Source organism: Siniperca chuatsi, linkage group LG9 (genome assembly GCF_020085105.1).
Source record: "Siniperca chuatsi isolate FFG_IHB_CAS linkage group LG9, ASM2008510v1, whole genome shotgun sequence".
Classification (NCBI taxonomy): domain Eukaryota; kingdom Metazoa; phylum Chordata; class Actinopteri; order Centrarchiformes; family Sinipercidae; genus Siniperca; species Siniperca chuatsi.
The window spans coordinates 25,001-166,433 of NC_058050.1; the positions used below are offsets into that span (position 1 = coordinate 25,001).

The 141,433-nt window shown below is 44.7% G+C and overlaps 3 protein-coding genes, 2 long non-coding RNA genes and 1 pseudogene across 12 annotated transcripts; 1 reads left to right on the forward strand and 5 right to left on the reverse strand.

The window, feature by feature from the left end:
• Positions 1–494: 494 nt before the first annotated feature.
• Positions 495–13,641, reverse strand: LOC122881521 (annotated as a pseudogene).
• A 2,758-nt stretch (positions 13,642–16,399) lies between these two features.
• Positions 16,400–71,933, reverse strand: arhgef2 (rho/rac guanine nucleotide exchange factor (GEF) 2). Of its 4 annotated transcripts, none has more exons than XR_006379181.1 (22): positions 71,722–71,933; positions 56,224–56,386; positions 43,134–43,201; positions 42,968–43,031; positions 42,577–42,709; positions 40,542–40,645; positions 39,956–40,099; positions 37,429–37,679; positions 32,921–33,046; positions 31,848–31,965; positions 31,504–31,752; positions 30,567–30,643; positions 26,977–27,149; positions 25,963–26,030; positions 25,600–25,812; positions 25,433–25,510; positions 24,378–24,433; positions 23,894–23,935; positions 22,626–22,676; positions 22,202–22,499; positions 19,252–19,408; positions 16,400–19,041 (listed from the first exon to the last, which is right to left on the reverse strand). XR_006379181.1 is itself a non-coding variant. In XM_044207950.1 (22 exons), exons 1-22 carry the CDS (start codon positions 71,776–71,778, stop codon positions 18,992–18,994), a joined length of 2,685 nt encoding a protein of 894 aa, XP_044063885.1. In that variant the 5' UTR covers positions 71,779–71,933; the 3' UTR covers positions 16,400–18,991. The 4 variants fall into 4 exon arrangements, 1 of the variants encoding a protein (XP_044063885.1); XR_006379182.1 differs by having other exon boundaries at positions 19,252–19,411; XR_006379183.1 differs by having other exon boundaries at positions 19,252–19,423.
• On the reverse strand, positions 56,504–57,090 carry LOC122881585. Its single transcript, XR_006379184.1, has 2 exons — positions 56,705–57,090; positions 56,504–56,566 (listed from the first exon to the last, which is right to left on the reverse strand). It is a non-coding gene; the product is annotated as an uncharacterized LOC122881585 (long non-coding RNA).
• An 8,164-nt stretch (positions 71,934–80,097) lies between the features above and the next one.
• LOC122881877 (transmembrane protein 79-like) lies at positions 80,098–99,174 on the forward strand. Of its 2 annotated transcripts, XM_044208584.1 has the most exons (6): positions 80,098–80,122; positions 90,944–91,076; positions 92,283–92,848; positions 93,765–93,959; positions 94,064–94,295; positions 98,575–99,174. In XM_044208584.1, exons 1-6 carry the CDS (start codon positions 80,113–80,115, stop codon positions 98,777–98,779), a joined length of 1,341 nt encoding a protein of 446 aa, XP_044064519.1. In that variant the 5' UTR covers positions 80,098–80,112; the 3' UTR covers positions 98,780–99,174. The 2 variants fall into 2 exon arrangements, with proteins under 2 accessions (XP_044064519.1, XP_044064521.1); XM_044208586.1 differs by lacking the exon at positions 80,098–80,122 and having other exon boundaries at positions 90,736–91,076; positions 92,287–92,848.
• Positions 83,254–84,281, reverse strand: LOC122881878. The gene is made up of 2 exons (XR_006379256.1): positions 84,124–84,281; positions 83,254–83,385 (listed from the first exon to the last, which is right to left on the reverse strand). It is a non-coding gene; the product is annotated as an uncharacterized LOC122881878 (long non-coding RNA).
• Positions 99,175–115,029: 15,855 nt separating the features above from the next.
• On the reverse strand, positions 115,030–141,198 carry gon4lb (gon-4 like b). 4 transcript variants are annotated; one of them, XM_044207304.1, is made up of 30 exons: positions 141,057–141,198; positions 140,214–140,388; positions 139,960–140,102; positions 136,111–136,185; positions 135,493–135,543; positions 135,350–135,394; positions 135,167–135,271; positions 128,600–128,701; positions 128,374–128,520; positions 125,760–126,012; positions 125,031–125,132; positions 124,902–124,942; positions 124,503–124,600; positions 123,672–123,921; positions 122,952–123,038; positions 122,360–122,546; positions 122,074–122,224; positions 121,413–121,563; positions 121,162–121,278; positions 119,446–120,573; positions 118,945–119,191; positions 118,673–118,830; positions 118,239–118,433; positions 117,826–117,969; positions 116,804–117,112; positions 116,592–116,690; positions 116,377–116,503; positions 115,665–116,292; positions 115,450–115,552; positions 115,030–115,344 (listed from the first exon to the last, which is right to left on the reverse strand). In XM_044207304.1, the coding sequence occupies exons 1-30, from the start codon at positions 141,078–141,080 to the stop codon at positions 115,222–115,224; spliced, it is 5,565 nt and encodes a 1,854-aa protein (XP_044063239.1). In that variant the 5' UTR covers positions 141,081–141,198; the 3' UTR covers positions 115,030–115,221. The 4 variants fall into 4 exon arrangements, with proteins under 4 accessions (XP_044063239.1, XP_044063238.1, XP_044063240.1 ...); XM_044207303.1 differs by having other exon boundaries at positions 140,214–140,391; positions 141,057–141,197; XM_044207305.1 differs by lacking the exon at positions 141,057–141,198 and adding an exon at positions 140,645–140,867 and having other exon boundaries at positions 140,214–140,391.
• Positions 141,199–141,433: the final 235 nt, after the last annotated feature.

Below are 141,433 nucleotides of genomic sequence, written 5' to 3' on the forward strand. Positions count from 1 at the left end.
GTATTTGGTTTTTACAGTTCGTGCAGCAGAAATCGATGTACTCTGGTACTAACAGGAAAGGAAGTTATAAAAGATGTCAAACTAACTTTATGATGTCAAATAAACATCACAAATCGAAGTGAGGTTTCTTCTTTGCCTTAGAAATGTATGATCAATCTGAGGGGGAGTCAAAGGTTTGATATTTTATTTTGTAATTTTCTAAGCTCGTCCTGCATCTGCAGTTTCTTTAAGTTGTGAGCAGCGCCTCCATTTTCTCAGTGTGATGAATTGTGCAGGAACCAAGTAATTAACTACATTTTTAGATACTTGTACAGTACTTGCGCATTTCTATTTTATGATACTTTATACTTCTACGCCACAACAATAACAGGGAAATATTGTACTTTTTAGTTACAGTAACCTGCACTGAGCACATTAACGATTAAGTAATGAGCTTTAACACTCAAATTCTGTACGATCGTTTAATTGTCTGCAAATAAAAAAAACAGAGTCAGTTTGGATCTACATAACAGTGGTGGTGCTTTTATTTTATAAAATCCTGTCTCACTTTGTGTCATGATTTATTACAATGAGCTGTGACATCAGCACAGTGATGACATCATCACCGGCTTCCAGGTAAAAACATTTCTAAACTTTATTTAATTATGTCATCAGACCAAAGGTCACCTGTAGAAAAAAAACAAACAGGGGATGTGTCTCTGACCTCTGATTGGCCCCTGGTCTGGCAGTAGAATGCCTCGCTGTGATTGGCTATCGTAAACCATGCCACCTTGGAACAAAAATAATAAATCATTGGCTAACAAGACGTTGGCTCTAATCAATCAATCATTAATTAACATGGCAAAGAAAACTAATCAGAGTAACGACAAACCGTTAACGCAAACACTCAGAGGTTAATTAGTCGTTAATTAGTTCTTAACGAGGGAATGGCTGTAAGTCACTGTTAAACTCCCTTATAGACAAAAAATAAAAATAAAACAAAATAAAACATCCAGCAGCTCCTCGTCTGGTCTCCCTCACATAATACTGGGGGGGGGGTGGCACTGTTTGTGGGTAAGGAGAGGGGGAGGAGGGCCAGACAGGAGGTGTAAATTAAAGCAATACTCCAAACTTGACTTAAAGATTCAGAGAAGGAATATGTGAAAGCATCAATCATTAAGAAAGAAGAGGGGAAGAAAATGGGAGGGGAGGCTACACCACCTTGACGCCTCCTTCCATCCATCAGGAGGAGGAGCAGCGGAAGGAGGAGGAATGTTTGGGCCATTAAGTTTCCTGATGTCCACCAAGAAGCCAGCAGAGGGATGTGAGAGGGGGCAGGAAAGAAGCAGTGGGGGGAGGAATGTTTTGGCCCCAAAATTTAACCCTGACCTCTAACATCCACCAGGAGCAGAGGAGGGGGGAGGAAGGGCGAGTTACAGTGGAAGGAGCAGGACGAGTAATAGGAATGTTTTGGCCACACAGTCCCTGACGTCCACCTGTCAGGCAGCAGAGAAAGGTGAGACAGGGGAGGGAGGGAGGGGCGGAGCAGTGGGGGAGGAGGTTCAGCAGGAGTTGAGCTCCTCCATGGTCTGATTCAGAGTCGCCTGCAGCTCCATGTTGGCATTTCTGGCCGAAGTCAGGGCGTCTGAAAACAGAAACAAACAATAAGCAGACAAAAAAAAGTAAGATGTGAACATCCTGCTGTTGAATTTCTAAATTGAGCTTTCACATTAAAACTACTTGACAAGATAAGACGATCGATAAGACCCGCGCGCCGATCGATAAGACCCGCGCGCCGATCGATAAGACCTGTCGCAAATCGATAAGTCCAACTCTGAAATCGATAAGCCAAGCTCTCGATTAGATAAGTTGAATTATTAATTATATAATGCTGAGCTCAGTAAGAACAAACCAAACCACAGAGACAGAATCTGTCTCACCTTCCAGGCCGTCGATGGTTTTCTCCAGTTTGGCCACTGAACGCTCCGCAAACTCTGCTCTGGTCTCAGCCTGGAACACAGGAAGTCAACAGGTCACGCGTAATAAACAGGAAGTCAACAGGTCACGCGTAATAAACAGGAAGTCAACAGGTCACGCGTAATAAACAGGAAGTCAACAGGTCACGCGTAATAAACAGGAAGTCAACAGGTCACGCGTAACAAACAGGAAGTCAACAGGTCACGCGTAACAAACAGGAAGTCAACAGGTCACGCGTAACAAACAGGAAGTCAACAGGTCACGCGTAACAAACAGGAAGTCAACAGGTCACGCGTAATAAACAGGAAGTCAACAGGTCACGCGTAATAAACAGGAAGTCAACAGGTCACGCGTAATAAACAGGAAGTCAACAGGTCACGCGTAATAAACAGGAAGTCAACAGGTCACACGTAATAAACAGGAAGTCAACAGGTCACACGTAATAAACAGGAAGTCAAGAATGTTTCAGTAATGTTTTGCGAAATATTTGCGCAACATTCTGTCTCACCTCCTTGAGTTTGTTGCTCAGGTTCTTGATCTCCTCTTCATACCTGTCCTCTTTCAGCGAGTACTGAGAAAGGAACAGACAGCCAATCAGAACTAGGTTTACTAACACAGACAACAGCCAATCAGGTATGAGGACTAGAGCCAGACTGATATGGGATTTTTGAGGCCGATACCGATTTTAGAGGGGAAACAACAACTACTAAATGTACTTCGTTACAATCCACCACTGCTCTCTACGAAACCACTGATTCTCTAACTTCCTCCATCAAGCTCTGAGCTTCATGCTGCAGCTTTATTCTGAACCTTTATTTCAGTGGATTGAACTAGATAACGACGAAGCGTGACGTCGACCAGCGCACCGTGACGAGATGCTCCGACGCTAACCTTTCAATCTGCCACTGACTGACAAACTATAAGCTACCTCGCTAACACAGCCAACAGATGTGATAAGCATGAGCGACTACATGTGCTGTGCTGAGAGTATTGTAGCCATAGCGACGGCCAACATTTCCCAGCATGCACTTTACGCTTGCCACTGTAGTGACAGCGCACTCTGCTGGATAAACTTTGTAGTGACACCAATATATTAACGCAGGCCTTTCCTTCTGCCTAATATACTGAAACAGTTTTATATCGGCTCATATCGGATAACATACGCCGACACATCTGCGATAGGCCGATAATATCGGCTTAGAGATAAATCGGTCTGGCTCTAATGAGGACACCTCTGATTGTGTCAGTCCTCCATCACAACAGCTTCAGGTCTGGTTTCAAGTCTGCAGGTAACCCGTTAGTTAACACAAGGCGGGAGGGCGAACCAGAACAGACGTTTAACTGCCACGTCCTCTGAATGCGTCCGTCTCCGGCAGTTTCAGTCTCCAGCCGACACACTTCAGTGTAGTTTACAGTTGTGTTTCGTGTGTGTGTCTGCGTGTCGACGTCCACCACATACATGAAGCTGATCGTCTCCAGAAAGAGACGCATCCAGAGATGACTGTTAAACTGCTGAAAACGTGAATTCATCCTGACTGAAGAAAATACTCCAGGTAAACTGTTGTATGTTGAACGTAATGTAATGACTGTGAAATCAGCCGATTTAACTTCTCACCTGACTGCAGCGATGAAGAAGTGTACTTCAGGGTGTGTCAGTACACTGTGACATCACTGTGGTAACAGGTGCAACAATGCTGACCACACCCATCAGTGATGCTGCGGTGAAATATTTAACCAGTAACACCCCCTCCCCCCCATTCCTCCTCCTACCTTCTCAGCCTGGGCCTCCAGAGACTTTGAACTAGTGAAGACAGTTTTCAGCTCCTCCTCCAACACTCGCCACTTACTGCAGGTCAAAGGTCACATCAAAGACAGAGGGCAGATTATGTCAACAGGTGTTGTGAGTCGTTGTGTTATTGTGTTCCAGAAAACAGGTTTAGTAAAAACTCTGAGTTTGTTCAGTTAAGGACTGTCAGGACTAACAAGTCTCATCTGTTTGATCTATATTTTTTCAATTTCACCTTCAGATGTGCGTTTTGTTCCCGTCAGGTTACAGCAGAATAAATGTGTTTAAAATGTTTATGTATAATATACAATCAGATCCATCATAAATCAATATAAACGAAAACCTTGAGTCAGCTCAGAGTTCAGGTGCTTTCAGACAGCGACCAGTCGTCACCTGGCAACATCGGTCTTCTGTATTTTGAATCGGCGACAGCAAGATGCGACTCCGCCGCGGGCTACCTACGATCCTACCAGCCTGAACGCCACAGGCCGCTGCTCTCGCCTACAATCTCATCATGCAGCTAATCAGGTTGCAGCTTAAAATAGAGGAGATGGTAATCAACTGACACGACTGACATTAGCAAGTTTTGCTAACTGGCATCACGAACCTTGTTAGCTTCAGAGCAGATTATCAGACTGAAGCTGATGTTTCTCTACACTGATCGGTCTGTTCTCCGCTGTAGAAGACGTAAATCATTCACTGAACTCAGATCAGTGAAATCAGCTCCTTAACCTGAACTTTGAGGTTGCCATGACTAATCCTGAGATGGTCAATGTGCTTACATTGAGAGTTTGGCAAACCTGCTTTCTGAAAGCAGATCCCTGAACTCTGAGTTGTGAATCTGAGGTGTCGCTGTCAGCGTTTGCCTGGCGCTTTCTGGACAGATCGTGGGGTTGTGAGTCTAGGTGTCGCCGTGCGTCGCCTGGCGCCCGGCAGGCGTCGGGTGTAGTTTGGTTGGTCTGCAGCAGATTAAAGTCATGCAGAGAGTCACAGCAGGAGGAGGAGCTGAAGCAGCAGCTAAAGGTCAGAGGTCATGGGAGGCTGCAGGAGGTTAGGAGGAGGCAATCCTCTGGTCTGATTGACAGCAGGTGGGAGGTCAGGTGACCCTCAGTACCTTGTCCTCAGACGCCTGCAGGCTCTTCAGTGATTGGTCGAAACTCCTCAACTGCTCCTCCAACCTCCGAACCTTACTGTTAGACAGGTAGGTAGACGGACAGGTGGACAGACAGGTAGCAGGACATGCAGCAGCAGTGACATGTTTCCATGGAAACAGACAGGAAGAGAAAGATGGATGCAGTAAGATTAGAGAGTTAGTGAAGCAATGTGACATCACACTGAGGTCATCCATCTGATCGTCACTGTGACATCACATCGAACAGTTTGACCTCAGTTCACGAGTCTCCGAAGGATCCGGTATCGCAACAGTTAAAAGTGAAAAAGCATCCAGGAAACACTGACGGCAGACTGTCCGTCTCTCTCGCTGTACCTGGCCGCCTGTCAGCTTCATGCTGTGTGTGTGTGTGTGTGTGTGTGTGTACAGTGTGTGTGTGTGTGTGTACAGTGTGCGTGTGTGTGCGTGTGTGTACAGTGCGTGTGTGTGTGTGTGTGTGTGTACAGTGCGTGTGTGCGTGTGTGTGTGTGTGTGTGTGTGTGTACAGTGTGTGTGTGCAGTGTGTGTACACAGTGTGTGTGTGCACAGTGTGTGTGTGTGTGTGTGTGTGTGTGTACAGTGTGTGTGTGTGTGTGTGTGTGTGTGTGTGTGTGTGTGTGTGTGTGTGTGTGTGTGTGTGCAGTGTGTGTGTGTGTGCGCAGTGTGTGTGTGTGTGTGTGTGTGCGTGTGTGTGTGCGTACAGTGTGTGTGTGTGTACAGTGTGTGCGTACAGTGTGTGTGTGTGTACAGTGTGTGTACAGTGTGTGTGTGTGTACAGTGTGTGTGTGTACAGTGTGTGTGTGTGTACAGTGTGTGTGTGTGTGTGTACAGTGTGTGTACAGTGTGTCTGTGTGTGCGTGTACAGTGTGTGTACAGTGTGTGTGCGTACAGTGTGTGTACAGTGTGTGTACAGTGTGTGTACAGTGTGTGTACAGTGTGTGTGTGTTTGTACTGTGTGTGCGTGTGTACAGTGTGTGTGTGTGCGTGTGTGTGCGTACAGTGTGTACAGTGCGTGTGTGTGTACAGTGTGTGTGTGCGTGTGTGTGCACAGTGTGTACAGTGTGTGTGTGTGTACAGTGTGTGTGTGTGTGTGTACAGTGTGTACAGTGCGTGTGTGTGTGTGTGTACAGTGCGTGTGTGTGTACAGTGTGTGTGTGTGTGTGTGTGTGTGTGTGTGTGTGTGTGTGTGTGTGTGTGTGTGTGTGTGTGTGTGTGTGTGTGTGTGTGTGTGCTGTGTGTGTGTGTGTGTGTGTGTGTGTGTGTGTGTGTGTGTGTGTGTGTGTGTGTGTGTGTGTGTGTGTGTGCGTGTGTGTGTGTGTGTGTGTGTGTGTGTGTGTGTGTGTGTGTGTGTGTGTGCACCTTCTCTCCTGCTCGGCTCGGTCTTCAGCCTGCCCAGTTCTCCTTCCACCATCACCAGTTTACGAGCCACCTGTCAAACACACACGATGTTAGACAGGTGAGTTTTTCAACATTACAGTGTGTAAAAACTGCTTTTATCTTTTTATTCATTTCTCTCTTACAGGAACATTAATCCACATCGCTGTGAATGTAACGGTGTTAGCCAGATTAAAACAACAATAAAACACGTGAGCTTTGTGTGTTTGTTTGAATCTGAGGAAAAATCCAAAGGTAGATTTAGTTCGTTGACAGGTATATGAAGTATACACAGTTACAGAAGAGTGACTGAGCCGCTCTTTATACTCATTAGGGGAGATAATAAAGCAGAATATTAACTAACTATAACTATATACTTCTCAGGTGGTAGAATGACAATCTGGTAATATCTGATAAGGTATGAAGTTATTTCCTGGGGCAAAAATAAGAATTTCAGTTATATTTATGTTTAGCTGTAAGAAGTTTTTTGCCATCCAATAATCTGTAATGCGTTTTATCAGGTTGTCAATTGGGCTAACGTCATTGGGAGAGATATAGAGCTGTGTGTTGTCTGTGTATGAATGATCAGATATGTTATGATTCTTAATGATATTACTGCGTGGGATCATGTATGGTTTAAAAAGTAGTGGGCCAAGGATTGACCCTTGTGGGACTCCAGAGAGAATTTGGAAATGTTGTCGTGAATGAACAAATAAACTCCTGTATTTGAGGCAGGAGGAGAACCAGTTTAAAACGGAGCCTGATAATCCGAAGGTGTCATGGAGCCAGTGTAAAGCGATTTGCAAATATGCATAACTTACTCTAAAATACATTTTTACAATTTCACATAAAAATGGTTTTACAAATGTAAACAGTTTCAAGACCACAAATGAATGTAAAGTGATATTTACATATTTGTGGATCCATTTTTACACATGAAACGGATTTTGCACATTTGTAGATTGCTTCCTGTCAGCTTGTGGGTCACGTGACATTTGTGACTTTATTGGTGGAATTGCAGGTGCAATGGGGTACGTTGAGTACGTTGATTTGCTAAACTAAGAGAACCAACAGCAGCTTTGTACACCGACATCTCCTGTCCTGGACCTCCATGGACTGGTCCAAACTGGTATCAGATTGTTTCAGACTCATGTTGCGTATCATACTGTATGTTAGTCTGACCTCTTCGTATTTGCGATCGGCCTCCTCAGCGATCTGTTTGGCTTCTCTCAGCTGAACCTCCAGCTGCTCCATCTTCTCCTCATCCTTCAGAGCTCTGTTCTCTATCACCTTCATACCTCTGACAGACAGACAGGCAGGGAGAGAGAGACAGACAGGCAGAGAGACAGGGAGAGAGAGACAGACAGGCAGGCAGGGAGAGAGAGAGACAGACAGACAGACAGACAGGCAGGCAGGAGAGAGAGAGAGACAGACAGGCAGGGAGAGAGAGACAGACAGACAGACAGGCAGGCAGGCAGAGAGAGAGAGACAGACAGGCAGGAGAGAGAGAGGCAGACAGGCAGGAGAGAGAGAGACAGACAGACAGGCAGGCAGGGAGAGAGAGAGACAGACAGACAGGCAGGGAGAGAGAGACAGACAGACAGGCAGGCAGGCAGGGAGAGAGAGAGAGACAGACAGGCAGGGAGAGAGAGAGAGACAGACAGGCAGGGAGAGAGAGACAGACAGACAGGCAGGCAGGGAGAGAGAGACAGACAGACAGGCAGGGAGAGAGAGACAGGCAGACAGGCAGGGAGAGAGAGACAGACAGACAGGCAGGGAGAGAGAGAGACAGACAGACAGGCAGGCAGGGAGAGAGAGACAGAGACAGACAGGCAGGAGAGAGAGAGACAGACAGGCAGGGAGAGAGAGACAGGCAGACAGGCAGGGAGAGAGAGACAGACAGACAGGCAGGCAGGGAGAGAGAGACAGACAGACAGGCAGGGAGAGAGAGAGAGACAGACAGGCAGGCAGGCAGGGAGAGAGAGAGAGACAGACAGGCAGGGAGAGAGAGAGAGAGACAGACAGGCAGGCAGGCAGGCAGGGAGAGACAGACAGGCAGGGAGAGAGAGAGAGACAGACAGGCAGGGAGAGAGAGACAGACAGGCAGGCAGGGAGAGAGAGACAGACAGACAGACAGGGAGAGAGAGACAGACAGACAGGCAGGCAGGCAGGGAGAGAGAGAGAGACAGACAGGCAGGGAGAGAGAGACAGACAGACAGGCAGGGAGAGAGAGACAGACAGACAGGCAGGCAGGCAGGCAGGCAGGGAGAGAGACAGACAGGCAGGGAGAGAGAGAGAGACAGACAGGCAGGCAGGCAGGCAGGGAGAGACAGACAGGCAGGGAGAGAGAGAGAGACAGACAGGCAGGGAGAGAGAGACAGACAGGCAGGCAGGGAGAGAGAGACAGACAGACAGACAGGGAGTGAGAGAGAGACAGACAGACAGGCAGGCAGGCAGGGAGAGAGAGAGACAGACAGGCAGGGAGAGAGAGAGAGACAGACAGGCAGGCAGGCAGGCAGGAGAGACAGACAGGCAGGGAGAGAGAGAGAGACAGACAGGCAGGCAGGGAGAGAGAGACAGACAGACAGGCAGGCAGGAGAGAGAGACAGACAGGCAGACAGGCAGGGAGAGAGAGACAGACAGGCAGGGAGAGAGAGAGAGACAGACAGGCAGGCAGGGAGAGAGAGACAGACAGACAGACAGGCAGGGAGAGAGAGAGAGAGACAGACAGACAGGCAGGGAGAGACAGACAGACAGACAGGCAGGCAGGTAGGGAGAGAGAGACAGACAGGCAGGGAGAGACAGACAGACAGACAGACAGACAGACAGGCAGGTAGGAGAGAGAGACAGACAGACAGGGAGAGAGAGACAGACAGGCAGGCAGGGAGAGAGAGACAGACAGACAGACAGGCAGGTAGGGAGAGAGAGACAGACAGACAGGCAGGGAGAGAGAGACAGACAGACAGGCAGGTAGGGAGAGACAGACAGACAGGCAGACAGGCAGGTAGGGAGAGAGAGACAGACAGACAGGCAGGCAGGGAGAGAGAGACAGACAGACAGACAGACAGGCAGGGAGAGAGAGACAGACAGGCAGGGAGAGAGAGACAGACAGACAGGCAGACAGGTAGGGAGAGAGAGACAGACAGACAGGCAGGGAGAGAGAGACAGACAGGCAGGGAGAGAGAGACAGACAGACAGGCAGACAGGCAGGTAGGGAGAGACAGACAGACAGGTAGGGAGAGAGAGACAGACAGACAGGCAGGGAGAGACAGACAGACAGGCAGGGAGAGAGAGACAGACAGGCAGGAAGAGTTTAATCTCATCAAAATGAAGCTGCAGTGAACAAAGATGTTTCATTTGTTTGTTCGTTTCTCTCCTTCTGTCGCTTTCAGCAGGTATTTCTGCCTCCCGAGCTGCAGAGTCTGGATCTGTGGTTGTGGGCCGCCTGCTGCCTCCGTGTTATTATTCCTATAGCTGTCATTCCTATTATTATTATTTTATTAATATTACCACTATCATTACATTATTACTATTTAAAAATTGTAGGTGGTATTTGCATTTTGCTTCCCTTTCCTCCCCCCTTCCAAAAGATGCTCTGTGCTTTGTGTCGTAGTGGCGCTTCACATTGCCGCTTTTAATAAGATCTGTACCTGCACTACTCAGACCTGTACCCATCCCTCAGACCTGTACCCATCCCTCAGACCTGTACCCATCCTCAGACCTGCACCCATCCTCAGACCTGCATCCCCATCCTCAGACCTGCACCCATCCCCCATCCCTCAGACCTGCACCCATCCCTCAGACCTGCACCCATCCCTCAGACCTGCACCCATCCCTCAGACCTGCACCCATCCCTCAGACCTGCACCCATCCCTCAGACCTGCACCCATCCCCCATCCCTCAGACCTGCACCCATCCCCCATCCCTCAGACCTGCACCCATCCCTCAGACCTGCACCCATCCCTCAGACCTGCACCCATCCCTCAGACCTGCACCCATCCCTCAGGATTCACGAATCTGTCTGGCCTTGTTTGAGAAATAGGCACGGGGACCGGGGGTTCAGGTGTGGTTGCAGTGTGTTTCAGGTGAGACGGACCTCTCGCTCTCGTCGGCAACCTTCTCCACCTCGTCCAGTTTATGGAGGGCGGTGGTCAGTCTCTCCTGAGCTCGGTCCAGATTCTCCTCACTGAGCTGCAGACGACGACCCAGAGCCGTCACCTCCGCCTCCGCCTGCAAGACACACAACAGGGAGGAGGCAGCACACCAGTCAGGTTCAACTGTCTCAGGTAAACAGTCAGGTACTAACTGACTCCTGATCAGCCTGATTCACAATCACATTCTGTATCTGGGTGTTACCCAGATACCCCCAAATACCACAGCACAACGCGGACCTGCAGAACTACTTCCTGCAGAGTACTGCAGAGTACTGCAGAACTACTTCCTACAGAGTACTGCAGAACTACTTCCTGCAGAGTACTGCAGAGTACTGCAGAACTACTTCCTACAGAGTACTGCAGAGTACTGCAGAACTACTTCCTACAGAGTACTGCAGAACTACTTCCTGCAGAGTACTGCAGAGTACTGCAGAGTACTACAGAGTACTGCAGAGTACTACAGAGTACTACAGAGTACTGCAGAGTACTGCAGAGTACTGCAGAGTACTACAGAGTACTGCAGAGTACTGCAGAGTACTACAGAGTACTGCAGAGTACTACAGAGTACTACAGAGTACTGCAGAGTACTACAGAGTACTGCAGAGTACTACAGAGTACTACAGAGTACTACAGAGTACTGCAGAGTACTGCAGAGTACTGCAGAGTACTGCAGAGCAGTCAGATGCCTCAACTACAACAAACCTCACATTCCTCTTTCAGCAGCTGCAGGAATTCATGGCATCTGACAGAACCTGAGGAGAACAGACCCTCCTCCACCACCTGTACAGGTGTGTGTCACCTGTACAGGTGTGTGTTGTATGTACCTCCTCTCTGCTCCTCTTCTCCTTCTCCACCTCCTTCTGCAGTCTCTCAGCTCTGTCCTCAGCCTCCTCCGCCTGCTCCTGCAGCACTTTGATCTTCTTCTTCACTGCATCGATGCTGTTCAGTCCTCCACTCATCTTCTTCTTCTTCTGCAGGAGAAATGTGGGTGACATGTTGCTTCATCACCACGAACACACACACACACACACACACACTGTAGTTTATTCTGACTCCGTCCCACACACACCGTCCTGAACACTCGCTACAGCACCACATGCTAACAGGCTTTTAGCGCCACTGTGTTACCACGGTAACCAACATCATGTATGTGTGGCATCCCAGAAAATCTGCAGAGCACCTGCTGGCTTTTATTCTGGGCGATTGCGAATGGGCCAATATTATTAATGTAATATAATGTAACTTAATATATAATCTGTACGAGTACCGCATGTTACTAAAATAGCTGCAATTTTATTTTGAGTCAATCAACTAATCAATTAACTGACTAATTGCTTCAGTATAAAAATGTATCTAAAATTGAAGTGAACATGTATTGTACGTACTGATTGATTAACTCACGATTTAACAAAACGTAATTTAAAAATAACGAATACTTACTTTTGATTAGTTTTGTGGTTAATTAATTATCAGTTAATTAGATTATACTGTTCAAAGATATCAGCTCATCAGTTGTACTGAAACTGATTAAAATGTTAGTTTAAAAACACAATTGTACTTTTGAATGAATTTAGTATTCACAATAAATAACCTATCGATTAATCGATTTTTTATTTAATCCACAAACAGAAAAATATTGTGAAAAATGTATGTGTGTATATTATATCTATATCTATCTATCTATATATAAATAAATAAAAGTCTGACGTCTTCAGATAACAGATTCAGTTTCACTGTGACAGAAAAACATCAAAACTGTTTGAATTAAAACAGTTTTTTGGTATTTTTGCTCGAAAATTGACAAACAATAGATATTCAGAATAGCCGCAGATTAATATTCAGATGAATGGCTAATCGATTACTTGACTAATCGATTCAGCTCCTGTATATAAAACATTACATTTATATAATATTTAAGCGTTCAAAGATTCTTTACTGTATTTACTGATTGGCCACAGGACTTAACGACATTAATTAGTTCAGCTGTGACATGAAACAGTCTGAGTTCAGGAGACGCCACAAGAACAAACTGAAATATGAAACAAGTGGAATTAAAAATACTTTTAAAATTAAAAGTGAAACTATTGATTTTAGTCTGTAGGGAACAAAGTATCTGAAAAACACAAACTGTGCTTTTAAAATTGATTTAGCAGTTATAGAACAACATATTAACAATTCATATATGGATTATGGCTAATTGTACCAAACAATTATTTTATGATTTATTTAAGTGAAAATACTGAAAAACATTCTCACTTTTGCTTGAACACAATCAACTGATTATCAGAACAGTTGCAGATTAATTTACTGTCAGTTTAATAATTGATGGTTTGACTTTCTGTTTCAGATATTGGGTTCATACATCAGTTTCCACTAAACCTGATTTGACTGATTATTAATTAAGTTAAAGAGTCTATAACTTTTAATTAATTATCTTCTAAACTTTACATCAGCGTGTTAAGAAGGATCGGATCCTTTTAGAGCTGAAAGAAAATATATATATATATATAGATAGATAGATAGATAGATAATGGATTGATTTTATTTTTTATATTCTACTATTGAAGCGCCATTAGCTGCTTCAGTGAGCTGAATACAGTCAGGGAAGGTTTGTTTCACGGTGAATAAATAAACTCATTACAGTGAAGTTTACGGTGAATATCGACAGTAACACTGCTGTATCGGACCTATTTGTGATGTTTCATATCGATCTTTAAGGGATTTCTCAGCGTGACGTGTTGTTGTCCTGCAGTTGGCACGTTAGCTCGTGATGCTAACAGCGGACCACCGCCCTGTTAGCCTGTTAGCATGCTAGCAGAGCTCAGAGCAAAGAGAAGCCAGGTGAGGTGTAGTGAGTGATTCTTCTTACCTATCTGATTCCTCTGAAGAAATCACACCTGCGGCTCGAGCCCGACTTCACCTGACACCGTCACTTCCCTGTTAGCAGGCAGGCTAACTAGCTGTTAGCAGGCTTAACGGTACTGAGCGGAGCTGCTGGGTGACTTTTTAAACTGAATAAAGTTTTAGAAACAGCGGACAAACTGCGGCTCGGTGTCTGTCTCAACCGGATCTCGCACTCGGATCTCTGGTTCTGGGTGTTCTGGTTCTGGGTGTTCTGGTCCTGGTCGCGGGTTCTGGTTACTGTCGGTTCTGGTTTTGGTCTGCGCTGTTCTCCGCCGCTTCCTTATCCAGCCAACTCCCAACTCAGGACGACGCCCTCTTCCGGGTTAAATTCCCTCCATAGGAAGTGACGCAAGGACAGGAACCTTTCCAAATTAAAAGTAGTTCAAACTTTTAAAAATGTAAAAGTCCGTCACAAATCACAGAATACAGTGTGATGGAAGATTTACTGACGTTGATAATAGTTGGTAAGAGTTTATAGAAGAATTCAAATCATGTATTTATTCTGACTAGTTGTTTATTCTTACTGTACTTTGTTTATTCTGACTATTTAATGTATTCTGAACGTACTTCATTTATTCGGACATCATCATCACCATCATCACTCTGCAGCAGTTTTTAAACTAAAGTGACAGAATAAACAGTCAGTGAAGACAGAGTGGTGTCCATGGTGACTGTTTCCATGGCATTTGTGCTCCTCACAACAGTTGGATGGTTGTACCTGTTGTTTCCTTCATCTAGCCTATGAGTCTGTGGTGGCCGGTGCTGTCCTGTATGCTGCTGCATGCTGGGGCAGCAGGCTGAGGGTAGCGGACGCCAACAGACTCAACAAACTGATCCGTAAGGCCGGTGACATTGTGGGGGTGGAGCTGGACTCTCTGGCGGTGGTGTCAGAGAGGAGGATGCTGGGTAAACTACACGCCATCTTATCGTAGAAAAGGTTTCAGTCGTAGTCGTCTGGGCGCTGTTTTCAGAATCAAGACGTTTCGGCTCCCATCCGGAAGTTATTCTCAATTGTGAAAAAATGGGACGGGAACTAGAAATTTAAGCTACTCTGTGTTACATAAGCCCCACCCTCAGGAAGGAGTCTACCTGAGTATCTGTTGATTAGCTAGTTTCACCTGAAACTGACCTAATAGTTTCCATGATGGCCCAGTAATCAGTAATCAGGCCTGTTGTTTTCTGGCTGCACCTCCCTCATCACTGTTAAGTACCTGATTAGCATGTGATTGGCTTGACCACGGTGTTAATACACTGTGGTAAACTTTGGGCAGGTTGAATCTCAGACCACCATTTCTGTTCAAAGAGGAGTTTTCTTTTTTCACAAAAATGGCTTCTTTGACTCGTCTTTCAAACCAACTCTTCTCTCTACTTAGACTCTTCACCTCGCTGTCTTCAAATGTGCGGTTTGTAGCTTTTAGATGCAAACGCACGGCGCTCTGCAATCCCGAGTTAGCGTGTCGTCTGTGCTGATAAAGTCTTTTGTGAAGTGGCTGTTTGGTCTCACCTGTGTACCGTTCTTTGCAGTTTTCCTCACTGCACTGAATGGAGTAAACAACATTGCTCTGTTTCTGTGTGGGTAACTTGTCCTTAGGGTGAACGAGTTTCTGTCTTAAAGTGTTGCCTGGTTTAAAGAAAACAGGAACCTCGTGCTGTCTAAAGATCCTTTGTAGTTTTTCAGACAGTCCAGATACATAAGGGATGGAGACACCGTTCCTTCTTGGTTCTGTTACACTTTTGTCCTGTTTTTTGGCTCTTTTAACTTTGTTGAGAGCCCAAGTAGGATAACCACAGGCTGAGAGAGCTTTCTACACGCCATCTTGGACAGCGTCTCCACCCGCTCCATGACGCGCTGGTCAAGCAAAGGAGCGCCTTCAGCGGAAGACTCATCCCCCCACAATGCACCACAGAGCGCCACAGGAAGTCCTTCCTGCCTGTGGCCATCAGACTCTTTAACTCCTCCCTCTAAGTGTCAGTCTGTATGACCCGAAGTCACTAAACTGGACATTGATCAATAACATCTCTGAAATACTTGAAATATTGTGCAATATTCTGTGTTAACACTGCTGTGCAATATCCTCCGTCTCATAATCATCTTATAAGCTGCACTTAACTTGGCAGTTCATGCTCTTTTACTTTATACCGTATTATCATCATCAGCCGGTGAACCCACCTGGTACTTCATGTATCTGACCTGTGTTATATTTGATTTGCTCAGTGCTTCTGTTCCTGTGTGACTGACTGACGGCGAGCTGCTGGAACAAAGAGTTTCCCCTCGAGGATCAATAAAGGATTTCTGATTCTGATGTTTTTAGGTTTATAATGAAATATTTGTAAAATGTGTTTTCTGGAGGCCGGCAACGTGCAAGTACCTTTCCTTACGTTTCTTCTTCTTCTTCTTCAGTGTGCTTTGATGTTGTTTTGTCTGCTTTTTTCAACATCAACCTGCAGAAGGATTGATTTAAACAGCGCCAAACAGAAGTGATCTCGCTGCCCTGAGCAGGTCTGGACCGAACTCTTTACAATGTTAATTACAGAGACCCAACAGATCCCACGAAGCGGACACATCATGTCGATGCAGATCGGCGTGTTGTCCCAGAAAATAAATAAAATGAAGCAAAGGTTCGGGTGGTGTTCGTGTTGGTTGTGGGAAGTTGCTGCATCCGAGATACAGATGCTGGGGATCAATATCAGAGTTATGGATTAAGTTGAAAGAACGCACAAAAATGTATTCTCTGTATTTTATAAGTCATAACTGATTTCAGCCCACCGCAGTTGAAATGAATAAACCAGTCAAATCTCTGCTGAAGGCAGTGGAGACGAATCAGAGCAGGCAGGTGCGGAAACGCTGCCGCGGATGATGAATTGATCCAAAACCGAATGAGAAATATTTGTCATTTTATTTTGTCGTCATCAGATTTTTTATTTCTTATTATTTATAATTGATGTTAATACGAGAATAAAACCATAAGTCCAATAAACGGAGGACTGAGTTAACATTGATCTGGGAAAGTAGAAAATCCTCACATTGGAAAAGCTGGAAACTCCTGAAGGTTGTAAAAACACATGGTGAGGTGATTCAGCGTGAAGCATTTTAGGATTTTAATCTCCAGAAATAAAAACAGCAACATTTTCTCCAGCTGATTAGATTTATAATGAACACACATACACAGTCAGAGCATCAAAACAATAAACTTACAACAGTCATTTACAGTTTTCTTATCGAATCTTTATACAGACACTAACTTCAGGCCAATGTTTCTAAAAACTACATTAAAATCTGAAGCTGCTGCGTTTCTGACACCAGCTCCGTTTAAAGTCTGCGCTCAGCCTGAACTTCCTCTCAGCATCATTACCTGAACAGCTCACCTGTCTAAACGGCTCTCGGGGTTCAGCTGCGTTTACAGATGTTGTGAAAAGAGACTCAGAGACTTTGTGTCCTGAAGGTTTAAAGTAAGAAAAAACTTCTTATGCTGAAAAAACTGTTAAACTCAGGAAGGAATCATTCCTGACTCTTAAGATGTCACAGATCAGGAGGTTAAATCACGAAACAGCTGAAGATCACATGATGCAAAAACACCTGAAATCTGCTGTAACAAACTGTACTAAAGATGCTTCTGATCCACATTTTCAGAAACATACAGTGACACAAACGTAAACACCTTCTTAACTTATTAAGAGGTGAGGTTTGTTTTAAACTGCAGACTGACTCAGTTTTCTGTGTAAATACGATATTTAAAAGCTTTATGTTTTAAATCACCAGCTTTTTAACAGCTGATGTTCAGGATATTCAGCAGCTGACTGTTTTATTTATCTCCCGTCGACGCTTTCGCTCTTTAGAACAATGACTTCACCGGTCAGCTCTCGGTGCGGATGGACTTTTAAAGACGCGGACTGTAAATCTTTATGAGCGTGTTCGATTGTTTTGGTAAGATGGGTGTTTCCGCATCATGTGATCTTTAACTGTCGGACATTTTTGTTCATGTTTGGAGCCTTTTTTTCATTCGCATGGATGATGAAGAGCTTCACGTCAAAGTGTTGCATCATTAAATATTAATTTATGTTTCTAATACAGCGTTCTGTTTCCTCTGTCCACACTGTTTTTAACTTCATCATGAGACACTGAGACGTGGATCCATCGTCATCATCGTCATCATCACTCTGCAGCAGGTTTGATTTCAATTCATCGAATCATCAACTAAACTCTCCATGGTGACTGTATCCACGGCAACTGTCTGTTTTTTCAGTTGCCACTCAGTTTCCTTCATTCATAATGTTTTTACATTTATAATGAAACATTTGGAAAATCTGCAGCAGATGTTGAAGTTTTGCACAAAGAAACTTTTTTACAATAGTTTCTGGAGTGAAACAGGTTGAGAGCTGAACTGCAGCCGACGCTGAGCGGATCCTCGTGTTTATCTGAAACATGACGGAGCTTTTCTATCTTCTAACGGGTTTTTACATCGCCTGAATGTAAAGCTGCTGCTGTCCTTCATCAGGCTGGAAATAAAGTGTTTTGGTTAAAATAACATCAGCGAGGAGTCAACGTGTTCAACATCTCAATAAAATCCTCCTCAAACAAGCTGATTGGTTAAAACCAGCCAGTAAGACAATATGTTCAGGTTCTATACAAGTATAAAATAAACATGCTAACATGCTAACATGCTAACAGACAGGAGTTCTTCAGCAGCGATGCCATGTTTCAGTCAGACAGCAAACAGCTTCCTGTTTCTTTAAAAACACCACTGATCTACTACTCAACAATATATAATCCACCCCCGACCCCCCAGACCCTCAAACCCCCCAGACCCCCAACCCCGACTCCAGCACCAACGCCGCGTAAATCTGTAGTAGCCGCACCTTCCTCCTGTCAGGCAGATGGACTTTGGATCTGCTGATTATTTTATTTTTCATTGCTGATATAAACCAAACTTTCTGCACTGATCCTTTAAAAACTGTATTAAAAAAACTTGGTTTCATAATTTCTGTAAACGTATAAGTTTTCACTTGCTGACAAACTTTGTTGCCAAATTTAAAAACATGGTTTTTGGTTTTGCATATGACAGAAACACAAACACTTCTGATAGTAAAATCTTACATAGTCTAATGTTTCTTATGTTGAACTACATTTACTTAAATTACCATAGAAAGTTTACACTGAGGCTGTTTGTCACTCTCATAAGAAGAAAACACAGATTATAACAGATGAGTCAGGCTATGTGGGATTAACACCCCCGAATCTCAAATTAACCCCTCCACCCGGTTTTACAGCAACTACACTGAACACAGCAGGTGGTGACTGCAGCTGTTAATAACCAAAGGTATTCTGGGTAATGTAGTGTGGTGACCATTAACGTGTCTAATCTTTAAAAACCCCAACACATCCTGAAACTATTTAAACCCCACCCTCCCAATACAAAGCTCCACCCACTCCAGCATGTGTGGGTGGAGCTCCAGCTGACGTGATGATGTAAACAGGTCACATGGTTATACTTCCTGTTTCTAACCTAACAGCAACATTCAGAAAACCAGCTCTAACTTTCATTATGGAAGTCTGACAGCGACTTAATCAGCCCGATCTCTGTCCGTCTGTGACACCGCGGTGACATCACAGTGACATCACGGTGACATCAGCAGAGGTCCCTGAGGTGGTCAGGTGTAGGTGTTATGTTAACTGGGATCAGGTCCACACTCGCTCTCCTCTGGGATGTCCTGCAGGTCTGAGAGGTCAGAGGTCACATGTTACCGTGATGACAACATCATTTAATGTTAGTACTAACAGAAAGTCCATTAGTTATAATAATGTTGTGTTAAATGATACTTTAAGACACATTATCATCATTATTATTATGGAATGTTGTTATAAAATAACACAATACTATAATAAACAATAATTAAAGGTTATTGATGAGTTGAACTGTTGAACTGACCTCTGGGGCTGTCAGAGCGAGGAGAGATCCTCATCACATCCTCCTCTTCCTCCTCGTTTCCTTCCTGGACGCCGTCTAATTGGTCGACTGGATCCTGGCTGGCTAATGGGGCGAGGGGGCGGGGCTCCAGTTCCCTGCTGCCACGCCTCCTGCTCACCTGCTGACACAGACACTTTAGCTTATTTTAGTTTAACTTATGTTTGCTTCATTTAATTTATTTGAGCTTATTTTAGTTTATATTAGTTTGTCCTGGTTTAGTTTATGAGTCATGAGACCACACACCATTTTAGGCAATTTACATGTATGGAACTTTTTTAACTCCATGTTTCTACAGTAACCCAGAACTGACAAACCTATCACTGGCTCTAGAGAGGGAGAGTGAGGCGAGCAGTATTAAAATGGTTGCATGTTTCGCAATGAAACAGGAAGTTGTTGTAACTTGACTGTACATTGTCCAATATGCAGCAAACTTGACATGTTTGATAAGAGTCCAAGCCTGAAGATTTCCACATCAGTATTGAGTCAGTCATAGCGCCACCTACCGGCAACAGGAAACACTCCATATATGACAAACATCATTCAATTTACATGAAATTTACATTGTGTGGTCTACATTTGATATACAGCAACATCCTGTTCACGCTGTACGCCCTGACAGAAATTCCCGACATGGAGACGACTCTGTTGTGAAGTTTGCGGATGACACCAGCATCAACAATCATCAAACATCCAGGAGTGCTCTATCGTAGAAAAGGTTTCAGTCGTAGTCGTCCGGACGCTGTTTTCAGAATCAAGACGTTTCGGCTCCCATCCGGAAGTCATTCTCAACTGTGAAAAAATTGTTCTACTCTCAGAGGAGAGGACGGAAAGCTCCAGATAGAAGTGTACAGGAAACCTACACATACGGATCAATACTTGCTCTTTGACTCACACCATCCACTACAGCACAAGCTGGGTGTAATCCGGACATTACAACACAGAGCCCAAGAACTGCCCACCGGCTCAGAGGGTAAGAAGAAAGAGGAAAGGCATGTCCAGAAAGCTCTCTCAGCCTGTGGGTATCCTACTTGGGCTATCAACAAAGTTAAAAGAGCCAAAAAAACAGGACAAAAGTGTAACTGAACCAAGAAGGAACAGTGTCTCCATCCCTTATGTATCTGGACTGTCTGAAAAACTACAAAGGATCTTTAGACAGCACGATGTTCCTGTTTTCTTTAAACCAGGCAACACTTTAAGACAGAAACTCTTCACCCTAAGGACAAGTTACCCACACAGAAACAGAGCAATGTAGTTTACTCCATTCAGTGCAGTGAGGAAAACTGCAAAGAACGGTACACAGGTGAGACCAAACAGCCACTTCACAAAAGACTTTATCAGCACAGACACACGCTAACTCAGGATTACAGTTGGCTTTGAAGAGTCTAAGAAGAGAGAAGAGTTGGTTTGAAAGAGGAGTCAAAGAAGCCATTTTTGTGAAAAAAGAAAACCCCTCTTTGAACAGAAATGGTGGTCTGAGATTCAATCTGCCCAAAGTTTACCACAGTGTGTTAACACCGTGGTCAAGCCAATCACATGCTAATCAGGTACTTAACAGTGATGAGGGAGGTGCAGCCAGAGAACAATGGGCCTGATTACTGATTACTGGGCCATCATGGAAACTATTAGGTCAGTTTCAGGTGAAACTAGCTATTAACAGATACTCAGGTAGACTCCTCCCTGAAGGCGGGGCTTATGTAACACAGAGTAGCTTAAATTTCTAGTTCCCGTCCCATTTTTTCACATTGAGAATGACTTCCGGATGGGAGCCGAAACGTCTTGATTCTGAAAACAGCGTCCAGGTGACTACGACTGAAACCTTTTCTACGATACAACCTATCAGTGATATCGGAGAGGTGAGGCGTCTGCGCAGAGCCCAATGGCAGACCCATGACGCTGTGCCAAACAGGAAGTAGGAATATCATCAATGTTTCAACCAATCAGTCTCAAACTTCATTGGTGGACCACTCCTGATCACACCATGTGACTTTCATGAGGGACAGTTATAGCGCCACCTACATTTAAAGAGGTAAACTGCAATTTGAACTATTCCTACAGGTATTATCCGATTGTCTTCAAATTTGATCTCCACAACTTGTGAGTATGCCCAACACTAAATTGAGAAGGTATATTTGATGTGTCAAACACGGTTGCCATGGCAGGTGCTTGACGCCATGTCAAACAGGAAGAGGGAATAACTCTGCAATGCTTTAGCCGATCAGCCTTACACTTCATATGGTTGTTGAAGGACCATTCCTGATCACACCTATGTGGCATTTATGATTCATAGCTATAGCACCACCTATATTTAAAGGGGTATACTACAGTTTAAACCAAATGATTTTTTCCTATTTAGTTCAAATTTGGTCATCACAACCCACAAACATGCCTGAATCTAAATTGAGAAGGGATATTTGATGTGTCAGACCTGGTCGCCATGGCAGGCATGAATTGAGAATAACTCAACATTATTTTGGCCGGATAGCCTTAAACGTCATATGTTTATTGATGGACCACTCCTGATCACACCTATGCTACAATCATTAGTCGTAGTCATAGCGCCACCTACTGGCAACAGGAAGCAAGCCACATTAAATTTACATTGTGTGGTCTGCACTTGATATACTTCAACATCATGTATAGTTGGTGAGTGTTCTCTAGTACCACATGGTGGACACAGGAAGTGATATTTAACTCCTTTGCGCAGCGCCCGTGTCAGCCGGCGTCCAGCGACAGGACCACGGTTGTCGCTTCCCCCGAGGCACGCGTGGATGCGAGTGTCCTTTTAATGCTACTTGCAACTTTAATTGATTTTATTTTGGTTTAGCTATCTTTGTTTAGTTTAACTTGGTTTACTTTATTAATGGCAGTCTGATATTTTGACACCTTCACTTAAGTAAAACACCTGACCCACCTGTTCTCCCTTGATGACATCATTGATCTCTCCATTATTCCTCTTCCTGCTGCCTGGCTCCGCCCCTCTCTCTGGTTGTCTCCTCCCCCCTCAGACGCAGCCGTGTCACTTCCTCCTGCAGTAGCTCCACCTGCCGCTGCAGCAGCACCGCCTCCCCACTGGCGTCCAGCCCCGTGTCCCGCGACATTGACCGATTGAGGCGGGGCCCGGGGGCGGGGCCCGAGCCTGGGCTAAAGTAGGGGGCGTGGCCTGTTCTGACTGACAGCTCCAGGATCGAGTCCTGACGAATCACAGCAGCCTGGAGGTAGAGTCAATGAGTTAGAGGGCTGATATGTCACTTCTTGTACTGTAGGATAGCAATATCAATCATTTTCATTATCATCATATGAATAATAAACATGTAAATAACTTCCTGTTGTCATACCTGCAGGGCGTGAAGCTGCGTGCTCAGACTGACCAATCGCTGACGGACTTCCTGTGGAGAGGACAGGTGTCAGCATTTAATAACTGCTCAGATTGGACAGAAACTGAGTGCATCACAATTCCAAATGAAATTATAGCTGCTGTGCAGCTGTGAGTTTTAGTTTAACATAAGTTAAAGCAAACAGAGTTAATAATTAGAATCAGGTGTGTTAGAGTGGGGAGATACCTAAAACATGCATGGCAGTAGCTCTCCAGGAGCAGGGTCGATGACTACTGATATAAGATGTTCACTGTTCATCAACCGGGTCTTGAACTCACAACCTTTGTCACCAATTCTACAGAATATAATTAGGTTTACTGTGTAGATAAAGATGTTATTACGATACAAATACGATACGATTTAAATCTTGCATAAAGCAGTAATGTCAGCGTTGTATCATAGGCAGAGCAGACAGTCACACTGGGCTAATCAGCAGCCAGCTACACAACACAAGAGCCACAGACTCCGAATAACAACCCACATTAGCTTTGTGCTAAAGTGTCCTTCTTATCTAACTTATCCTGCACCGTAGCTTGTTGAACGAGCCACCAAACAAACATTCACCGGGGAAAGGTGCACCGCTAACGTCAGTTTGCAGGCTAGATAGCTAGTTAGCTGTTCAGCTGTAGCACATTAAACAGAATGTAAACATTCCTGCAAATGTCACTTGGGTCAAGTTAAATGCTGGTGTGGTTCTTACTCTTCAATACTGCTAACAACATGCTGTCTGCCCACAACGTGTAAGCTAAAGCGCAAGTTTGTATACTTTGTCTCTCGTTCCCTGCGGTGTAACACCGGCGCTCTCTCGTTCCCTGCGGTGTAACACCGGCGCTCTCTCGTTCCCTGCGGTGTATCACCGCGCTCTCTCGTTCCCTGCGGTGTAACACCGGCGCTCTCTCGTTCCCTGCGGTGTATCACCGCCGCTCTCTCGTTCCCTGCGGTGTAACACCGGCGCTCTCTCGTTCCCTACGGTGTAACACCGGCGCTCTCTCGTTCCCTGCGGTGTAACACCGGCGCTCTGGCAGCCTGCCAGCTACCATTTCTGATATTTCTCCAAAGACATTTTTTCTTCTTTTTAATAATAAAAAACTATTAACAATACGTTTAAAAAGCACACTGACATTGTTTTTGATAAAAGGGACTAAATGGGATTTCAGTTGGACTGTAATTGCATCCTCGCATCCACACAGCCAAATCACAGCCGGTTCACAGCCGGAAGTGTTCGTTACCTCGTTTAGGGTCCGTTCCTGTAGCTGGTTACCGTTTTTGTCCTGAGAGAGAAAAACAAGACAGAAATATTCAATAAACTCAGACTGTTTCTCATTCCTCTTTACATTGTTCAAACCTGCAGTGTTTTTCTAGCAGGGCCCTTATTTTGATAGTTTACTCTAACATGGCGGTCAACATCATCAAATTAGGATGAAAATATAAACATATAACAAGCTGTTCAGTCACATATATTCTTCAACAACATTAAACATAACTTCATTCCTTTAATAAATCTTTAAACACTTAAACTGCTGCTCTCAAATCTGACCTTTTATCATCTGTTGCCATGGAAACAATATAGCCAAAATACATTTGCTTGAACAGCACATACCTGACCACATAACTATACTATTAGACAAACTTATAGTAGAATAATTTTAAAAGGAAGTTTTAATCTGAGTCAAACATCTGTGATCAGAGGTTAAAGGTGATGAGGTGACTTACCTTTGAGGAGCTGCTGTTCAACTCAAAAGAACCGTTCAGAGAACCAGAGTCACCATCTTAAAGTGAGACAGAGACATAAAGACAGACAGGTAAATGTATGTTGCGTCAGTATCTGTTCATCTTTCAGGGTAACATCTGTCTGTTGCTCACAGTTACACAATAAACATTCAGAGCCGACTGGACACTGAGAGTTTGAACAGACTGAAGTTAGTGTGAGTCTCATGTGAATCGCTGTACCTGCTGTGAATACAAGCTGAGAACAGCTGCTGTTCTCTGACTGTGTGCTCAGACAGAAGCTCCTCATGAAGGGAATTTTAGAGGTGCTGCGATTTTATGCAAAGTCAATGGAAAGACATACATTTGTTGGGACGTTGTGTATCTTTATGAAATCTGCTTCATAAACGTAAAGAGAGAGAGACTGGAGTTTCTCCTGAGTTCAAAGGTCAGTCAGAGGCAACACACACACACACAAACACGCGTACACACACAGTCGTGTGTCATTACGTGTGTCATTACACTGACAAGTCTTCACCCTAAAATTTAATGATTTACATTTTGGCAACTTGCGTTTTGTCCCCAAAAGGAAGGCGAGTCCCCACAACATGAGTAATACACGCTCACAAAAACACACACACGGTCTGTTGCTGGATCGCTTACAGCTAACGTCTGTACAATCGTTACATCGGCTGTTTGGGGCAAATAAACACAAACTGTCCATTGGTCAAATTCAGGTGGCTTCACTTCCTGTCTGAAAACACTTGAGCTGCAACAATTAGTCAAGAATTGTTTCAGTTATTTGTAAAAGCAAAAATGCCAAATATTTGCTGGTCATCTCAAACATGATAATAAAGTTTTCTTTCACAGTAAACTGAATATTTTTCGGTTTTGAACTGTTGCTCGAACAAAACAAAAATTATTATACAGGCAAAACGATTAATCAATCCAGTAAATTATCGGCAGATTATGGTAATGTATAGTAATGAAACAGCCCTAGAAGACAGCTTAAACAAGAGAAGTCTTTAGCATTCAAACTGTTCGTGGTGACAGTGACTCACTGCTGAGCTCCTGGTTGCCATTGGTTACGGTGGATTTCTGGATGCTGGAGTCCAGCAGCAGCTCAGTCAGTTTGTCCACTGAAAACACAGAAAACACAAAGAGACTCAGTTCAGTTTGATTATGTTGTTTTATGTTGTTCACATGAAAACTGAAAATAAAAACTCACCTTCAGTGATGGCGGAGGTGAGGAGCGGCTCGGCCTGAGGAGCGTGAGGAGTGTCTGCTCTGAACAGGTTCCTGCAGGAGGAGGAGGTGCTATGCTCCACACCTCCCTCTTCTTCTGCTCCTCCTCTTCCTGTCACCTCCACAAGGTCAGAAAACAGAGTGACTCGCTCCTGCAGGAGCTCCAGCACCTCCCTGTCCTTCTGCTGGATGTCAGCTGGGGGGAGGAAGAAAAACGTTGAATTAGGTCAAAAACAGATGGGATTTTATTTTTATTAGTGAAATATTTATGACAGCAAAGGACAAGAAACAGAAGGAGAAAGAGGAGGTGAAGTAGGAGAAGGTGTAGGCGAAGGAGGTGTTTTACCTCTGATTCTACGCAATAAAGCTTTGTCTTCAGTCTCAATGAGAGGAAACTCGTCTCTGGAGGGACAGCTGCAGACAAAACACATGATACTGTGAAGTACTGAGTACTACATAATGTACTACATACTGTAGTACACTGTACTACATAAATACAGTATGTAGTACAGTGTACTACAGAACTGCACTGTACTACACATAATTATATAAAAATAATAACAACAGTCTGTTTAACAACAACACAAACAGTCTAATCTGATAAAACAAAGACAAATAATATCTGACTAACTGACACAGCTTAAGGACAAATCAGGTCTGAACCAGGCTAAAAGGTCTAAACCAAGGCACCGCTGGTTTAGGGGTTAAGATGCAGACCATGAACTGCAATGGTCCCTGTTTCAAATCTTTCAAATCTCTCCTTGTTTCCTGTCATCTCTCTACTATCACTGTCTAATAAAGGCAGAAAACCAGACTGTCTACAGTCCTGCAGACTGGCTCAGGACCAGGGCTGAGTCAAGCATTCCTAATGGATCAGTATCAGTTATGTAAAGACCAGTCCAGTTCTGATCCTCACTGTGTTTGCTTGGGCCAATTGTTAGCTCTGTTAAAACACTGGAACTGTCTCCTAAAACAGGACCCTGTATCAGTTTAAACTGGTCAACCAGTCTGAAGTCCTGCTAGTGCCCCTGACAGGTTGCAGAGTTCATTAAAGCCACAACCTGAACAAACAACATCCTGATGATTCATCTATTCTGACCAATAGTGGAGCTAAACATGTGAAGTTTGTCCTGAGGGGGGCGCTAGAGGAAAGATCATGGAGTCATTAAGATCTATAGGGTTCATCGTCTGGAGAGCAGGAAGGAGATCATTAACCTAACCAGGAATTCAGAAACATGACTCACTAAGGACCAAAGTGTTGGACAGACTGAAGGACATCGCAACACCACAGTTCCACCCCTACAGAGTACTACACTACTACAGAGTATTGTGAGGTACCATGCAATACTGCATTACTGACCTGAGAGCAGTCTGCTGGATGAGGCTCATCCAGATCTTGCGGTCGTCTTTGGACGAAGCGTACAGCTCGTACATCTCTGGAGGGGTGGAGGCACTGATCAGGTACATCCCTCGCTCCTGATTGGCTTTGTCTCTGACGATCAGGTTATTCAGAGAGATCACTGGAGACTTGTCCTGAGACAGAGAGACAGGTGGACAGAAAGGTATATGGTCAGGTAATCAGGTAAACAGACAGTTGAGACAGACAGGTGAATAAACAGGAAGAAACAATCTGAACCTGAGAGGTGTTTTGTTATTGGACTCCTGTACCAGTCATGGATTGTCCAATCAGGTTTCAAATAAGTGTACCTGATCAATGATTGACTTTATAGTCATATTATCAGATCTGCGGCTGTATGTCTTAGACACTCAGGTAAAGAGAGGAGCAGAGCTGTCAGCTGATCACCATCTGCTGGTGAGTTGGATCAGATGGTGGGGAGGCTTCCAGACAGACCTGGTAAACCCAAACAGGTAGTGAGGGTCAACTGGGAACATCTGGCTAAAGCGCCTATTTGTGAGATCTTGAACTCCCATCTGTGGAGGAAGTTTTCCTGCATCCCGGGGGAGGCTGGCGACATGGACTCTGGTCCGTGTTCAAATCCGCCATTTTGTGGGCGGCTTCTCTGAGGTGTGGCCAGAAGATCACCCATGCCAGACATGGCGGCAACCAAAGAACCTGCCAGTGGACACCAGCAGTGAAGGAGGCTGTCAAGCTGAAGAAGGAGTCCATTTAGATTTGGTTGGCCCAGGGGACTCCTGAAGCAGCAGACAGATATCAGGAGGCCAGAAGGACTGTAGCTTCAGTGGGAGGAGTTTGGGGAGGCCATGGTTGGTTCTGACAAACTGTCAGATGACCCAGGAGAGGGAGGAAGACTTTGAGGAACTCCTGAACCTGACTGACAGAGGAGGCAGAGCTGGAAGCCCTGGTCATTTCTCTGACAGAGGTCACTGAGGTAGTTACAAAGCTCTGCAGTGTCACCAGGTGTGGATGAGATCTATCCTGAGATGTCTTGGTTGACTCTTCAGTGTCTTGTGGAGGTCAGGGACAGTTCCTGTGAACTGGCAGGCTGGAGTGGTGGTTCAAAAAGAGGACTGGAGGGTGAGCTTCAAATATCAAGGTATCACACTGCTCAGCCTCACTGGGAAAGCTTCTTATCAGCTGTTTACTCTTGCTGGCATATTGGTGGGGTGTTACGACCCTGGCTCAAGGGAAGCAACATGAAGGAAGAAACAAAGTTGGATAAACCAAATTTTAAGTTTATCAAGTAAATAAAAGAAAACAAATACTAACCAAAGAGCCTTTGTCTTTCCCGTCTTTAACGTACTGACGTGCTAAAGTAAGCATATTGTCTCATTTCTGTTTCACCGGTGTTTGTGTCTCATTAGTAGTGTATTTTTGCTGCTCTAGCTCATCACAGTTAGTTTTGTTTGATTCTTCATTACAGTGACTATCTGTTATACATTTAAACGTACACTTGTTCTGCTCAAGCACTCATAGCTCCTCCTTCTTTTAGCGACTTTCTTGCTAATCCAGTTTACAGGCTATTCAGTTTTGCTGGCTACCGTTCTTTAGCTCAGCAGCTAGCAATGGCTTCTTTCTCTCCTGCTTGGTGTGTCAGATGTTTAGCTATTCCTCTGCCTCCTTTAGTGATAATGGTACATGTAATAAATGTAGTTTATTTAAATGTAATTTATTTGCGTTGGAGGCGAGGATTAATGAATTGGAAATGCGGTTCTGCACCATGGGAACTCAATCATTAGCTGCTGTAGTTAGCCAGCCCCCAGTAGCCGGTGCGGTCCGACCAGAGGTAGCTCCTGTTAGCTGTCTCCAGGGAGGCTGGGTGACTGTCTGAAGAAAGCATAGCCCTAAGCAGAAGCCCACACGAAGCGACACACCCGCAGAGAGACCAACTCTGATTATTGGCAGCTCCATTTTGACAAACGTGAAGTTAGAGACACCAGCGACCATAGTCAAATGTATTCCTGGGGCCAGAGTGGGCGACGTTGAATCCTATTTAAAACTGCTGGCTAAGGCTCATGAGAGTTTGTCCATCCAGTCTACATGTGTTTTGTGGACTTGGAGAAGGTTCATGGTCATGTCCCCCAAGTTGTCATGTGGGAGGTACTGTGGGAGTATGGGATACCAGGGGCGTTACTATGAGTCTTTCAGTCCTTGTATGGTTATACAAGAACTGGTAGTGCGCATACCATGTATCAAGGCTGAGCCCTTACCACAGTAGCCAGGTTCGATTCCAGCCCAAGTCCTTTGCTGCATGTCATCCCCTCCCTCTCTCTCTCTCGCTGCATTTCCTGTCTCTCTCCAGCTATCATAATAAAACAGAAATGCCACAAAAAAACATACAAGATGTGGCCACAGAATTGCCCCTCAACTTTTGCAGATGATGTGGTTCCACTAGCTTCATTTGGACTGTGGTGATCTTAGAGAGAGCTGATCCTGAAGTTGAAGCTCTGGATTCACTAGTGGATCTCTGTTCCAGTCCTCAGCTGTGGTCCTGGTCTCTGGGTAGTGACTGAAAGAATGAGTTGGTGGATTCAAGAAGCTGAAATTAGTTTCCTTGGCAGGTTGTCTGGACTCAGAAGAGAATCATTGCTCCTTCATGTTGAAAGGAGTCAGCTAAGGGGGTTCAGTATCTGATTTAGATGCCTCCTGGATGATGGAGGGATTATATATACTGTCAGACCTGGGAAAACCTCAAGAAGGAGGTGGATGGGAGAAAGATGTGTGGGCTACTTTGTTTATCCTGCTGCCACCATGACCTGGACCCAAATAAGTGGTCAAAATGGATGAATGGGACGGCTGTGGCTCAGGAGGTAGAGCCAGTTGTCCACTAATCTCTGGGTTTGGCGGTTCGATCCCCGGCTCCTCCACTCCATATGGTGAAGTGTCCTTCGGCAAGACACCAAACCCTAAGTTGCTCCTGAAGGACAGGCCAGCGCCTTGCATGGCAGCTCTGTCGCATCGGTGTGTGAGTGTGATTGTAAGGCACCTTCTGTTCCTGCTCGACAACCGCTCTTACTATTATTATTATTTTCATTATTATTCCTATCTTTATTATTGATATTATTATTTTAATATTATTATTACAGCTACCATTACCACTATTAATGTGGAATTTACATTGTTCAACTGTATGCCCCCCTCCCCAACTCAATAAGATTGAGGCAGATGGCTGCCCACACTGAGCCTATAGGTTCTGTTCAAGGTATTGGGAATTATTGTCTCTGTAAATAATATTGTAAAGAGTACAGTCTAGACCTGCTCTATATGAAAAGTGCAATGAGATAACTTCTGTTATGAACTGACACTATATAAATAAATTGAACTGAAATTGAATTGAGTGTCTGTGTGTGTGTGTGTGTGTGTGTGTGTGAATGGGTGAATGAGAGACCAATTGTAAAGCACTTTGTCCGTTATGGTAGAAAAGCGCTATATAAGTGCAGTCCATTTACCTTTTACCATGAAAGATGGATGGATAGAGAGAACAGAAGGAGGGACATGAGGAGGTGCAGCTGTTAACAGGTGTGACTCACCAGTGATGCAAAAGTGAACTTCTGATCTTTCTCCTGAAGGAAAACCAAGATGTCTGACATCAGCAGGACCTGCACATCTGGAGACAAACATACAGAGGCTGGTCAGCAGGTGCAAGCTCCGCCCACATATCATCACAGCAGGTAAACAGGTCATACATTCTTGATAAGCTCTATTCTATTGGTTTAAATCTAAATGCTTTCCTGTGGTTTAATGCCTATCTTCATAATAGACATCAGTGTGTTGTCGTTCAGGGTTCTCAGTCTGACTATTAAATTGTTGAAAAGAGTGGTCCACTTTTTTCTATTTTTATTAATGACTTACCTCAAATATGATCAAACTGTCTTGTTCATCTTTATGCAGATAATATTGTCATTTACAACTCTGATATATTACAAATTCAGAATGCTTTACAGTTTTAACTTGGTCCAAAACTAGTTTCATAATAACAAACTCGAACTGAATAAGAAGAAGTCCTGCAGCATGGTGTTTGGTATGCGACGTAGTCGTTCATATCCCTTTCATTTGCATATTAATTTTGATGATGGGTCACCCCTTGAGAAAGTTGATTCATTCAAATATCTTGGACTTTGGATTGATCCTGAACTCTCCTTTAAGCCCCACATTGATTTTATTCTAAAAAGAACATATGGTTGTCTGAGTTAACTTTATCGCTCAATTAAAACTTCAAGTCAGAAAGACTAATTTCTCAGTTGATACTACCTATTATTGATTATGTGTCCATATAGAACTCACCATTGTTTTATGTATGAAATGCTTAATTGGTTGCAGCCTAAATCTAGAAGGCAATTTCAAATGTGTTTTTTTCATTGTCCTTCCTATTTTGTTTTTATGTAGATCTTCATATCCACATATGAGCTGAAAACAGCAATTAAAATAAATTCAGTAAATAAAAAATACAGCAACAGCCTCCTCTACCTTTCATCCTGGAGCCCTGGACCTTCCAGAGAAGCGTCCCCTCATGGAGGAGCCTCCTCCTCAGCAGCTCTCCTCCTCTGAACACTCCTCCTCCCTGGACCTCCGCCTCAGCCCGGGGGTCCAGACGGGCCTGGATTTCTTGCAGCCTCCTGGTTCGGTCCAGCTCCAGCACCTCCTTGTCCACCGAGCTGATCAGCTCCTTCAGGAGGAGCAGCGCCCGGCTTAACGCCTGCGCCTCCTCCTCTCTGCCTGCAGGAGGTCACAGGGACATGATAACATTAGAAGTCAGGGGTCAGAGGTTATTAAAAGTCAGAGGTTATTACGGGTAAGAGGTCGTAAGTTACCTTTGGTGTTGTCGAGGATTCGTTGGATGAGGACAGGGTACTTTGTGATTCGCTGTGTCACCAGCAGGATGCACTCCTGGACACCATGACGACGCAGCAGAGGACCACGACAGGCACGCTGAGCATTATTGGATGGAGAGAGACAGAAAGTCAACATCAACACAGAAATACCAGGTTTAAACCAGTTTAAATCAGTTTACAGTTTACAACCAGTTTAAACCAGGCCTAAACAGGTTTAAACCAGTCAAACTAGTCTGAACCAGTTAAAGCCAGTTAAAGCCAGTTAAAACCACTTGCTAAGCAGCAGTAAACTAGCTTAAACCAGTTTAAACCAGGTCTAAACCACATCTAAACCAGTTTAAAGCAGTTCAAACAATGTTTAAACCAGGTGTAAACCAATTTGAACCAGTTTTAACTCCAGGCTAAACTGGAACAAACCCAGGTCTAGATCTGGACAAACTAGGATAAACCAGGATCAAACAAAGTCTAATATAGACTTAGACTACGAAAAGGATAAACCAGACCAGGCTAAACCATTCTGAACCACACTAAACCTAAAGGATAAACTAGGTCTGAACCTATGGACCTAAATCGGGCTAACCAGGTTTAAGCAAAGCTAAAACAGGTCTAAACCCAGTCTGGACTAAAACATAATAATCTAAACCAGGTCAAATCTATGTCTATACTGGAATAACCCAAGGTCTAGATCTGGATAAACTGGGATGAACTTGGTCTAAGCAAACCCTAACCTAGACTACAAGAAAATATAAACCAGACCAGGCTAAACCAAACTAAAAAATGGAATTTAAATTAGGTCTAATCCAGATTTAACAGGCCTTAACCAGGAAAACCAGGTTTGAAGCTGGGTCTAAAAAAGGCTGAAAGAGGTCAAAATTAAAATAGGTCCAAACCAGATCAGATCAGGTAAGGTAAATAACTATCTAAAATAAAAATCTAGAGGTCTAACTGGGTCCGGTCAGATCCAGATCCTGGTAATAAAGTTAATAAAGTTTAAGTCCTGGCTCTGGTCTCCTGGCTCTGGTCTATTTCCAGGTCCTGGTCCTGGTCCTCACCCTGATGAACTGCTGCAGTCTTCGGTCTCGAGTTAAAACTTCTTTGTAGAGTTTAACAGCTTTCGGGTGTCGACTGCAGAACTCAGAGTAAAGTTTCTTCATGTCGTCTGCAGACTGACCTGAAAACTACACACACACACAGATATATAAACATACATATACACACAGAAACACAAAAATGATTTCAGTTCAGTTAGTTTTTGTTGTTTTGGAACAATCCTCGTGTCCCAAACACATTTAGTTTGTAGTTTATAGTCATACTATATTTAGTATGAGGTCACCACAGACACTGAAGACAGACAGACAGACAGAGGGTAGGGTTACATCCGACTATAAATATATATACGTATATATATATATGTATATATATATATATTTCTGTATACGTATATACGTGTATGTATATATGTGTATATATACACGTGTATTTGTCTGTTTGTGTATATGTGTATACATGTACAGTATATGTGTATTTGTATGAAGGGCCGTAAAAGCCATATTCATTCTGGCCCTCTCACACACATACATTCTTCTTTCACACGCATATATTTCTACTCACATATACATACACTTTACTTTTCAACACATACATGTATTTTCACTCTCATTTACACTTCCACACATATATGTATTCTTTACTCTCACACACATACAACTCTAACATATATATTTTCATTCTCACGTGTATTAATATATACCATATTCTCATATACATACGTATATGTCTTGCATTTAAAATCAATCTACTCACATACATATATTGTCACTTTCACATATGTATATACTCGACACTCATGCATCTATTTTGTCTTTTGTTTTTGGTATCCATTACTTTCACTGACACAGGAAGTTCCTCCTTAATCAGGAAGTCACTCTCAAGCCAGGAAATACATGCACAAGATGTGTTTTTTTTCCCCACTCGTTTTGTGTCAAGTCCTGCCCTCTTGTGCTGTGATTACCTGGCTCGTTACTATGATGCGTCGTTGTGATTGGATGCTAGCTGTGAGTGCGGCTGTGCCCCAGGATGATAGAGATCCTAGGTGTTCCCTCGTCTGCGACTTATTGTATTAATTATCTAGTTGCTCTTTATTATAAAATAGGAAAGATCTGATTAGTTAATTTGCCACACTGACACTAATACTTCTGAGGGGCATATGTTAAGACAATAAGCATAACGTTTTTTAACAAATGTTATTTTGTTATTATGTTCACTATAAGACAGTGTAGTCCCTCATTTGTCCAGGAGTGGTCCATCGTAGAAAAGGTTTCAGTCGTAGTCATCTGGACGCTGTTTTCAGAATCAAGACGTTTCGGCTTCCATCTGGAAGTCATTCTCAATTGTGAAAATGGTTCGAGAACTCAGAAATTTAAGCTACTCTGTGTTACTTAAGCCCTGCCGTCAGGAAGGAGTAGCTTAAATTTCTGAGTTCTCAGACCATTTTCACAATTGAGAATGACTTCCGGATGGGATCCGAAGCGTCTTGATTCTGAAAACAGTGTCCAGATGACTACGACTGAAACCTTTTCTACGATTATGTTCACTGAATAAAGTTAATAAAGTTGTATTGGCACTGAAAAAAAAACACAGGCATTAAAAAAAAATTTCATTTTATTTTTGCATGCGGATGTGTTTTTCAATGACAATGTTCACATTTTTTCTTCACTCATAGAACCGGGCTGGTTAAAGTTAACTTTTAACTGACGTTATGCTGGTCTGGCAGAGGTCCGCTGGAACAAGTGCTAACCAATATGTGACAGCCAGCTAACGGCTCTATGTGAACTGCCATCATGACAGAGGATTACTGTGGTCAGTGTGATTGTGGCTGGAGTTTTGCATTTGCAGTTCAGATTCCTGGCATTGTTTTAATCCACTGTAGATATGTAGAGTCAGAAAGTTTTTATGAAAGTTTAAGTAGGAGGAAATTGTTAGTGTATTAGTGTCTTTTGAGGTGACTTTCCCTGTACAGTAATGTACAGTAAAACTACTTCAAATTGTATATGGTCATAGGAACATTTTAAGCATAATTCCATTGTGCTCTCCAGCAAACCTAATGTAGAAACAGTTTTATTATAATAGGACTTCCTTAGTGACGTCACATATTCAGCAAGACTTATTTAATATATGCAATATAATGTTTTTATTTGGGAATCCCGTAAGTAGTCCAATAGTGGCCAGGGCCTTTATTTACCTCAACTGCAGAGAGTACCAGGCCTTTAATTGAAGCAGGCTTATATTAAAGACAGGCCTTCGTTTCTAATTCCCTCTGTTTGATAAGTAGATCTGCTTATATGCTGTTAATACAAACTCAACACTCCCTGTATCTGTGTCAAATTAAAAGACCCCTAGCATTTCAGTTGACAGAATCCCTTCATTTCCTAACAAGGCTTTTATTTGCAAAACATTTGCAAGAGCATGTTGTGGAAAATTCAGTGATTTGCACAGTTCCCATACAGTAAATGTAGTTGCTGCCATCTTGTGGCACTTGTATGTTACGACAAAATACCGTTTGGCTGAGACATTAACACATATACACCCACAGTGACTGAAATAGAACAATTTACACTTTAGATCAACAAAGTGTTGACGATGGCATGATTATATTGTTGAATTTATTAAATGAAAGTGATGAAAATGTACATTATGCTTAGTTAGCATCTATCCACCCTTGTTTTTTCCCCCTGGCCTGGTATTTGGGACCGACATTTATTTGTTCCTGCCATTATTATTACTGACTACTTATATGAGGAAAATACGATATAAAATGTGAGAAATGATTGCTGAAATACAAGTCTTTCAATGTCTTTTTTGGCTGCTCAAAGCGCTGGTACCGTAACTGCATGAATAAAAATAAATTAATTAATAAAAAAATTCTACGTGGTCTTTGCATTGTGCCTCCCTAACCCTATCCCCTTCCTCCAAACCCCTCCCCTCTGTCTCGCTCGCTCTCTCTCTCAAAACCTAACACGGCAGCAGTGGATGGCCGCCCACCATTGAGTCTGGCTCTGTCCAAGGTTTCTGCCTCTTAAAGCAAGTTTTTCCTTGCCACTGTGGCCAAGTGCTTGCTCATGGTGGGATTTGTTGGGTCTCTGTAATTAATATTATAAAGAGTTCGGTCTAGACCTGCTCTATAGGAAAAACGCAATGAGATAACTTCTGTTATGAATTGGTGCTGTATAAATAAAATTGAATTGAATTGAATTGAAGCGCATCGAAATCTAAATGGCGGCTGACTTGACCGCAGTAATCCTCTGACATGGCGATGGCTTTCACGAGTTCAAATGGAAGTCCCAAACTGCAAGTTAGTCTGTTTCTCTCTGCCATTGTTTGTTCACATAGAGCCTAATGTTAGCTAGCGGTCACATAGGCCTATTAGCTAACATTAGTGCTAGTTCCAGTGGACCTCTGCCAGACCAGCATAATGTCAGTTAAAAGTTAAAAGAGCCCGGTTCTATGTAAGAAAACGACGGCAGAGAGAAAGAGACTTATTTGCTGTTTGAGAGTTCCTGGTGAACGTATACACATGTACACAAATACATATAAACATATACACAAATTCACATATACACGTGTATACACACACACAAACACACATATACACGTATGTGCGTTTACACATATACATGTATTATGGGGGGTGTAAAGGGTCACGGAGGACAAGACGCACATACATAAGCTTGTGTGATTATTTACTAAAAGTCCCACATGTGTGCATCTGTGTGTGATTAGAACAACTCAGCCATGCAGACGCACATGTGTGCGCACGTGTGACTCATAACACACAGATGTGTGTTATTAATTAAACAGAATGAGTACTTTCACTTTTGATACTTTAAATACATTTAGCTGATATTATTTCAGTACTTTTACTAAAGTTCAAGGCTACTAAAGTTTTGAATTCAGTTAAGTAAAGGATCTACTGGTGAAAAGTCATTTTTGTGGCTATGGCGCTGTGGTTGATGATTTTGCTTTTTGCTTTTGACACGAGGTAAATATTTTCGTATATTTTCAGTGAGTGACAGCCCAGGATAGAAGTGGTTTCAGAAAATGTGTTTAACTGACAGAAACTAGTATCAGTAAGTGTAATGATATAAAGTGTCCAGCAGGCGGCCCTGTTTCCCTCCACACACACTGACCCCTTCAGACTGTTTCAAAATATATAAACTCTATTTCAGTTTCCAAACAGCCAGAGGGAAGAAATGTTCAGTTATTTATAACATGTTTTCTTTTCTGCTGAATTTAACAGATAAACAGAAAGTCTCACTGTTTTCTCTTACAATGATGTGAATATAAAATGGAGTCTGATGTTGCTCTTTAAACTTTGTCTGACATCAGTTGGAGAATAAAGAGAATCTGGATTTCTCAGTTCAGACAGCTGATTTCAGAAATCCTGTTGACTCAGTCTCTGACAGGTTGAATCTGGACCTTCATCAAACCCTGATCCTGTATGACATCGTCCCTGAACATTAATAACAAAGTCAACACACAGAGATCACCTGTGCTGCCGTACCTGTCTGAGCAGCAGCTCTCCGATCCTGCGGACGGTGAAGTTGGTGGAGCTGCCCTCCATCAGACCCTCCTTCCTCCTGTTCAGCAACTCCGACAGGAAGCTGGAGTGCCACTCCAGCAGCTGGTCCAGACAGGGGAAGATGGTGTGAACCACACCGGCCTCCAGCATCACCTCCTCCAGCATTCCCCGCCGGTACACCCCCTCCATGATCCGCAACGTCCGCACATGGTGGAACTCCGTCTGGATCAACTCTGAGAGACAGACAGGTAAAGAGAGAGACAAGAAACTGGTTTATCCTGATGCAGTTGTCATGATAACAGAAACACAAAGACGTCTCCATGACGACAGATGGACAAAGACAATCAGAGGAGACTCAGCCTACATGGAGGTGCCAAAACAAGTGTTGATTTTTGACATTAAAGAGATGTTTTCAGATTTATTTACTCCCATCGTCCCTGCAATCACCTCATTCCCCTCACCTGGCCTTTCCCGCCCACCTCCTCATCTGCATCTCATTCCCTCATCAGCCGCTCTGTACATGTACCGGCCCAGATCCTTTGTTCCTCTGTCAGTTCGTCCTAGTTGCTATGTTCCTGTCTTGCCTTGTGTTTCTGAGCTTCTGTCGAGCTGCTTTGGCCTCCAGGCCGTCCGCCTGAGGTTTCCAGCTCTGCCCCTGCCCTGCCCCCAGGCCTTCCACCTTAGGTCCAGGGCTACACCCCTGCCCTGCCCCACCCACCAGACCGTCCACCTGAGGTCCGCAGCGCCACTGTTCTCCAGTTCCCAGGCCACATGCCCCTGAATCTTGCATATCCTGAGCTGTGATAGTGCCTGTACTTATTTACCTGTGATGTCTTTCTTAATCTCAGTATTTTTAAACAGACATTCAGCCTGTGTCATCAGTTAATAATTTCACCTGGTCTAATGTGACAGCAGGCAGCCAACTTCTATTTCTTTTTATAATACTGGCAGGAACTTGTTAAAATTAAAGGACCAGCCCAGAAAATATGTTCTTTTACTGCCTCCAGCATGAGAACAGGTCACTTTATAACTTTTCATTTTGGTGTCACAGAATATCGTATCATGTTTATAAAACCCTCAGTTGGTAAATTATTCTAGTCATGGTCAGATATCTTCAGGCCTGTTTCACAGTCAAGTCGTTTCCATCATGTCTGTTTATATTTGATGTAAATTTGTGTGTGTGTGTATATATGTATATATATATATATATATATATATATATATATATATATATATATATACACTGAGTATATACATATATATATAAGTACATAATCCTTCTCCTCACCTACAAAGCTCTTAATGGTCAGGCACCATCGTATCTTAAGGATCCCATAATACCTTATTACCCGACTAGAACACTGCGCTCCCAGGATGCAGGGTTACTTGTGGTTCCTAGAGTCTCCAAAAGTAGACCGGGAGCCAGAGCCTTCAGTTATCAAGCTCCTCTCCTGTGGTACCAGGTCCCAGTTTGGGTTCAGGAGGCTCAGGTGAGTCCTGAACCTTCCGTTAGTTATGCTGCTATAGGCCTAGACTGCCGGGAGACTTCCCATGATGCACCTCTCTCCTCTCTCCTCCTCTCCCTCTCCATCTGTATGCATTTTTATCCCATTACTGCATGTTACTAACTCGACATCTTCTCTCTCCTGTAGTTCTGTGCTTTCTCGTCTCTCTCCTCTCTCCTTCTGTCGCTTTCAGCAGGTATTTCTGCCTCCAGAGCTGCAGAGTCTGGATCTGTGGTTGTGGGCCACCTGCTGCCCCCGTGTTCCTGCAGAGTCTGGATCTGTGGTTGTGGGCCACCTGCTGCCCCCGTGTTCCTGCAGAGTTTGGATCTGTGGTTGTGGGCCACCTGCTGCCCCCGTGTTCCTGCTCGACAACTGCTGCTACAGTTGTTGTTATTAGTCTTATTATTATTATCAGTATTATTCCTATCATTATTATTACTATTATTATTTTATTAATATTATTACCACTACCATTACTAATATTTTAAATCTCTGTGGAATTTGCATTGTACTGCTGTATTCTCACACACACACACACATTTGTTTCACTATCCCCGTTGACATAATGCTCTCTGTAGCCCCTTACCATAAACCTTAGCCATCACAACGAAATGCCTAACCTTAACCCTTACCCTAACCGTAATCTTAACCTAATTGTAACTGTAGCCGAAAACCAAGTCTTAACCCTCAAAAAGCAGTCTCTACCCATGGGCATCTCAATTTTTGTCCCCACGGTGACACAAGTCCCCATGGATTAGTGTGCATTCAGGTTAAAGTCCCCACCCTGAGTCTGGTTCTGCTGTTTTTCCTTGCCGCTGTGGCCAAGTGCTTGCTCATAGTGGGATTTGTTGGGTCTCTGTAAATAATATTATAAAGACTGCAGTCTAGACCTGCTCTATAGGAAAAGTGCAATGAGATAACTTCTGTTATGAATTGGTGCTGTATAAATAAAATTATTAGAATAATAAGTATATATGTGTATATATATATATATATTTAAATACCGTAGATAACATCCTGCTGTTTGATGAGGTCTTTATGAAGCGTCTGCAGGAAGTTTGGTTCCACGACAAGACTCCAGCTGTCAGCCTGAACACAGCTGCCCTCCACCTGCAGCTCCTCCAGCAGGGGGCTCCACCACCACTCACCTGCAACACAACACACAGACACACACACGACTTTCATTTTATTGTTATTGCTGATTATTTTATTGATTATTTTATTGTTATTGCTGATTATTTTATTGATTATTTCATCTTCATCATCTTTGTAAAATAATCCTGCCAGCTGGTCTCAGATCAGCCTGCAGCTCCTCCTGTTGGTCGGAGGACTGAGGTTTACTCCAAAAATAGTGACATCATCAGATTAATATTTAATGAACAAAGTCAACTAAATACTTTTGATCATTGTGACCATTAACTGATCCTGAATATGCTTCAAGGCTCTGAAAATGAACTCAAATAAAAATTAAAACTGATAACATTTTCTCTAATGATAATAATAATAATGTGATTAAGGGGCTGATGACACCCAGCAGAGGAGACATTATTGATAAATCATAAAGAGATGATATAAAACTGATGAACAGACCGTCATCAGTCAGCGACTCCATGGACAAAGTCCTGCTCCTGAAGTTCAAAGACTCAGTGGACTGAGACAGAATCCTCCTGAGACCCACAGAGTCCTCACTCACACTGAGGAGAGACAGACAGGTGGAGAGAGAGACAGACAGGTGGAGAGAGAGACAAGTGAAAAGACTGAATAACTTGTTCTGTTTCAGTCATGAAGTATTTACTTATTTAAAGAAGCAGCAGTTGTAAAATGATCTGAAACTTTCTACTGAACAACAACTTCATGAAGTCTAACAGTTCTTTAAAATAACACGATGACTTCAGTGTGTAATTTAAACTTAAAGGGGATGTTATTTAGACTGATACATTCACATTTAAGCTGCTGTAACCATATGTATCGACACACACACAGACGGGGACAAACTAAAGGAAGAAGCTGGATAAAGGAGAAACACCAGCTGCCTCGGTGCAGCAGCGCTCCCTGAGCCGTTTGGTGACGACGGAAACGATGTGAATAAAATGCTGCGGCCTTTATGGTCACCTGACCTCAGCCCAGCATCACACCTGTGGAAGGTCTCGGCCCAGCGTGTCAGACAGCGCTCTGCAGCAGCGTCTCCATCAGACCAGATGATATAATATAAACCTTCAGATCTGTGTGGGGACGTCTGTCTCTGCTGCTGTCTGTCCTTTAGCTGGTGTCTCTACCTGCTGCACTCAGGTGTGTCTGACCTCAGAGAGACGAGCTGCTTAAATAAAGGTTGGATATATAACTGAGGGAGCAGCTAGTGGAGGAGGTGTTCATCCCTCCCATAGAGCTCCACAGACTGGTCGCTTTGGCAGTATGTTATGGGTCATTGTCCTGCTGCAGTGTGACGCACCATTCAATTAGATTTGAAGCATTGGGTTGAACCTGAGCGGATAGGCTCTGTACACCTCAATAAATACGAGGGAGCCAGTTCCACTGGCAGCCATACGAGCCCATGCCATAACATTACCTCCACCGTATTTTACAGACTAGGTGGTATGCATAGGATAATGGCTGTTCCTTTTCTCCTACACACTCTCCTCTTTCCTCTTTGGGAGAGGGTTATCTGTGTCTCATCAGTCCACAAGATCTTGTTTCAGAACTCCAGATTTTTTGAGGTAATTCTTGGCGATTGTAACCTGGCCTAACAAGCCTGTGGCTGACAGTTGAAAAGGGGTTTTTCTTCACGAGGAAAAAGATTCTTCTGTCATCCACCGCAGTAGTCTGCCGAGGTCTTCCAGGCCGTTTCGTATTGCTCAGATGTTTCTGCTATTTCTCTGATTATTTGTTTCTGCTTTTTCAGCCTCACAATGGCTTTCCTAACTGACATTGTCACCTCTTTGGTCCTCATCTTGACTGATACCAGCAATAGATTCCAAATGAAAACACTACACTTAGAATCAACTCTAGGCCTTGTTTCAGCTGATTTGTAAATGAACTAATGATGGAATAACACACACCTGTCCTAGGAACAGCTGAACAGCCAATGGTCCAATTACTTTTGGTCCCTAAAAAGGGGCGGACTACAAATATAAATGTCTGTAATTCCTACACCGTTCATCCAATTTGGATGTAAATACCCTCAAATTAAAGCTGAAAGACTGCACTGACAGCACTTTCGAATCCATTGTGGCGGTGTACAGAGCCAAAATAACAAAAATGGTGTCGCTGTCCAAATACTTATGGAGCTGACTGTATATGTATACACGAACACATCAGTACTCTGTAGTCACTTTATTGGTGCTGCTGTACAACCTTAAACATCTGTGTCATAAACTTCTACCTTTATAAAGCTGATGAGGTTCAGTGTTTGTCACAGAGTTTGTAAATATGTTTGTTACTGAGGTTGTAGTGAGTTATGTTGTTGGACTGAGCTGCATTATAATGTTTTGTTATTTACATACAGCTCTCTCATTACAAACTGATCTGTTCACTTAAGACAACGTCACTGAAGGAACAACAACAACAAGCTCCTTCAGCTGAACATCCTTTACATTCAACAACCAATCCGGTGACTGCTCAATCTCACCCTGCGATGTTATTGGTGGAGACGCTCTTGGCGAGCGAGAGGCCGGAGCGAACCCGTCTGGACCCAAGCAGCGACTGACGAAGACTGTCTGAGGGATAGATGGCCGAGCTGGGACGCTCCTTCATCATCGGAGCTAAAGAGGCAGAGAAGAAGAAATAAAACTCGTCATAATAAAACTACTGAAGAGAAACGAGGTCTTCGTCATCACCTTTTAAAAGCAAACACTGATATTTGATCAGAAATCTGTTTTAGACCAACAAATACAACTATCGTCTCTTCTGAGAGACAGATTATAAACAGAATGGAGATATTTTAACTCCTACATTTCCCACAATGCAACTGGATGGTGTCTTTCATTGTGATAGACAAACAGACAGACAGGTTGACTCACTTTTGGTGCGCAGGGCGACGTTCTGCAGAGCTGAACTGTTTCTCACCATCGCCAGCTTCTGTTGCTGTTAGAGAGAGACAGACAGGTAGTGAGACAGGTAGTCAGCACAGACAGACAGAGAGACAGACAGACAGGTAATCAGTAAAGACAGTTAGACAGGTCTTACCTTCTGTTTCATCTTAGCACAGCTGGCCAGACTGTCTCTGCAGCGGTTGTGGATGGTGACATTACAGGCTGAGAGACAGACAGACAGACAGACAGACAAGTAGCTGGTCAGAAACATGTTACTCATACTGTATTTATTTGTCCAGTTGTACGAAGATTTATTAATCAGGTTATCTGTATTCTCTGAATACAGATAACCTGAATGCAATAATGTGATTGGCTCATTCAGGACATGTGTTAACAATCATGTTTAATTGTATGCTGGTATTTTTGTCAGAAGTCCTGTGAGCGGCTCAGTGAACCGACATGTCAACCTCCACAAAACATCCTGCCACAAAACATGCCAAGAGAAAAGTCCTGCAGGAATTGTACAATGAAATGTGCAACGACAAAACAGTTTGATAAAATGTCCTACAACAAAAACTCAGCGTTTTGAGAGAAATCATCCTGCTGCGTTTCACGACAGAACATAGTGTGACCAAACGTCCTGCAACAAAGATTCCAGCAAGAAAATGTCTTGTGATGATGCGTCCTGAGATAAAAAGTCCTACGACAAAGCAGCATGTGTTGATCACCTGTCGGACAGTAATCGGATTACTCTGCAGCTCTTCATAAATCATCACTAAGTCTGAACATAAAGCTCTCAGTAACGACTAATGAATTCCAGCCCAAACAGAGACCATAGAGATCCTACGTATTTAAAAAATAACCAACATTTAATTTAAAAGCAAATAAACTGATAAACTGTATGTTACTGCTCTCCCTGTGGCTACCTGAGCTTTGGACTACCTGAGCTGTGGCTACCTGAGCTGTGGCCTACCTGAGCTGTGGCTACCTGAGCTTTGGGCTACCTGAGCTTTGGGCTATCTGAGCTGTGGCTACCTGAGCTGTGGCCTACCTGAGCTGTGGCTACCTGAGCTGTGGCCTACCTGAGCTGTGGCCTACCTGAGCTGTGGCTACCTGCCCTCATATAGGAGTGGTATAGCGGGAAAACGGGGAGTAGCCCCAGGAGAGGCTCCATATTGGATTTCTGTCTGAATATTCCATTCTAAAATGAGGAATTTGAACTCTACTGTCCCCTCATACACCTTAACTTCAATGCTGCTTATTGTTTTTGATAAAAGCACCACATGTTCACTTGCACTACCGGACTGTTTATTTATACATATACTGCATCATGTGCTCTGCAGTACTCTGTAGTGAATACTGCAGTAACTCATCTACTGCACTGTAACTATTTCCATAAACTGCACTACTTTATATTCACTGCACTGCTGTTCTGCCCAGTCCAGTTCATTACTGTACAGAACCATCAGCATACTTCTGTTTATAGTAATGCCATCTGCATATAATGTCCACACTTCATATCCTGCTCACTGCTCACACTTTATATCCTGACACACTTCATATCCTGCTCACACTTTATATCCTGCTCACACTTTATATCCTGCTCACTGCTCACACTTTATATCCTGCACACACTTTATATCCTGCTCACACTTTAGATCCTGCTCACACTTTATATCCTGACACACTTTATATCCTGCTCACACTTTAGATCCTGCTCACTGCTCACACTTTATATCCTGCTCACTGCTCACACTTTATATCCTGACACACACTTTAGATCCTGCTCACACTTTAGATCCTGCTCACACTTTATATCCTGACACACACTTTATATCCTGCTCACTGCTCACACTTTATATCCTGACACACACTTCATATCCTGCTCACACTTTATATCCTGCTCACACTTTATATCCTGCTCACTGCTCACACTTTATATCCTGCACACACTTTATATCCTGCTATCCTGCTCTTTATATCCTGCTCACACTTTATATCCTGCTCACACTTTATATCCTGCCACACTTTATATCCTGCTCACACTTTATATCCTGCTCACACTTTATATCCAGCTCACTGCTCACACTTTATATCCTGACACACACTTCATATCCTGCTCACACACTTTATATCCTGCTCACACTTTATATCCTGCAAAAACTTTATATCCTGCTCACACTTCATATCCTGCTCACACACTTTATATCCTGCTCACACTTTATATCCTGCTCACACTTTATATCCTGCTCACACTTTATATCACACTTTATATCCTGCTCACACTTTATATCCTGCACAAACTTTATATCCTGCTCACACTTTATATCCTGACACACACTTTATATCCTGACACACTTTATATCCTGCTCACACTTTATATCCTGCTCACACTTCATATCCTGCTCACACTTCATATCCTGCTCACACTTTAGATCCTGCTCACACTTCATATCCTGACACACACTTTATATCCTGCGCACACTTTATATCCTGTCACACACTTTATATCCTGTCACACACTTTAGATCCTGCTCACACTTTATATCCTGACACACACTTTATATCCTGCTTACACTTTAGATCCTGCTCACACTTTATATCCTGCTTACACTTTATATCCTGCTTACACTTTATATCCTGCTCACACTTTATATCCTGCACACACTTTATATCCTGCACACACTTTATATCCTGCTCACACTTTATATCCTGACACACACTTTATATCCTGCACACACTTTATATCCTGCACACACTTTATATCCTGCTCACACTTTATATCCTGCTCACACTTTATATCCTGCTAACACTTTATATCCTGACACACACTTTAGATCCTGCTCACACTTTAGATCCTGCTCACACTTCATATCCTGCTCACACTTTAGATCCTGCTCACACTTTAGATCCTGCTCACACTTCATATCCTGCTCACACTTTATATCCTGCTCACACTTTATATCCTGACACACTTTATATCCTGCTCACACTTTATATCCTGCTCACACTTTATATCCTGACACACACTTTATATCCTGCACACACTTTATATCCTGCTCACACTTTATATCCTGCTCACACTTTATATCCTGACACACACTTTAGATCCTGCTCACACTTCATATCCTGCTCACACTTCATATCCTGCTCACACTTTATATCCTGCTCACACTTTATATCCTGCTCACACTTTATATCCTGCACACACTTTATATCCTGACACACTTTATATCCTGCTCACACTTTATATCCTGCTCACACTTTATATCCTGCTCACACTTTATATCCTGCACACACTTTATATCTTTTTATATCCTGCTGCACACTTTATATCCTGCTCACTTTATATCCTGTTCACACTTTATATCCTGCACACACTTTATATCCTGACACACTTTATATCCTGCACACACACTTTATATCCTGCTCACACTTTATATCCTGCTCACACTTTATATCCTGCTCACACTTTATATCCTGACACACACTTTAGATCCTGCTCACCTGCTCACACTTTATATCACACTTTATATCCTGCTCACACTTTATATCCTGCTCACATATCCTGCTTTTATATCCTGCTCACACTTTATATCCTGACACACACTTTATATCCTGACACACTTTATATCCTGCTCACACTTTATATCCTGCTCACACTTCATATCCTGCTCACACTTCATATCCTGCTCACACTTTATATCCTGCTCACACTTCATATCCTGACACACTTTATATCCTTTTTATATCCTGCTCACACACTTTATATCCTGTCACACACTTTATATCCTGACACACACTTTAGATCCTGCTCACACTTTATATCCTGCTCACACTTTATATCCTGACACACACTTTATATCCTGCTCACACTTTATATCCTGACTCACACTTTATATCCTGCTTACACTTTATATCCTGCTTACACTTTATATCCTGCACACACTTTATATCCTGCACACACTTTATATCCTGCTCACACTTTATATCCTGACACACACTTTATATCCTGCACACACTTTATATCCTGCTCACACTTTATATCCTGCTCATACTTTATATCCTGCTCACACTTTACTGCACATATATCCTGCTACACACTTTATATCCTGCTCACACTTTAGATCCTGCTCACACTTTATATCCTGCTCACACTTTATATCCTGCTCACACTTTATATCCTGCTCACACTTTATATCCTGCTCACACTTTATATCCTGCTCACACTTTATATCCTGCTCACACTTTATATCCTGCTCACACTTTATATCCTGCTCACACTTTAGATCCTGCTCACACTTTATATCCTGACACACTTTATATCCTGCACACTTTATATCTGCACACACTTTATATCCTGCTCACACTTTATATCCTGCTCACACTTTATATCCTGACACACTTTTTATCCTGCTCACACTATATCCTGACATATCCTGCTCACACTTTCATATCCTGCTCACACTTCATATCCTGCTCACACTTTATATCCTGCTCACACTTTATATCCTGCACACACTTTATATCCTGACACACTTTATATCCTGCTCACACTTTATATCCTGCTCACACTTTATATCCTGACACACTTTATATCCTGACACACTTTATATCCTGCTCACACTTTATATCCTGTTCACACTTTATATCCTGCACACACACTTTATATCCTGACACACTTTATATCCTGCACACACACTTTATATCCTGCTCACACTTTATATCCTGCTCACACTTTATATCCTGCTCACACTTTATATCCTGACACACACTTTAGATCCTGCTCACACTTTAGATCCTGCTCACACTTTATATCCTGCTCACTGCTCACACTTTATATCCTGACACACACTTTAGATCCTGCTCACACTTTATATCCTGCTCACACTTTATATCCTGCTCACACTTTATATCCTGACACACTTTATATCCTGCTCACACTTTATATCCTGACACACTTTATATCCTGCTCACACATTTTATATCCTGCTCACACTTTATATCCTGCTCACACTTTATATCCTGACACACTTTATATCCTGACACACTTTATATCCTGCTCACACTTTATATCCTGACACACTTTATATCCTGACACACTTTATATCCTGACACACTTTATATCCTGCTCACACTTTATATCCTGCTCACACTTTATATCCTGCTCACACTTTATATCCTGCTCACACACTTTATATCCTGCTCACACTTTATATCCTGCTCACACTTTATATCCTGACACACTTTATATCCTGCTCACACTTTATATCCTGACACACTTTATATCCTGCTCACACTTTATATCCTGACACACTTTATATCCTGACACACACTTTAGATCCTGCTCACACTTTATATCCTGACACACTTTATATCCTGCTCACACTTTATATCCTGACACACTTTATATCCTGACACACTTTATATCCTGACACACTTTAGATCCTGCTCACACTTTATATCCTGACACACTTTATATCCTGCTCACACTTTATATCCTGCACACACTTTATATCCTGACACACTTTATATCCTGCTCACACTTTATATCACACTTTATATCCTGCTCACACTTTATATCACACTTTATATCCTGCACACACTTTATATCCTGACACACTTTATATCCTGCTCACACTTTATATCCTGACACACTTTATATCCTGACACACTTTATATCCTGACACACTTTAGATCCTGCTCACACTTTATATCCTGACACACTTTATATCCTGACACACTTTATATCCTGACACACTTTAGATCCTGCTCACACTTTATATCCTGACACACTTTATATCCTGCTCACACTTTATATCACACTTTATATCCTGCTCACACTTTATATCACACTTTATATCCTGCTCACACTTTATATCCTGACACACTTTATATCCTGCTCACACTTTATATCACACTTTATATCCTGCTCACACTTTATATCACACTTTATATCCTGCTCACACTTTATATCCTGACACACTTTATATCCTGCTCACACTTTATATCCTGCTCACACTTTATATCCTGACACACTTTATATCCTGACACACACTTTATATCCTGCTCACACTTTATATCCTGACACACTTTATATCCTGCTCACACTTTATATCCTGACACACTTTATATCCTGCACACACTTTATATCCTGCTCACACTTTATATCCTGACTTTATATCCTGACACACTTTATATTTATATCCTGACACACACATATCCTGCTTTTATATCCTGCTCACACTTTATATCCTGACACACTTTATATCCTGCTCACTTTATATCCTGACACACTTTATATCCTGCTCACACTTTATATCACACTTTACATCCTGCTCACACTTTATATCCTGACACACTTTATATCCTGACACACTTTATATCCTTTATATCCTGACACACTTTATATCCTGCTCACACTTTATATCCTGACACACTTTATATCCTGCTCACACTTTATATCCTGACACACACTTTATATCCTGACACACTTTATATCCTGACACACACTTTAGATCCTGCTCACACTTTATATCCTGACACACTTTATATCCTGACACACTTTATATCCTGCACACACTTTATATCCTGACACACTTTATATCCTGCTCACACTTTATATCACACTTTACATCCTGCTCACACTTTATATCCTGCACACACTTTAGATCCTGCTCACACTTTATATCCTGACACACTTTATATCACACTTTATATCCTGCACACACTTTATATCCTGACACACTTTATATCCTGACACACTTTATATCCTGCTCACACTTTATATCCTGACACACTTTATATCCTGCTCACACTTTATATCCTGCTCACACTTTATATCCTGCTCACACTTTATATCCTGACACACTTTATATCCTGACACACTTTATATCCTGACACACTTTATATCCTGCTCACACTTTATATCCTGACACACTTTATATCCTGCTCACACTTTATATCCTGACACACACTTTAGATCCTGCTCACACTTTATATCCTGACACACACTTTAGATCCTGCTCACACTTTATATCCTGACACACACTTTAGATCCTGCTCACACTTTATATCCTGACACACACTTTATATCCTGCTCACTGCTTATTGCTCTTCTGGTTCAACCTGAACTGCATTTCGTTGCCTTGTGCTCGTACACGTGTAAGGACAATAAAGTTGAATGTAATCTAATCTAATAATAATAAAAATAATTATAATAAACCAATTTACTAAACCAAAAGCACAAAGAAGTTAATGAACTGAAAATCCAATGGGGCCAGAAAAATGAGGAATTTGGCTCCGACCTTTTAAACCTCAAGAAATCTCAAGTCGACTTTGCTGCTGAAACAAAAACCAACTGAGACAGAAGAAGTAAAAATAACCTGCAGACTGTTTACACACACACACACACACACTGTACACACACACACACACACACTGTACACACACACACACACACACACACACATTGTACACACACACACACTGTACACACACACACACACATACACACACACACACACACACACACACACACACACTGTACACACACACAGACACACACACACACACACACTGTACACACACACACACACACACACATACACACATACACACACTGTACACACACACTGTACACACACACACACACACTGTACACACACACAGACACACACACACACACACACACACACACACACTGTACACACACACATACACACTGTACACACACACACACACACACACACTGTACACACACACACACACACACACACACACACACACACTGTACACACACACACACACACACACACACACACACACACACACACACACACACACACACTGTACACACACACAGACACACACACATACACACACTGTACACACACACAGACACACACACATACACACACTGTACACACACACTGTACACACACACTGTACACACACACACACACACACACAGACACACACACACATACACACACTGTACACACACACTGTACACACACACACACACACCTGTCTGTCTCACTCCCCACCTGTCTGTCATTACCTGTCTGTCTCACTCCCCACCTGTCTGTCACTAACCTGTCTGTCTCACTCCCCACCTGTCTGTCATTACCTGTCTGTCTCACTCCCCACCTGTCTGTCGTTAACCTGTCTGTCATCACTCCCCACCTGTCTGTCGTTAACCTGTCTGTCTCACTCATCACCTGTCTGTCTCACTCCCCACCTGTCTGTCTCACTCCCCATCTGTCTGTCATTACCTGTCTGTCTCACTCCCCACCTGTCTGTCACTAACCTGTCTGTCTCCTCTCCCCACCTGTCTGTCATTACCTGTCTGTCTCACTCCTCACCTGTCTGTCATTATCTGTCTGTCTCACTCCCCACCTGTCTGTCATTACCTGTCTGTCTCACTCCCCACCTGTCTGTCATTAACCTGTCTGTCATCACTCCCCACCTGTCTGTCACTTAACCTGTCTGTCTCACTCATCACCTGTCTGTCTCACTCCCCACCTGTCTGTCTCACTCCCCATCTGTCTGTCATTACCTGTCTGTCTCACTCCCCACCTGTCTGTCACTAACCTGTCTGTCTCACTCCTCACCTGTCTGTCATTACCTGTCTGTCTCACTCCTCACCTGTCTGTCACTAACCTGTCTGTCTCACTCTCCACCTGTCTGTCACTAACCTGTCTGTCTCACTCCCCACATGTCTGTCATTACCTGTCTGTCTCACTCCCCACCTGTCTGTCTCACTCCCCACCTGTCTGTCATTACCTGTCTGTCTCACTCCCCACCTGTCTGTCTCACTCCCCACCTGTCTGTCACTAACCTGTCTGTCTCACTCCTCACCTGTCTGTCATTAATCTGTCTGTCATCACTCCCAACCTGTCTGTCACTAACCTGTCTGTCTCACTCCCCACCTGTCTGTCTCACTCCCCACCTGTCTGTCACTAACCTGTCTGTCTCACTCCCCACCTGTCTGTCTCACTCCCCACCTGTCTGTCACTAACCTGTCTGTCTCACTCTCCACCTGTCTGTCACTAACCTGTTTGTCTCACTCCCCACCTGTCTGTCACTAACCTGTCTGTCTCACTCCCCACCTGTCTGTCATTACCTGTCTCACTCCTCACCTGTCTGTCTCACTCCCCACCTGTCTGTCATTACCTGTCTGTCTCACTCCTCACCTGTCTGTCACTAACCTGTCTGTCTCACTCTCCACCTGTCTGTCACTAACCTGTCTGTCTCACTCCCCACATGTCTGTCATTACCTGTCTGTCTCACTCCCCACCTGTCTGTCATTACCTGTCTGTCTCAATCCCCACCTGTCTGTCACTAACCTGTCTGTCTCACTCCCCACCTGTCTGTCATTACCTGTCTGTCTCACTCCCCACCTGTCTGTCACTAACCTGTCTGTCTCACTCCCCACCTGTCTGTCATTACCTGTCTGTCTCCTCTCCACCTGTCTGTCACTAACCTGTCTGTCTCACTCCCCACATGTCTGTCATTACCTGTCTGTCTCACTCCCCACCTGTCTGTCATTACCTGTCTGTCTCAATCCCCACCTGTCTGTCACTAACCTGTCTGTCTCACTCCCCACCTGTCTGTCATTACCTGTCTGTCTCACTCCCCACCTGTCTGTCACTAACCTGTCTGTCTCACTCCCCACCTGTCTGTCATTACCTGTCTGTCTCACTCCCCACCTGTCTGTCATTAACCTGTCTGTCATCACTCCCCACCTGTCTGTCGTTAACCTGTCTGTCTCACTCATCACCTGTCTGTCTCACTCCCCATCTGTCTGTCTCACTCCTCACCTGTCTGTCTCACTCTCCACCTGTCTGTCATTACCTGTCTGTCACTAACCTGTTTGTCTCACTCCCCACCTGTCTGTCATTACCTGTCTGTCTCACTCCCCACCTGTCTGTCATTATCTGTCTGTCACTAACCTGTCTGTCTCACTCCTCACCTGTCTGTCATTACCTGTCTGTCTCACTCCCCACCTGTCTGTCATTAACCTGTCTGTCATCACTCCCCACCTGTCTGTCGTTAACCTCTCTGTCTCACTCATCACCTGTCTGTCTCACTCCCCACCTGTCTGTCTCACTCCCCATCTGTCTGTCATTACCTGTCTGTCTCACTCCCCACCTGTCTGTCACTAACCTGTCTGTCTCACTCCTCACCTGTCTGTCATTACCTGTCTGTCTCACTCCTCACCTGTCTGTCACTAACCTGTCTGTCTCACTCTCCACCTGTCTGTCACTAACCTGTCTGTCTCACTCCCCACATGTCTGTCATTACCTGTCTGTCTCACTCCCCACCTGTCTGTCTCACTCCCCACCTGTCTGTCATTACCTGTCTGTCTCACTCCCCACCTGTCTGTCATTACCTGTCTGTCTCACTCCCCACCTGTCTGTCACTAACCTGTCTGTCTCACTCCCCACCTGTCTGTCATTAACCTGTCTGTCATCACTCCCAACCTGTCTGTCACTAACCTGTCTGTCTCACTCCCCACCTGTCTGTCTCACTCCCCACCTGTCTGTCACTAACCTGTCTGTCTCACTCCCCACCTGTCTGTCTCACTCCCCACCTGTCTGTCACTAACCTGTCTGTCTCACTCTCCACCTGTCTGTCACTAACCTGTTTGTCTCACTCCCCACCTGTCTGTCATTACCTGTCTCACTCCTCACCTGTCTGTCTCACTCCCCACCTGTCTGTCATTACCTGTCTGTCTCACTCCTCACCTGTCTGTCACTAACCTGTCTGTCTCACTCTCCACCTGTCTGTCACTAACCTGTCTGTCTCACTCCCCACATGTCTGTCATTACCTGTCTGTCTCACTCCCCACCTGTCTGTCATTACCTGTCTGTCTCAATCCCCACCTGTCTGTCACTAACCTGTCTGTCTCACTCCCCACCTGTCTGTCATTACCTGTCTGTCTCACTCCCCACCTGTCTGTCACTAACCTGTCTGTCTCACTCCCCACCTGTCTGTCATTACCTGTCTGTCTCACTCTCCACCTGTCTGTCACTAACCTGTCTGTCTCACTCCCCACATGTCTGTCATTACCTGTCTGTCTCACTCCCCACCTGTCTGTCATTACCTGTCTGTCTCAATCCCCACCTGTCTGTCACTAACCTGTCTGTCTCACTCCCCACCTGTCTGTCATTACCTGTCTGTCTCACTCCCCACCTGTCTGTCACTAACCTGTCTGTCTCACTCCCCACCTGTCTGTCATTACCTGTCTGTCTCACTCCCCACCTGTCTGTCATTAACCTGTCTGTCATCACTCCCCACCTGTCTGTCGTTAACCTGTCTGTCTCACTCATCACCTGTCTGTCTCACTCCCCATCTGTCTGTCTCACTCCTCACCTGTCTGTCTCACTCTCCACCTGTCTGTCATTACCTGTCTGTCACTAACCTGTTTGTCTCACTCCCCACCTGTCTGTCATTACCTGTCTGTCTCACTCCCCACCTGTCTGTCATTACCTGTCTGTCTCACTCCTCACCTGTCTGTCACTAACCTGAGTCATGACAACAGAAACAGAAAACTATGTACATGAGATCAACTATACGCTTCATTCAGATAAACAAACATCTCGACTAAAAACACGTGTTTCCTAGTTTGTTAACTTAAAAGAGTCGAAGAAGAAGAGATTTACCTGTTTTCATGTTGTTCAGGTGTTTCACTGAAAACACCTGGAGTTAATGTGGAAACAAGCTGATTTAACATGAAAACTGTGTTTTAAAATGTAGACACACACACACACACACACACACACACACTCACACACACACACACACACACACACACACACACACACACACACACACACACACACACACACACACACACACACACACACACACACACACACACACACACACACACACACACACACACACACACACACACACACACACACACACACACACACTCACACACACACACTCACACACACACACACACAAACGCCGTCAAAAAGCAGTCTCAATTTTAAGTCCCCACCGGGATATAAGAACATGAACACACACACGTGTCCCCTCGACCCAGTTCTCAGGGTTCAACCAATCAGAATGTAGGACAGGGTCTCACACACACACACACACACACACACACACACACACACACACACACACACTCACACCACACACACACACACACACACACACACACACTCACACACACTCACACACACACACTCACACACACTCACACACACTCACACACACACACGCCCGTCTATTGTCTACAGCGGGAGAGCTAACGCTGTTGAAACGATCTCAGCTGTGTGTGTTAATCTGAAGAAGAGGTGCATCTGTTCATGTGAAGGAGGATTAACACACCATCTGTTTCACACGTGTGTGTGTGTTTGTGTTTTTCCATGTTGTTGATTTATAGAAACATTTAAAATGTGAAAACCTCAAAATCCAATGTTTCATTATTATCATTAGCTCATCAATATCGTGATTGTGGGCGTTGTGAGAGTGAGCAGCAGACAGGTTTACGGACGAGAGCATGTCGGATGTTTCATGGTGTGAGAGGCAGAGACCTTTAAAATATCACAAACAGTCTCAAAACAACTAGTTAACAATGAGAGTCAATCAGCCGATCAATAATCTTTCATCATGTTCTGCTGCTGTTTCACATTAAAAGCTTGTCACGTGTAACCACAGAAAGGCTTTTATTGTGAAGCAGCAACAGGAAGTGCTGAATTATTCAGTGACTGATTAATGACCGATTGATTAAAACTCATCAACACTCTGTACCGACGTCATCTATACATGTTCAAAATATTTTATTCTGACAGTTAACCTGGAGCCAGCCTGGACCTCTTCAAGGACCCATATAAACTCTTCAAGGACCCATATAAACTCTTCAAGGACCCATATAAACTCTTCAAGGACCCATATAAACTCTTCAAGGACCCATATAAACTCTTCAAGGACCCATATAAACTCTCCAAGGACACCAGGCAGAGAGACAGTTATCTGTTATTATGCAGAGATGGAGAGTGTACCTGGCTTTCCTTCTTTGCTTCAGGAAGTTTATAATCAACTCACTCCTCTTATCCAATCAGTGGCAGCGGATCTCATCCTCCACCGCTTTGTTTATTCTTTGTTTTCTTTTATTTACTTAATAAACTTAAAATTTGGTTTATCCAGCTTTGTTGCTTCCTTCGGGTCGCGTCCCTTGAGCCGGGCTCATAACAATATAAATGCTGTACACATGTTACCTGGGCAGCTGAGCGCCTCCTTGGCGGTGATGCTCCTGTTGCAGGAGGAGCACAGGGTGGTGGAGGACACAGTCAGGGAGGTGAACAGGTGGCCGTTGCTGTACCTGGCCTCCCTCTCTCGCGCCTCCTTCTCTCGTTCCTTCAGACGCTCCTTCTCTTTTTTCTAAATAGACAGACAGACGTGCGGTCAGTTATTCTTTATATGACAAATCAATTCTTTTAAATACTTTTAAACTCCTGACAATCAGACTTCATTCAAACATCTCTCTGTGACACTCACAGGTTAATCTGAGTGTCACGTGACCACAGGTGTGTTTGGTAAATCATGTCAGACACAGGTGTCCTGTATGAATAGATGAATGAAGATATGACTGATGAGTGTTTGATCTCTGCACAGAAACACAGAGCAGGTTTTCAGTTCCTCTCTTTGTGAAACAGAACAAAGAACTGCTGAGGAAGGATGGAGGGGGCGGTCTAATACCTGGAGGCCTCCTTCCTACTGGGGGGGGGGGCAGACACACTGATCTCTGGTTGGATTAAAGCCTTGAAGTGTAAACTGTTCACACAAAGACTCTGGAGACGCAACAGGCGGCCATTCCCTGTGAACCTGGACAAACATGCAGGGCATCATGGGAAACTTGAGAAAGGTTCGGTTCAGGACTCGAAGGAGAAAAACAAACACATCTCTCAGGAAATGAACTACTTCACTGTGAGTACGTATCGACCAATCACGTTTAAGCATCGTGCGGTGGCACCTCACCTGTTTGTAACACTGATGTTTGTGAAGAGGACTTTTATCCAAGAAATCCGATCATGTAGAAGCGTTTACATGTTAAAAATAAATATAAACATCACAATATCATTAAAATAAACGTTATAATCTACTAACCTGAAACTTTTCAGTTAAATTTAATCCTTTTTAACAGTGAGACGTCTTTTCTGCTCCAACAACAATCTTCTGCTCCATGAAATCTATTTTACTTTATAAATCTCCATTAAATCTTCCTGTTTCCATTCTGAGGTTCATGCTGACAGAAGGCCGACCAGGGGCCGCTGAAGGCTGGGCGGTCTGCCTCCACGGGGCCGACGGGGAGCCGCCACCCTGCTGATCTCTGTTAGCTCGGTGTCTCTGATGTTTCCATGGTTACAGCATCATGTGTTTCAGATTAAATTATGTTTTTCTTCTGATGTAAGTCAGAAGCTAACAGTAACTCTGCTGCACAGCTTTCAAATCACACTGTGGAGGTCGGACAGAAGCTCTGATCTGATTGGCTGTCTCAGCTGCCTTGCTCAGGGGCTCGCTGCTGCTGGTATGAATTATAGATGAAGGTCAGACTCCAAACAGACAGACACTGCTTCAGGACACAACAGCAGCAGCAGCACGGCCTCATGGGAGCTGTAGTCCAGATAGAAAGCACAGGGACCATCAGCCCCGTCAGCAGGATGACCTCTGACCTCTGACAGCAACACTGCTGCTGTGAACACTGAACACACTGAGGAGATTCATAATAAACTCTCAGACTGAATCAAAAATTTAAAGTTAGGCTACACAACTGCGGCTTATAGACAGGAACACAGAGAGAGGCATTGTGGGTAAACCAGACTAACAGTCTACAGCCATGCTATCAGCTCTGTGAGGCTGTACTTAGACATAGTGCTGCTTTGCGCTTAATGCTAACATCAGCATGCTAACATGCTGATTAGAGCCAATTTAATTGGCTGATAGATCTGTGTCAGCGTTAATGGAGACAAGCGTCACTATGATATGGTTAGTCTTGTAAGTTAATTGTTTCTTCACTGTCAGTAAAACACTGGCAGCCACTATAAAACACATGCTGCGGTTCATCTGTTGCTAATTTAGTTAGCCACGAAGCTAGCTACTGCCATGGCTTATTAGAATTTAGTAACCATGGTGACGTGTTGTTCTCAACTGTAACAATAAAGCGTTTTGAATGACGGCTGAGGCTCATGGATAATGTAGTATTTAGAGACAGAACAAATCTGATTATATTCCAAAAAATACAAAAAAGGTAGCACATCTCAAAAAGTCAAGGAGCACAAAATACTCACATTCCACTTGTTTATTTGGCTCACATCACAATAGAAAAATGCTTACGCGTTTCGGCACAGAAGCTTCAGAGCGTTTAAGTGAAATCTGATTAGTCAGAAGTGTAAATTATACAAAGTGGTGGTCAGAAAATAAACCTGCATTATGGTGAAATTACTTTCTGTGTTCAGACACATTCAGAAGTTCCATTAAAGAAACATCTGAAATAAATAATGAGGAGAAACACTTAAAGAACCAGCATCTTTTCACACTTCACGACTCTGTTTTCTACTTCAGGAGACAACAAAAGCACATTTGACCATCAGGCTGCTATCATGACTGTAAATCTGATAACAGGAGAAACTTCATCTGAAAGAATCATCAGACTTTCACCTGGTCACACCTGTCTGACCAATAACAACAACATGGACACAGCCATCAGAGAGACAGTAACTGATAATGTTAGTAACCATCAACCAGCAGTTCACATGTTGTTTAATATGAATAATGATAATTTAATAATGATTCAGAAACATTATGAAACATCTGTTGCAAATATAAACTCTTTACTTTAAAATCAACAAAGTAATAATAATAAAATATTGGGTTAATGAAGTATTCCACAGTACAAAGATCAGTGATGATGATGATGATGATGATGATCCCACACAGAAACGTTTACAGACTCTGCTGACATCATGAACAGGAAGTAGACAAAAAGCTGACATCATAACCACAGAGTGAGAAACAGACGAGTCAAACTTCACTTCCTGTTTTCATCTGTGAGTATAACTCGACTGATTCTGGATTTTTGAGGCTGATATCGATATCTGGGAGTTTAAATCATCTTAAAACAATATATCAGCCCATGGTAACTTTTTAAACTAATAAACGAATGAATTCATTATAATTTTAACAGAATGGACATTAACAGATCTTCAGTCTTCAGTCATTCTAAATCCCTGTGCAGAAGTGCCAACGTGCTGCCTGTTGCCGCTGCTCCGTCCCGTCGTCTTACTTTTTCCAACATTTAGCTTTCCTTTTTCTTCAAAACCTGAGTAAACTTGTGTGTATGTGTAATTTAAACTACGCTCTTTACGAAAATGAGAGTAGAGAGTGCTGTGGGACTCCGGCCATATTATCTGCCACGTGAACTCTCACATGCCATTGTTGTGGCTGTTTACATCCCCCCCTCTGCTAACCCGGCATCGGCGTGCAACGCCATTCACACCGCCACAGCACATCTCCAGACTCGACACCCGAGTGCACGCATATTAATCTCGGGTGACTTCAACCATGTCAGTGTTTCAACAACACTGACTAATTTCACCCAGTATGTGAGTTGTCCTACTAGAGAGGAGAGGACACTGGACCTGCTGTATGCTAACGTTAAGGACGCATACAGCTCTTCCCCCCTCCCCCCTCTGGGTAGGTCAGACCACAAACTGGTTCACCTCAAACCCTGCTATGTGGCTCTGGTTAAAAGGCAGCCTGTGACCACAAGGACAGTGAGGAGATGGTCGGAGGAGGCCTATGAGACACTGCAGGAATGTTTCGAAGTGACAAACTGGGATGCACTCTGTGAGCCTCATGGAGAGGACATTGATGGGCTCACTGAGTGCATCACTGGCTACATGAACTTCTGTGTGGACTGCAATGTCCCAACCAAGATGGTCCATTGTTATCCAAATAACAAACCGTGGGTAACAAAGGTCATCAAGGACATCCTTAATGCCAAGAGGAGGGCCTTTACTGATGGCAATAGGGAGGAGGTGTGTTCTTGTACCAAAACAAACATGGAGGCCAACTATCATGTGTTCTTGTACTAAAACAAACATGGACGCCAACTGACACGTGTTCTTGTACCAAAACAAACATGGACGCCAACTGACACGTGTTTTCGTAACAAAACAAACATGGAGGCCAACTGACCAAAACAAACATGGACGCCAACTATCACGTGTTCTTGTACCAAAACAAACATGGAGGCCAACTGACACGTGTTTTCGTAACAAAACAAACATGGACGCCAACTATCATGTGTTCTTGTACTAAAACAAACATGGACGCCAACTGACACGTGTTCTTGTACCAAAACAAACATGGACGCCAACTGACACGTGTTTTCGTAACAAAACAAACATGGAGGCCAACTGACCAAAACAAACATGGACGCCAACTGACACGTGTTCTCGTAACAAAACAAACATGGACGCCAACTATCATGTGTTCTTGTAACAAAACAAACATGGACGCCAACTGACACGTGTTCTTGTACCAAAACAAACATGGACGCCAACTGACACGTGTTTTCGTAACAAAACAAACATGGAGGCCAACTGACCAAAACAAACATGGACGCCAACTATCACGTGTTCTCGTAACAAAACAAACATGGACGCCAACTGACCAAAACAAACATGGACGCCAACTATCACGTGTTCTCGTAACAAAACAAACATGGACGCCAACTGACCAAAACAAACATGGACGCCAACTATCACGTGTTCTCGTAACAAAACAAACATGGACGCCAACTGACACGTGTTTTCGTAACAAAACAAACATGGAGGCCAACTGACCAAAACAAACATGGACGCCAACTATCACGTGTTGTCGTAACAAAACAAACATGGACGCCAACTATCATGTGTTCTTGTACTAAAACAAACATGGACGCCAACTGACACGTGTTCTTGTACCAAAACAAACATGGACGCCAACTATCATGTGTTCTTGTAACAAAACAAACATGGACGCCAACTGACACGTGTTTTCGTAACAAAACAAACATGGAGGCCAACTGACCAAAACAAACATGGACGCCAACTATCACGTGTTCTCGTAACAAAACAAACATGGACGCCAACTGACCAAAACAAACATGGACGCCAACTATCACGTGTTCTCGTAACAAAAAACAAACATGGACGCCAACTGACCAAAACAAACATGGGCGCCAACTATCACGTGTTCTCGTAACCAAAACAAACATGGACGCCAACTGACCAAAACAAACATGGACGCCAACTATCACGTGTTCTCGTAACAAAACAAACATGGACGCCAACTATCACGTGTTCTCGTAACAAAACAAACATGGACGCCAACTATCATGTGTTCTTGTAACAAAACAAACATGGACGCCAACTGACACGTGTTTTCGTAACAAAACAAACATGGAGGCCAACTGACCAAAACAAACATGGACGCCAACTATCACGTGTTGTCGTAACAAAACAAACATGGACGCCAACTATCATGTGTTCTTGTAACAAAAACAAACATGGGCGCCAACTATCATGTGTTCTTGTAACAAAACAAACATGGACGCCAACTGACACGTGTTTTCGTAACAAAACAAACATGGAGGCCAACTGACCAAAACAAACATGGACGCCAACTATCACGTGTTCTCGTAACAAAACAAACATGGACGCCAACTGACCAAAACAAACATGGACGCCAACTATCACGTGTTCTCGTAACAAAACAAACATGGACGCCAACTGACCAAAACAAACATGGACGCCAACTATCACGTGTTCTCGTAACAAAACAAACATGGACGCCAACTGACCAAAACAAACATGGACGCCAACTATCACGTGTTGTCGTAACAAAACAAACATGGACGCCAACTATCACGTGTTCTCGTAACAAAACAAACATGGACGCCAACTATCATGTGTTCTTGTAACAAAACAAACATGGACGCCAACTGACACGTGTTCTCGTAACAAAACAAACATGGAGGCCAACCAGCAGCTTGTTCAGTCACATTTGTGCAGAGCAGAGCCCACAGAGGGAACTGGAGGTGAGTGAACTTTGTAAAATGAAGCTTAACTTTTCTGAGCTGATTATCTGAGTTAAACATTTCATCTACAGCTAAATGTAAAAACCAAACAGCTGTTAAAACATAAAACACCTGTAAGATTTACAAGGTTTATATTGGCTTACTTTTCTTTTCTTATAACCATGTCAGTACCCCTACAAGATGTTTAAATACACAAGATGTTTTTCACTTGCTATACTTATTTCCATAAAGTTATAATAATGTTGCAATAAAGAAATATATATATATATATATATACACGTCTGTCTCTTCTCTCTGTCTGAACTTCTCCTTTCTGTTCTGACTGTTTTTCACATTAACTTCTGCTCTGATCTGGGAGGAGCAGGAAGGGGAAGGGTGTGTGTGTGTGTGTGTAGTGTGTGTGTGTGTGTGTGTGTGTGTGTGTGTGTGTGTGTGTGTGTGTGTGTGTGTGTGTGTGTGTGTGTGTGTGTGTGTGTGTGTGTGTGTGTGTGTGTGTGTGTGTGTGTGTGTGTGTGTGTGTGTGTGTGTGTGTGTGTGTGTGTGTGTGTGTGTGTGTGTGTGTGTGTGTGTGTGTGTGTGTGTGTGTGTGTGTGTGTGTGTGTGTGTGTGTGTGTGTGTGTGTGTGTGTGTGTGTGTGTGTGTGTGTGTGTGTGTGTGTGTGTGTGTGTGTGTGTGTGTGTGTGTGTGTGTGTGTGTGTGTGTGTGTGTGTGTGTGTGTGTGTGTGTGTGTGTGTGTGTCTGTGTGTGTGTGTGTGTGTGTGTGTGTGTGTGTGTGTGTGTGTGTGTGTGTGTGTGTGTGTGTGTGTGTGTGTGTGTGTGTGTGTGTGTGTGTGTGTGTGTGTGTGTGTGTGTGTGTGTGTGTGTGTGTGTGTGTGTGTGTGTGTGTGTGTGTGTGTGTGTGTGTGTGTGTGTGTGTGTGTGTGTGTGTGTGTGTGTGTGTGTGTGTGTGTGTGTGTGTGTGTGTGTGTGTGTGTGTGTGTGTGTGTGTGTGTGTGTGTGTGTGTGTGTGTGTGTGTGTGTGTGTGTGTGTGTGTGTGTGTGTGTGTGTGTGTGTGTGTAAACTGTAACCTCAGTACACTTCTGTTGAAGACAGTTTCTGCTGTTTCTGTTTCTGTCTGACAACCAAAATAAAAACCTGGTCTCGTTTGATGAAGGTCGTTGTGTTGTCACATCTGACATCACTTCCTGCTGGACTTCATACTGTGAGACAATATGGCCGCCGATGGATGTTAATGATTTTGATTTTCCATAATTGACCAAACCTGTTTTTCTCTGTCTGTGTGACAGTGAACTGAATCTCTTTGTTTTGGACAAAACGAGATATTTGAGGACTCAACAAGGACTTTAGGAAAGCGTGATGGATATTTTTTACTATTTTTAACATCTTAGTCAAACAGACTGGTAGTTAATTGTAAGTTGTAGCTCTGGTCTGAAGAGGATTTTCTCAGGTTTGGTTTATCATCTGAGTCCGTTCATGTAGTTTTATTAGTCTGAACTGTAGTTTTTAGAATATAATCACAATTTGAGTCTCAGTATTGATCAATAAACTGTCACAGATTTAGTCTCAAAACAAGTCCAATGATCTGGTGAGCGTCAGCTGATCAATAAATAAAGAACTCAGTGATGGAGAGAAATAAAGAGACCTCTGTCTCACAGAGAGGCGAGGGGTGGCATGAGAGGGGGTGGGGGACTGGAGAAAAGAGACAGAAACCTGAAACCGGTAGAGTCACAGTGGAAAATAAAGACTCACATTTAGGCGAGAAACAGGTAACGGGTAACTGATCTGAGTGCAGCCGAAACCCTTCGTTCATCAAACCTCCAAACACACCAACAGACTAATATTTACTGTCAGACTGTTGAAAAACTATATAAAAACAAATCTTTTTACTGTAAAAACACAGACAGCAGACATAAATCTGATGTCTGACACATGTTATCAGAATATATATATATATATATATATATATATATATATATATATATATATATATATATATATATATATATATATATATATATATATATATGTAATGTGATGTAAAGTGACACACAAAGTGCATGATCAGGTTTGATCAGGTTTCTGGTGTATCCTGGTTATGTTTTGCACATGAAAACATCAGATCCCTGTTTCAGAAACCTGGAGATGTTACCTGGAGTAGTCTGACAGAAACCAGGATACTGTTAGAATCACGTAAACAGGGAGATGAATAACCAGGTTCCTCATGTTCCATGTAAACGCCAAATCCCAAATATGATCAAAAACAGGATAACACCCCAAACCAGGATACTAGTGCGCATGTAAACACACTCACAGTCTAATGTTAACGAACAGCAGAACACAACACGTTTAAATTCAGACCTGATATACACTGAGTGTATAAATATACACTCGGCGTCCGGTTTATTAGGCACACTTAGCTAAAACTGCATCGGTCTAATCCAACAGTCTGTTAACAAATCGCCCTTCATGAAGGTCATAATGTAGAGACGTGTTGATCCAACCGTAGAATCAGTTTGTTCAATTGTATTGTTTCATACTGACAAGTGTTTCTATTATTTTGTCCACCCAATTTATATCAGTACCGACACCAGACCGGCACCGGACCGGCACCAGAACGTCACTAAACCGGCACCAGACCCCAGACCGTCACCAGACCGACACCAGACCGGCACCAGACCCCAGACCAGCACCAAACCGACACCAGACCGGCACCAGACTGGCACCAGAACGTCACTAAACCAGCACCAGACCCCAGACCGTCACCAGACCGACACCAGACCGGCACCAGACCCCAGACCAGCACCAAACCGACACCAGACCGGCACCAGACTGGCACCAGAACGTCACTAAACCAGCACCAGACCGTCACCAGACCCCAGACCAGCACCAGACCGACACCAGACCGGCACCAGACCGGCACCAGACCCCAGACCAGCACCAAACCGACACTGGACCGGCACCAGACTGGCACCAGAACGTCACTAAACCAGCACCAGACCGTCACCCAGACCCCAGACCAGCACCAGACCGACACCAGACTGGCACCAGACCGGCACCAGACCCCAGACCAGCACCAAACCGACACCAGACCCCAGACCGTCACCAGACCGACACCAGACCGGCACCAGACCGTCACCAGACCCCAGACCAGCACCAGACCGACACCAGACCGTCACCAGACCCCAGACCAGCACCAAACCGACACCAGACCGGCACCAGACTGGCACCAGAACGTCACTAAACCAGCACCAGACCGTCACCAGACCCCAGACCAGCACCAGACCGACACCAGACCGGCACCAGACCCCAGACCAGCACCAAACCGACACTAGACCGGCACCAGACTGGCACCAGAACGTCACTAAACCAGCACCAGACCGTCACCAGACCCCAGACCAGCACCAGACCGACACCAGACCGGCACCAGACCCCAGACCAGCACCAAACCGACACCAGACCCCAGACCCCAGACCGTCACCAGACCGACACCAGACCGGCACCAGACCCCAGACCGTCACCAGACCGACACCAGACCGGCACCAGACCGTCACCAGACCCCAGACCAGCAACAGACCGACACCAGACCGGCACCGGACCGGCACCAGAACGTCACTAAACCAGCACCAGACCGTCACCAGACCGTCACCAGACCGTCACCGGACCGTCACCAGACCGGCACCAGAACGTCACTAAACCAGCACCAGACCGGCACCAGACCGGCACCAGAACGTCACTAAACCAGCACCAGACCGTCACCAGACCGGCACCAGACCGGCACCAGATGTCAGAGAAGAAGAGAGGAAGAGAGGAAGATGTCAGAGAGGAAGAGAAGAAGAGAGGAAGAGAGGAAGATGTCAGAGAAGAAGAGAGAAGAGAAGAAGAGAGGAAGAGAGGAAGATGTCAGAGAAGAAGAGAGGAAGAGAAGAAGAGAGGAAGAGAGGAAGATATCAGAGAAGAAGAGAGGAAGAGAAGAAGAGAGGAAGAGAGGAAGATATCAGAGAAGAAGAGAAGAGAGGAGAGAGGAAGATGTCAGAGAAGAAGCACCAGACCGTCACCAGACCGGCACCAGACCGGCACCAGAACGTCACTAAACCAGCACCAGACCGTCACCAGACCGTCACCAGACCGGCACCAGACCGGCACCAGAACGCACTAAACCAGCACCAGACCGTCACCAGACCGTCACCAGACCGGCACCAGACCGGCACCAGACCGGCACCAGAACGTCACTAAACCAGCACCAGACCGTCACCAGACCGTCACCGGACCGGCACCAGACCAGCACCAGACCAGCACCAGACCCCAGACCATCACCAGACCCCAGACCATCACCAGACCAGCACCAGACCGGCACCAGACCCCAGACCGTCACCAGACCGTCACCAGACCGGCACCAGACCCCAGACCGTCACCAGACCGACACCAGACCCCAGACCGACTCTGATAATTAAGACTCCAACAACCATCTCTGTAACTTTTTGAACCAGACACTCTAACCTCACTCAGTGATTGGTCGGCTGTGTGGAGGTGAGAAAGTAGGCGGGGCTTTAACACAGGTATTTGTCACATGTGCAGAGCTGAAGTCAGCACGACGAATGTCCTCAGGAGAGACTGAACATGTGACGAGTTACCTGCAAACATGTAAACGATCCCCGGCTTTCTGGTTAATAACTAACTAACTGCTGCAGGGTCGGTTATAATTTAACATTATATATCTGGTGTTAACTCATCGTCACCACGGTAACAGACAGTCCTGTCAGCGATCTGTGGAAATCAAACAGTTCACACTCCGTCACTACTTCCTGTACAGCAGACACTCAGCTGTGAGCAGTACATGCAGATTATTCATCATCAGACAAATCTGTATCCGTCTTATTTCAGACGTCTTGTGGTTCGTAACAGATTAAAATCTTTTCACATTTTCATTCTAAAACAGACATTTCAGATGTGTCAGATGTAAATAAACTGAATCTGTTTTATGACAAAACAAAACATTTGAAGACATCAACAAGGAGAGACGATGTGCATTTTTGGCTGTTTTATAGACGGTTAAAGATAAACAGAGAAAATAATGTGCTGTCACTGCGACGGTCTGCTACTTTAAACTTCTGCTTCTCCACATTTCTGAGAGAAATACTGAACTTTTACTTGTGATGACGGAGTATTTTTACAGTATTATTACCGAAGTACCTAAGTACTCCGCGTTCTTCGGCTGCTGTGACACTTCAGTTTCCCTGCGTGGATCAATGAAGTTGATCAGGGCCCTGTTTCCCAATAACGATCAATCTTAGAAGCTACGAGTGTCTCTACACGTATTTCCCAAAGCACAACTTCAGAGCGAGTGTCAAGATCTTCTTCAAGTCGTCTGTCTGTAAGCTGCTGTTTATTAAAATACATCGCAAAGTCAAAGTGCTCTAAAGGACAAAAGGACTTGTTTTAGACTTGGAGTAGCTCAGGGTTCAAGAAGATATCACAGAAGAAGAGAAGAAGAGAGGAAGAGAGGAAGATGTCAGAGAAGAAGAGAAGAAGAGAGGAAGAGAGGAAGATATCACAGAAGAAGAGAAGAAGAGAGGAAGAGAGGAAGATATCAGAGAAGAAGAGAGGAAGAGAGGAAGATATCACAGAAGAAGAGAGAAGAGAGGAAGAGAGGAAGATAGAGAAGAAGAGAAGAAGAGAGGAAGATATCAGAGAAGAAGAGAGGAAGAGAGGAAGATATCAGAGAAGAAGAGAGGAAGAGAGGAAGATGTCAGAGAAGAAGAGAGAAGAGAGAAGAGAGGAAGATATCACAGAAGAAGAGAAGAAGAGAGGAAGAGAGGAAGATATCACAGAAGAAGAGAAGAAGAGAGAGAAGATATCAGAGAAGAAGAGAGAGAGAGAAGATATCAGAAGAAGAGAGAAGAGAGAAGATATCACAGAAGAAGAGAAGAAGAGAGGAAGAGAGGAAGATATCACAGAAGAAGAGAAGAAGAGAGGAAGATATCACAGAAGAAGAGAAGAAGAGAGGAAGATATCAGAGAAGAAGAGAGGAAGAGAGGAAGATGTCAGAGAAGAAGAGAAGAAGAGAGGAAGAGAGGAAGATATCACAGAAGAAGAGAAGAAGAGAGGAAGATATCAGAGAAGAAGAGAGGAAGAGAGGAAGATGTCAGAAGAAGAAGAGAGAGAGAGAGAGGAAGATATCACAGAAGAAGAGAGAGAAGAGAGGAAGAGAGGAAGATAGAAGAGAGAAGAAGAGAAGAAGAGAGAGAAGAGAGGAAGATATCACAGAAAGAAGAGAAGAAGAGAGGAAGAGAAGAGAAGATATCAGAGAAGAAGAGAAGAAGAGAGAAGAGGAAGAGAGAAAGAAGAGAGAAGAGAGAGAAGAAGAGAAGAAGAGAAGAGAGAAGATATCAGAGAAGAAGAGAAGAGAGAGAAGAGAGGAAGATATCAGAGAAGAAGAGAGGAAGAGAGAGAGAGAGAGAGAGAAGAGAAGATATCAGAGAAGAAGAGAGAGAAGAGAGAGAAGATATCAGAGAAGAAGAGAAGAAGAGAGAAGAGAGGAAGATATCAGAAGAAGAGAGAGAGAGAGAGAAGATGTCAGAGAAGAAGAGAAGAAGAGAGGAAGAGAGAGAAGAGAGAGAGAGAAGAAGAGAGAAGAGGAAGAAGAGAGAAAGAAGAGAGAAGAGAGAAGATGTCAGAGAAGAAGAGAAGAAGAGAGAGAGAGAGAAGAGAGAGTCAGAGAAGAAGAGAAGAAGAGAGAGAGAGAGGAAGATGAGAGAGAAGAAGAGAGAGAAGAGAGGAGAGAGAGAAGAGAGAGAAGAGAGAGATGTCAGAGAGAGAGAGAGAGAGAGAGGAAGAGAGAAGAGATCAGAGAAGAAGAGAAGAAGAGAGAAGAGAGGAAGATGTCAGAGAAGAGAGAGAAGAGAGAGAGAGAGAAGAGAGGAAGATATCAGAGAGAAGAGAGAGAGAGAGAGAGAGAGGAAGATGTCAGAGAAGAAGAGAGAGAGAGAGAGAGAAGAGAGGAAGATGTCAGAGAAGAAGAGAGAAGAAGAGAGAGAGAGAGAGAAAGATCAGAGAAGAAGAGAGGAAGAGAGAGAAGATGAGAGAGAAGAAGAGAGAAGAGAGAAAGAGAGAGGAGAGAGAAGAGAAGAAGAGAGAGAAGAGAGGAAGAGAGAGAGAGAAGAGAAGAGAGAGAAGAGAGAGAAGAGAGAGGAAGATGAGAGAAGAAGAGAAGAAGAGAGGAAAGAGGAAGATGTCAGAGAAGAAGAGAGGAAGAGAGAAGATGTCAGAGAAGAAGAGAGAGAAGAGAGGAAGAGAGGAAGATGAAGAGAAGAAGAGAAGAGAGAAGAAGAAGAGAAGAGAGAGAGAAGAGAGAAGATAGAGAGAAGAAGAGAGAAGAGAGGAAGAGGAAGAGAGGAAGAGAAGAGAGAGAAGAGAAAGAAGAAGAGAGGAAGAAGAGAGAAGAGAGGAAGAGAGAGAAGATGTCAGAGAAGAAGAGAAGAAGAGAGGAAGAGAGGAAGATGTCAGAGAAGAAGAGAGAAGAGAGAAAGAGGAAGAGAGAAGAGAGAAGAAGAGAGAGAGAGAGAGAGAGAGAGAGAGAAGAGAGAGAAGATGAAGAGAAGAAGAGAGGAAGAGAGGAAGATGAGAGAGAAGAAGAGAAGAAGAGAGGAAGAGAGGAAGATAGAAGAGAGAAAGAAGAGAGAAGAAGAGAGAAGAGAGAAGATATCAGAGAGAAGAGAGAAGAAGAGAGAGAGAGAGAGAGATATCAGAGAAGAAGAGAGAAGAGAGAGGAGAGAGAGAGATATCAGAGAAGAAGAGAGAGAGAGAGAGAGAGAAGAGAGAAGAGAAGAAGAGAGAAGAGAGGAGAGAGAAGAGAAGAGAAGAAGAGAGAAGAGGAAGAGAGAGAGAGAGAGAGAGAGAGAAGAGAAGAGAGAAGAGAGGAGAGAAGAGAGAGAGAGAGAAGAGAGAGAGGAAGAGAGGAAGATGTCAGAGAAGAAGAGAGAAGAGAGGAAGAGAGAGGAAGAGAGAAGAGAAGAGAGAGGAGAGAGAGAGAGAAGAGAGAGAGAGAGAAAGATGTCAGAGAGAAGAGAGGAGAGAGGAAGAGAGGAAGGAGAGGAAGAGAGGAAGAGAGAGAGAGAGAGAAGAGAGGAAGATATCAGAGAAGAAGAGAGAAGAGAGAGAGGAAGAGAGGAAGAGAGTCAGAGAGAGAGAGAGAGGAGAGAGGAAGAGAGGAGAGAAGAAGAGAGAGAGAGAGAGAGAGAGAGGAAAGATGAGAGAAGAAGAGAGAAGAGAGGAAGAGAGGAAGATGTCAGAGAAGAAGAGAGAGAGGAGAGAGAGAAGATGTCAGAGAGAAGAAGAGAGAAGAGAAGAGAAGAGGAGGAAGAGAGAGAGAGAAGAGAGAGAGAAGAGAGAGAGAGAGAGAGGAGAGAGAGGAGAGAGAGAGAGAGAAGAAGAGAGGAAGAGAGGAAGATGTCAGAGAGGAAGAGAGGAAGAGAGGAAGAAGAAGAGAAGAGAGAGAAGAGAGAGAGAGGAAGAGAGAGAAGAAGAGAGGAAGAGAGAGAAGAGAGGAGAGAGAAGAGAAGAAGAGAGGAAGAGAGAGAGAGAAGATGTCAGAGAAGAAGAGAGGAAGAGAGGAAGAGAGGAAGAAGAGAGAGAGAGAGGAAGAAGAGGAAGAGAGAAGAGAGAGAGGAAGAGAAGAAGAGAAGAAGAGAGGAAGAGAGGAAGATATGAGAGAAGAAGAGAGGAAGAGAGGAAGAGAGGAAGAGAGGAACAAATTGTTGAACAAATTATTCTTTTAGTTTAGTTTTGTCTTATTTTCTGAATGAAACGTTTTGACTTATTTCCCTGAACAAAACATGATGAGAGCAGTTTTTGGTTCCTGCAGCAAACAGGAAGTCACATGTTTCAAACTTTGGGAGCTTCCTGGACTTCTTCTTTAAATGAAGCTGATCAGCTGTTTTCTAAATCATTTACAGCCTTTAAATTCTAATGTGGCTGTTTGCTTCATAGTTTACAGTCAGATCAGAGGTCAAACATCCACCTTCACTCCTGACCAGCACTTCCTGTATGAACACACACACACACACACACACACACACACACACACACTCTGTCTCCCCTCCCCCAGCGCGTTTCCTCCTGCAGGACAAAGCGGCCACGCTGCTGCTAACGGACTCACACCGAAACACACAAAGTCAGTCTGTACAGGTATCCTGCACAGTGAACACACACACACACACACACACACACACACACCGACACACACCGCTGGAGAAAAACAGCAAACCGGTTTTCAGTCTGAACTGAAAGAAAAAAGTGTTTCCCGTTCTGAGCTCCGCCAACTTCATCAGTCTGTTCACACACAAACTGCTTCAGCACACACCCGATCACACCGCCAATCTCTGATCGATCATCTATAATAACTGTCGATAACCCCTCCAACATCTGCAGTAACGGAACAAACCCGGGTCGGGTGTTACAGATGTGAGCGAGCGGACAAAGCGGAACCGACAGAAAGTGACAGAGTTCATTTGTTTCTTATCGATCACATCCTAACTGTTCGATTACTCCCAGTTTATCAATAACTATTATTATCGATTAAAGTGAGCGTGCACGCGCCCATCAGTCCGTTTCTTTCTTTTTTTCCGGTGAACTCACCTTCAGGTTGATTTCCTTCATCCTGTCCTGTCTCCTGCTCTCCAGCAGCCGGGACATTCCCTGCAACAAATCAAACCGATCACACCTGATCGATCACTTGATCGCAAACTAATCTATAATTAATAATCAGTAATGATCCGGCGGAGTGTTGGGTTCTGGTCCCGAAGCAGTCCGCAGTCTTAGCCCAGGGGGCGGGGCCTCTCTCTGACTGACAGCCCCGCTCTCTACTTCTGACCAATCACAGCTCAGCCCGCTGCTGCCGCGTTCAGCCAACCCCCTGACCGCACGCACTTCAAGCCCCGCCCACCAGCATCTGTCAGGGAGCGCTTGTTTTCACACCGGTGAGGTGACATGGCGGTGCGGGTGGAGTCAGTCTCTATGACAACGTGTCAACGTGTCAGGTGGTACGCAGCAGCGAACCAGAGAGCTGCAGGAAGTCACGTGAGTGACGCACATCGATGATCTCCCCCCGCAGCAGAGTGTACAACACGCTGCTGTGTGACGTGGAACCACCGAGCACTGACCCCGCTCACCACGGAGAGTGCCGGTGTAAATAAAAAGCGAACATCCCGCTTCATAACGGAAACACAAAGAAACGGAGATAAAATCAATAACGAGGTTATTAAAAATGTTAATCTGATCAATGACTGATGCAAACTGATCAGTGTGTGTCTGTCAGAGACACTGCAGTAGTACCTACTACTCAGTACTACACAGTACTACACAGTACTAGTCAGTACTACACAGTATTACACAGTATTACTCAGTATTACTCAGTACACAGAAAGATCAGTTTAATATGACAGGAAGTTATATTATCAATGCTTTCAGTTTTATTTATTTATTTATTATTTTGACCACATTTTATATTCATAAGGTTTTAAGCTGATTAAATTGTTTAAAGAACACATTTCATCTAGGCTACAGGTGAATGTAAAAACGAAACAGCTGTTAAAACATAACAACTGTAAGATTTACAAGATTTTTATTTAATTATCATTTTCTTTTATCATACTGCTCCCACTGGTGTGTTTTATATACACAAGCTACTTTATCCAGGAATATAGACATAATCTATATCATTATCTACCAAAGCCCTAATAAATGATTTGATTCGGGAGCATAATCTGGACATGACTGGTTTCTGTGAAACATGGCTGAAACCAAATGTTTTCTTATCATTAAATGAAGCTTCCCGACCTAACTACACCTACTCCCACGCTGCTCGGGCCCAAAACAGGGTGGAGGTGTTGCTTTCATCTTTAAGTCTATTTTCAACTTAGATCTTAGTTATCGGTGACTTCAATATTCTCTTAAATAAGCCTCTGACCCTCTAAGTAAAGCCTTTATGGGACTTATTGATACTCTTGGTTTCACTCAGTTTGTACATGAACCTGCTCTGGTGTTTCTTCTGTCTCATCCGTGGTGTCGGCCACTTTCTAGTTCTATTTAAAGCGACACTAGCCTGTCCTCCTAATGTTGGCACCAAAGTTTTTACTACTCGCCACATTGGCTACTTTAAGGGCACTTAATGAACAATTGCCTGCAGTCCTGGCTCCTTTCTCGACAGCTATTGTACTAGTGACTTAAACTCGCCCTTTCTACCCTTCTAGATTCAGTTGCACCTCTTTGTACCAAACCTAGACAGTCAAAGAGGTCTACACCCTGGTTTCCAGAGGAAACACGTGCTCTGAGGCCGGCCTGCAGGAGACTGGAGCGTAAATAGTGAAAATCAAACCTTGCATGGCATGAGAGTGTACTGACCAACATGCGTGCTCTGACTTCTGCAGGAACAGCCTGTTTCTCTCGCTTAATCAGCAACAACAAACACAAGCCCAGATTTCTTTTTGATTCTGTAGCTAAACTTATCAAAAGCAGCCGTCTGTCTGTATGACTTCTAAGTAGTAAAATATATGAGGTAAGACACAAAATGACTTCCTCATCTCCAGCTACCTCTGCAGAATCGGTGGTACAATACTCACATGCTGAATCCCAGCTAGTCTCAGTTCTTACACATTTTCAAACTCGCTCTCTTCAGACTTTGTCTAAACAGGTTTTAGCTTCAAAATGTCTCCTTAACCCTCTTCCAGCTAAATGTTTTAAAGATCTTTGGCCATCTCTGGGACCTACAGTGCTGAATATTGTTAAATTATCACTTACAACTGACACTGTCTCAACTAGCATGAAGACTGCTGTGGTTTAACCACTACTTAAGAAGCTGCACCTTGATCCAGGATCTCTCAGTAACTACAGACCAGCGTCTAACCTTCCATTCTTTCAAAATGTTAGAAAGAGTTGTGTCTCAGCTACTTTCGGCTCACATAAGTATCAGCAATCTTTTTGAACCTTTTTAATCTGCCTTTAGGGCCCGTCACTCCACTGAAACTGCACTGACTAAAGTGGTAAATGACATTTTGCTAACACTGATTCAAATTCCACTTTGGTGCTTCTATTACTGGACCTCAATGGATTTTGATACCACTTTGATCACTGTATACTCCTAGATTGTCTCGTGAACTACTTTGGCGTCTCTGGCCTGGATCTCGCTGGTTAAAATCGTATCTTTCTGGAAGAACACAGTGTGTTTCTTATAATAACGTTACATCATTATTTTCTGACGTGAAATATGGAGTACTTCAGGGCTATGTTCTTGGCCCTTTGCTTTTATCTTTATACGCAGTTTTGGAATTCATTTCCACTAATATGCTGATGATATTCAGCTGTACGAGCCTGTAAAGGCAGATGAGGATGCTCACATTAGAAATCTAGAGGCCTGTTTATCTGTTGTGAAATCCTGGGTGTCACATGATTTCCTGCTCTGATAAAACTGAGATGCTGGTCATTGGCTCTGCTCGACATGGACAGCAGTTTGATCAAGTAACAGTAACTCTTGACAACTGTGTGATCTCTCAAAGTTTAACAGCCAAGAGTCTTCATGTTAGTTTGATCCTACCCTCTTTAGATCTGCACACAGAAATCACCAAGACGACCTTTTTTCACCTGCGTAACATTCAGCTAAAATTAAGTCTTTCCTGTCCTCGGCTGATGCAGAGATCCAAACTCAGACCTTTGTTTCATCCAGACTTGATTATTGCAATGTTTTGTTGTCAGGCCTGCAGTGTGCTAATGCTGAAAGTCTTCAAATGGTTCAGAATGCTGCCGGTAGGATCTTAACTAAAACCAGAAAATTTTTAGCATATTTCAACAATTTTAGCTTCACTTCACTGACTCCCAATCCATGTCAGATTGGACTTTTGGTGCCTCTGATGACTTATAAAACTGTAAATGTGCTCGCCCCTTCTTATCTCTCTGATCTCATTAAACCTTATGTCCCATCCCATGCTCCCTTCTCTCAGAATACAGGCCTCCTGTCTGTCCCAGAAGTCAGCTGGCTGCAAGGCCTTTTCTTATCGTGCCACTTTTCTCTCGAATAATTTTCCTGCTGACCTCAGTCTAACAATAATAATAAATGTGTCAGAACTAGTTTGATAAAACCTTTTTTAATGTAGTGATGTTTAAATCTACATTTAGTAAAAATGTGTGTATATGAATTTACTACAGTACATCTGTGTAGTATACTACAGTATGTGTCAGTAAAGTCAGGTCAAGTAAGAAGTCCAGGCCGGGCTTTCCTTGCTCGCCTGTTTGATCTCCGCTCCCAACCAGGAACTGCCGGTGAACGCTGGTGCTCCAAAGTGGTATGCTGCGATCAGAGTCCTGTATACGGTGCAGCTTCACTCCATAAGACTTTCTGAAGAAACGAGCACCCAGGGCAGCTGACAGCTAACGTTTGCTATGAGGGTGGAAAACAACCCTCTCACAATCGCGACTTTCGGGCGGACTTGCCAACTCCCCCCTAGCCAGTGCCATTTTGGTAAGATCGCTTTTAAAAGTTGGGGGGGCGGGCCTTGACAATGAATGTGCGGTTTGTGAATGGATTGTGGAGGAGTGCATTAACACAAAATTAAAACCTACATTATCACTAAACGAAAACTAACACTAATACTAACTTTAACACTAACAAACACTAATACCAACACTACCACTACCTAACTCCAGGGGTGACAAGAGGCCGGTACGGTCTAGTACTCCGTATCACTAAAAGATTCAGTGCCGAAAAGGGGACAGCAGTCGCCTGCCAAAACCATACAATACATCACGATTGCATTTCTGACAAGAAAACACATCTTCTAACGTTAGGTCAACATAAACAACGTAAGTTAGTACTCTTAAATCGCTTCTAAATTGTTCCAGTGTGTTTGTGCCCAGCACAGACCTGTGGGTTTTTAATCTGTGCTGGAGGGAACCCCGCTGCCTTTCCAAAACTGTTAGTTACTACTTGCTGACATCAACTTCTGCTGCAGCTGACTGTTTGATATCGACTGCTTTGGGTTTTGTAGCAGGCAGTCATCTCTTGCAAAAATCTCCCAAGTAAAATGAAAGACCAAATAAGTTGTGATGTTTCACGATGTTCGGTTTTATTCCAACAGCACGGACAGCAGGTCAAACAATCTATGCGACTTCCATGGGTTGTTCTGTAACTCTGGCATAATAATGGTGTGCATCTTCACTAAACACACAGTGCTTGGAAGGGTGCGTTTGATTTATTGTTCCTGTACTTCCACTTTTTTCACAACCAAACCACGCACTTTATTATGTCATTTGCACCGGGCAAGGACGAATGATAAATGATTCCACCAAAATTCCAAACATTTTTGTGGATGGCTGACACATTACCAGCATATATAATTTTCTTCTAAATTAAAACAAAAGAAATTGTTATGATTTTGAAAGTTTTGTCAACATTCCCAAATTATTCTGTGGCACTTACACCATTTAAATGAATCATTTGCTAAACATAATGTCAAGTGATCCTAATTTCTTTCTACACCATACAGGCCTTAACATTTTTTCTGTGTGTGTTCAGGAATGCATGAAGCTGTGGGCGGGAGGATAACAATATGAAGCAATGAAGGTTGGAGTAGTAGTGTCATAGTTTGAGGTTTTGTCCTGTTTCCTGTTTTATTTTGTAGTGTTCTCCTCCCCTTGTGTGTCTTGTGGTTATACTTCCTGCTTTTGTTGGCTTTCCGTCCAGTTTAGATTGTTGGCCCCTCCTTGATTGATTGCACCTGTGTCTCGTTATCTCATCTACTTTAGTGTATTTAGTCTGGGTCGTGCATTTGTCATTGTACTTTGTTCCCGTGTCCAGCGGCTCTGCATTTCTTACCGTAAGTTCAATTGTATTGAGTCTTTGTTCCGTGGACCTTGCCTGTACAGTGGACTTTTGTGTCTTTGCCTGCTCCCTGTCGGATTTGTTTACGTTGTTTGGACTTGCTCCCTGGTTTTGACCGAGCCAGTACCTACACTCCTCGTCTCCGTCCCCGGAGCCTTGCCGCTCTGGAAGAGCTCACATCCCCCAGTGTTTACTTGCAGTATATAATAAAAACGGTTGCTGTCTCATTCATATACCACTTCCTTGGGTTCTGCATTTGGTTCCCTAAACTGTGCACTATAACAGAACGACCCGACCAGTCATGGACCCAGCAGAAGTCAACTGTCTCGTGGGAGAGTTGAAGGAAGTGTTCTTCACTCTTGATAGATTCCGCCTATCCATTATAGACTCGGTAGATGTCAAACGCAGACTTTTTGCATACTCCTTAATGGAGAGGACAATATTATCCAGACCCTGGCTTTCGACTCTTCCAAGTATGGTAGAGAACCTTGCGGCAATCTCCAGCCTGAGGCATTGGTTGCAGCCCTACCTGGACTCCCGGCCCGCTAGCAGTCAGCCTGCACCCCGGCCCACCAGTCATCATCTGCCCAGCGCCGTCGCTGCCCTGCGCCCCAGAGCTGTCAGCAGTCCGGTCAGTTCCTGCGCCATGGTGACCCCCAGTTACAGGACTCTCTGCTGGATCGCAGCAGCCCCCTGGACTCCTTGCTGGATCGCAACCACCTCCTTCCCTGGTTGGATTGCTGCAGCACCAACCCCTTGTTGCCACTGGATCGCAGCCGCCACCTGCCCTGGTTGGATCGCAGCACACCGCTGAATTCTCTGCTGGATCGCAACAGCACCCACCTCCGGTCACTGCTGGATCGCAGCAGCAGCCATCTCTAGTCGCTGCTGGATCGCAGTCTCTTGTCGCCAACCCCCTTGTCGCCGCTGGATCGCAGCAGCACCAACCCCTTGTTGCCGCTGGATCGCAGTCGGCTCCTTTCCCGGCTGGATCGCAGCCGTCTCCTGTTCCGGGCTTCCAAACTTGAATCTATTTTCACCCCAGACTAACACTAATACTAACACTAATACTGTACAGATTGTAAAGCCCCTTGAGGCAAATTTGTGATTTGTGATATTGGGCTATATAGATAAAATTGACTTGACTAATATAATACTAACACTAACACGAACACCAACACTATCTAAGCCATCATCCTGTGTCTTAGACCCCATCCCAACTAGGCTGCTTAAAGTAGTCTTAGTCCTTAGTTAGCACTTCTTTACTAGATATGATCAGTTTGTCTTTATTAACATGCTATGTCCCACAGTCTTTTAAAGTAGCTGTTATTAAACATCTTCTTAAAAAGCCCACTCTTGATCCAGGGGCTTTAGCCAACTATAGACCTATATCTAACCTTCCCTTTCTCTCTAAGATCCTTGAGAAAGCAGTCACCAATCAGTTGTGTGACTTTCTAAATAACAATAGTTTATTTGAGGATTTTCAGTCAGGGTTTAGAGTGCATCATAGCACAGAGACAGTACTGGTGAAAATTACAAATGACCTTTTAATTGCATCAGACAATGGACTCGTCTCTTGACCATCACGTCCTATTACAGAGACTGAAACATGTAATTGGCATTACAGGAGCTGCACTAAGCTGGTTTAAATCCTATCTATCAGATCGAACTCAGTTTGTACATGTTAACGGTGAGTCCTCCGTGCCCGCCAAAATTAGTCATGGAGTTCCACAAGGTTCTGTGCTTGGACCGATTCTATTCACCTTATATATGCTTCCTCTAGGCAATATTATTAGGAAACACGCTATAAACTTTCATTGTTGTGCGGATGATACCCAATTATATCTATCGATCAATCCAGATGAAACTAAACAGTTAGCTAAACTTCAAGCATGCCTTAAGGACATAAAAACCTGGATGACCTGCAATTTTCTGATGTTAAACTCTGACCAAACGGAAGTTATTGTACTTGTACTATTGTACCAAACACCTCCGAGACACGTTATCTAAAAATGTAGTTGCTCTAGATGGCATTTCCCTGCCCTCCAGCACCACCATAAGGAACCTGAGTTATCTTTGATCAGGATTTATCCTTTAACTCCCACATGAAACAAACTTCAAAGGACTGCCTTCTTTCACCCGCTGTGTTAAGTCATAGGCTAACCTTCAGTTTGGATAAGAGAGAGTTATGAATGCTAAACAGCCATTATCAGACAGCAGAAATACTAGCGTGTACATTTTACCCGTTGGCTGTGTTTGGTACACAGCAACCCCTGGCGGTTCTAGTGTTAAGAGTAGGCTTAAGACTTTCCTCTTTGATAAAGCTTATAGTTAGGGCTGGCTCAGATGAGTCGTGAACCATCCCTTAGTTATGCTGCTATAAGCCCTAGACTGCTGGGAGATTTCCCATAATGCACCTCTCTCCTCTCTCCACTCTCCTCCCTCTTCATCTGTATGCATTTTTATCCCATTACTGCATGTTACTAACTCGACATCTTCTCTCTCCTGTAGTTCTGTGCTTTCTCGTCTCTCTCCTCTCTCCTTCTGTCGCTTTCAGCAGGTATTTCTGCCTCCAGAGCTGCAGAGTCTGGATCTGTGGTTGTGGGCCATCTGCTGCCCCCGTGTTCCTGCAGAGTCTGGATCTGTGGTTGTGGGCCGCCTGCTGCCCCCGTGTTCCTGCAGAGTCTGGATCTGTGGTTGTGGGCCACCTGCTGCCCCCGTGTTCCTGCAGAGTCTGGATCTGTGGTTGTGGGCCACCTGCTGCCCCCGTGTTCCTGCTCGACATCTGCTGCTACAATTATTAAATGTTAGTCATTATTTTTGTCATCATTATTACTATTATTATTTTATTAATATTACCATTACATTATTATTTTAAAATTCTATGTGGAATTTGTTCTCTCTCTCTCTCTCTCTCTCTCTCTCTCTCTCTCTCTCTCTCTCTCTCTCTCTCTGACTTGAGTGATTTATTAAAAGCTTACTGGCAGGTACAGGTAGGCAGACTGGTAGGCAGTTACACAGGTTGGCAGGCAGGTAGACAGGCAGCAATCAGATAACAGGTAACAGGCAGGCAGGCAGGCAGGCAGGCAGATACAGGTCCAAATGGCAGAAAAACAAGAGCAAACAAAGCAACTCGGACGAACTGGCTGACTGACTATATGCACTCAGGTGAGAGGAGATAACAAGACACAGGTGAAACTAAAGTAAAACCAGCACTAACATTAAGACTAACACTAAACTAACACCATTTATTTAATGAATTGGAAAAATGCTTGTTTTATGAGATGCTGGTGATTGTATTTAGTACTTTAACACTAAAGTAAAACCAGTAAAAGACTGTTGTGGTAATGAGTAATATTAGTAATCTAATCTACTATTGTTAAATCTGCATGTCACAACTTTCACTTTCAGTCAGTAAAGAATCAGAGGATCATCAGTGTGTGCTGCTGACATGATGTTGGGTTCAGGATCACTGTGGAAATAATTCATTTGAACCTTTAGGGTTTTTACTCTGTCAGGATTCAATTAAATGCAGAAACACTTTGTTTGTTGTATCTGCTGTTATATTTTTTGGTGAATATGTGGAAAGGTGTGTTATATCGAGGCTGTTTTATGACAATAAAACCAAACCAAAACTGTCTAAAAAGAGATGATAAAACTGATTTATAAAAGAAACTGAAGAGACTGTTGAAATAATTATGAGCAGATCTGAGAGCGGCAGCGGCGGATGGCCGCCCACCATTGAGTCTGGTTCTGTCCAAGGTTTCTGCCTCTTAAAGGAAGTTTTTCCTTGCCAGGAAAGAGTACGGTCTAGACCTGCTCTATAGGAAAAGTGCAATGAGATAACTTCTGTTATGAATTGGCACTATATAAATAAATTGAATTGAATAGAGTTTATTCTGAAAATATCTTTAACCTTTGACCCCAAACATCTGAGTGAGATTTGAGGCCTTTCTCATTTCTCAGTTTGTACCTCTGAGTGGCGAAGGCGAGGAAGTGACTCGAAGAGAGAGGAGTCGAGGCAACAGGCATTTAAAGAAATGAGATATCCTTGCTTCTGAGCCGACATTTTAAAGCGAAGTCAATTAAATACGACGTGTGGCACAGCTGCATCATCTGTCCATTGTTTTGTTATAGCCCTATGGTTATAGCCCACAGCTGTATTTTATGAACACACACACACACACACACACATACAGTATATAGCCTTTATATATTTTATTGTGTGAAGCACTACAAATGTTTGTATGAAAAGTACTATACAAATAAAGTGACATACAGTATATTATATATATGATTGAGTGGCATACAGTATATTAAATATGCGATTGAGTTATATAGGCTATAGTATATTATATAGGTCTACACACAAACACACTGACAAAGTAAAATTGATCTCAAATGCAGCCCACAGCCCCAACTGCAACTGTTGTCACAGGATTGTAAGATCTATACTTTTGGAATGATATTTGCAGACAACATAACAGGCAACAGACTAGACAACATGAAATACAGCAAATTAGTGCTGAGAAGAGACTGTTCTTGTTGATATAATAAAGTGATATTAGCAGCTGTTTGCACTTATAAACATCATGTCACGATTATAGCAGTTGAATTGGGTGTAGCTGATAAAAACATAATTAATAATAGTACTAAATGAATAATTAAGTATGCCATTACCAGCAGACTGTTCACACTGATGTATACTGAAGCAAGACAGTCATGTGACTGCATCACTTGGAGCTATCTAGCAGTGTTTCAGGAGCAGGACCACACATCAACCATGCCACTTCTGGCACTTCCATAACTACCTACCTAACCTATCTCCTTCTCTTTCGCACTCGTATTCGGAATTTGAACCCAGACCGAGCTACACCACATCGAGAACGCTAGCTACTTAATCTGTAGCTCATCTTAATCCCATCCAGCCACTCACCTCATCTGAGTATAGAGTCCATCTCGTTGTCCCCATCTGACGACAAACTTTTTGGACGAAATCAGGACTCACAGGGTTGCTCTCAAAGAGACCCAGAATACAGAAAATTATTCGCTGCCTCTGTGCCTGAGACCCCGCTCCCCGCTAATGTTATCCAAAAGACGACCACGAAGCGGGTGAGTCCAGCAAGTCTATATTCTGGTTCATCTCTCCTCCACATCCAAGACCACCACAACCTCATCCGACGAACCATCCATCTCCCCAGCCCCTCTCCCACATCAAAAAGAGGAAGAGGACACTCAGGATCAGTCCGTCGCCCGCACTGCACTTCTCTGACTCCTTCGCCTCCGAGGACTACCCAGGCCCCCTGTCATCTCCCCGACCGCTCCGGCCTCACAACCCACAGCCGGTCGTATCTTCACCACGCTCCAGCAAGACTCCTTGACAACCAGCCTTCATCAAAATTGTCTGACTGGACCGTTGCCTCACTTCAAAAAGCGCCGAAGGACAAAGGAATCCACTTCTATACAACAGACAATAAAGCAAAACTCTTCAACACTCTCATGTCAGGCCCTTATGGCCGCTGTTCCGTCAACACCAGCTCAGTTCCAGATGATGTCATCGCACGCACACCAGCTACACGCCTCATCAGGCAGTGCAGAAATCACCACGGCTTCAGCAACCATCTCTCACCCACATTCAATTCCATCAGCGTCAGTCGAAGCAACCATCACTGGAATTGCGGGACTCTCCACCTCTCATCAGGGTTTTCAGCAACAGCTCCAGCAGCCCACATCGTACAGGGGAATCTACACTGGGACTTCAGTGTCCCCCGCCATCCAGCTCCAGTACCAACACCAGCACAACCCCACCTTGCAACTAGGTAAGCACCTTTCAAAACCCATTAGTATCCCGACCTTAGCAGTAGCACTCCATCCTGATCCTGCTTTTGCTCAATTCCTCCTCAAAGGATTTAGAGAAGGTTTCCACCCATCATCAACATATCGCATTGATGGTGTGGTCCTTGCAAGTGAAATGATCACCGTTGCACAGTCTGAAGAGGCGCAATGCATTTTGGGGCGGTTGAGTATGTGCAGTAAGCTCATGGCATATATTCAGAAATTCTTGCTAATCTAATTTAAATCTGGGCATTTCTCGCGTACACAAAATCCACACATGCAGTTGGAACGCATTACGTACTCAATTTGACGCCATACTTAGTATCGTATATAGTATAGTACGTTAGTGTGCGATTCCAAAAACAGCCTTAGATTTTCATCCACAGTGTTTGTAAATCAAACACACCCTCCAGCCAATCAGAGATCAGTATTTTCTGTTACTATGATGTGACAAATAAACTCACCTTTCTCTCCATCTTACAGAGGATTTCCTGTTGTCCTCCCTCTCCTCCTCCCCTCCTCCTCCTTCCGCACTCAGCCCTTCTGTCCTCTCAACACCTCCTCTCCTCCTCCACCTGTGTCTCCTCACCTGAGGACTAACAACATATGAACACGTGTATTTAAAGGTTCTCTCTGAAGTTTTGACCTCTCGTTTAAAGCTGTTTCTTTATGAGCGAGTCCACCTGCTTTTTAATTTGTGCACGGACACAATGATGCACGTGCACATGGTGACACAATACACAGTCCTGTGTCTAACCCTGGTGTCACATTATTTCACTGATCTACAGGTAACACACCAAGATATGCTGCCATGCAGCAACAAAGTCAGTGAAGAAGACTGTTAGCTAGTAAACATGATGTAAACAAATGTTTTCTGACAAACAGTTTTAGTGAGAAACTTTGAATGTAAACAGAACTTTGGCTTGTTTACAAGAAAACTCTACCGAGCAGCTTTAACATGAGAGCAGAAAATATAAAGAAATCACTGAAAATACAAAAATGCAATAAAAACACAGAAACCAGTCAAATACATTTTTTAAATTTTAAAAACATGTAACGACATGAAAAAATACGGAAACATTTACTTTAACTACATTTATACGTTACAAGAAATGAGTAACTAATACTGCAAACTGAAGCAACATGACAGCTGTTGGTTGTCATAGTAACACCACACGACTTCCAGGAAGTGAAAACACGGTAAATAAACATTGAAACATCACAGAGATGAACCTGAACTGAACCAACAGGAAGTTAAACACAATAGTTTGATTACTGATCAGAGTTAGAAATGATCAAATATAAATGATTTTGTCAGGAGGAGCGAGGCCTACCGTTCAGAGGTTGGAGGTCAATCAGACGAAGAAGAAAACACGAAGAAGAGTTCAAACACAGAGCGAGAGAGAGACTGTGTGTGGAGGCTGGTGCTGCCTGGCACAGCGACAGCGAGAGAGCTGCAGCTGCTGCAACTGAAGCCGCACACACAGAGAGCAGTGTGTGCTGTTAACACCTCCTCCTCTGCTCCTCCTCTTCTATACCTCCTCCTCTCCTTCTATACCTCCTCCTCTGCTCCTCCTCTCCTCCTCTCCTCCTCCTCCTCCCTCCTTCTCTACCTCCTCCTCTCTGCTCCTCCTCTCCTCCTCTCTCCTCCTCCTCTCCTTCTATACCTCCTCCTCTGCTCCTCCTCTCCTTCACTGCCTCCTCCTCTCCTTCTATACCCCCTCCTCTGCTCCTCCTCTCCTTCACTGCCTCCTCCTCTCCTTCTATACCTCCTCCTCTGCTCCTCCTCTCCTCCTCTCCTCCTCCTCCTCCTCCTCCTCCTCTCCTTCTATACCTCCTCCTCTGCTCCTCCTCTCCTCCTCCTCTCCTCTGCTCCTCCTCTCCTCTGCCTCCTCCTCTCCTTCTATACCTCCTCCTCTGCTCCTCCTCTCCTCCTCCTCTCCTTCTATACCTCCTCCTCCTCCTCCTCCTCTCCTTCTATACCTCCTCTGCCTCCTCCTCTCCTCCTCTCCTCCTCTCCTCCTCTGCCTCCTCCTCTCCTCCTCTCTATACCTCCCTCCTCTGCTCCTCCTCTCCTTCACTGCCTCCTCCTCTCCTTCTATACCTCCTCCTCTGCTCCTCCTCCTCTCCTCCTCTCCTCCTCTGCCTCCTCCTCCTCCTTCTATACCTCCTCCTCTGCTCCTCCTCTCCTTCACTGCCTCCTCCTCTCCTTCTATACCTCCTCCTCTGCTCCTCCTCTCCTCCTCTCCTCCTCCTCTCTCCTCCTCCTCTCCTCCTCTATACCTCCTCCTCTGCTCCTCCTCTCCTCCTCCTCTCCTCTCTGCCTCCCTCCTCTCCTTCTACACCTCCTCCTCTGCTCTTCCTCTCCTCCTCCTCCTCTCTCTCTGCCTCCTCCTCTCCTTCTTCTATACCTCCTCCTCTGCTCCTCCTCTCCTCCTCTCCTCCTCCTCTCCTTCTATACCCTCCTCCTCTGCTCCTCCTCTCCTTCACTGCCTCCTCCTCTCCTTCTATACCTCCTCCTCTGCTCCTCCTCTCCTCCTCCTCTCCTCCTCCTCTCCTTCTATACCTCCTCCTCTGCCTCCTCCTCTCCTCCTCTCCTCCTCTGCCTCCCTCCTCTCCTTCTATACCTCCTCCTCTGCTCCTCCTCTCCTTCACTGCCTCCTCCTCTCCTTCTATACCTCCTCCTCTGCTCCTCCTCTCCTCCTCTCCTCCTCCTCTCCTCCTCCTCTCCTTCTATACCTCCTCCTCTGCTCCTCCTCTCCTCCTCCTCTCCTCTGCCTCCTCCTCTCCTTCTACACCTCCTCCTCTGCTCTTCCTCTCCTCCTCCTCTCCTCTGCCTCCTCCTCTCCTTCTATACCTCCTCCTCTGCTCCTCCTCTCCTCCTCTCCTCCTCCTCTCCTTCTATACCTCCTCCTCTGCTCCTCCTCTCCTTCACTGCCTCCTCCTCTCCTTCTATACCTCCTCCTCTCTGCTCCTCCTCTCTCCTCCTCTCTCCTCTCCTCCTCCTCTCCTCTCACTGCCTCCCCTCCTCCTCTCCTTCTATACCTCCTCCTTTGCTCCTCCTCTCCTCCTCCCCTCCTCTGCCTCCTCCTCTCCTTCACTACCTCCTCCTCTGCCTCCTCCTCTCCTTCTTCTATACCTCCTCCTCTCCTTCACTACCTCCTCCTCTGCCTCCTCCTCCCTCTCCTTCTATACCTCCTCCTCCTCTCCTCCTCTCCTCCTCCTCTCCTTCTATACCTCCGCCTCCTCTCCTCCTCTGCCTCCTCCTCTCCTTCCTTCACTCCTCCTCCTCCTCTCCTATACCTCCTCCTCTCCTTCACTACCTCCTCCTCTGCCTCCTCCTCTCCTTCTATACCTCCTCCTCTCCTCCTCTCCTCCTCCTCTCCTTCTCTGCCTCCTCCTCTCCTTCACTGCCTCCTCCTCTCCTTCTATACCTCCTCCTCTCCTTCACTACCTCCTCCTCTGCCTCCTCCTCTCCTTCTATACCTCCTCCTCTCCTTCACTACCTCCTCCTCTGCCTCCTCCTCTCCTTCTATACCTCCTCCTCTCCTCCTCTCCTCCTCCTCTCCTTCTATACCTCCGCCTCTCCTCCTCTGCCTCCTCCTCTCCTTCACTACCTCCTCCTCTCCTTCTATACCTCCTCCTCTCCTTCTCTGCCTCCTCCTCTCCTCCTCTGCCTCCTCCTCTCCTTCTCTGCCTCCTCCTCTCCTCCTCTCCTTCACTGCCTCCTCCTCTCCTCCTCTGACTCCTCTGCCTCCTCCTCTCCTCCTCTCCTTCTCTGCCTCCTCCTCTCCGCCTCTGCCTCCTCCTCTCCTCCTCTGACTCCTCTGCCTCCTCCTCTCCTCCTCTCCTTCTCTGCCTCCTCCTCTCCTCCTCTCCTTCACTGCCTCCTCCTCTCCTCCTCTGACTCCTCTGCCTCCTCCTCTCCTCCTCTCCTTCTCTGCCTCCTCCTCTCCTCCTCTCCTTCACTACCTCCTCCTCTCCTTCTATACCTCCTCCTCTCCTTCTATACCTCCTCCTCTGCTCCTCTCCTCCTCCTCTCCTCCTCTGCCTCCTTCACTACCTCCTCCTCTCCTTCTCTGCCTCCTCCTCTCCTCCTCTGACTCCTCCTCTCCTTCTCTGCCTCCTCCTCTGACTCCTCCTCTCCTCCTCTCCTTTTCTGGGTTGGCTTAGAGACAGGGACACAGAAGACAAGAGGCAGAGCTGGAGGCAGCAGAGCTTCAGATGCTGAGGTTCTCTTTGGGAGGAACGAGGACGTCAGAGGGACAGCTCATGTTAGATGAACGAGGACATCAGAGGGACGGCTCGTGTTAGATGAACGAGGACATCAGAGGGACAGCTCATGTTAGAGGAACGAGGACGTCAGAGGGACGGCTCGTGTTAGATGAACGAGGACATCAGAGGGACAGCTCATGTTAGATGAACGAGGACATCAGAGGGACAGCTCTTGTTAGAGGAACGAGGACGTCAGAGGGACGGCTCGTGTTAGATGAACGAGGACGTCAGAGGGACAGCTCATGTTAGATGAACGAGGACATCAGAGGGACAGCTCGTGTTAGATGAACGAGGACATCAGAGGGACAGCTCGTGTTAGATGAACGAGGACATCAGAGGGACAGCTCGTGTTAGATGAACGAGGACATCAGAGGGACAGCTCTGTGTTAGAGGAACGAGGACATCAGAGGACAGCTCGTGTTAGATGAACGAGGACATCAGAGGGACAGCTCATGTTAGATGAACGAGGACATCAGAGGGACAGCTCATGTTAGATGAACGAGGACATCAGAGGGCGGCTGCGTGTTAGATGAGAGGACATCAGAGGGACAGCTCGTGTTAGATGAACGAGGACGTCAGAGGGACGGCTCGTGTTAGATGAACGAGGACATCAGAGGGACAGCTCGTGTTAGATGAACGAGGACGTCAGAGGGACGGCTCGTGTTAGATGAACGAGGACATCAGAGGGACAGCTCGTGTTAGATGAGCGAGGACATCAGAGGACAGCTCATGTTAGGACGAGGGACTCATGTTAGAGGAACGAGGACGCCAGAGGACGGCTCGTTAGATGAACGAGGACATCAGAGGGACAGCTCATGTTAGATGAACGAGGACATCAGAGGGACAGCTCATGTTAGAGGAACGAGGACGTCAGAGGGACGGCTCGTGTTAGATGAACGAGGACATCAGAGGGACAGCTCATGTTAGATGAACGAGGACATCAGAGGGACAGCTCATGTTAGATGAACGAGGACATCAGAGGGACAGCTCATGTTAGATGAACGAGGACGTCAGAGGGACAGCTCATGTTAGATGAACGAGGACATCAGAGGACAGCTCATGTTAGATGAACGAGGACATCAGAGGGACAGCTCATGTTAGAGGAACGAGGACGCGCAGAGGGACGGCTCATGTTAGATGAACGAGATGACATCAGAGGGACAGCTCATGTTAGATGAACGAGGACGTCAGAGGGACAGCTCATGTTAGATGAACGAGGACATCAGAGGGACAGCTCATGTTAGATGAACGAGGACATCAGAGGACAGCTCATGTTAGATGAACGAGGACATCAGAGGGACAGCTCATGTTAGATGAACGAGGACATCAGAGGGACAGCTCATGTTAGATGAACGAGGACGTCAGAGGACAGCTCATGTTAGATGAACGAGGACATCAGAGGGACAGCTCGTGTTAGATGAACGAGGACATCAGAGAGGGACAGCTCATGTTAGATGAGCGAGGACATCAGAGGGATCAGCTCGTGTTAGATGAACGAGAGGGACAGCTCATGTTAGATGAGCGAGGACATCAGAGGGCGGCTCCTGTTAGATGAACGAGGGCGTCAGAGGGACGGCTATGTTAGATGAACGAGGACATCAGAGGGACGGCTCGTGTTAGATGAACGAGGACAGAGAGACGCTCATGTTAGATGAACGAGGACATCAGAGGGACGGCTCCTGTTAGATGAACGAGGACGTCAGAGGGACAGCTCATGTTAGATGAACGAGGACGTCAGAGGGACAGCTCATGTTAGATGAACGAGATGAGGGACAGCTCATGTTAGATGAACGAGGACATCAGAGGGACGGCTCATGGACGAGGGCGTCAGAGGGACAGCTCATGTTAGATGAACGAGGACGTCAGAGGGACAGCTCATGTTAGATGAACGAGGACATCAGAGGGACAGCTCATGTTAGATGAACGAGGACGTCAGAGGGACGGCTCATGTTAGATGAACGAGGACATCAGAGGGACAGCTCATGTTAGATGAACGAGGACATCAGAGGGACAGCTCCTGTTAGATGAACGAGGACATCAGAGGGACGGCTCATGTTAGATGAACGAGGACATCAGAGGGACAGCTCATGTTAGATGAACGAGGACATCAGAGGGACGGCTCATGTTAGATGAACGAGGACGTCAGAGGGACAGCTCATGTTAGATGAACGAGGACGTCAGAGGGACAGCTCATGTTAGATGAACGAGGACGAGGACAGCTCATGTTAGATGAACGAGCATCAGAGGGACAGCTCCTGTTAGATGAACGAGGACATCAGAGGGACGGCTCCTGTTAGATGAACGAGGACGTCAGAGGGACAGCTCATGTTAGATGAACGAGGACATCAGAGGGACAGCTCCTGTTAGATGAACGAGGACATCAGAGGGACAGCTCGTGTTAGATGAACGAGGACATCAGAGGGACGGCTCGTGTTAGATGAACGAGGACGTCAGAGGGACAGCTCATGTTAGATGAGCGAGGGACATCAGAGGGACAGCTCGTGTTAGATGAACGAGGACATCAGAGGACAGCTCCTGTTAGATGAACGAGGACATCAGAGGGACAGCTCAGTTAGATGAACGAGGACATCAGAGGGACAGCTCATGTTAGATGAACGAGGACATCAGAGGGACAGCTCATGATGAACGAGGACATCAGAGGGACAGCTCCTGTTAGATGAACGAGGACGTCAGAGGGACAGCTCATGTTAGATGAACGAGGACATCAGAGGGACAGCTCATGTTAGATGAACGAGGACATCAGAGGGACGGCTCATGTTAGATGAACGAGGACGTCAGAGGGACGGCTCGTGTTAGATGAACGAGGACATCAGAGGGACGGCTCGTGTTAGATGAACGAGGACGTCAGAGGGACGGCTCGTGTTAGAGGAGGCGAGGACGCCAGAGGAGCGGACGGCTCTCTGTTAGATGAACGAGGACGTCAGAGGGACGGCTCGTGTTAGAGGAACGAGGACATCAGAGGGGGACAGCTCGTGTTAGATGAACGAGGACATCAGAGGGACGGCTCATGTTAGATGAACGAGGACAGAGGGACGGCTCAGATGAGGACATCAGAGGGACGGCTCGTGTTAGAGAGCGAGGGGCTCGTGTCAGAGGGACGGCTCGTGTTAGAGGAACGAGGACGTCAGAGGGACGGCTCGTGTTAGAGGAACGAGGACGTCAGAGGGACGGCTCGTGTTAGAGGAACGAGGACATCAGAGGGACAGCTCGTGTTAGATGAACGAGGACATCAGAGGGACGGCTCATGTTAGATGAACGAGGACATCAGAGGGACAGCTCGTGTTAGAGGAACGAGGACGTCAGAGGGACAGCTCGTGTTAGAGGAACGAGGACATCAGAGGGACGGCTCGTGTTAGAGGAACGAGGACATCAGAGGGACGGCTCGTGTTAGATGAACGAGGACGTCAGAGGGACAGCTCATGTTAGATGAACGAGGACATCAGAGGGACAGCTCATGTTAGATGTTTCGGAGATAAAGTCAGAGAGGACAGATCGAGGTGGTTTGGACGTGTCCAGAGGAGAGACTGTGAATATATTGGTAGACGGATGCTGAGGCTGGAGCTGCCGGGCAGGAGGTCTAGAGGAAGACCAGAGAGGAGGTTTATGGATGAGAGAGGACAGGAAGTTAACTGGTGCGAGTGAAGAGGACGCAGAGGACAGGGTTAGATGGAGGCGCGTGATTCGCTGATTTACTTTTACTTTCAGTACTTCGTGTACTTTTAATACTTCAGTTGTTTGTTTGAACATGTAGTTTTAAAAAGCAGTGGTTGTATTCAAACGTGTCACAGAGTGTTTTAATCTGTGTATTAACTCATTTATTGGCCGGATGTTTAAGCAGCCGCACTCTTTTCCTTTAAGAGGACTTTCCCTTTAACTCACCTGACGTGACCGCACCTGAGCTGAACTTCCGGAGAGTTTCACAACAACAACAACAACAACAGAAGAAGAAGAAGAAGGAGGAAGACGCGCAGAGGAGGATCAGATCATCACGGTGAGTCTGTAACTTTCATCTTTAAACTCCGAATCATTTTAATCTGAGTTTAATCTCAGGTTAGTTTTAGTCTGACTCCTGTGCGCAGCTGTTAGCTGTTAGCTGTTAGCATGTTAGCTGTTAGCATGTTAGCACGGAGCTGTTTCTTCTCTGCCACTGAATATTGATCAGTTTTCTTCTGATCATTGATCAGCGACATCATCGTGTAGATAATGACGTGTAAAAGTCAACCGGACACCATTTTAACTCGAATTTGTTTTGATTCTGATGTTTAATCTGAACACGTCACAGCCGCCATGTTGAAGTCAGACTGACAGCTGAGCTCACCTGTAGCTCACCTGTAGCTTTCACAGCAGCCGGGTTTCTGTTTGACATGAAGGTGAATCATGTGATCAGACAGCTGCAGGTGAAATAGATTAAATTAAATCTTGTCATTGTACAGATGATTATGATTATTATTATTACAATGATCATTGTTATTATTTTTATTATCATGTTAATTAAATCCAGTTTAATATCGCAGAGATCAGTAAAGGGAGTTTTAAAGGTGCAATATAAATGTATGTAACTATAATATATACAGTGTATAGTTACAGCGCCTTGTTCTGACAGGTGAGCTGGAAACAGATAAATATACTCTGAGGCCAAAAGTATGTGGACAGCTCTGTATATATTCACAACCAGTTACAGTGAAATGTGAACATCTGATCTGAGATCTGTTTGTTGAACCAGCGAGGTTTCCTTAAAGTGCAGACTGTATTTATAATTTCCATAACTACAGTCGTTCAATACTAGCAGACGCCGAGACGTAGGTTTGGGTTCAGGTTTAGGCGACTCGGGAATCTCAGGGTCTTGTTCCCCAGTGAGGATCAGATCTCCCGGTGATGTGGACTCTGCATCAGACTGTGGTTGTTCAGAGGGAGCTGATCCTGAAGGTGAAGCTCTGGCCGATCTACGTCCCCACTTATATCTAGAAGGCTTTTTGGGGTGCCTCCAAAAGCCTAATGGTTAACGCACATACCGCATGACCACAGTGTCCACAGTTCGATTCCCTTTGGTTCCCTTTGCATTTGTTGGGGACTGTTTGAAGCAGCTCCTGAGCTTCCTGCGTTTGTCTCACTGTTGGCATCGACGTGCTGCAACAGATTACTCAGCACCGTCAGCAGCATCTGATGAACTGAAACTGTCCACTGTTCTCTCTGACAGACAGACGGCAGACATGTCTCTGCTGACAGACGATCGGCCTGAAGATGCCCAATGCCCGACAGGAAGCACCAAGATGGTTGACAGTGGAGGGACGAAGACGAGACAGGACGAGGTGCTCAGGTCCGCCATGATGGAGCCCAGAATCCTGCAGTGGCCCGGAGACAGACAGACAGGTGGACTGACAGGTAAAGGGGACAGGATGAGTTTGAGGTCAGACATTTCTCTACGTGAGGCGGCAAGTTGGACAGAAAGTGAGAGAGAACTGATGGCAGAGGGAGAGAAGACGGGGGGAGGAGGGGGGGGAGCAGGTGAAGAGGAGGAGGCAGGGCTGAGGACACACCTGGAGGAGGAGGAGCCTGTAGAGAACCACCTGCCAGAGAAAGCAGCTCAGGTGTTCAGTCCAGCAGTGACCGTCCTGCAATCCCCTTCCTCACCCAGAGAGAGTGAGGCATTCTGGGAAATGAAGTCAGAAAATAGCCCCTTCCTGTGTCCCAGAGGAGTCCCCCAGGACTACAACCAACATGGCTACCAGTACGACTGGACCGAGGACAGGCAACCTGCTCTATGTAAATATACCTGTCCTCACCTCCTTTGTCTGTCTGTCTCTCTCAGGTGGGCAGGGCTTTGACCTGTCTGTCTCTCTGACCTGTCTCTCTCTCTCTCAGGTGGGCAGGGCTTTGACCTGTCTGTCTCTCTGACCTGTCTCTCTCTCTCTCTCTCAGGTGGGGAGGGCTTTGACCTGTCTGTCTCTCTGACCTGTCTCTCTCTCTCTCTCAGGTGGGCAGGGCTTTGACCTGTCTGTCTCTCTGACCTGTCTCTCTCTCTCTCAGGTGGGCAGGGCTTTGACCTGTCTGTCTCTCTCAGGTGGGGAGGGCTTTGACCTGTCTGTCTCTCTGACCTGTCTCTCTCTCTCTCTCAGGTGGGCAGGGCTTTGACCTGTCTGTCTCTCTGACCTGTCTCTCTCTCTCTCAGGTGGGCAGGGCTTTGACCTGTCTGTCTCTCTGACCTGTCTCTCTCTCTCTCAGGTGGGCAGGGCTTTGACCTGTCTGTCTCTCTGACCTGTCTCTCTCTCTCTCTCAGGTGGGCAGGGCTTTGACCTGTCTGTCTCTCTCTCAGGTGGGAGGGCTTTGACCTGTCTCTCTCTCTCTCAGGTGGGCAGGGCTTTGACCTGTCTGTCTCTCTCTCAGGTGGGGAGGGCTTTGACCTGTCTGTCTCTCTGACCTGTCTCTCTCTCTCTCAGGTGGGCAGGGCTTTGACCTGTGTGTCTCTCTGACCTGTCTCTCTCTCTCTCAGGTGAGCAGGGCTTTGACCTGTCTGTCTCTCTGACCTGTCTCTCTCTCTCTCAGGTGGGCAGGGCTTTGACCTGTCTGTCTCTCTGACCTCTCTCTCTCTCTCTCAGGTGGGCAGGGCTTTGACCTGTCTATCTCTCTGTCTCTGTCTCTCGGCTGGGTTGAGTTTTACCTGTCTCTCTCTCTCTCTCAGGTGGACGGTGCTGTCCCAGCAGAGACGTCCTGAAGGTGATGACATCCCTGATGACATCAGCACTCTTCTTCCCCTTCCTGGTGTGGGGGGGGTTTGTCTTCCTGCCGTTTGACGCCCCCCTGCTGGACGGCGCCCCCCTGAGACTCGTCTACACGCTGCGCTGCTCCGTGTTCGCTGCCGCCCCCATAGTCCTCGGTGAGTACGACTCCACTGAAGTAGAAGAGACGCAGCAGCTCTTCCTGAATCTGGCGTCAACAACTGTTTCCATGGCTACGATGTTTCACCTGTCTGTCTCTCAGGTTGGCTGGTTCTGGGTGTCAGTCGGCTCAGGTCAGGTGTTATGCGGCCTCTGTTTGACGAGGAGGTGAAGGAGGCGGAGCCTCAGGAGGTCACCGTCCATCGGAGCTTCGTCTCTGACTCCGCCTCCCTGTTCCTGATCTACTTCCTGCAGCTGGTCGTCATGGCGATGTACCTGAACCAGGAGCAGCTGAAGCTCGTCCCTCTGCTGACCGTCGTCTTCACATTCGGACGGTGAGATTTAAACAAATAACAAAATGTTCTCATAATAGTACAAATAATTCCGATATTATACATATTATATTCAGATGTTTAACAGGACGATGATAAATAAAGTCCCTGTTAACAAAATCTGATCTTTCAAAGAATAAAAACATGAATTCACAGCAGAAGCTTGAAGGCTGTTCTGCAAACAAACTGCAGGCAAGATAGTGAGAGGCAGAGAGACAGGCAGACAGGCAGGCAGACAGACAGGCAGACAGGCAGGCAGAGAGACAGGCAGACAGGCAGGCAGAGAGACAGGCAGGCAGACAGGCAGAGAGACAGGCAGGCAGACAGACAGACAGGCAGAGAGACAGGCAGGCAGGCAGACAGGCAGGCAGACAGACAGGCAGAGAGAGACAGGCAGGCAGAGAGGCAGGCAGACAGGCAGAGAGACAGGCAGACAGGCAGACAGGCAGAGAGACAGGCAGACAGGCAGGCAGAGAGACAGGCAGGCAGACAGACAGACAGGCAGAGAGACAGGCAGAGAGACAGGCAGACAGGCAGGCAGACAGACAGGCAGACAGACAGGCAGAGCAGACAGGCAGAGAGACAGGCAGACAGGCAGGCAGAGAGACAGGCAGACAGGCAGGCAGAGAGACAGGCAGGCAGACAGGCAGGCAGAGAGACAGGCAGGCAGACAGACAGGCAGAGAGACAGGCAGACAGACAGACAGGCAGAGACAGGCAGAGAGGCAGGCAGAGAGACAGGCAGACAGAGCAGAGAGGCAGAGAGACAGGCAGGCAGACAGACAGGCAGAGAGACAGGCAGAGAGACAGGCAGACAGGCAGGCAGAGAGACAGGCAGGCAGAAAGACAGACAGGCAGAGAGACAGGCAGGCAGACAGGCAGACAGACAGGCAGGCAGACAGACAGACAGGCAGACAGAGACAGACAGACAGACAGACAGACAGACAGCAGAGAGAGACAGACAGAGACAGGGCAGGCAGACAGACAGACAGACAGACAGGCAGAGCAGGCAGACAGACAGACAGGCAGACAGACAGACAGGCAGAGAGACAGGCAGGCAGACAGCAGACAGACAGACAGACAGGCAGAGAGACAGGCAGACAGACAGACAGACAGACAGACAGGCAGACAGGCAGGCAGACAGACAGGCAGACAGGCAGACAGGCAGGACAGGCAGGCAGAGGCAGGCAGACAGACAGACAGGCAGACAGGCAGGCAGGCAGACAGGCAGACAGACAGAGCAGGCAGACAGAGGCAGACAGGCAGACAGACAGACAGGCAGGCAGAGACAGACAGGTAGGCAGGCAGGCAGGCAGACAGACAGGTAGGCAGACAGACAGGTAGGCAGACAGGTAGGTAAACAGACAGGCAGACAGGTAGGCAGACAGACAGGCAGACAGACAGGCAGACAGACAGACAGGCAGACAGGGCAGGCAGACAGACAGACAGACAGGCAGACAGACAGACAGGCAGACAGGCAGACAGACAGACAGACAGACAGGCAGGACAGACAGACAGGCAGACAGACAGACAGGCAGAGGCAGACAGACAGGCAGACAGACAGGCAGACAGGTAGGCAGACAGGCAGACAGGTAGGCAGGCAGACAGAGCAGACAGGCAGGCAGACAGACAGGCAGACAGGCAGGCAGGCAGACAGGCAGGCAGACAGACAGACAGACAGACAGACAGGTGACAGCAGGACAGGCAGGCAGACAGACAGACAGACAGACAGGTAGGCAGACAGGTAGGCAGACAGACAGGCAGACAGACAGGCAGGCAGACAGACAGACAGGTAGGCAGACAGACAGGCAGGCAGACAGACAGGCAGACAGACAGACAGGCAGACAGGCAGGCAGACAGACAGACAGGCAGGCAGACAGACAGACAGGCAGGCAGACAGACAGGTAGGCAGACAGGCAGACAGGTAGGCAGACAGACAGACAGGCAGGCAGACAGGCAGGCAGACAGACAGGCAGGCAGACAGGTAGGTCAGACAGACAGGCAGACAGACAGGTAGGCAGGCAGACAGACAGGCAGACAGGCAGGCAGACAGACAGACAGGTAGACAGGCAGGCAGACAGACAGGTAGGCAGACAGACAGGTAGGCAGGCAGACAGGCAGAGCAGGCAGGCAGACAGGCAGGCAGACAGGCAGACAGAGAGCAGACAGACAGGCAGAGCAGAGGCAGGCAGGCAGACAGACAGACAGACAGACAGACAGGCAGGCAGACAGACAGACAGCAGACAGACAGGCAGACAGGCAGGCAGGCAGACAGGCAGGCAGACAGACAGGCAGACAGACAGACAGACAGGCAGACAGACAGGCAGACAGACAGGCAGAGACAGACAGACAGACAGGCAGACAGACAGGCAGGCAGACAGACAGGCAGGCAGAGAGACAGGCAGACAGGCAGACAGACAGACAGACAGGCAGACAGACAGGCAGACAGGCAGACAGACAGGCAGGCAGACAGACAGGCAGACAGGCAGGCAGAGAGACAGACAGACAGACAGGCAGACAGACAGACAGGCAGGACAGACAGACAGGCAGGCAGACAGACAGGCAGGCAGACAGACAGGCAGACAGACAGAGGCAGGCAGGCAGACAGACAGACAGGCAGACAGACAGACAGACAGGCAGACAGAGGCAGACAGACAGGCAGACAGACAGACAGACAGACAGACAGGCAGACAGACAGACAGGCAGAGAGCAGACAGACAGGCAGACAGACAGGCAGGCAGACAGACAGACAGGCAGACAGACAGACAGGACAGGCAGAGACAGACAGACAGGCAGACAGACAGGCAGGCAGACAGACAGACAGGCAGGACAGACAGGAGGCAGACAGACAGGCAGACAGACAGACAGACAGACAGACAGACAGACAGACAGGCAGACAGACAGGCAGACAGACAGAGGCAGACAGACAGGCAGACAGACAGACAGACAGGCAGACAGACAGGCAGGCAGACAGACAGACAGGCAGACAGGCAGACAGGCAGACAGACAGACAGACAGACAGGCAGACAGACAGACAGGCAGGCAGACAGACAGGCAGACAGACAGACAGACAGGCAGACAGACAGGCAGACAGACAGACAGACAGGCAGACAGACAGACAGACAGACAGACAGACAGACAGACAGGCAGACAGACAGACAGACAGACAGGCAGGCAGACAGACAGACAGGCAGACAGACAGAGAGGCAGACAGGCAGGCAGAGAGACAGACAGGCAGACAGACAGACAGGCAGACAGACAGACAGGCAGGCAGACAGACAGGCAGACAGACAGACAGGCAGACAGACAGGCAGGCAGACAGACAGGCAGACAGACAGGCAGGCAGACAGACAGACAGACAGACAGACAGGCAGAGAGACAGAGAGGCAGACAGGCAGACAGACAGGCAGAGAGGCAGACAGGCAGGCAGAGAGACAGGCAGGCAGACAGACAGGCAGAGAGACAGGCAGACAGGCAGACAGACAGGCAGAGAGACAGACAGGCAGAGAGACAGACAGACAGGCAGACAGACAGACAGACAGGCAGAGAGACAGAGAGGCAGACAGGCAGGCAGACAGACAGACAGGCAGAGAGACAGAGAGGCAGACAGGCAGGCAGAGAGACAGAGAGGCAGACAGACAGACAGGCAGAGAGACAGAGAGGCAGGCAGACAGACAGGCAGAGAGACAGACAGGCAGACAGACAGGCAGGCAGACAGACAGGCAGAGAGACAGGCAGAGAGACAGGCAGGCAGACAGGCAGGCAGACAGGTAGGCAGACAGACAGACAGGCAGACAGGCAGACAGACAGGCAGAGAGACAGACAGAGAGGCAGACAGACAGGCAGACAGGTAGGCAGACAGACAGGTAGGTAGACAGACAGGCAGGCAGGTAGGCAGACAGACAGACAGGTAGGCAGGCAGACAGGCAGACAGGTAGGCAGGCAGACAGGTAGGCAGACAGACAGGTAGGCAGGCAGACAGGCAGGCAGACAGACAGGCAGACAGGTAGGCAGACAGACAGGCAGGCAGGCAGACAGGCAGACAGACAGACAGACAGGTAGGTAGGCAGACAGGCAGGCAGGCAGACAGGCAGGCAGGCAGGCAGGTAGGCAGGCAGACAGGCAGACAGACAGACAGACAGACAGGCAGACAGACAGGTAGGCAGGCAGACAGGCAGACAGGTAGGCAGACAGACAGGTAGGCAGGCAGACAGGCAGACAGACAGACAGGCAGGCAGACAGGCAGAGCGTGGAGCGCTCTGAACGTTGCTTCGTGTCTCCAGGCTGGTTTACTGGGTGGCCGCAGCTTTCGGCAGCAGCGTTCGTGGTTTTGGTTTCGGCCTCTCCTTCCTGCCGAGTCTCGCCATGATGGCTGCCAACATCTACTTCATCTTCACGGTGGAGGCGGCGGGGTCCATCTTCAGCCTCCCGCCTCCTCCCGAGGAGGCGATGACTCCACCCGCCGGCAGACAGAGGTTCTGGGGATGAGAGCTGATCAGTAATCAATAACCTTCCTGTCTGGCTGAAATATTTCGGATCAATTTTGTTTTTTAAAACTTTTTAATGAAACTTTGATAGAAAAAAAATCAAATAAAAATGTTTGTTTTATTCTTTAAAAATGTTTAAAGTTAGTTTACAGAATCAGATAGCCCCGCCCACGTTCTTTAGCCCCGCCCACTCATCTGACGCGTTTAATTCATTTTTGTTAACATTTTCAGCAGAAACTGTTTTTTGTTTTGTTTTAGTCTCTTTGAAGCAGTTTGTCGAAATATTTAGCTATTGAACTTCTTCCTGTTTACTTCCTGTTCAGTCTGTGTTTCAACATTTTATTTTGTAAATCAGTTTTATGATCATTAAATATTTCATGCTCAATTTATAAAAAACGTCTGTTTGTTTGTTTTTCAGACTCAGAATCAGAAATACTTTATTGATCCCCGAAGGGAAACTCTGTTACAGCAGAACATTATAATTTACGCAGGTTCACATTTCACAATAAAAGCATGGACTTCACCTCCACTTCTACCTCACTTCCTGTCATAATTCTATTTATTTAAAAAAAGTTAAATGTTATTTTCAGTTTAACTCTAATAATAATCATTAATAATAATTAATGACTACACATGTCTGTCATGTTTGTTTATATGACAAAAAAAAAAACTTTTACATTTTTAAAATATGATTTTTACATCGATACACTTTACAGTCTGTGAGTGATCTGATCAGTCTGTATTGATTATTGATCGATCTGCTCTTCACTCACATGAAGCTGTTGTTGCTTTTCCAGTTCAACCGGTCGACACACACAGGAAGTACTGACATTCTGACTTCAAAATAAAAGCATCATTATCTCTATAATAAATGTTTTTGTGATTAACAGCTCTCTTCTCGTCTGAATAACTTATTGATTTTGATGTTAATAAATCAATGATTACATACATGATCTAACAAACACACCTGAAAGGACAGTCACGCAGGTGTACAGGTGTTTTATAGTTTTACCTTCAACCTTCACAGAGTTTCAATGTTTCATCATATATTTTGACCTGTCAATCAACCTGCTAAAGCGTCGTTAATGTTATTAGTTTATTTAGTTAACTCGGAACAATAAAGAGAAAACATGAACAGGAAGTTCATTTAGGCGAGAAAATAAAAACAGGTGATCATATATCAAACACATCAGTCAGAAATAGAAAGTAAAGAAATCTGACCTGAGGTCCGTTTCAGCGAACATGAGCTGTGACCAGTTTGAGTCTGATTAAAGGCTTTTGTTTCATTTCCTGTCATCTCTTCTGTCTCTCTCAGTTCAGCTGCATGTATTAAATATAAAACACTGTTCCACACAGCATGCTGTAGATCTGCAGGGAGCTCAGACTGTAAACACCTGAACTCGGATCAGCTGATTGTAATCAGATCATCTTGGGTTCAAGTCCTTTGTGAGAAATGAAATGTGAATTTTCTTTGTATCGTGTGTGCAGAAAATTAACGTACAAGATGCAACATGATATTAAAATAACTGTGAAGTATCAAACCCTGATTTATTTCATATTCATTCAACCTTTATTTAAACAGGGAATACAGGGCAATAACTGAAATTGAGAAAGACTACAAGAATAGCATGAGAATGAATTTATTTTATAGCAAGACAATAAGATAATAAGCATTTTCTAGAAACTAAAGTTCTTTATCAGTGTGGTTCTGTTACTTAGTTTGTTGTAGTGAAATAAGTTAACAGGCTCCATATGATACAGTTTAATAACTTTATTTATTTCACTGAGTCTGTTTCTTTCATTTTATTTAAGTGACATTTAAAAAGAAACAAAGATGAGAAAGTTTCTTATGAGTCATCAGTCACGGTTATCGACTTTATTTTAACTGCAGAGTTTTATATTTTGACTGAAAACTGCAGAAAGTTTAGGCTGAAACGAATCTGAGTTCAGATGTCAGCCTGTGATTCGTGCTCAGCAGTAAAGAGGAACAGCCTGGGTTTTTAGGCAGGGCTTTTATTTTGAAGGCTCAGCTGAGGCGCCTGCAGGTAGACTCTGCAGACAGACACTCGGTGTTTGTCAGAGATGTTTGTGTTGACTGAAGTCTGCACAGGTTGAAGGAGGTTCTGAACAGAAGGAAACAGTTCGTTTCTACAGAATCGACACGTTTAAACAGAGTTTTAAAGTAAAATCGAGTGTTTTCTCTATGGAGTCTCTGCCTGTGAGGAGGAAGTCCTGTCTGCTGCGGCTCAGAGAAAACTGTCCGTTCAGGAAGCTCCGCAGACAAACATACGGTCAGTTTACTCATGTTTAAATAAAGTTTAATTAGACTATAATATCCCGTTTGTGTCTGTTAATGTTCAGATTATTAAAACATTCAAACTGATTCTGAACCGAACACACCAGGTCTTCTTGAAACGTTGCTTCTACTAAGTTCAAGTTTAATGAAAGTTTAATAAGCTGTTTATTTCTGTTAAGTGTGAAAGCTTCATGTTCACATTATTAAACAGAGACAAACTTCAAACATTAAAGGGACAGTTCACCCAGAATCAAAACTACAATGTCTCCTCTCACCTGCAGCGCTGTTGATCCATCTGGATAGTTCCGGTGCGAGCTGCAGAGTTCTGGAGATATCGGCTGTAGACATGTCTGCATTGTTTGAATATAATGGGACTAGATGGCGCTCGGTGTTTGCACGCGGGACATCAAGCTTCAACCAATTATTAGATCGAGTCAAATAATGACTGTGGGACCAGTTTAATAAGGAAGGGATATATTGTGGCAAGTTGCCATTAAGGGCTTTATAAATAAATAGAAACCAATGCCTTTCATGTCTCCACCCAACCTTTTTATACAGGATGCACTGATGAGCAGAATAACTGTCTCTGGTAATAAATCTTAGGGCGGAGTAAGACGGTGTAGTCCCTCATAGTGATAAACTAAATCTAGCGGCTTAAGGGTGGAGGCATGTCTATAGATAACATCACTATAGTCCAAGACAGACAAGAAGACGGCCTCAGTTATCTGCTTCCTACTTAACATTGTAAAAATTAGCTCTGTTTCTGTAAAAATATTTTAAAAAAATTGTCACAGCTTGCTGACAAGTGTGTCAATGTGAAATTTAAACGTAACAGACTTTTTGATCCAGCCAGATACCAAGATATTGGTACTCTGAAACCCTCTCAATACTCTGCCCATTCATAGTGGTAATGTGCAAACTATTGTCCATAATATCTCTAATAACTAGAAAATAGCAGGTATTTAGTCTTGCTTGCATTCAGGGCTAATTTCAAATAAAAAAATGCATCTTGCAATTTGTCAAAGGCTTGTTGTAGTATCTCAGTGGCTGAGTGTGCAGTATACAGAATACAGAACTGTACAATCCACGTAAAGATGGGCATTACAGTTTCTTATAGAGGATGTAATATTGTTAATATAAATTGTTTACAAGACAGGACCCAACATTGAACCTTGTGGAACCCCCTTTGACAGTGGTAGAAATACAGAACGATCATTTCCGAACGATCACACATTGCTGTCTATGAAACAGGTCGTCCTGAAACCATTTATAGGACTTATAATCAAAACCAATATCACGTAGACTCAGTAGGAACATAGCATGATCAACAGTGTCAAATGCTTCTGATAAATCAACAAAGAGGGAAGCACAATATTTCCCTTCCAACAGCAGATAGAATATCACTTATAACCAAAGTAATAGCAGTGACAGTACTGTGTTTGGCTCTGAAACCAGATTGGAGTGGACATCACACTGAATTTCTTGAGAGGAAAGATTTGAGCTGATTTTTAACTAATGACTCCAGGACTTTAGCAAGACAGGACAGATTGGAAACTGGCCGATAGTTATTAAGATCACTTTTATCACCACCCTCATGCAGTGGGACTACATGTGCAGATTTCCAGACCTGAGGGATAACTGCAGTAGAAATGGAGAGGTTAAAGAGACATGTAATTTGTTCAGCAATATTTGGGGGACCAAGCTTTAAAAAATAAGGGTGTAGTTTATCCTCCCAGCTGCTTTCCTGTAGTCGATAGCTTGAAGTGCCTCCTTAACAACCGAGGAGGTGAAGGCGTGTAGGGTGAACGGAGAGGAGGGCACATGAGCCAAAGGCTCACTATAACAGCAGATCCTGAGTAGGTTACACCATATCAAACTGATTTCCAGCAGCAGCAAAATGTGTGTTGAAAGCATTGAAAATCTCTGATGTCATTAAACGTAACATGAGAAGGAATAGATATAGAGGATTTGTTTTATTTACATTTGCTGCTTTCCAAAATGTTTACGGGTTTGTTAAAGAATCTGAGATAATTCTATGTGATCATTTGTTTTTGCTTTTCTCAAGGAGGATGTGCATTTATATCTGAGTTGCCTAAAAGTCAGCCAATGGGCTGCTTCACCAGCATGCCTTGCTAGAGACCAGTTCTACATCTGGTTTTACAGAGGTGTGATGTATATTACTGTCAGCAAGGTCCCTGAGAAAAGCCTAAATGTCTTTTAATAAGAATCCTAGAGCTTGATCTTTCAAGTCTAGTACTTGTGATGCAGGCTAGAAGACAGTGGTCACTAAGGCCAAGCGCAAAAACTCCAGAAGCAGTAATTTTGTCCCTCCTATTGGACATCAAATCTATCAATGTTGATTTTTAAAGTATCCTTTAAATTAGGTCTGGTCGGCTCATCAATTAGCTGTGACAGGTTGAGATTGTCACACAATCTCAACCCCCCCCCCAACTCTATCTATTCTGTACAAGTTATAGTTATGTAGGGAAACCTCAGAATTGTGTATACTCTGTTTAAGCCAGGTCTCTGTCAGAACCAGGATATTGGGGTCAGTCTGTGATACATGAATTTTCAGCTGATCTAATTTCCTTGTTGTCTGACTAATGTTTTAAACTGATAAAGTGTTCTAGTCATCGGACGTGGATTTTATGTTGTTTGTGCACCTCCCCAACCGAAGCAACCAGGCTGGCTTGTTTTTAGCACTGAGAGCTAACTAGCCTACGAAGAACGCGCATACTGACTCTACCGACTGCAAACTGAAGCCTAATCTCCGCAGCGGGTCCACTTGTTGGACCCATGTCGGTAAGTTTTGCTGCTTGCTGTCCTGTCTGTGGTTCTCTGCTGTCACCTCTGCTAAAACCATATCAACGCTGTGGGCTCCGGGTTGGAGCCCCTGCGTGTAAGTGCCTGGGCCCTCCCTTGTCTGCAGCGGCTAGCCCTTCTCAACGGATCACAAAATTATTTTGCACTTTTAGCCCACGTACTGGCCTCCTTTTTTTCTGTTCCCAGCCACCCCATCTACAATCCATGGCTCCACTCACCTCCCCATCTGGCTGTGTCAGCTGCGCCTGCCTGGTCGATAAGATTGCAGAGCTGGAAGGAAAAATCTCCACGCTGTACCAGATCCAGGAAGCCGAAAAACTCCTGGATACCATCACTTTGCGTCCAGCACAAGCTGACTCAACCAGTGCCCGTGAGCCTGATGCCACTGCTCCCTGTCCGTTGGGGCTGATGAAGTCGATTCTCCTCAAGAGTCTGGTGCCATTGCTCACTGTCCTGCTGCCGATGCCCCTCCTCCCGTCACTGTCCCTATTGACTCGTGGTTACAGCCCTCGGCTAAAGTCAGCTCCACTCCATCCCACCACGAGTCCTGGAAGCTGGTCAGTGCTCACAGCAGGAGAGGGAGGCACTCTCCTCCTGCACCTCCTCACTATAACATCCAGCTGGAGAATAAATACGACATCCTCAACTGGCATGACTTCCCTCCTCTGGCCGCAGATTCCCTGCCTCATTCTACACCTCCCCGGCCGTCCCGTGGGTCCCACGGCTCACTGATGCCTCAGATCCCTCCTCCAGCCATACGTGAGCACCGCTCTCGCAGGGCTTGCTGCTCCAATCCTGCTTTTTACACCAGCGCAGCGGCGTGATCCTGCCCACTTCGCTGCCTGCCCTTTGCCATCCTCTCCATCACAATCAGCTGGCGGACATGTCGCTCCATGGGCTGCATCCACATCGTTTCAATGCAAGCCCCCACTGCACACTACCCTGACCATCGGTGACTCTGTCCACATTGACACTAACGATACCACCAAGCAGCAGTTTTAAAACAGGATTTTAATCGTCTTTTTAACTAACTCTCAGGCCCTATCCCCACGTTGGGCAGGGGCATCGGACGTTTTAGCCGACTGCTCTCTCTTCACACATTGGCTGCAGACAGCCTGTCCATCTCACAATCTGTTTTTTATCGACAATTTTAATCTTTTTTGGGAACAAGCCTCCTTTTTTAGCAGAGATGGTATCCACCCCAGCTTCCATGGCACAAAAACACTTTCAGAAAACATTTTTGCCGTTACTACAGCCTCTCACTGACTGACCGCCACTCGCTCCACAACAGCTCTAGACTACACACCAGTCACTGATTGCTTCTCTTCCTCCACAGTGACCTCTTCACCTCCGGTTCGTACCACTAGCTCCCTCTACAGCCCAAATAATCCCTGTGACAATCCAGAAAGCCTCTCTATCATCCCAGTTGTAATCAATAACAGACCATCACACAGTCGCTGTCACGCAGTATACAAATCCAGGGGGAGTCCGTCTCTCTATAACGCGGTTCCTAATAATATTGACATTCCTGTGATTGTGACTGGTAGATCTGTTAAACGGAACGCGCATGTACACAGAAATATTAATAACCTGGTTAAGATTCGGACTCTCTCTCTCTCTGACCATAGACAATGTCAGCCGGCTTAGAATGACGCTTTTTAATGTGAGGTCTCTCTGTTTTTAACAGTCTTGGTTACATCCCAATGACAGCAGTCAGTTTATTGAGCTGTGCCCCCCCGACTATGGTAGTTTAAACGGCCGAGGAGTGATGGATGTGGGGGTGGTCTTGAAAAAAATTCATATGTAACCAATCAGCTGCCCACGAGTTTTCCTCATTTGAGTTGCTAACATTTAAGCACAGTGGTTCACAACCCGTCCTCATGGTTTTAATCTACCATCTATCTATGCCCCACCCCATTCTATGTGCACACGCTCACTTAATGAACAAAGCACCCCTAAGTTTTGTGCACGTTTTAGCCATGATGCAATGGACAGTCTGAAAACTCCCCACCTCAATGACCTAGATGACCGCTTTAATCTTTTATGCTCTTCAAGATTAGAAAGAGCCGCTCCCCTCAAAAATAGAATTAAAGCAAATTGTAAATTGCAACCTTGGATAAATGAAAGCACTCGTAGCTATAAAAGAGAGTGCAGGAAGGCTGAGCGGAGGTGGAAGAACACCAGTCTTCAGGTCCACTGCGTGGCTATAAAGGACCTTCTACTTAATTATAACAGAATGGTGAAAGATGCTACTTGCTACTTCTCAAATCTCATATCGAAAAATCAGCACAGTTCCAGGTTTTTATTCAAGACTATCGATCAACTAGTAAATCCAGATCGTCCAAATGTTCCTGTTGAATGTGATGCTGGGTGTGAAATTTACCCTCAGCCACTTCATCCCTGTTTCCATTACTGAAAATTTTAATAAAGTAGCTCACTGTCCGGACACGTCAGGCTCCACAACCACAACGCACTCCCTCACCTAAATTCTAATCAGCACACCTGTTGCCAATCACACACCTGATCTCCATCTGCAACGCTCCAGCTCCAGTACAAAAGCACACCACTCACCTCAGTCAGTATCCGGTCTTGTTTGCAACAAGGACAATACTCCCGATCCTGCACGTCAACGTCTCGGATTCAAAACCTCTGCCAAGAGTGAATTCCCATCTCCTGAGCTCCCGATTCCTGCCCTGTGTTCCTCCTGTCTCCAGTGTGTGTGTCTACAGCATCCGATCTCCAACCCCGCTAGCAAAGGACGGTATCAGTAACCATTATACATCATTCTACTCTCTGCTCGTTTACATCGTGTGAAATAAAATCCATCTGTGTCTACATCTTGGTGTCTCCGGCCTACTCTGTCCTTAACACTCACATAAAAGTGTCCTTTTGTCCATTGGATGAAATGCCAAAAAAGCTTTTAATGAATGCAATTGAAATGATTGAACCGTGGTTGCTATCAATATTTAACAACTCTCTATCCCTAGGCTGACTACTTCAAAACTGCTAGTGTTCAGCCACTCCTAAAAAAAGCCTGGGCTTTAGCATATGGTTCTTGAAAATTACCAACTGATATCAAAAATTGTGGCTACGCAGCATCTGCTGCTGAGATAACAATATCAACAATCGTCAGCATCACAGCACAGAGACTGCCCTTCTTAAAGTTACTAATGACCTTTTAATGACTAATGATGCTGGCATGTGTTCTATTCCCGTAGTGCTTGATTTGAGTGGTGCTTTTGACACGAAGGATCATGGCATTTTATTGGACAGATTGAGGAAATGGGTGGGCATATCGGGCACTGTACTGAGTTGGATCAAATCTTATCTTTCAGACAGAAAATTCTGTGTCCATTAACAACCATAGGTTGTCATTTGTTACTGTCATGTATGGGGTACCTCAAGGATCAATTTTGGGACCAATTTTATTCTCTCTTTATATGCTCCCACTAAGTATTATAATTCGTAGACATAGTGTTTCCTTTCACTGTTATGCTGATGACACACAGCTGTACATCCCTGTTCTCTACTGGAGTGCCTAGTAGATGTAAGAAACTGAATGTCAAATAACTTTCTTCAATTAAACTCAGCCAAAACAGAAATTATTGTCATTGGCTCCAGTAACACAAACACCTTTCTGAGTACATAAAGCCTGTAACTAGAAATCTTGGCATCTTGTTTGACTGTAATTTAAGCTTTGAGCAGCACATTACAAAACTTGTACAAATTTGCTTTTATCAACTAAGTATCATTGACAGAATTTGTCCTATGTTAAGTTTTAAAGACACAGAATCTATTTTACATGCTTTTAACTCATCACACCTGGATCACTGTAACAGCCTTTTTACATGCCTAAATAGAAAAACTGTAGACGGGCTACAGACAGTACAGAACTCAGCTGCCAGGCTTTCAACCAGAGTAAACAGGTTTGATCACATCACCCCGGTTTTAGCCTCTTTATACTCTCTTCTGGTACATTTTAGAATTGATTTTAAGGTGCTTTTAATTACTCACAAGTCACTAAATGATCTGACTCCTCTGTATATCTCAGATCTTTTATCCTCGTGTGACCCTGCTCGCACCTCGAGATCCTCTGGCAGAGGCCTTTTATGTGTTCCTGACTCTCGGCTGAAGACTAAGGGGGGCAGAGACTCTGGATCTCCCTGCCCGACGAAATACGTCAGGCTGAGTCAGTGGCTTCTTTTAAATCTAAGCTTAAAACGTACTTTTATCATACCGCCTTCCCTGATTTCATCTGATTCCAGTTTTTATTATTTATTATGGTTCGTTTAATATTTTTATTCTATTACTGCTGTTTTATTTATTTGTTTTTACGTTATACTTTATGTGTTCTTTGCTTGCTATGTGAAGCACTTTGTAACTTTGTTTTGATAAGTGCTATATAAATAAAGATATTATTATTATTATTTCAATTGATAACACAGACTTCTGATATTTAAATGCATCAATCCCAGGCCATATTTAGATTTGAAACATATGGGTTAAATAATACCTGACCAGAGTCACAGGGGGGCTTACTCGCAAATGGTAACCTGGAGCTTGTTTGGGTTTTATGATTATTATACTTTTAGGGTTATAACAACTTGTACAAGAAATAGGCTGGCAGTGTTTACGAGGGCCATTAGTAATCAATACAGGAATGTTAGACACAAGAGCAGAGAGTGAGAGTGAAGGACAGAGTGCGTTCTGAACTGGGCTCACCTGGAAAATGAGCCGCCCCATGTCATACCTTCAGGTGGTGAATGCTTTGCAGGAATGTAGTGTGAGTTTGATGTTCATAGATAGAAGACGGGATCCTGCATGATTTGTATGGAGACGATCATGTTTCAAGAGATCTGTTCTGTTGTAGAATGTGGTGAAGTTGTCCACGTAGGGGATGTTTCTGGTACAGCAGTAGCCCTTATGCCAGATGTGAAGTTGCCTTAGTCGGCTAAACTTTACATCGCCAAAACGGGGTGAGGGCAGTGGGCCTGAAATTATGCACTGTTTGTCAGTGTTCAAGACACTGTCTATGAGGCAGACAAAACCCTCTTTTTTCCGATTTCTGCATCTTAAGATCGTTTGTGGCCACATGCATCACAACAGACGGGTAATGACATAGCAGCTGTAGGGCGGAGGCGTTAATGTCCTTAACAAGGGCACCTGGGTGGCATGAGGTGCGGCAGCTGTTGATCTGAACATGACGGACCATAGATGACCCAACAACCAGCATGGGATAGTTGGTATGATTGTCCTCAACAACTGCCCCGGTGGACATCCCAGGGCGCACACCGACAGAGGAGTGAGGTGGAGGTCCCGAATGACGCTCGACGACAGCGAGAGCAAGCCATAGTAGTGCCGTGTTTCCTTGGATGACAGGCAGACTGCCACGGCATGGTCAGAGAGGAGGCCGGTAGCGATGGAGAGTGTCGCGGTGTGGTCGATGGCATGGAGGTTTGGGGTTGCTCATGCAGAGGGGGGAATTCCTGCTCATCCAGGACATCGATTGTGGGCTCCAGGGCTTGAAACTTGTTCTCCAGATGTAGAGCCTCTGGCATAGAGCAGCCAGAGGAGCGCTTGCCTTGCAGCTTTCTGTCCTTCACCCAGGTCCAGGGCTCTGGGGTAGAACAATCTCGGGACTTGGGCTTTGCTCCGAGGCTCAACCATGTATCTTCTCTCACAGCTGGTGGGGCATCGGATAAGGCCGACTCACCCACAGCAAGAATGAACCCGGACCGAGGCAGGGTGGTGTCAGAGTCCGATGGGACGATGGCTGAGGACATGGTGCACAAAATGTGCTTAGCCTGGGCAGTGGCAATTCTAAAGAGGTGCATGAAGAGCTCATCCTTCTTCCTCAGATCCTCTCGCAAACGACGGATGTCTTCAGTTATCTGTGAGTAGATAGGCAGACAATTCTCACACATGGACGTCTATTTAAAGTTCAGTTATAATGGAGGTTTATATAAATAAAGTCATAATGGACATCTATATAACTAAAGTTATGGAGGTCTATGTAAATAAAGTTCAGTTATAATGGAGGTCTAAATAAAATGGCTGATTTTGTCCCCATCGCTTCGCATGATTTGATTTTTTTTTTTTTAATTAACATGGAAAAATTTAAGTTATAATGGAGGTCTATATCATAGGTGTCATTTACACTGGGGTCCTTTCGGTCACGCTGGGGACCCACCACTTTTTCTCTCCAGATCCACAAAGCACATGTGGACTGGTTGGGCAAACTCCCATGAACCCTCGAGCACCCGATGGAAATGGCTGATTTTGTCCCCATCGCCAGAATTTCTTTGAGGCCGACCGATCGCATGATGCCGGTACCTTGATTTTTTTTTTTTAATTAACATGGAAAAATAAATAGAATTAATCTAATCCCTGCTCCAGTTTAATTCATGTTCTCACATATCTATATTTAAACTTTATGAGTCATGACTGGTTGAACTTGACTCATGAACTCTTGTGAACTCTCTGTCTCGATTGTTAAAAATGTACGCAGCATCGAAACAAGGCAATTTAACTTAACATAACATCTAAATGTAAAGTTGATTTATTATCTTGAGCTGACATTGTTAACGTTATTCCTTTAGTTGTTTCTATTCTGTCATATTTTAAGGCAGTGATATTGGATATTGTTATCGTTGGGCTGACTGGTGCTTTCTACAGCAGATGTGATTTTGGTATTGTTCGATTGACATGGTGTTGCAGCTGTGGATGTCGTGGATGATTGTTACTTCGGTTACAGCAGTCGATGCATTTTCTGCTGAATATTTTCAGATTGTCGACTCTGTAGTAGCCTAGGCTATGCCCTCTTGATGTGCTGTTATGTAATTTTTTTGCTGACCTGCTATAATTATCTACTCTGACCTTATACTGTTCCCCCATTACATTTCCTAAAATCGTATTTGAAGACCGTTAAAAAATGTTTTTTCATCTGAGCCCTTATGTCCCTGTCACCTTTCAAGCCCTTGGTCTATATAAATAAAGTTCAGTTATAATGCAGGGTTAAGTAAATAAAGTTCAGTTCATCCATGGTTCACACTCAGACTGACCTCTGACCTTCCATCACTTCCTGTTTCCTCTTGAACAGATGTGTCAGCAGCAACCTCCTCTCCCATTGGCTCGTACTGGAACAACATAGGCCCGTCTACCAGCAACCAGCCAATCAGCACAGTCTACTCAGAGCCCCTCCCACCTCTCTCCAGGTGCCAGAGTGTCTGTTTTCCTGACCAACTGAAGGCAGCCGCAGGTGAGTGTTGACTCACGGCCCCACCCACAGCCCTCAGTGTGTGGGCGGGGCCAGTGACGTCCAGCATAACCAGTACACTAACACTAGTTTACAGTTTTAACCAAACTGTTCATTTATCTGCTAATTCTTCTCTCTGACATGCAGTTGTTCACATAAAGGAAGATCCTCCTGCTGCAGAGAACCAGCAAAACCCAGAGAACAGAGCTGAGGACTGTATGGGTGAGAGAGACAGATATATTGTTGACAGATTTCTTTTATTTTTGCGGATCAGGTTTCCTTCTTGTAATCTCAAGCAGTTCATTGTGTATTTTAACAAGTTAAAACCTGCAGGAGGGTAAAGCTGCTTGAGCCGCTTCTTGCTTATTTGAGCAGTAAACTTGTATTTATTTCTTGTCTCAGATGATATAAAACAATTCTAGTTATTTAGTCAAGAGTTAATCACACATGTGCTAATAGATGTCTTTACTTTAATGCTAATGAACAGAATGTTAATTTTAAAATTTTGAGTGAACAAGAATGATTGTTCTCAAACATGTCATGTCAAGAGAAAATAAATTGCTGATCAGTATAAATGCAGATTGATGAAGACATGTCCGACTTTGCAGAGGAACATGAGCCACTCTTATTTTAAAATGTTATATCTTTAGGGTAATGCAGGTGCAAGACCCATCATTTTGGACAAAATGAGCATTATCCAATAACAAGCCCAGCGCCAGGATGAAGTGACTGATTCTCAGTTTTTTTCATAAAATAAAATTCCATGCAACCATGCAATAGCCTCACAAAGGCTAAATAACAACAACATAAGGCTACTGTTTCAAGAGCAAAGAATACATTTATTAATCAGAGCGCTCACATAAGAATGTAACACTAGCAAAGTGCTAAATATTTTTTTAATTTATGAACGATTCTCTGTCAAAATCAGCAGGGGGAGGCACGTAGAAACAGCTGTTTGCAGCTTGCAGCTCTCTCTAACCCAATTTTATTTATACAGTCCAATATCACGAATCACAAATTTGCCTCAGGTTCTTTACAATCTGTACAGCAGACGACACCCTCTGTCCTTAGAGCCTCGATTCAGATACAGAAAAACTCCCCCAAAAAACATTTGTGTTCCGGACAGCGTAAAAATCAGAATGGCACACAGCACCCCTGGCCATTTATACACCCTTCAAACTTTTATTAACAAACACCTACACCAAACAGAAAATGGCAGAAAAGATATTCGCTTGTTTTATTGATTTCAAAAAAGCTTTCGACTCTATTTGGCATGAAAAGCTCTATTACAGACTTCTATGTTGTGGTATAGGGGGCAAAATGTATGATCTGGTTAAATCAGTGTATTTGGAAAATAAGTGTGTTGTTAAAATTGGAGACACACAAACTGAATCCTTCACCAGAGAAGAGGTGTTTGTCAGCGCTGCAACTGAAGACTTAATTTAATGTGTATATAATGAACTTGCTGTACAGTTGGATCAGTGTGCTGCTGCTGGCCTCTCCCTCCTCGATAGGGAGGTGGAGTCTCTGTTTTACGCTGATGACCTTGTTCTTCTGTCTCCTACTGAACAAGGACGACAGCAACAGCTGGACACAGTAGGAAAGTGCTGTCAGAACTGGGCCCTGGCAGTAAATATGAAGGAAACTAATGTCATGATATTTCAAAAACGCCCCAGATGTCAGGAGAACAAATACCAGTTTACCAATAATCATATCATTGAACACAGTGTGAGTTATACCTGCCTGGGTTTAACCATAACAGCATCAGGGCGTTTCAACACGGCCGTGAACGCACTCAAAGAAAAAGCTCAAAGAGCTCTAAATGCAATTAAGAGAAATTTTATAATTTTCAAATTCCAATTAAAATTTGGCTTAAAATATGTGATAGTGTCATCCGGCCCACTGCGCTGTCTGGTGGTGAGTCTGGGGTCCACTCACCAGAGCTTTACCCGCCGGGACAAACGTCCAGCAGAGTCTCTACATGCAGGACTCTGCAGATAATTAACATTCAACAGAGAGCGCTCACATGTTTTAATCACCTTAAATCCCCCGAGACCCCCTCCATCCCAAAGACCTCCAGATCCAGGAGCTGAGTCCAGAACAGAGTCCCCTATGTCAGCTGGTGCTGAGACTAACTGCCCCCCCTCAGACACTCTGATTCTCCCCATTTAAAGTGAGAGGACACATTAATGCAGTGGACATGTTGGTGGAGCTGCTCCAACAGACGGACAGCTGACGGAGCTCAGAGTCAGTGTTAGAACAACAGATGGACAGCTGACGGAGCTCAGAGTCAGTGTTAGAACAACAGACGACAGACAGAGTCAGTGTTAGAACAACAGACGGACAGCTGACGGAGCTCAGAGTCAGTGTTAGAACAACAGACGGACAGCTGACGGAGCTCAGAGTCAGTGTTAGAACAACAGACGGACATGCAGAGGTTTTATTGTCAGTGACTTCCTGCTGTGGAATATTTGAATGTGAGGGCGAAACCGCTGTTCACAGAAACGACTGACACATAAAAGTGGTAACTTCACAAAGTCCTGAGTAACAAATTGTTGAATTTGCTTGGGTTCAAGATGGCATCAAACAAAAGAAATCTAACACGAAACTTCTAGTTTTAGTTTCGATTCTAGCTGCAGCATTCTGAACCATTTGAAGCCTTTTAGTACTCTAGGACTCTGACGACGAAGACACGGTAACACTTGTAGTGATGGTCAAAGCTCGTCTCTGTCCATGCTACACTGAGTGCTGGTCAGTCAGTCCTCTGGTCCCCCTGACGCTCCACATCATGCTTCCTGTTTTATTTTTAAACACGATGAGAAGGAGGGGTCCAGCAGAATCTGACGTTGTAGTGACCCTTTAAAAGTTCTCCTGATTTCTTTGTTTTTCTACCTTAAGTTTTTTGTTCTTCCTGTTTTAGAGCTGGACGATGACGTCGACCCCGAAACTGGAGAGCGCGCACAGGGATGACCCCTCCCACCACCTGTCAATCACAGCAGCCCAGCCCCCCTCAGCCTTGGTAGATACACGGGTATAAACAGTCAGTTTGTCTCAGTAGTTGTCTCACTGGTTTTACAACTGAAAACTAAGTAATCTCTGGATGATCTGATTTGAGGGTTAAATGCAAACAGGAAGCTACACCTGCAGGTATCTGCAGCAGGTGTGTTTGTTCTCTCTGTTGGTCTGAGTTTATTTAAACGCTCGAGTCATACAAATTTTTATATCCATAGAAAGTCGTCTTTTCATCAGGTCATCGAAGATCAGAGATTTTATTTTTCACGTCATCAAACTGTTAAACAGTCATCTGATGATCAGTCGTCATTATATTATGCGTGTTTGAACTGACGACCAGGTTGAATGATGAATGCTTACAGTTCTCCAGGTTTTATGTTCTGATGTACTTTTTGTTGGTGTTGGTGTGGTGAGTTTTATCATTTGTTTTACATATTTTTATTTTATATGTCATGTATTTTATTGTGTATCTTATGTTAACATCTATGTGCTCTGACAATAAAGTTAGAGTTAAAGTAGTTTGGCGTCTCCTGATGTGTTGAAGGCTGCTGGTGTGTTTTGTATTTAATGTGTCATCAGATAGATCTCACCTGCGTTTTGTCTCAGCAGTAAATCTGTTTATTCACTCATCACAGAGCGAAAAACTGACTGAAGTCTGTTGAGTTTTACAAAGTCAGGAAACAAACGGGCGGTGACTTTAGGAACTCTTCAGAACAAAACAGTGTTGAGTTTTTACTGAAAATGTTGAATTCAGATTGTTACAGACTGAATATTTAATTTATTCTAACATTTGAATTTTGAATAAAAACAACCGAAACGGACCTGATGTGGTCTGAATTGGTCTGATCCAGGACAGCAGACATACTCTGATGAACGAATTGTTTTATTGTTAAAAACAAACAAACAAAAAAAAACATTAAAAAATCAGAAATCTTCATATTTACAGTTTTTTTATGTACAGTAAACGCATCTGTGACCTTTAATGAATCCTTTCACAATAAAGGTCCTGGGAATATCAGACAAACTTATTTTTTTCTGCCGCGGCTCTTCCAATTGGTTAATATCCGTCCTCTTCCTCATTGGCTGCTAACGGCTCAGTGGGCGGACCCTTGTCCTCAGAGCTGGTCTGACCAGCCGCAGTCCGAAACAAACTCATCAAATCCCGAAACCGGCGAGAGACCTGGAGATACGAGGAAGAGTTACTGAGTGTTTACTGCCCCGTCAGTCAGAAACCTTCTGCTGCTCTTTAATGGAGAGAGAAAAATCGACCAATCACAGCCCTAACCTCACTGGGAGTCTTGTTGCCGAGCAGAGTAGAGATGGCCTGGAATGTGTTCTGATTGGCTCCTTCCTGCTGACATGTTGTCAAAATGACTCGATCTGCTTCTCTGAAAAACAACAACAGGGTTAATACAGTCTGTCCTCCTGCTGCTCCTTACATAGGAGGAGAGAGGAGACCTAAGGAGGAGGAGCAGAGAGGAGATGCTGCAGGAGGTGTACCTGGTCCACAGGATGACCTTCTCGCCGCTCGCTGTCAGAGAAATGTTCTTGGCACAGACGGGAAGGTCAGGAGGAGGACTGGGCCGAGGAGGAGCGGAGGAGGAGGAGAGGGTGGAGGACGCAGAGGAGGTGCAGACAGAGGGAGAGATTGAGGTGGTGATGGAGGAGGAGAAGATAGTGGGAGAGGTAGAGGAGGAGGTGCAAAAAGAGGGAGAGGAGGAGAGGGAGGGGGTAACTGAGGTTGAAGTGAAGATGGAGGAAATGATAGAAGAGGTGGAGATAGAGGTGTGGGAGATCATGGAGGAGGTGATAGGGGTGACAGAGGAGATCATGGAGGAGGTGATAGGGGTGACAGAGGAGATCATGGAGGAGGTGATAGGGGTGACAGAGGAGATGGAGGGGATTGAGGAGGTAATAGAGGGGGAGGTAGGGGAGGTGATAGAGGAAATGGAGGTGGGGGGTTGCAGCGCCTCCTCTCTCCTGCTCCTCTTCACCGCCGAGCTCTGTGCCTTCTCACTATTCTTCCTCTCCTCTTCACCTTCATCCTCCTCCTCATCATCCAGCTCCTCCTCCTCCTCTTTCTCATCAATCAGAGGGAACGCGCCTTCCCATGATGCAACGCTTCGATCTGTTAATAGAAACAAAGTTATACCCATAAATAAAAACACCTGTCTGTTAATTAGAACCTAGGATAGGTGATCCTGTTACACACCTGGTTGTGGACTGTCATCGTCCCCCTTCAGGTCCAGGTCTTTGTCACCTGGTTCGTCGTGGGTAGAGCTTATCTGAGAGTACAGAGGGTCCAGACTCTTCATAGCTCTGGACACGCCCCCTGAGGTCTGGGGGGGAAATTAATAGGTGAGTCAGGTGTTTGTAACCATCTCTAACGGTCACTCATTCACAACCGATGAAACATGGAGGACAGACCTTGTTGCTATGGCAGTGAGAGCATCCTTTTCTCCTGTGTCTGCGGATCTTTGCGTCACGACAGAGGCAAGGCCAGTCTTTATCTGACCAATCACAGTCCTGGAAACACATCAAACGGCGTCAGAACAAATTCAAGTTTATTGACGGTAAGCAGTGTGAGAAGTCCACGAGTGAAAGCTCAATAAAAGTTCCCTACATGTGTGTTTTCAGACCTTGTAGTTCCTGTGGGCGTCCATCTTCCTCCTCTGCCGCCGGCTCGTCATTGGTTGGATCTTATGCCCCTCCTCTTCCTCTTCGAGTTCTGGGAGAGTCACTTCCTCGAAGCCGCTGCTGGCTCCGCCTCCTGACACCTGGCTGACGCCCTCTCCACCGTCTGACCCGCCCCCTCCGTCCTCTGGCCAATGAGCTTCTTCGAACTGTCCCGGGCGGGCCGGAGGTGGGCGCAGCTCGTCAAAAAATACCCAGAATTCAGCTTGTAGATGGGTGTGGCCTTTTAACAGCGTGGCCATCTGAGCTTTTAGCTGAAACACATGAATAATTTGAACATGACGCCTGGTAAAATTCGAGACAGAGGAAAGCAGCCGAACCAGCAGTCAGCAGCTCCTGTCTGCAGTGGACCCGTGGACGGACAGACAGCTGTCTCTGGATCACTGTGAGACTGAAGGAAACTGAGAAACTGCAGGATTCTCAGGCAGGTTCTGCAGCCGCTTCTTCTCTGGCGTCTAAGTGGATTTATGAGGTTTACTCTGGACGGACGTCAGAGACGATGACGTCCTCTGGAAGTGTGAGTCGCACTGAACGACTCGATGTGAGTTTCATGTCTGAGAGTTCAGACCTGACGGAGTTGTGACTCTTTCTGACTCAGACTGCAGCGACCTGTCTCAAAGTGTTTTAAAGTATCTTAATCATCTCCACCTGCTGACAAACTACAGTAACTAACTTCCTGTTGTTTTTACAACACCTGCAAGTATCTTTGTCTCACCTCTCTCACACCCCCCAACTCTCCTGCTCCCTAACCCCAAATATGTTTACCTATCAATCAGATATATCAATGAGTAAATCAATCAGAACAGAAGGATCGGATCATTCTGTTCGTATGTGATCAATGATAGAAGATTTGCTTCAAATATCTAGTGGGGAAAAGGTTTGGGTCTTGTAACGATTATGGTTAAACTGGTTTCTGTACAGTTGATATTGATAGTGGTTAAACTGGCACTTTGTATAACTGGTGTACCTCATGGATGCTGGTTGGACTCAGATCTGGACCGGTCTGCAGAGCTTTGATGATCTTCTGATAATGTGACGGATTGTCTCCAAAACTGATCTCTAACTGTCGCAGGAAACGACGGCTGCGTTCAAACGCCTGCTGCTCCTCAAACTGCAGAGTCAGGACAGAGTTACATTAACATTTATACAGAAAAACAGAAATACCAGCGTTCATGATGAAAACATCAGCACTCTAATGTTCACTGACTTCACAAATAATGTGAACTATCAGTCAGTCTGTGAAACACCTGAACTGTAAACTGACCTGTGATCAGCTTCATTAGAAACACTGAGATACGTTTAATTCACAGGAAACGTTTCAGCAGGTTAAACACCTGTGATCCTGTAGGGATACACCTGTGCTCCACCTGTGCTGCTCACCAGTCCACACAGCAGCGCCTGCTCAGGATGCAGGAATGCGGCGAAGTCTCGAAGGAGGTCTGTCCGGTCTCCCAGGATGCAGCGCAGCTTCCTAAACAACATCACTTCCTGTCCTTCTCCCACCTGCTCGAATTCGTTCAGCAGAGACACAAACTCCTCCACCTGCCCAGGTACGTCCTGCAGCGCCTCACGCACCTAGAGACACACAGTAACAGTCACCTACAGATACCTGCAACAACATGATCTCACCAGGTCCTGTCTTTCTGAGGCGGCTGTGATTACTGTTGCTATAGAAACGCCTCTCCTTAAAAAGGACGAGAGTCCATTAAGAAATAACTAAACAGACTGTAGAGGCCTGACCCGTTCTCTCAGACAGACTCAAACAGCTGTGGTCCTGGTCAGTAAAGTCATGTTCGCAGTTTTTGTCGTCTCACCCTGTTGAGGTAACTCTGAGCGAACGCCACGTCTTTGCTCTCTCTGTGCGGGTCGTTGTCCAGGATGTTTTCATCATACAGCAGCAACAGTTTAGCAGCGTCTTTACTGTGTCGCTCCTGACGACTCCTTCTCAGACCGCGAAGAGGTCGGCTTCGACCTGCAGAGACAGAGAAGACAAACTGTGAAAACACCGTCAGGAGGGATTTAGTGGAGAGAAAAAGAAATAAAGCAAAGGAGTTTAAACGCCAGCTCTGTCAGAGACTGCTGTGACCTCGTCCTCGTCCAGGACACCTCCCTCCTCCTCTGGGCGTCCCCTCTCCTGACGGCGTCTCCTCGTCTCTTCCCGCCTTACTGCTCCTCCCCTCTCCTGACTGCTCCCCTTTACGCCCCTCCTCTTCCTCCTCCTCCTCCTCCTCCTCCTGAGAGCCAGGGGAGGTCGGAGAGTGATCCTCCTCCGAGTCTCCGTCTGCACAGAGCCGGCGCTCTGCTGCCAACCACGTTAGCTGCTTCATGGTTTCCTAAAAAGGTCAAAAGGTCAGAGGTCAGCCATCACTTGGCCCCTGCAGGTCAAACAGTGACCTATGGACTCTGCAGGTCAGTCTGAACTGGTGTTGGTGGGGGTCTGAACAGGGAAACTCCTGAGAACGGGAGTGTGACCAGTTTGTAACGATGACATCATCAACTCACCTGGACTGTGTTGTTTAAATCTCACAGAGACAGTGTGGTCTCTCTCCATCACCATGTGACTGATGAACGACGACTTCCTGTTTACCTGTAACTCTGGAACAGACAGCACTGACTCCTCCGATGCTGATGACATCACTTCCTCCTCATCTTCATCCTGTGTGAGGTCATCAAAGTCCTCCTCCTCCTCCTCCTCTTCGCCCTGCCGGTCCTGATCTTCATCCTTATCCTTCTCCTCATCCTCCTCCCTCTCTCCTCCCCCGTCCTCCCTCTGTCCCTCATCCTCATCTTCCCCCTCTCCTCCCTGCTCCCCCTCTCCTCCCTCACCTGCTTCCTCCTCTCCACCTTCTCCTACTCCTCCTCCTCCCTCTCCTCGCTCTTCCTCCTCTTCACCAGTGTTTTCTCCTCCATTCAAAGTGACCACAACCGGAGCAGTCCAGTTCTCCTCCTCCTCTCCTGCACAGGATGACAGCGGGCTCAGTGTTGATGGTGAAGCTGAACTTTCCTCCTCCACCTGTCTCTTCTCCTCCAGTGGAGGGCGTGGCCTTGTGGACGTCTGCTCCATCTCCTCCTGCTCTTCTTTGATTGGTCCGTGGAGCTGTTGCCCCAGAGCATGCTGGGAGGTGAAGGTGGGCGGAGCTGGGGGTGGAGTCCACATCATCTGGAGGAGGAAGTACCCCGGCTTTACTGCGGCAGCTGAGCAATGTGTTATGGGATTTGTAGTGTCAGGGTTGGTCAGGGAGGGGAGGGGGAGGGGGAGGAGGAGGGGGACGGCGCCACTGTCTTGTTGCCTAGAAATGCTCCGCTGAGTCCTCTGACCAATAGGAAGGCAGGACTGGATGATGTTAGTGCACACCGGGTGGGTGGGGACTGTCTTAACAGCAGCCAATGGGACAGCCCCACAGGTGGGAGGCAGAGCGAGGGCTCCTGAAACAGCGGGGGAGTCAGAGAGTAACGTTACACCTGGAGGGGGCAGGGAAAGGTAGCTTATTGGCTGCATGTCTACCTGTCTCTCTACCTGTCTGTCTGCCGGGGCTTTGGCGAGTGGCAGCAGAGATGCATTGTGGGCCAAGGTGAAGAGGCGCCTGTGTGGGGGGAGAGGGGGGCGGGACTTGTTGAGCCAGTAGGGGTGGAGCCTAAGGTTGCATCCTAGGGGGAGGGAAGGAGGGTAACCGGTGGAGTTCAGTCGGGTCTTCTGAATGATCAGCTGACTGTTCTGCAGGTGAGAACCATAACAGAACCAGAGTCACAACCAACAGCCTGAGGGTTACATCATACTGCAGACTGATGTCAGCGATGGCTTTGTTAGGGTTAGCTACTATGTTAGTGACATTATTATGCTAGTGATAGGTTAGTAATAATGATCTGGTCTCTTTTAGATGTAAAACAACAGCAGAATAAATAATGATGAAACTGATGATGACATTTGGATGATGATGAAATGACTGGACAGTGACATCACTTTACCAATAATCGTTATTTTCAGAGATCTGGCAATCTAATTTCAAGTCACTTCATTATAATTAATCAATAAAAGAAACTGAAACACCAGATGAGATACAGTGAGGGTTAGGATGACCGTTCTTTCGTTTAACGGAGGTACCTCAGGTATGTTTTCACTCCTCTGTAATATTTACTTCAATATTTATTCTGAAAAATATTTAGTTTATGTTGATATAATCCTGTAATTTGAAATAAAACTAACGAATAAAAACAGAGTGACTTCAGTTTGTGCTCTCAGCAGCAGGTGTCAGGCTTCACACTGATCTGGATCTGAATGTGGATCTGGTTTAGTCTGTCAGACCTTGAGCCAGTTTGGCATTTTGGAGGTGTTTCTGTCCACTGGAGGGCGCTGGTCTCCTGGCTGAACTCTGTTGCAGGCGAGCGGCAGCGGGGGGACGACTCGCTGCGTCAGGAACGTCTGAAAACATGATGAGAAGACGGAGTATAACTTTACCTGTCCAACTACAGAGATGTTTCCGACAGAGGACATGATTATAGCTGCTTCACTGATGATGTCAGACAGTGTGTGTGATGATGTCACAGTGATGTCACCTTGATGACATTGTTGTGTGGCGCTCTCGGTCCGCTCATCTCTCTGACGTGTTTCCTGAAGTTCCAACGAGTCTTACAGAGCAGGTAGGAGCTGATCAGCTGGTCTGACTGGACCGTCCCCTCGAAGTGCTTCAGACCCAGAACGATCAAACTGCACAGAAGCATCATGGGAAATTATATAGTTATTAGTCTCTCCAGCTGGCCCATAGACTTTACATTGGGACGTCACACACTTTAAAAGGCTATAATAGAGGTGTATGAGGAAAATGATTTTTGGGCAGCAGGGGATTTTAGTTCCAAACTGACAGCAAGACAGAGTGAGTTATTGGATCTAATTCAGTGTAAATCTGTGGTTTATCAGTTAAATGTCTGAACTACACTGCAGACTGAAGTCTCTGACAGCCGACACGCCTGCTGTCTGAGTGACACCTCACCTGTAACTGGAAACCTGTCTGTGTGAAGGAGGAGCTATTTTCTCTATCTGGTGGATTCAAATACAGCATTTAACACGTGTGTGTATATTAGTTTATAGTTACCCATCCTCTCCTGCAGTGTTAACAATCCTGTGGTGTGTGTAAAAATGTGTGTTTTCAGTGTGTATATATGTGTGTGTGTGTGTTTACAGCGTGTAGATATGTGTTTGTATATTGTGTATAGGTACCCGTCCTCTCCTCCAGTGTAAACACTCCGGTGGTGTCGGGTGTGGAGGGCAGGGTCCAGGCTGCAGACAGGGAGTAGTTCTGGATAAAGGAAGACGGGTCGGGTGGCGAACAGCCAGGCGGTGTCGACGGGCAGCAGAGGGAAGGCGTGGCCTAAACATAACCAGAACCACAACAAGCTGACAGAACGTCTGCTGGAACATCCAAACGTGATAAGAAATACAAAAACTTCTGTCTGAGGGGACGTTTAACTTGTTGACATAGCAATAGTTTATTTCCCCTCCTTACTGTTGGTTGCAGGAGTCATCTTAGGTAGCCAGCGTCTGGAGGCAGCAGACGCAGGTGGAACGGGAGGAGGCTCCGATCTCTGCTCCACCTCCTGCAGGAGATCCAGTGCCCCCTGCAGGTTGCACACTCTGAAACTGCTGGGGAGAAAAACCTCTTCCCGACGGCTGGCAAACTGCTGCAGCTCTTCCTGGAGGGAGAAGACATTCGTTTGTGTTGTTAACAGATTTTGAGTCATACGATGGAGCATTACTGACAATTGTGGTATTGATTTTTTCTTATTGACAAAATGACAGTATCTGAGTGCCTAAACTGTTAACAGTAAGAATTATGGCCAATGAGCTACTATGTTTGCATTTTTCAAAATGAACGACAACAATGTTATATTCTACATTTGTTTGTTTTCCCTGCTGTACCGAAAATGTACCGAAACCGTGACCCCAAAACCGAGGTACATACTGAACTGTGAATTTTGTGTACCGTTACACCCCTACCAGGTAGTGTTTGAGTTATTTACTGACACAACAGGTAGTGTTTGTGTGTTTGCCTTTACTGACTAACCGGGTAGTGATTGTGTTGTTGTTTGCTGACTAACCAGATAGTGTTTAGTGATGCAGGCTTCGTGGTTTAGGGCATCCACACGCCGACCCAGCAGGTGAACCTGAGTCAGCAGCTGCACATGCTGAGAGAGAGACAGAAACATTTCAGTCACACTGTCTCGGGTGAACTACACCTGGAAATGCTGCAGTTTTTTGAAAAAGTGTATTTAAACATCAGGATTTTGTTCATGTTGGAGATGAAGAGGCACTGATCACAGATACACAAATACAAATACAGAGAACACTATTTGGAAACACATCCATCAATCCATCCATTTCCCGCTTTGTATCCTGGTCCAGGTCATGGTGGCAGCAGTCTTAGCAAAGTAGCCCAGACCTCTGTAGGTACAGCAGCTTCAAAGGTATTAAAATACTGCAGTAAATCCATTAAAAGAAATTTGTGGATTTACACTTGCTTCCGGCTATCAGGAGGAATCAGTATTTGAATAACAGAATTTAACTCACATTAAATTCACCTCGGAGCACCCCCCCCCCGAAAAGGGAAAATTGATAGCCAATTAATTAATTAATTAAGTCTCAGTCAGTCTCATAAATCAGGACCTCTGATTAATAATTAAATTAATAACTACAACCAAAATTAACATATCGATAGCTAGTAAAGGTTGATGACCAGCTGAGGGGAAGGTGATGTCAGACTGAGTGATGGAGTAGTAACAACATCTCTATTCAGTTTGAGGCGGGGTTGTGTCACGTACCTGCTGTATCTGCTGCTGTAGCTGCAGTTTCTGGGTGTAGTCCAGGTGGAGAGCAGGGCAGACCCGGCTTGGCAGCACTAAGACAGAAGTGATGGTCTCGGGTTGTGGGCTGGCTGTGTCCTTCAGGTTTATGTTTTCACGGTGATGATTGGTTGTGTCCTGCAGGGCTCTCCTCTGCTGCAGCGCTTCGTACTGTTTTCTGACCGTTCGCCGTCGCTCTGTTAACATGCTGGCTAACGGTGCCTCAAAACTACGGACAGCAAAAAGGGACAACTGCTGTAACACAGAGAGCCTTGAAGACGTCCACTATGAAGTTCTATCAGGTTCCCTCCCACCTATCAGTGCAACAGTGACCCAGCGGTTTTCAAGCTCTGCCTCCTTAAGGGGCATGGTCTATGAGGTGTCAGAGGACTGAACACTAGTGGCATGTTTTCATAGATCTGGGATACCCACACCAAGATGTGCCGGCTGCGTTTGGAGAGGTTACTAAAAGGAGACATTTTTGTTATGACATATCTGACCTGGTAGGGGGTGGAGCCTAAAATGGTACACAGCTTGTTTCAGAAGATTGACACAGGATGTCTCCTCTCAGCTGGATTCTTCTTCATGTGTTCTGTGTGAAGAAGCAGCAGCAGAGGCCATTTCTCTTCCTCCCAACCCAAACAGTCACAGCACTTCTCTGCCGCACCGTCCCAACAGGAGGACCTACATCACTGTGATTGTAGAGGTGTGTGTTTGTATAGACGTGTGTGTGTGTGTGTGTGTGTATAGATGTATGGCCTCCCATCCTGCATCAGGACACAATGAACACACTCTGTGCAGGGCCGTTACCGTAAAGCCTGGGGAATGTTGAATTTGGGTCCAGTCTGTGACAGGGCCTCCTCCTCCTGTTGCTCCTCCTCCTCAGCTGCCACCTCCTCCTCCTGGAGCTGTACAGTGAAGAGACGTCAGCGTCACATGAAACGACCTTGTTGACCAAACAGTCCCTGAACTAAGGAACCAATTTGATTTTGATTTCTACTCTGTTTAAATCCAGCACAAAACACCATATGTGGCTTACACAGAAATACATTGACTGTTTGCAGGACTGGTAAACAAAATGTCACATGTACCAACAGCAAATAAAACAATATAAACTGTTAAATATGTATCTAAACATCCCCTATGAAGACTATAATCAATAGTAGAAATCAGTAGAAAGACAAGTTGGTAAAAATCAACTCAACTCACTGTATCAAAGAGCTCCTCCAGCAGCTCATTCACTTCCTTCTCTGAAAAAGAACAAGTGTTAACACTGAGGGGAAGACGAGAAGAAAAACAGAGTCTGAGGTCCTAAAAAAGCGCCAGGCCAACACCTACTGGTGATCTGGACGGCCCGGTCCGTCCTGTAGTCCTCCAGATCGGGTTCATCCAGGTCTTCCAGGAAGTTGTACTCGGGGTCGTCATCGTCATCAGCTTCCTCTGAGAAAACAAACCAATTCAGTCAGCTGTCAGAGATGTAAACAACAACAAAAACAAACAGTCTCACACTTCCTTTGTTGTTAAAGTGAAATCAGGAACTTCTTTTAGTTCAAATATCAGAAACTGCAGCTCCAGCTACCAGAACCAACAATCAGCACACTGTGGATAACACCAGAGCTGGAAGGAAATATGACTCGACCTTTGATGATACAGAAATGTGATAACAGAACAGTCTGATCAGAATCTGATCAGATGAAAGAACAGAAAACCAGGTTTCTGCACCTTTTACGCCTCAGTAAGTATACATCCTGACATTTAATCAAACTGTAAAAGTACTGAGAGTGTACTGAAGCCTGAGCACTGTGCTGTGACTCAAACTTAATGCTTACACTTGTGTGTATTTCAACTTTAGAAAGGACTGGTTCAAAGACGTGAATCAGTGGGAGTTGTTGACGGATAACAAATCTTTTCTGATTCTGACGTCAGGTTTTTTATGTGAAAAAGAAGAAACTAATAGAGCAGACAGACAGACAGAAACTGTTTCACTGTAAAACTGTTTCACAACATGGAGATGAAATTAGGCATTTTTTTTGTTTTGACAGTGCTGTTGTCAGCCTGACCTCTGACCTTCATTGTCGGGGGCCATAAGACTCTGCAGCCACTTCGTCCAATGACGGTCCTCCTCCTGCTGGGCAGCACTCTGCTCATACATGTCATCTGTGATGTCAGGGGCCAGAAGCTCTGCCTCCAGCTGACCCAGAGGAATGTTAACCAGACGAAGTTTGGAGCGCGTGCGGTACGCCAAACAGCTGGAGCCTTCATCACCACCACCGCCATCATCATCATCATCATCATCATCAGCAGCTTTTCTGTCCAGAGACTGACGGAGAGAGAGAGAGAGGGGGGCAGGTAGAGAAAGACGGGTAGTCAATCAGACAGACAGACACATAGAGGTGTGAGGGTACTGGGGGGTTACCTGGTTATAGGTGTAATAATAATAATAATGATAATATTAAACTTTATTTACAGGCGTTGTAACTCAAAGTGCTTTACAATAAAATTAAACAAAAGAAAAAATTAAAACAGGCAAATTAAAACAAGAGCAAATACTGCAGATAAAACCAAGCAATCAAATGAATAACAAGCAAAAGAGTCAGCAAATAGCAAGAACAGGTATGCTAAGAACTACAGAATATATGAAAGATAGAAATAAAACAAAGGAAGTCATAGAAAAGGTTTCAGTCGTAGTCGTCTGGACACTGTTTTCAGAAACAAGACGTTTCGGCTCCCATCCGGAAGTCATTTTCAATTGTGGAGTTCTCACAATTGAAAATGACTGAGCCGAAACGTCTTGATTCTGAAAACAGTGTCCAGACGACTACGACTGAAACCTTTTCTACGATAGACCACCCCTGGACGAATGAGGGACTACACAGTCTTAAAACAAAGGAAGGCATAAGAACAATGAAATATGTAAAAGATAAGAATAAAACAAAGGAAGAGTGACAGTTTAGTTAAAAGCAATGTTGAATAAGTATGTTTTCAATTGTCCAAAAATGTTCACAGAGCTTGCATCTCTTATAGCCTTGGATAAGGAATTCCAATGTTTTGGTGCATAGTTAAAAGCACCAAATAGCTGCCGATTTTCTTATTTGTGTGATAGTCTGTATAAAAAAAAAAAAAAAAAACAGCAGCAGAGGATCTAAGAGGCCGTGAAGGATTGTAAAAACGACACCATTCAGAGCCTTATAAACAAGTAAAAGAACTTCAATTCAGAATCAGAATCAGAAATACTTTATTGATCTCCGAGGGGAAACTCTTTTGTTACAGCTGCTCACTGTCACGTCAGTGCACACAGGAACAGAAGTACTAAGCAAATCAAAATCAAAGACACTACAGTATAATACAGGTAAGATAAATTAAGTACAAAGTGGATATAAGTATAAAAGCGTAATAAGTGTAAAGTACAAAAGTGGATTTAGAGGTTGATAAGTATGCACAGTATAATAATACAATGTAATAATATAAGTAATAAGTAATAGTGCAATAATGAAAACTGTCAAGTGTAGTTTATTAAGATGATTATGAGACGGTGGATATTACACAGCAGTAATAGAAGTATGAATAAATAAATAAATATCTGAAAACAGAGTATATTGCACAGAAAGTATTAAACAGAGAATATTACACAGTTATTTCAAGTATTGCAGCGATGTTAATAGTCCAATGTCCAGTTTATTGACTTACGGTCATACAGACTGACAGTGAGTTAAAGAGTTTGATGGCCACAGGCAGGAATGACTTCCTGTGGCGCTCTGTGGTGCATTTTGGGGGGGATGAGCCTTCAGCTGAAGGTACTATTCTAGTAGTAGTAGTATAACCTGCTTGAAATTAACGCTTGAACAAGTTTTTCGGCATCTTGTTGGCATAAGAACGGCCGTACCTTTTCAATGTTTCTTAAATTAAAGAAAGCTGCTTTGGTAATTTGGTTAAAAACAACCCTTTCTAGTATCTTACTTAAAAACAACTGATATAGGCCTATAGTGAATTCATCAGTATCTAGGTTTGTTTTTTTCAACAAGGGTTTTATAGCTGCAATTTTGAAAGATTCTGGAAAACATCCAATTTCAAGAGACATGTTAATGATATTTATGACATACAATTAAAAAAATTCTTAAAAAATGTAGTGGGGACTGGGTTGAGACTGCATGTGGAAGACTTATTTTCATTCATAAATTTATATATTTCCTGGTCAGAAATAGTAGTGAAATTCGACGTGTTTGGACTATTTTTGCTAGGTTGACTGATGTTGTTATCAGCATCTATGACAATAGTTGCTCTTATAGAGGTAATTTTATTGCTTAAGAACAATGCGAATTTCTCACATCTAGTGGAGGATATTTGGTCCAGGATGACATTGACAAGGGCATGATTGAGCAACCAGTTTATAGTTGTGAACAGTGTTCTAGGATCATTGTTACTTTCTGCAATCATCTTGACGAAATTAGTTATTCTTGCAGAACGTATCGCAGAGTTTAAAGACAGTGTTCCTTGTAAACATTACAATGGACTTCTAGACCAGTTTTCCTCCACTTTCTCTCTGTTGCTCTACAAGATCTCAACAACAGAAACTCATCCATAGGGATATTTTATCAAATGATCTCTTTTATTCCCCGAGTGGTGCAACTGTATTTAAAATAGGTAGGTAATAGGTAGGTGTAGGCAGGCCTGATGGAATTACCTGGTTATAGGTGTAGGCAGGACTGCAGTCCAGCTCCTCTTCCACAGCATTCAGTCTCTCCAGGAAGGAAGACTCAGGAGCAGTGAGGAGGTGCTGAGGAGCACAGGTGGAAGTCATCACCTGTTCCCGCAGGTGTCCTGGACATCTCTAAAGAAAAGGTCAGAGGTCAGGCTACCTGTAGGGCTTCGAGGTCAGGGTACGTGTAGGAGGTCTGAGTTCAGGGTACCTGTAGGGGTTCATCAGTCCCATGGTCTGGTGGAAGTTTGGGCTGAGAGCTCTGATGCATTCTGGGAGGTGAAGCTAAGCTGTCTGCATCACTGAGGAAGGTCTGCGCGCGCGCGCACACACACACACACACACACACACACACACTTCCAGTCATTAAAAGGAAACTTCTGGTATTTTTAAACCTGGCTCTTAATCTCATTGACACATTGTGTCTGTTCTGACCAGGGTTTCCGTTATACGGTAATTACCGTTTTTTTTACCAGCAAAATCTGCAGAAGTCCAACATATTTAAATCTCTCCGGTCATAATGTCCAGTAAAAAGAAATGCCATCACTGTGATGACAGCGCTCCGCGGTTATGAAGGCTTGAATTTCTTTATGGCCTGCAAAGTCCTCATCAGGGATTTCAGCGACATCTATCCAAGTGGGCCAAACTGGTCAAAACGCTTTATAGCACGAAGTCACACACAGTTACTGATTTTGGTGAAACTGAATCATATGTTATGGAGAAAATGTTTTCTGGTTTTCCTTCTGATGTCCTCAGGCTGCTCTGCCTTGACTCTCTGTGATTGACAGAGTTTCATGATGGACAGAAAGCTTTACTTCTTGCTAAAGTAAGTTAACCGCTAACTGCTGTCAGCAAGTTAGCTCAGTTAGCCGTGCTGCCAGGACTGGCAGCTCAGAGCACCGAATGTTTACACTGTGAGCCCAGGAGCTTTGGACCACCGGGAGGAGGAGGTTTTCAGGCCTGGGGCGAGGAGGAGCCAGAAGGGAATGCTGACGGGGAGCAGAGCTGGTGTCGTGCCAGAACAGTAGCCGGGCGAGCGGGCAACGTGACCAGGCTCAGCAGCCTCTACGAATATCATGGCAGAGGCAAAGAGACCGAAGAGCACGTTGACGGAGGAAGCTAAGAAGAGAAAAACAGAGAGTGACCAAGTAAGAGGCCGGATGAGAGTAAATCTCAGACTGGCTTTTAGACGTTGGCAAGAGCTTGGCGAAATAAAAGGCTGCAAGACAGACGCCGAGCTGGGCTTTTTACTGTTGGACATGTAATTAATATTAGCTGGCTCGCTATGTCTTGTGTTGTTGCACTTGATTTATGTTTGGCTTGTTAGCAAAGTTGTTGACTTGCTAGTTTTTTATCATAAGTAATGTAATCATAACAAATGCACGTGTACAGCTGTGCATATTTACGACAGCAGTGTATAAGTGAATTGCACTCTTAAACTGGGGGTGCCAAATTGCAAAGAAATACCAATTACCAATACCAAAACAGGAATTTCTCCCATTTGTCTGGGACTTTTCACTCTTCACCTCAGCTGGAGAATCGTAAAAATGGCTCTCATATCATCTAGCTCTGGCTATTCTGCAGAGAGCCAGATGGTAAAGAAAGCAAAAAGAAACACAAGAGCCAACTTTTGTAAAAAGGAAAAGAGTGAAACCAAAGAGGGACCTTGAGAAACACCTGAGGAAGTAGGAACAGAGATATCCCTGTCGTCGATAACGTCACTTAATTCCTTACCGACTGGAACTTTTTAAACGGGACTGTTGCCAAACCACTCAGGATCACGTATTTTATCCATCAACATTGAAATGGCCCTACACTCCTGCAAGGCCTTTACACCATGACGTCCTGAAAGTCTTGCCTTCTGTCACCCTGCCTCAAATTCAGGTACTACTAGTCAGTCAGATTATCCTCTGCCTGGGTTGATCCCAGTCAGGATCAGCAGATAAACCTGACTGTATTCTGCTCACTGAGACCTGGCTCGACAAGGCAGGTAACAAAGAGCTAATTGAAACAGCACCTGCTCACTTTAAATTTTCACATTGCACAAGAAGCAATAGAAAGGGCGGGGGATTGCTAGCTGTCTATGCAGACTACTTAAACTGTAAAATTGTTTCTCTTGGTGACTTATCAACTTTTGAATGTCTAGCTATGGTTGTTAAATCTGCTTTTCCTACCTTATTACTCACAGTGTATCACCGCCCTAAGCTCAAAAAAGGTTTTCTAGATGAATTTGCTGAGCTGCTGTCAAAAATTTCCATTGACTATGACTGCATTGTCATCTGTGGCAATTTCAATATTCATATAGACAATACCACTACCTCAGACACAAAACTCTTTCTTAATGTGCTAGAAACATTTGAATTTTCATAGCATGTGACGGGGCCCACACAGGACACACCCTTGACCTGGTTATCTCCAAAGGCCTCGATATAACACTAACTGCCATTCTGGATGTTGCCATTTCAGATAATTCTTGCATCTTTTTTAATATGTCCTGTGTACCCAAACATGACAATGTAGTCAGATTCATAAATAACACTTCAGATATGTTTGTTTATAAATACACTGCCCACCATGTCATCATGCGACGAGATGATGCACAACTTCAACTCCGTTGCAAGTCAGATCATGGACAGCATCCCATTAGAACTAAAGAGATCACTGGAAAACGCAAAGCTCCTTGGAGAATTGGGGAAAATGTGAGGATCCTAAAAAGATCCTGCTGATGGGCTGAACGTAAATGGCGAAAGAACAAGCTGCAGGTAGATTATGAAATCTATAATAAATACACTTAACTGCTATAACAAAGACATTAAAATTTCAAGAAAGCATCACATCTCACAAATGATAAATGACCATGAAAACAATGCTCGCTTTTTGTTCTCCAAAACTGATAAACTAATAAATCCCACCAGATCAAGTCCTGCTGAACTCCTCACTTCAGATAAATGTAATGACTTTTCAACCTACTTCCAAGAAAAAATCTCCAGCACCAGAAATAATACTGTAATATCCCGCAAAAGTGAATCTATCCTCTGTCCCCTCACATCAGTGTACCATCCTGGTAACTATGTGTAATTTTTAAACCGTCAACTGTAGTGATCTTGATGAGGTGGTCCAGCAGATCCAGAAAAGGTTGTCTACAAACAACTGCACAGATACCTAACCCTCAACAATCTGTATGATGTGTACCAGTTGAGTTTTAGAGTGAATCATAGTAATGAAACAGCTCTTGTTGAAGTAATCAATGATCTTAAAATCAACAGCGATGCAAACACACTTTCCATTCTTGTATTATTAGACCTGAGTGGCGCTTTAACACTGTTGATCATGACATTCTACTATATAGACTTGAAAACTGTATTGGTTTATCGGGCCTTTTCTTCAATGGTTCTCAACATACTTAAAAGAAGGAGTTTCTCAGTATCTATTGGCAACTTTACTTCTCAAGAAGTCAACATTTTCTGTGGGGTTCCACAAGGGTCAGTTCTTGGTCCACTACTATTCAATGTGTACATACTCCCTCTTGGTACCATCATACAAAATCACAATGTAGCCTACCATTCCTATGGCGATGATACACAGCTGTATGTCTCAAAACTTTCTACAACTATAAGAAAAAACTGAAATTCTCATCGTAGGCCCAAAAGTACCAAGGCAAGATTATCCATCTTATGCTCACTGTGCTTTAGAAAAAATGTTGATGTCAGAAACATGGGTGTTATTATTGATGCCAATCTTAACTTCTGGCATCACATCAACACTATTATGAAGACAGCTTTCTACCATTTAAAAAAAACATTTCCAAAGAAGCTTCCTGTCCCAGTCTGACTCTGAAAAACTGGTCCATGTATTCATCTCTAGCGATTCGATTACTGTAATGCCGTTTCCGCAGGACTTCCCAAAAAGACAACAGGTAGGCTCCAGCTCATTCAGAATGCTGCAGCCAGAGTGCTAACTGGGACTAGGAAAATACAGCACATTACACCTGTACTGAAAACACTTCACTGGCTGCTGGTACAGAACAGAATTGACTTTTAAAAAGGTATAACTGCTTGTTTACAAGGCCCTAAATGGCATGGCTCCTAAATATGTTTCCGACCTGCTCACTGGCTATAGCCCAATGAGATCCCTCAGATCATCAAGCATATGTCTCCTAAATGTACCTAAAATTAAAACTAAATCAGGTGAAGGTGCTTTTAGTTACTATGGTGCTGTTCTCTGGAACAAACTGCCTGATGACCTAAGATCTGCTGCAACTGTATCTTCTTTTAAAAGCAGTGTGTGTGTGCTCTAGTGGTTTGACCAAGTTTAAACCAGTAAAAAAATAAATGAAAAATAAAGGCCAGTATCAAACCCAACAAAGGATACATGCATTCATACACAAACCCCTGATTAATTTTTTCACAACACAAACAAATATATAATTATTTTGCAACCTCAATACTACAATTCAGGATTTCCCGGTTAACCAACAAGAAAACTCAAACAAGGAAGTATTTGTGTTTTCTATCTCATTTCTTTAATGTTTTTTTCCATGTTTTACTGTAAAGCACATTGTGTTTACCTGTGTATGAAATGTGCTATACAAATAAAACTGACTTGACTAAAGAAAAAGTTTCTTGAACAGATTAGTCTCTTCAATGTTGAGGGTGAAAAGTTTCTTCAGTGTGGTTTTCAGAAGGCTGGCTACATATCAGTAACAACTAGGGCTGCATGATATATCATTTCTGTATCAACATCGCTATGTGCACATGTGCAATAGTCACATTGCAAGACGTGCAATGTAAAGTAAGTAACTCAAACACGTCATAAATCATGCTACAACTTTTTTGCTGCTTGATACAAAATGAAAACTGGCAAGCTTCTCATCTTCCATGACTAATCTACATGAAAAGTTGCCGATATGGCGGCCGATATATTGAATTTTTGAGCTGGAATGAAAACAGAACTTTTCTTTGTGGATTGTGCACCAATATGCCTTTACAAAGGTACTCAGAAGGCTGCTTTCTTAAACAAATAACTATTAGAATATTTCAGTTAAATATTCTTTAACATGTTAAATAATTTAACATATACATTGTCAACCAATTCTAGAAATGAACACTGAGAAAATAAAGAATAAATAAAAATAAAATGAATAGCTAAATAAACATTAGTATTATTTCAGTATCAGTCAATTGCTGACCATTTGAATATAGAATAAATAAAATAAACAGCTATTAATTATCAGTACTGTTCAGTATCGGTGAATTGCTGAAGTAGCAGAAAATGCCATGGAAATAGTCCAGTAAAGTACCTCTAAATTGTACTAAAGTACAGTACTAAATGTACTTAGTTACATTCCATCACTGCTCTCTACTAAACCACATATTCTCTAACTTTATCAAGCTATGAGATTCATGCTGCAGCTTTGTTCCGATTCTGAACCATTATTTCAGTGGATTGAACTCCAATCAGAAACACTTTTTTCTTGCTTATCAAAATATGTCATCTGTAGCAATATTTCACTGTTAATGTAACGTCACTAACATTAACTCATGGTTCGCTGCTGACGAGTCAAGAGATGAACAGCGCCTCTGCTATAAACGTTCAGGGGAAACGTTCAACGTATCCGGTGAAAAAACGGCTCTTGACGTTATTTATTGACTTTCCAGCATCTCAGCAGCTAGCTAACAATGTAGCGTGAAGTCAACACTCAACGGACTCAAACCAAACCACCAGCGCACCGTCGTCTGCTGAGCTGCAGAATGATGAAGAGATGCTCTGATGCTTACCTTTCAATCTGCTACTGACTGACAAACTATAGCTGGCTAGCTACTTCGCTAACACAGCAAACAGTTGTGATAAGCATGAGTGACATGACGGTAACTACCAGGTAACTTACCTGCAGTGAGTCACAGCAGCAGCAGACGGAGGAGGACAGGAGGAAGGACTGATACCGACTGATGTCTGAGTCCTTAATTCTTTCCAAACTTCACCCATTATTTTTACGTCAGGAATATTTTATTTTATTTATATATATTATTATCATTATTATTAATATTTTTCCAGTTCTGAATTTAAAGACAACTAGGCTGACATAGGAACTGTATAGCTAATATGCACACTTCAATATTTATTTATCGCATATCTTCATCACAATACTGAACACTGTTGTCGCAGATTTTCCTCATATTGTGCAGGCCTAACAGGTTGTAACGCTCCTGTTCACTGTTCAGTCTTTACTTGTTCTGTTTAATTTAGTGTTCAATGATTAAACTGTTTGTGTCATTAATGTGAATCAGTGCCATACATTCAGTCTGTACACAAAAACTGTGACAGAAACTAAACTAACAAAATGGTTTAAAAAGGTCCAGTGTGAAACATTTAGGAGGAGCTATTGGCAGAAATGGAATATAATATTTATAAGTATGTTTTCATTAATGCATAAATCACCAGAAAATAAGAATCGTTGTGTTTTCATTACCTTAGAATAAGCCGTTTTTATCTACACAGGGAGCAGGTCCCCTTCTACGGAGGCCGCCATGTTGCACCGCCATGTTTCTACAGTAGCCCAGAAAGGAGAAACCAATCATTGGCTCTAGAGAGGGCCTTTCACGTTTTTCGCGAGTTTTGCGGCCACCGTAGTTTCTCCTACATGCTTGGAAGTGGAGGGTGAGACGAGCGGTATTCAATAGTTGCAATTTCATCGCTATATGCCGCTAAATCCTACATACTGGCCCTTTAAATAACGTGGCAGGTTACAGCAGCTGTGAAAGGTCAAAGAACCACTCACCTCCTCAGCTGTGTCTTCCTCCTCCTCCTCTTCCTCATCAGGACAATACTCTTCATCTGACGAGCCTTCATCCTCCTCAAGATCAATGTCAACAAACTGAGGAGGCTGCAGGACAAGCAGACAGTCAGACAGTTAGAGAGAGAGAGACAGAAATCATCCTGCAGGCTGGATGAGTTCGTTTACCTTGACTGTGGCTGTGTTCAATACTGACAGACTCCAGTTCAGTGGCTGTAACCAGACAAACAGGTAAAGGACAGTCAGATTAAACAGACTTGTTTTGATCTCCAGGTAAAGTATTAGAGAGGACTGCAGGAGGTTGAGTTTACCTGTCCCTGCTGGACGGCCTGTTTCAGTCTGGATCGAGTCATCTTTGGCTCCTAAAAGGGAAATTTAAAAAAATGATTTTCAAATTGTAGGTTTAAACACAGACAGACACAGACTGAATGTCCACTTCCTTTATTCTTTAGTCTTACACAGTATTCATGTCAAATATCTGGCTCTTTAGCTGCTAAATGCTCCACTATGTCCACCAGCTGGTCTCTAACTGTGTCTGCCAGCTGTTTGCTGCTGAGCAGGTCATGTTCTGTGGCTTTTTACAGCTTTTTCTCTAAAAACAGCTGAGACCCAACCAGACAGGAAATGTTTAGTAAAACCAAAACACTGAGCTAAAAGAGACTAAAATGCTCCTGATAGAGATGGAGACAATTTTCTGTGACTTCATCACTGTCAGAGACGCTTTAACATTACACAGACACATCTGAGTTACTGTTAATAAAGTTTTTTAGACTCATTTAAAGGTTTTAAAAAGGACCTGTGAACAGATTCTAATATATAAATCGGAAGGTTTTCAGGACGTTTCCTCAACTGTGAACAAAAACTAATTTTGATTGTAAAGAAACATTTTTAAAAACGTGAAGACGCTTCAAGAAAACATGGACACTCACAAACATGGGCAGATCTTGAGTGTCTCTGATGGCAGCTTTCATCATGGCCACCACACACTCATGGGTAATCACCTCCTGACACGGGACACAAAATACGTAAACATGTTACACTCAGTGTGTAGAGTAGGCCCTGTAAACATGTTACACTCAGTGTGTAGAGTAGGCCCTGTAAACATGTTACACGCAGTGTGTAGAGTAGAGTAGGCCCTGTAAACATGTTACACTCAGTGTGTAGAGTAGAGTAGGCCCTGTAAACATGTTACACTCAGTGTGTAGAGTAGAGTAGGCCCTGTAAACATGTTACACGCAGTGTGTAGAGTAGAGTAGGCCCTGTAAACATGTTACACGCAGTGTGTAGAGTAGAGTAGGCCCTGTAAACATGTTACACGCAGTGTGTAGAGTAGGCCCTGTAAACATGTTACACTCAGTGTGTAGAGTAGAGTAGGCCCTGTAAACATGTTACACGCAGTGTGTAGAGTAGGCCCTGTAAACATGTTACACTCAGTGTGTAGAGTAGGCCCTGTAAACATGTTACACTCAGTGTGTAGAGTAGGCCCTGTAAACATGTTACACTCAGTGTGTAGAGTAGGCCCTGTAAACATGTTACACTCAGTGTGTAGAGTAGAGTAGGCCCTGTAAACATGTTACACGCAGTGTGTAGAGTAGGCCCTGTAAACATGTTACACTCAGTGTGTAGAGTAGGCCCTGTAAACATGTTACACGCAGTGTGTAGAGTAGAGTAGGCCCTGTAAACATGTTACACGCAGTGTGTAGAGTAGAGTAGGCCCTGTAAACATGTTACACGCAGTGTGTAGAGTAGAGTAGGCCCTGTAAACATGTTACACTCAGTGTGTAGAGTAGGCCCTGTAAACATGTTACACTCAGTGTGTAGAGTAGGCCCTGTAAACATGTTACACGCAGTGTGTAGAGTAGAGTAGGCCCTGTAAACATGTTACACGCAGTGTGTAGAGTAGGCCCTGTAAACATGTTACACGCAGTGTGTAGAGTAGAGTAGGCCCTGTAAACATGTTACACGCAGTGTGTAGAGTAGAGTAGGCCCTGTAAACATGTTACACGCAGTGTGTAGAGTAGGCCCTGTAAACATGTTACACGCAGTGTGTAGAGTAGAGTAGGCCCTGTAAACATGTTACACGCAGTGTGTAGAGTAGAGTAGGCCCTGTAAACATGTTACACTCAGTGTGTAGAGTAGAGTAGGCCCTGTCCCGAACGCCCTGTACCGAATTGTTCGGGCGTTCGGGACAGGGCCTACTCTACTCTGTTTGTTATGAGACTTCCTCGGATCGGTACGCCCTGCAACCATTATTACTGCCAAAATAGTCTATTTATGTCGACTACTTGCACATGCGGAACATAAATTCTAGAGCGCGAGTTTTACCAGGAACGTTTTGGCAGCGCACCAGTTGCTGTCTATCAGCTGTAGCATGCTAGTCGGCGTAGCCCGGTTAGTCGAGCTCATGTAGTGTCACTGCCTCCAAATGTTAAACACAAATGAGAGACCAGAGCTGGAGGGTCCTCTTTGATATTTAGATCCACTGTATGGGAGCGTTACGGTTTCCTGGTTAGTTACGATGGACAACTATTAGCGTCAGACTGTTTGCCGACATTGTTCAACTGAAGTCGGGTATCTCGGTGGAAACACTTCACACGTCATTTACGACGGCATCACCCGAATGTGTCGATTAGCCGAACGAAACAAAAACAGACTGGAAGGCGAGTCCTCCTCCCCACAGCGTTCAGGCAGCCTCTCGCTGCAGATTCGGACCGTGCCAGATCGATAACTGATGCTACAGGAGTGTTCATCGCTGCAGATGTGCGACCGTCCTCGGTCGTAGAGAATACAGCATTTAAGCATATGGTCAAAGTGTCTTCACGCGTGCATTTCAGTCAGTCCGTTGTGCTGCCCCGTGTAAACCAGCACAAGCTGCAGTGCAGGAATTGTCAACAGGTCAGAGTCTTACGATGAAGCATTACTGACATGTGTGTAATTTATTTGTTATTTTTTTATTTATTGACAATATGACAGTATTTTGAGTGCATTAACTGTTACAGTAAGAATCATGGCCATTGAGTTACTATTGAATGTTTCCGTTTTTCAAAATAAATGACAAAAATACATTTTTTGGCCGGTATACCGGTTTCATCACCATCACCGGTGTCACGTTCTTCCACGACGTGGATTTCGCAATATCGTCATTATCGTGATAAATGTTTTAGCATATTAAAACTAAGGTGCTTTTACTGGGGCTATGCACATCCAGTAACTTACTATTTTCCTTGCTAATGCCAACAACGGTGTAAGATGCGGAAGGTAACGTTACGAGCAAAGCACGTCAATTTCTCTGATGTTGGCTGCAAAAACCAACACAAAAGTCTTCATCTGCTCCCACCATCCGAGGAAGTGAAGAGCCAGTGGATTCACTTTATTTTTGATGGAAATGTCCCCACAACATCTGGAAAACGCTTTCATGTGTGCACTAAGTTGACCATTTTACTTCGGACTGCTACGAGGGCCAGAACAAAGCAGGATTCGCTTCAAAACTGAAGCTCAATCATGGATCGATTCCGACTTTAAACTCGGAAGCTTAGCCATTTTTAGATGCTTCACTATTGATTTTGCAGGATAACCTGTTGCACTTGGTGTTAGCATGGTGTGGAGCTAACGTGGCTAGCGTCTATAATCCGACACGCTGGGACGATGTTGGACTAGCTAATGTTGTAATACTGAGGGACAGTCAAGAGAACTTGTGTGAACGTTAAGCCTCATCTGAAGCCAATTAACTAACCAGATTAGTAGGCTGGATGTGGGAAATTGTTTTTTCACGTTGCTTTTTGTAGAACCGCTAACGCTAGCTCAGCTGGCTTTGTTGTTACTCGAAAGCCCCCTCTGCTCACACCTGCGTTATGTCCAGACTGGTTTTCAAACTAACTGGTTCCCGTAAGCGTCCACGCTTTCTGTTCACCTAACAGCAGATTAAATGTCTTTTTTGGTAGGTGGCTGTGACGTAGTGCTCATATTCGCCGCAGTAGATATGAGATGCGACTTGAAAATCGGCAGTAATATGTTTGCGAATGTGTGACGAATCTGGTGACAGACAGACCACAAGTAGTGCTGTGTGTGCCTGTTGCTGCCGTATGTAAATGTGCTTGATAGACATGTCCCGCGGCAGTACACTGAGTATTGTACTTATATACTTTGGGTTTTCAGCCAAATAAAAGCTGTTGAGATGCCTAATCCTACCCCTTGTCTAACTCTGAGAATGCATCACATTACATTTACTAATTAACCTACATTATGTGGCAGGCTACTCCTCCCAAAACACGTGTAGTCCTATACCTCATTTCCATTCCTATTTGGAGCCAATAAACACAAAGTTTTAATCATTTCTTTCTTCAGATATGTTCCCTTACATTGCCAACAGAGTGAAAAGAGGTAGAATCATGTTTTGAGTGGAGTATCCCTTTTATTTTTGTAATACTGTGATATAATACAGTAACTGTAAAATACAAAGAACCATACCGTGATATAAATGTTGGGCCATATCACCCACCCCTAGTGCAGAGTATAGAAACATGTTACACGCAGTGTTTAGCGTATGTGTGATGAACATGTTCTCTACATGTGTACAGCGATAGCACACTAACTTCTTAAGCAGACAGGTGATCCTATCCTACAGGTGATCCTATGTATGTAAACTGTATGTAAGTATTTCTAAAGTATGTAAAGTATTTCTGATTCTGATGTAACAATCATGTGTACACAGTATATTTAACATTCAGTTGAAGGCATGTAACTGTTCTCCCCGTGTTAACTGTGTGTGAGACGCTCACATGCAGGATGGTCCGCACGTTGCTAGTCGTCAGGTTGTGCTGTTTGGACTTCCTGTCCAGGTCAATGTCCAGTCGTCCCAGTTCATCCTCACTGGACTCGCTGGTCGCCATGGTGACCACCTCCTCTCCCAACATCCCGCCACCTGACCACGAGACAGACAAAACTTGACGGGTGAATTCAACCAAACTTCATATAAAACATGATTTGATGTGTTTATGTGTCATCGTGATGTCACAGTTTACTTCTGTGTCACCTGAGACAGATGTTCTCTCCACTTCCTGTCTGTCCTCCGTGGAACTTTCTGTGTGAGGTGTGGACGCCGTCTGTGACTTCCTGTCCAGTCTGAAGACGATGTTCTCTCTGACGGTCCTCAAAGATTTAGACTCCAGCGGACAAACATCTTCTTCTGCTGGACGCCGCCTCTCCATCTGCTGGAACACACAGGAGGACCATCAGTGATCAATACAACAACTGATCAATGCCAACAGCATTCAGTACAACAACTGATCAGTACCATCAGTGATCAATACAACAACTGATCAATGCCAACAGCATTCAGTACAACAACTGATCAGTACCATCAGTGATAATTACAACAACTTAATAATACCTTCAATGTTCAATACTATCAGTGATCTTTAAGACCGATCAATACCATCATTGATCAAGAGAAGTGATCAATACCTAGTGAAGACAGACAGGTGTTTAGCTCAGATGCACTTTAGCTCTAGCTAGTTTAGCTTTAGTTAAGAAGCCATGCCAGTTCACACGTGAAATCACACGGACTCAGTTAACTGAACCATGTTAGCTTCTGAACGTGCAAAGCGACAGAGCAGCAGTCCACATATTCCTCTCTGTTGGAATAACGAAGCTTTCTGTGCAATAATAGAAGCAGCGTTAGCCGACCGACAGCTAACGTTAGCTAAGCTAACAGACAGCGGCTGTCGGTCCCACTGAGCAGGCGCAGTGATTGTTTCAGTGTATATTGGTTGTGGCGCGAAGTTCGGCTGTAATATCAATAATAAAGAAGTGGAACCATCAAACAATCCGGTTTTCTTGCTGAGTCTGTTACTCAGAAAGAAAACTGAAAACTTACCCTCACACTGATGCCTGTAGCCATCTGTTACTCCGTCATAATAACTCCATTAGTCTCTGTGAGCTGTTAGCTTCTGTAAGCTATGCTAGCCTCTGTTCCGACAATAACAATAACTCTTCCGGCCCGAGTTCCTTCAGAATAAAAGCGGAACCTCAGTGGTTTTAATGGCGGTCCACTGTGAAAGATACATGGCGCCACCTGTTGTATCGGATGTTGTATCATCAGGACTCTGGGAGACATGGGAGTTATAATGCACTGGCACTAGTTTTTCTTTATATTGTAAGTTCATAAAATCAACATTTTTCTACTATATGGTTTATAAAAGCTCTGGAACCCACCCCAAAAATTACTAAATTAAAGGTCCTGATCAATATTCA

Bases quoted from the DNA above. Each gene is read 5' to 3' on its own strand.
- arhgef2 (XM_044207950.1), bottom strand. From the start codon at position 71,778: ATGTCCCGGCTGCTGGAGAGCAGGAGACAGGACAGGATGAAGGAAATC. The intron at 37,680-39,955 runs GTATTTAAATAT...TCTGTCTCTCAG, and splicing joins ACAGCAGGATGTTATCTACG to AGTTGATCCAGACGGAGTTC. The intron at 26,031-26,976 runs GTCAGTAATGCA...TTTTGTCTGCAG, and splicing joins ATCCAGCAGACTGCTCTCAG to CTGTCCCTCCAGAGACGAGT.
- LOC122881877 (XM_044208584.1), top strand. The intron at 91,077-92,282 runs GTGAGTCTGTAA...TCTCTCTGACAG, and splicing joins AGGAGGATCAGATCATCACG to ACAGACGGCAGACATGTCTC. The intron at 93,960-94,063 runs GTGAGTACGACT...TCTGTCTCTCAG, and splicing joins TGCCGCCCCCATAGTCCTCG to GTTGGCTGGTTCTGGGTGTC.
- gon4lb (XM_044207303.1), bottom strand. From the start codon at position 141,080: ATGGCTACAGGCATCAGTGTGAGG. The intron at 124,943-125,030 runs GTAGGTGTTGGC...GTTCTTTTTCAG, and splicing joins CCGGGCCGTCCAGATCACCA to AGAAGGAAGTGAATGAGCTG. The intron at 122,547-122,951 runs GTTAGTCAGCAA...TTCTCCCTCCAG, and splicing joins GCATCACTAAACACTATCTG to GAAGAGCTGCAGCAGTTTGC.